The sequence below is a fragment of the Nipponia nippon genome, unplaced genomic scaffold (genome assembly GCF_047370975.1).
Source record: "Nipponia nippon isolate SJK-2023a ecotype South Korea unplaced genomic scaffold, ASM4737097v1 scaffold_5, whole genome shotgun sequence".
In the NCBI taxonomy this organism is placed as follows: Eukaryota; Metazoa; Chordata; class Aves; order Pelecaniformes; family Threskiornithidae; genus Nipponia; species Nipponia nippon.
In genome coordinates, this window is record NW_028262369.1 from 14,694,995 (window position 1) to 14,816,890 (window position 121,896).

The 121,896-nt window shown below is 50.9% G+C and overlaps 2 protein-coding genes and 1 pseudogene across 9 annotated transcripts; 2 read left to right on the forward strand and 1 right to left on the reverse strand.

Annotated features, from left to right (window-relative positions):
- The first annotated feature begins 20,946 nt into the window (after nucleotides 1–20,946).
- On the forward strand, nucleotides 20,947–32,775 carry FSCN1 (fascin actin-bundling protein 1). Its single transcript, XM_009467930.2, has 5 exons — nucleotides 20,947–21,807; nucleotides 29,051–29,207; nucleotides 29,696–29,817; nucleotides 30,108–30,275; nucleotides 30,376–32,775. The coding sequence occupies exons 1-5, from the start codon at nucleotides 20,985–20,987 to the stop codon at nucleotides 30,576–30,578; spliced, it is 1,473 nt and encodes a 490-aa protein (XP_009466205.2). The 5' UTR covers nucleotides 20,947–20,984; the 3' UTR covers nucleotides 30,579–32,775.
- On the reverse strand, nucleotides 32,536–118,521 carry RNF216 (ring finger protein 216). Of its 8 annotated transcripts, none has more exons than XR_015699253.1 (19): nucleotides 118,297–118,460; nucleotides 102,607–102,735; nucleotides 101,281–101,414; nucleotides 99,335–100,192; nucleotides 97,549–97,625; nucleotides 93,731–93,833; nucleotides 93,016–93,180; nucleotides 91,936–92,050; nucleotides 91,511–91,650; nucleotides 89,912–89,962; nucleotides 88,193–88,330; nucleotides 87,032–87,180; nucleotides 86,494–86,572; nucleotides 50,053–50,150; nucleotides 47,336–47,558; nucleotides 38,806–38,875; nucleotides 34,754–38,141; nucleotides 34,144–34,418; nucleotides 32,536–32,624 (listed from the first exon to the last, which is right to left on the reverse strand). XR_015699253.1 is itself a non-coding variant. In XM_087734443.1 (17 exons), exons 2-17 carry the CDS (start codon nucleotides 102,671–102,673, stop codon nucleotides 37,822–37,824), a joined length of 2,787 nt encoding a protein of 928 aa, XP_087590569.1. In that variant the 5' UTR covers nucleotides 102,674–102,735; nucleotides 118,297–118,460; the 3' UTR covers nucleotides 34,439–37,821. The 8 variants fall into 8 exon arrangements, 1 of the variants encoding a protein (XP_087590569.1); XR_015699256.1 differs by lacking the exon at nucleotides 32,536–32,624 and adding an exon at nucleotides 115,927–116,038 and having other exon boundaries at nucleotides 32,920–34,418; XR_015699254.1 differs by lacking the exons at nucleotides 32,536–32,624; nucleotides 118,297–118,460 and adding an exon at nucleotides 118,482–118,521 and having other exon boundaries at nucleotides 32,920–34,418.
- A 327-nt stretch (nucleotides 118,522–118,848) lies between these two features.
- LOC104015225 (urotensin-2 receptor-like) lies at nucleotides 118,849–121,511 on the forward strand (annotated as a pseudogene).
- Nucleotides 121,512–121,896: the final 385 nt, after the last annotated feature.

Sequence of the window (121,896 nt, forward strand, 5' to 3'; positions counted from 1 at the left end):
GGCTCTCCTCCTGTCTCCTCCTGGGGTGTTGCAAGAGCCGAGAGGAGAGAAAAGGGAACCGAGCGAAGAGGTCCCCAGCCATTGTGTTACCCTTGGGCAGACATCGCAGGCTCCCGAGTTTCCCTGTTTTGCTTCACTTCTCCCTGCTTGTCCTTGGCGCTCGGCTCACCCCGGCTCCGGACAAAACTATCCAGGGGAGGATCCTCCTGCCCTTCACTGGCTGATATGGCATTGCTGGAATTTCTGCACTTGTGGGACAACATGTGAGCTCTCCTTTCCACTCGCTTCTTCCAGCCTTTCCCTAGAGCAGAAGCCCTTTGCTCATGCAGGGATGGCATCTGCTGCACATTTGGGGAGGGAAATAATCCCAGCAGCTTTTGGGGCTGGCTTGAACTTCTGCACATCCCCTTCAGCTCCTCCGTCGCTGCCCTCGCCATGCGCTCGGGCCTCCGCTCTCTCCCTCTTGCTGTCGTGACGATGAGAAAAAAGGTGGAAACTTCTGAAACCAGCCCAGTCACTTTAAATAACCCTCCCGCAAAAATCGCGGAGGTTTTTCGAGCCCTGCTTTTCCCCTCCCTTCCTGCTCCCCAAGGGGAAGAGGGACAGGCACTGGCCACATCCCCTGTTTCGCAGGCACAGGGACCATCCCAGCACCTTCCTCTTTTTCAATTCACTCCTTGCAGCATCAGCTCCAATGGGAATTTGCAGAAGGTAAAATCTAAGCAGGAAGCCCAGGTCCAGGCCCATCTCCCCCTTTGGAGGTGTTCGGGGGCCTCACCGCAGCCCTCACCTCTCCCTTTACAGGGACATGTTCAGCATTAAAACCTGAAGCAAAACAGCCCCTGACATTTTGCCGACTCGTTGCGTTGCATCCCCAATGCTAGCTCATCTCCAACGAGCTGCAGACTCTCCTCTCCCCCTTTAAGCATCACTCCCCACTCTCATACATCCTTCCCCGAGGTTCCTACTCCTTTGTATCGATCCTCGAGCTCTCTCCGATTTATCAGTGCCTTTTGTAGAGAGAGATGAAAGCCTTTCCCTCTGCAGACCTCTGTGTGCAAGGGACCATTCTCCCCCGATCCGCTGTGTCCGTGGTGCATTGAGCATCTCCCCCATCCACAACAGAGGTAAATCCTTACATTGTATCACACTGTAAAACTGTATAAATTCACTGCTTTTCATCTTTGGGCCACTGATAGACATCCCGTGCCAGGTTTTGCTGAAGCTGTTGGAAAGGGCATGGCCCTGCCCAGGTAGCGGAGGTGGTAGAAGGGGACACGTGCCTGGTTTATAGCCTGCTGTCCCTGATAACAGGACTTTGCTGGAGGGGTTGAAGCCCTGAGCAGTGGTTTTTCTCCCTGCATTTCCCCAGCTGTGCCTGTCCTTGCTGCCTCCAGCCCCATCTCTCCGTACCTCCGTTCCTTCCCCAGCCCCTTCATTGCATACCCCCGGGCTGATCCCTGTGCCAGCATTTCCAGATTGTGAGGCTGGCCCCAGGGTCCCCCAGTCCATGCAGGCAGCAGGAGACCAGGGCTTTGTTCCCAGCCTTGCAGGCAGCCGGGAAAGCTGGCGGACACTACACTGGCAGGGGAATCAGCTGGTGCCAGGGCTGGGCATCCTCTGCCCGGCTCCATCCTGGCCCCCAGCAGCCATGCTGCCCTCCCACCCTCCCTGGCTTGCCCAGAGCAGAGCAAAGCCCTCCCTTCCCCCACAGGTTAAATGTGCTGCTGGTGCTGTCTTGGTTGACCTTGACAGCAAGAGCCAATGAGGCCCAAGCATTGAATTGTTTTTGGTCCAAGGTCATTCCCCAGCACAGCACGATTACACCAGCACAGCCAGACCCCCGGGGCAATGCTAGCTGGGCTACCAGCCTCAGCCCTCCTGGCTGCCCCGCACATCTTTGGGGTCCGCTTCTCCCACGGCGATGGGACAGGTATAAGCTAAGCCCTATGCTGGCCTCTTCCCCGAGGTGGAGAGCTTCCCCACAGGGACTGAGAGCTGCAGAGCAGCCCTGCCCCTCCAACCAGGCCCAGCATCAGCTTCGGGGATATTTCCTCCAGCTAAAAACAGAAGAGGAAGAGAAAAAGCTGATGCTCCCTGGGCTTTCTCTGCAAGGCTCAGCCCTCTGGCCCCACTCACCCCACCCCCATCGCCTCCCAAGCACCACTGAATGACCCCTCCGCTGTGATCCAGCCCCGGAGGGCACTTTCCCAAAGGATGCTCCCTGGGGTTTGGTTACCTGGCCCAGCAAAAGGCTCCCACACATGTTACATGGTGCTATGCCAAGCTGTACCATGTATTTTCAACTGTTTCTTAATTACTTTGAGAATTGATTTTTCTCGGTTGCTGACGGTAAAGGCAGGGAGGCAGCTGGATGGAGTTTTCCGCTCGTACTGTACCTAGGAAATGAAACAGATCCTGGGCTACCCAAGCACGTCAGGAAATTCGCTTTGATCTCTGCTGGGCTAATGGTACTTTCCATCTGGGGGCTTCAAGCCTTTGGCAGAGGTGAGCTGTCCACCTCAGAGAGGGAAGGGAAGAGCACTGCCTTTGTTTTCGGTGTGGGAAACAGAGGTGCAGAGAGTGGGGATGCCCATTGCCCCTGATCGCAAGGGGTCTCACACCCATGCCAGGTGATACAAAGCGCTTCTGACTCTGCAGGCAAGTTTGTTTTGGGTTTGGGGGCATAATCCCCATTTATTTCCAGCAATGGGGGTCACGTTGGCTTAGCGGTTAAATGGAAGAGAGGGGCCTGAGACAGCCATGCTGTGCTGCTGGGGCTGGGGCAGCCCTGAGTGCCCACAGACGGGGACCCCCACCCCTCTGGCAGCCCCAGAACCGCACCCAGCTCCTTCACCTGCGGGCACAGAGATGCTCGGGGAACGGGCAGGCGAGGTGGGGTTTGCCCGTTCCTAGAAGGAGGGATGCAGAGGCACCCGCTGGAGCCGCTCTGGGCCCCGTCCCAGCCCCATCCCTGCCCGGGCTGGCCCCCGGCTCTGTTTGCGCAGCCGGTGCCGAGTCCTGACGCAAGCGTCTCGCCCCAGGCGGGGAGTCGGCGATGGAGGAGTGGATTCTGTTGTTGTCAATGCCCCATCCGCTCCCCATGCTTCTCCGAGTTAAAATAAACCATTGGGGTGATCCAGCCTGTATGGAGCACAGCCCTTTCACCAGAGCCACCAGAAATGAAACCCAGCTGCCATCCGTCTCCCCCTGCCTTGGCTCCCCGCTGGGGAACAGGTGCAGGGGAGGAGGACCCGGGAGGTTTTCACCCGGTGCCAGGAAGGGTTCTGGTCCCCATGGCAGGGATAACAGTGGGGTGATGCCACTCCCAACCAGCCCCTCTGGTCCAGCTCTCGACATGATCTCCAGCAAACCCGGGGCAAGCTGGTGAGCTTGCAACGATATCATCGCTCCGATATCATCCAGAGGCCACTCCGCACACAAACTGGGGACAAAAGGAAACCACCACCACAAAGCCTGTGTGCAGAGGCACCAATCCCCACTGCATTTTATTACCCTCTCAGCCTGTTGCCCCCAAAGTTTCCACCCTCACTAGAGACAGTATTTCTGCGTGTGCTTTGTTTGGCTCATTTCACACATTCCTGCTGGCAGGAGATAAGATCTCAAGAGAAAGGCAAACAAAAGCCACGGGTGCCATGTGCTGACTGTCACTCCCCTAACACATTAAGGTACCCTGCCCACCCCTCACCAGCTCTGACCTGGGACTAGCAAGGACACCTCGATGTTCATCCCACAGCGGGCTGGTCCATGGGATGGAAATCTGGAAGGAGGAAGTGTGATGGGACTCAGGTGGTTTTGTGAGTTGTCAGGTCCCTCCTGCTCCTGAGGAGGAGGACAGCAGATCTCTGCTCTCTCCTGGTGCCAGGGTCCCTTTACCACCGTTGGGTGCCCTCTTCACCATCCCATGTGTGTGATGTGTGCATGGGCGGGTGTTGAGTCCCTCCAGGGTGGTGGAGGCGTTATCGACTCTGAGAATATTTGAAAAATGCACTTAAGTCCCATTAAAACCTTGAGGACTCGCTGGTGGCATTCATCGGAGCAATGGTACTGCCCTGGGGACTCCCCGCGTGCCCTGGCCCGGGCATCCCCCAAGAGCCCCCGTGCTGGCACATGCAGGATGGTGTATGAACACATCCCTCCCTCCTCCAGCCCCTAACGATAAATGGGGTTAAGACATCCATGTTCCCGCTCTTTTCCCTTCCCCATGCCGGAGCCATGAGGGGTTGCAGAGGTGGCTTCCAGAGCTCCTCCATTGCTGGAGCACCACGGGCAGCAGAGCAGCAGAGGAAGCCAAGCAGATACAGGGGCCACCAGGGCTACAGTGGAGCTCAGATGGAAAATGAGCTGAGACACGAAGGGTGGCTTTCTCTACAGATTTTTGGCCCAAGGAAGAGGCAAGCCAGCAAGCAGAAAACCAAGGAGTGATTTTCCTATGGGGCTTTGCAGGAGACAACCCCAGCCTGGAGCCCCCTTGGTTCCAACAGCACTCCCCATGGCTGTGAGATGGCTGCAAGGCACCTTTCACTTTCTGGGAGCCCTTGTTCTTGTTTTGCAAGAGCTTGGGGGGGGGGGGGGGAGACAAGCAAGAGGAAGACGCAGCAACCAGCTGCGGTGCCAGGAATGAGGAAGCCCCGAGCATGGGGCAGCTCCTGCCCCAGCACAGCCCGGGCTGGGTCGTGGTGACAGCCTGGCAGGGCAAGGGACGTTCCTGCTTCACCCTGGCATCACCTGGCTCGGGTCCCTCGCTCGGGGCTGGCTCGGTGGGCAGGGGGGCCGCTCACCCAGCCCCATGGGACCGGAGCCCCCTGCCCGGACGCTGCAGCCTCTGGGACCGGGAAAGGTTTTCTCCTGCCCATCCAACACGGGGCACATCGCTCCACATCCTGAACCCAGATCCCTTCCCTCGGCTTTTTCCTCTGCTGCAGAGGTCGGCAAAAGGAGATGTGGGAAAGAGGGAGGTCGGGATGGCGAGGGTCCCCCCTCCTCACCCATGAGCACCCACCCCTCTCCAGGCACACATTTTAATGAACGCAGAGTGGCCGAGAGACCGACCTACCCAGCAGCTCTCAGCACAGACACCGGCCTAGGGAAATAAGCCTTAAATGGCAAAACCTGGCCCTGTCTGCGCGTAACCAGCCAGAGAAAGAGGCAGCGGAAACCGGAAACCAGAGAGCAGCTGAGGCCCGCCGCCCGCCCCCCATCGCTTCATAAACCCTAAATTCACCAGGAATACACTTAGAAATGATCCCCTCCCTCCTCCACCCTGTCCAAGTGGCAGACGTGTCCTCCTGTGGGATGGGTGCCCCGGATCATCCTGCGCCCCCGGATCATCCTGCATCCCGGATCATCCTGCACCCCACGTCATCCTGCACCCTGATTCCCAGGGCAGGCACAGGGAGGGAAAAGGTCTCCATGTCTCCCCTCCCTTGTGCATCAGCTCGAGGAACAATGAAGGACAAGAGCCCCCCCAACCCCCGGTTGCTGGTCTTGTGTGTTAGCATCCAGCAGATGCCGGGGCACGAATTGCTGAAGTGCTGCAGGCCTATGCTTGCTTCCAAGATAATTCTTCGTGCTCAGCAGTGAAAACATTTCTGAGCTCCCGAAGTCTCCATGTACTGGGATGGAAAGGAGCTTGGATGCTCACTCATCTCCTAAGGATTTCAAGGTGCCCCCTTGAGTCCAGCCACCTGTAAAGGAGAGCCACCGATCTGCCGGCAGCCTGAGCCCCTCTGCAAGGCTGATGTTCTTCATTGGGTTGTGGGCAAGGGGGGGGTCTCACAGTGCAGGACAAGCCCACCAGCCTCATGAATTTCCTCCCATAAATCACCAGTCCCACCTAATGAACCCTGTGCTGGTGACCGGCGTGTCAGGAGCTCCCAACATTTACTTTGGCCGGTTTATTGGCCATCCCATTTTTTTTTTTTTTGGATGAGCATATTTCTTACACTTGGTCTAATCACATCCTGATAGCGAGCGGGCAGTGGACTGTCAGCAAGCCGCTGCTGGCTGATGCTGGGGTGGAGAGCAAGGTCCTTTGCCCAGCTGCTCCCATGGATTCATGTCTCTGGGATGGGGCAGGCAGCCTGGAAAGCTGCACAATCCCAACGCTGAGACTTGCTGCGTTACCATTTCCCAGCACATTTCTCCATGAGCGCTCTGCCAGCAGACTCATTAGCAATGACATCTCATTAAAGCAACCGTCCTTGGGGGAATTGGCTTGCTCACATGAATGCTGGTTTTGGTGTTGCCCTTTTCCTCCTCACCTTCAGACGGGAGCGAGGACCAAGCAGTGGGAGAAGACCCGTCTGTTGGGATACGCGCAGCAACAACCCTTGCTGCAAGGGAAAATCTGAAAAGGGAAAGTCAGAGGGAGAAGTCTGCACACATCAAAAAGAAATCATCTCAGCAAAGTCACGATTATTTAAAAACCACACAGACAGTCGCCTCCCTACCGCTCTCATCGAGCCTGCAGAGGAGATGAGTTTCTCCTGTGCCAGGACCGGTTTCCGAGCTCGCCAGCCCGGTGAGGATGAAGCTTCGCCTGCCAGCCCCGCTCTGTCGCAGGGTCCCCACCCCGGCTGGCCAGGGGACGGGGAGTCGCAGCACCTGCAGCACCTGGACTGGGAGCGTTTCCTCCTGGAGAAGAAGTATGGAAACAACCTGGAAACTGGCTCTGGGTGGATTTAATCCTGTCTGATTTCCTCTTCTGTGAGCTTCAACCAAGTCTTTTGAAATTGTTTCCACTGCTAAATAATAAGAGATGTTTCCAGCATGGGATACGCTCTTCTTCTTCAAATAGGGAAGCACCAGCCTCTTCATCTCCCTCTGCTACAAAAGTCTGGAGGCTTAAGTTAAATAGGACACAACCACCGCCCTGTTGGGTAGAGACCTAAATCCCGCAATTCTAAGCCCAGTTTTACGCAACAAAATGGGGCTGCGGGAGGCCAGCAGAGCCATCGATCCCTGCAGCTGTCCAGCACTTTGCTGTCCAGGGCGGTTGATTTTCACCATTAAAGGTGATGCCACCACCAGCAGTTGGCTGTTGCCTCCACCCTGCTTTATTTCTAATATTTCACACGCGGGGGGTTTGAGCATGACCAGATCAGCGAGGAGAAGAAAAACAAAGATGAAAAAGTTTTTTAAACCCCCTCACCCTATCTTTTTCAAGCCTCAGAGAAGCTCAGCACCTCGCGGCACGAGCTCCTGGGAGGACCTCATCGTCCCTCCAATGCAGACAGCAGAACCAAGCCATAAAAAAAAAAAAAGACTCAGAGACCTTTCTCCATGGTTGTATTTTTCTGCCAGCAGCTGCCAGGAGCAGTCATGCTGCTCAAGGAGGTCGGACGGTATTTTTTTTTCCCCATGGGTTGTCTTGACCCAGGGTTAAGCGAGCCCTGCCCTCCAGCCAAACGTGGCTGCCAGCAGCTGCAGCCGGGCCAGGAGCCCGCAGGGACTGTGGGGACCATCCTCCGTCACGCCGTTCCCACAGTCCCAGCCTTCGAAGGTTTCACCTTCTCCGAGGCGGAGCAGCACCTAATGACAAGCGAAGTATGGTGCCACACCTGCAGAAAGCCATTTTTGGAAGGACACCTGGGGAAGAAATGATTCCCATGTTGCTGCTCTGTAATTAGCATTAATTACTGGGGCTTGTGAAATCTCTTCCCCATTTACTCCAGGCAGCACCTGACGGAAACTGTGGGAATCCCATCCAGCTGAGTCAGCCGGGAACCACGGAGGGGACGATGGGCCCCCATGGGGTACAGGGCCGAGTCCCTGGGGTCCGTCGCTCTGACCCCCCAGCCCACAGGGACGGGGTTTTGGCCGGGGGACTGCAGGGCTGGTTAAGACACCAAAGAACAGCTGAGGTTCATCTACCTCACCCTTCCCAACAAGGTGCCAAGGTCCTTCTCTACCCTGGTGACAATCTGGCATATCCTAGGGCTGGGGGACTCGCATGTGCCCCCCTTTAAAGCATCCTTGCTCTCCAGCCCTGCCTCACATGCTAGAGCAAGAGGGCTGTCCCCAGCAGCACATTTCTTTGGGTATTTGCCTCTACCCCAGCTCATTGCCTTCAGCAACACCCCGAGGTGTTATTATAGACTGGGGGAAAATCCACCCCAAAAGCCTAACCCTAAGCAGCCACTCTGTCACCACCAAATGGTAGGGTACCACTGCCTGAGTCACTTTTTTTTTTTTTTTAAATATTAATGATTCGAATGAATCAGGACATTTCATCATCTGGAGCTGCTTCGGAGTCATCTCACCCTGCCCCAGTGACTCCTCGGTGGCCTGGGGCTGGCGACACGTCCAGCCTCGCCCCCAAACTGGCAGTGTTTGGCTTCAAAATAAAATGATAAAACAAGAGGAAAAACCCCTCCCCACCCACAGGGGCTGCTTTCTCCCCGACTGCTTGCAGCAGCTCAGGGTGCTCCAGCATCCTGGGGGGGGCCCAGGGTGACCCCAACCACCACCCTGGGTGGGGGCCCCAGTAGCACAGGGCATCACGATGGGGGTCCGAGGGGCAATGCTTGGCTGTGCCCCAACTTTCCGCACACCATCGCTGCTGTGACCCCCAGGGATGGCCGTGGCCCCCGTCCCCCACGTGGGACCCCTGTCCCTCCCCAGGGACCCAGGCGTCCCCTCACCCTCCCATTTGACCTAACCTCCTGTCCATAAATGGAGAGGTTTGAGAGCCCGTCCCCGGGGTGGAGGAGGAGGAGAAAAAAGGAGAATAATGCCAAGAATGCAGGACACAACATGAGGAGCCCGGTCCTGGCCCCCCCCCCGGCGTGGGCTGGGGGCTATGGGGGCGGCTGCCCCGGGTGCCAGGGGAGCCCGGCCAAAGCCTGGCCCCAGCCGCATAAGCCACCCCGGCCGCTGGCAGGAAAGGTGGTATTTTTGTTTCTCTTTCTCTGCATTTCTCACCAGCCGGGGACTTTCCAGGGCTGGACTGCCCCGTTTCCACCTCAGCCCCATGGAGCAGCCGCAGGGTGCAGAGTGGTGCCCCCTCTCCCCAGGGGTGTCCCTTTGCAGGGATGTGTCCCCTGCAATGCCGTCACCTGGCAGCAACATGGACTGTGCAGATGATGCCCCCACCTCTGCAGCAGTGTCCCCTTGCAGCCATGTGTCCCCCTGCAGAGACACGTCCCACCACATCCTCTCTCCCCTTCACCCCAGCGCCCACAGGACCCCCAGCCTGCAGGAAAATGACACCAGGATGGCCGTGGGATGGAGGGGTGGCCTCGAAGGTGGGTGGCACGGAGGGTGTCAGCAGCTGCAGCCCCAGCTGGCACCATGAGCCGGGCCTCCGCTTGGGGCCAGTGTCCAGCTCCTTAAAATAGAAAGTGAAAACATTCGGGTGCCCCATCCAGATGGTGAGAGGGGGGGTACATCCCTACCTCCACCAGCCGCATGCTGCCTCGGTGTCTCGCCACCCACCCTGCTCCCCAGCCACCCTGTCCCCAACCCGGCGGTTCCCGTCCCCAAGGTCAGGGTGGATCCCTTTGGGTTCTCTCGGAGAATTGCTCCAGCGGCTCGCTCAAATCCTCCATAAAAGGAAAAAGAGCCGGCAGGTAGCACTGCCAAACTTAGTCATCCCCAGTCCGGCAGCGCTCGCAGCTCCGTCAGCAGCAATTTCCTCCCCGCGCTCCCCTCCGCGCGGGGGGGACAGGGAGGAGCGGCTCTGCCTCGGCAAACACCCCGTGCCGAAAGCACCCTGTGCCGGCCGTGACGCACCGGGCTTGGCCAAGGGCCGCTGCTGGACTCGCCCCGCTCGGGGGTATGCTGCCGTGGTCCCACACGAGGTGCGGAGGGAAATGCACATCCTGGGGCCAGGCCTGGGGAAGGCAGAAAGCTTTGGTACCGCAGTTGGTCAGGCACCAAAACGTCACTTTCTGCAAAGAATTTGGTCTAGAGGCACAGAAGTGTAAATGCACCTGGGAGCATGTTGAAGCACCTGGAGTGTGGTGGGAGAAGCAGAGGCATCACAGAGCCCATCAGAAATATAAAGGACCTCCAGCCCATCCAGAGCACAGGGATCAGATCCTGGTCCCATCCCAGTGCTGGGCTGGCACCAAGGGTGACCCCCAAGCTGGCCCATCCTTCCCCAGCCACACTCAGGGTGGGATGTGCAGCATCCCTGCGTCTCCCCCGTGCTGCCTCCTCCAGCCCCGTCTCTGCCTCCATTTCCCCATGGAGGAAGCAGGGCTAATTGCCCAATTGCCCCGGGATGGTTTAACAAGCCCTGGAGAAGCGACTGGGGCTCAGCGCCACCATGGCTCGGCTCATTCCTGCCCGGGATTACATCACAGGAGCAAATGCCCCAGGCTGTGAGGAAGTGGCATTTTCTCCTATTGCCCCAGAGAGACAGCCTGGGTGTTGGTCTGGGTGGCCACGTCACCCGTGCATCCCTTGTCACCTCACCACGGGGACATGGCAGTGCCCTGCAGTTCGGAGCCTTCCCCCAGACCAAGGGACTAGGAGGGGATCGGGGTGGTGGCACCCCCGCCTGCGCGATGAGGCAAACACCTCAAAATACTGATGGAGAAGCCAAAGCAGCGAAGGGGCAACAGCCGACCCTACAATAGCCCCAGCAGCAGGATTTCAGCAGGGTTCTCACTCCAGAGCTTTCCCAAATCCTGGCTAAACAAACCCACCCCAGACAGGCAGCCCTAACTCCAGGAGGCAGCGACCTTGGCCACACACCCACCCTCTGCTCTGACCCCTAAATCCCCCTTTTGCAAGCGGTTCCCCGCGCAGGACAGAGGAACCGATGATGCGGCTTCACCTGGGGAGCAACCCCTCCATCCTGGCCATGCTCAGTTGGCGCCGGCTGTTATGAAGCTTTTGCAGGCAGCCTGCCCGCCCTGGTAAATGATTCACCCCAGCGATAAAAGACTGGGGAAACGTTCTGGTGACGTCCCACAGCACTGAAGGCACGTGTAGGGCCACAGGGTGTGCAGCATCCCTGGAGCAAGGGGAGCCCCAAGGGATGGCCTGGGCTGCTTTGGGGCAGTTTGTGCTTTTCTAGTGTGGTTTTCCTCCATGCTTTGGTGAAGGGTGAACAGGTTTGTGCTGGGGCCAGGTCCCCCACCAGCCACAGGGAGCGGCAGCAGGGATGATGCTGAGAGCATCATGTGGGGTGGGGAACTGGGGGACCCACAGCCTCTCTTGTCCCTGCGCTGGGTACTGTGATCTGGATCAGGCCGTGATGGAGCGAGCGGTTACACCATCACTTTGTGCAATCACAGCTCAAGACGAACCAGTCCAAGTGATTAGGTTGGAGTCTGCTCTCATCAGCACCAAGACTTCAGCTTCACCAGTGGGAACTGGCCAGCGCTGGGGCACCCAGTTCCCTTTGCTGTGATGCTCAATCCCACCCTGGGCTCAAATCCTGCAGCACCAGCAATCAGACTGCTAAGAGTCCTGGTTTGTGTTTGCAAGTGATGCACACAAGCAAGGGATCTGCTCCTGGAGAGATGCTGCTTCCCCAGAGGGGATCAGAGACACCCCTGTCCTCCGGGCGCTGCAGAGGCCGGGGGGCCCCCAGCAAAGCCTCTGCGCTCACTCCCCTTAGCCGCTTTGTTCGTCTCCATATTGTCCACCCTGCCAAGGATTTCCACAGGCTGCAACACCCACGCGACCCGCTGCAAAGCCCAGCCGGGCTGCTGGGTGGCAGTGTTGGGATGCACACTGCACTGCGCAGAGCTGCACGCAGGGCCTGCACACCCAGACACAGGCTGCATGCAGCACTGCGTGCGCCGAGATGCACACTGCAGCCGGGATGATGCAGGCCGAGGTGCATGCTGCATGCAGGATTGCACGCACTGAGGTGCAGACTGCACATATGCACCTCAGTGTGTGTGATCCCGGCACACAGCAGGAGTCGCATGTAACAACATGCACACTGCACATGAGATTGCACACACCAACATGCATGTTGCATGGAGAATTACACACTGAGGTGCACACTGCACACAGGATTGAATATAGCAAAGCGCACACTGCACATGGGATCATATGTACCAAGGTGCACACTGCACACGGGATTGCATACACCAACATGCGTGTTGCATGAGAAATTGCACGCTGCACGTGGGAGTGCACGAAGTGCATGCTGCATACAGGATCACACACACCGACAAGCATGTTGCACATGGAATTGCCTGCAGCGAGCTGCGCGCTCCATGTGGGATTGTGCACGCTACGCATGGGACCATGCACTGACGTGATCCCTGCTCCCCTCCAAACGCTCTGCCCTGCAAAACGCCAGCAGTCCCTGTCCCATCCCCCGTGACCCTCGGGGGGCTCTGCCCAGGGGGCTGGGGCGCAGGAAACCCAGCCTGAAGCACCGTTTTTGGGCGCACGCCCATGCCCAGAACCGGGGAACCGCTCTGCTCCCCCTGGACCCCCGCATCATCCAGGCTTTATTCTCCTTCTCCCCTCCGTTTCCATCCGGGAAGCTCTCGCACGGCTTAACCCTGGGGACGGCAGGAGGGGGCTGGGGAAGGGGTTACCAGCACCTTCATTAAAAGGGGGGGCTGCACAGGAGAGCCACCCCCTGGTCCCCATCCCCGGAGCCGCCGCGGGCGCAGGGCCCGGTCCCGGGCGGTGCAGCGGCCCCTTCCCGGCCCGCGGCCTCCCGGCGGCAGCCGCCGCGGGGCCGGATGCGGAGACCCGGGGCCCCTGCCCGCAGGTTTTGGGTTTCAGCGGCGGCCCCCCCGCCCCGCATTCCTGCCTTCCCGGGGGCCTCCCCGCAGCCGGCCCCCCCGCGCTCCCTCCCCGCGGATAAAGCCGGCTTGACAGCCCCTGTAATGGGAAGCGACGGCAGCGGTGGGATGGAGGAGGCAACAGCCCCCCCGGCTCCCATTGCCACCGGTTTCACAGCAGCGGTGGGACGGAGGAGGCAACAGCCCCCCCGGCTCCCATTGCCACCGGTTTCACAGCAGCGGTGGGACGGAGGAGGCAACAGCCCCCCCGGCTCCCATTGCCACCGGTTTCACAGCAGCGGTGGGACGGAGGAGGCAACAGCCCCCCCGGCTCCCATTGCCACCGGTTTCACAGCAGGAGCCCCCAGGTTTGCCGAGCCGGAGGTCCGAGCCAGCACCTCTTTGCAGAGCACATGGGGAGTCGTGCTCAATTCAACAAGCAGCTCCAAATTTTGGGTGTCCCCCCCTCCGCCCCAGCCCTACCACCCCTCCTTGCAGACCCTGCAGGAAGGACGGCCTCTGTTTTCATCCCAGATGTGGTTTTCCACTCCCCTTGCCTCAGTTTCCCCAGGTGCAAAGCTCCCTCCAGCCTCACTGAGGCCCTGTAAGAATGCATGGAAAGCTCAGATACTAAAGGGAGACAGGCATGGATGTACCCAAGGAGAGAAATGAGGGGCTGCAAGGACTCCCAGGCTGTCCAAGAGCCAAAATCCTGGTCTGGGATAACTCTCCCTTCCCTCCTGCAGCCTGGAACACCCCTGGCCCGCAGCTGCCCCTGACCCTACAGAAGCACAACCTGCACCGAGTGAGAGCAGGGAGGTCTCTGCTCGCCCCAAAGGCTCCCTCCTCCCTTCCAGCAGCCTCTCTCTACCAGCAGGTCAGTGGCCGAGGTGGCACGGTCCCGTGCACCGGCTGCCAGCGGTGCCACCGGGACGAGCAGTGCCACGGATTGCAGACACCCCCCCATCTGAGGGCTGCTGCTGCTGCTGGGGTGGGTTTGCAAGCACATGAGGAAATGCAATGGGGAGCAGGATATCCAGTCGCTTGGGGTCCCAACTCACCTCTTTCTGCCAACTTCCCCGTTTGTCAGCCGGACAGCTCAACAGGAGCCCATTCCCTCCTGCATCCAAAAACAGAGGGGGGACAGTGCCCCAAGGAGACAGAGATGCTCCCCCCCCCCCCCCAGCCCAGCACCCGCAGGAGGCAGGGAAGGGCTAGGTGGGAGGTGCAGGGCTAATCCCCAAAGGCCCTGTTCCTAATCCTGACTAATGGACTCTTTTCACCATCAACAATGGAGTTATCCATCTGGAAGGCCCAGAAAGGCACAGCTGGTGAGGCCTTGCCTAGGCAGGGAGGTTTGACGCCCCCTCATCCTCAAACCACTGCCTCCAGCCCCTTCCCTGGGCCAAAACCCCAGCCCCCACCTACCCCGGTGCTCCCCACTGGGGGTGTGGGGTGACACACTGCTGCAGCCCTGCATCGTACCCCAGAGTGCCCTGATACCTCCACAAAGGAGTCAAAAAGAACCCTTAACTCCTCCCAAGCCACAGACTGTAAAAGGTTTCTCCCTGCCTCTGTCAGTCCTTTGTAGGGATCCCCAGGGCTTCCCAGCTGGCTCCTATTACTGCTCCTATTATTGCTACCTCATCCTTAAAGAGATGGGCCCCCCGCTCTGCGGGTGTTTGGGGGGAACCCCCCTGGTCCTGTTAGGGTTTGGTCTGGGTTTCTCTCCAGACAGAGCTGGAGGGGTTTGCACACAAACTTGTGCACCCGCAGGGTGCAGCACCTGAGGGGACAGGGGTCTCAGTGCCAGCCCCCTGCAGCAGGATCCTGCAAAGGGTGCCCATGCACCCACTCCAAAGCTGAGCCTCCAGCAAGATGCTGGGATGATGGCAAACACATGAGCCGCTGCTGCCTCCTCCTCCTCCTCATCCCCCATCCTGGGTGGCTTCCTCCTGGCCTGCTTGCCTTCTTGTCCCCTGTTCCTGATGTCCATCCCTGCCACCCTCTGACTCATCTCCAGCTGTTCCAAGGCTTCTTCATCCCTCTTACGTCCTCTTTGGGATGCACTGTGTGCCATCCCAAGGTGAGGACGGAGCCAATGCGTTGTGTCTGATTGCAGCGGTGTCGTGTGCGGATGGGGACTCCATCCCAACCGTGCTCAGACCAGCTTTTCGGCACACTGTGGGTTTGGCGAGAGCAGCCATGCCCTGGGGATTCAGGCAGTGCTGTTCCTCTGCCCATCAAACCCTTTGGCAGCCCCGGACGAGGCCATGAGCAGAGGCAGTGCTGGGGCCATGCATCGGGCATGGTGCACCGGCTGCAGCAGGAAACATGGATCCGGGCATGAGTGAAAAACCAGAGCAGACAGGAGCTGCTGTCGCAAGCTGAGTCACCTGCTCCGCCTGGCACTGCCGAGTGGCTGGGACCGTGTTATTTTGGAGAGCTGCGTGGGCAGATGCTGATAACACACTTTCTTCTTCCCTGCAAATTCTTCCGCGCTGACTCTGTGCTGCAGCAGGGAATTAAAAGCAGGGATGTGTGCTGGGCGGTGGGGCTGGCACTGAAGTCTGCTTCTTGGGCCTCTGGTTTGGGTTGTGGCTGCAGCTTCTGCACTGATGGGTGCAAGCTGCAGGTGAGAGCTGAGCACATGGGCACTCGTTGCACCTCTGGGCAGCGGCACCACTGTGGCTTCCCCTGGCATCACCATCCTGCTGCCAGGGACTCACCCGACCCCGGCCCTGGCTGAAACCTCCACCCTGGAGCAGACCAGGGGAGGAGGGCAGCCGTCATCGCCTGCTGCTGGAACCTCCTCTGAAGTGGTTTTGGGGATAAAATTCACCGCCGGGCTGCATGTGGGTGACCAGCAAGAGGCAAACACACCGTGACGGTTGGCAAGAGCCTCCCCTACTCATGTCACAGCAGGGCTGCTGCCACATCGCCCATGGGCCAGGGAGGCACTGTGGGAACCTGTCACCATCACATGGACGCAGCTTATTTTTCCCCCTGAAGGACTGCAAAAAGGCCCCAAGGCTCTCGCACCCTCCACTCGCAAAAGTTGCCGTGTTTTGCTGCAAGACAGGCAGCAAAGAATGGACACATCCCTATTTTTTTTGGTTTTTCCTGGTTTTTTGGTCTTTTTTTTTTGAAGGCTGGAAAGCATCCCCTGCTATCTGATTATTTTGGCCCACAAAATGCCCTGTGTCTTGCATGTGTTGCTCCAGGCACTTCCATGGGGTTACGGGTGCCTTGGCAGAGCCCCCGGGGACCAGGCAGGGCTCTGGGTCCAGGACAAAGAGCATCATCCCCGCCGCCGAGGTTAAGAACTGCTACACAAAAGGTCTTTTAAGATTTCCTAATAAAATTCATTCTCCTGCTGGATGAACCAGGGTCCGGCCTCCATCCCATCTCCGTGAGGTTCTCTACAGGAGCTGGAGGAAGGGGCAGGTTTTTGCCTTAGCTTCTGATAATGTAAAAAACACACCAGAAAACAAGCTTGAGCAGGAAGAGAGGGACAAAGTCCCCAAGCCCAGGGCTGCCCAGCCATATGTGCTTTCCCATCCACTTTCTTCCTTCATTTGTTTGAGGCTTGCCTATGCCCAACACCCAAACCTTTTTAAACAGTGCACTTCAAGCATTTCCCTCTCTTATTACACTCTGGACACAATTAAATTAGGCTAACAGAATAAACCTGGCTAATAAAGCACCGAGCAAGCGCCATGGCCGGTACCACGACCACTCCTAATGGCCGCGAGACGCAGGGACACGTCAGAGCCCCGATGATGCTCCGCTGCCATCCCTTGCTTCCCGGGTCATGGGGCTGGGCAAGCCCCCTCGGGGCAGCATCCCATGGGAAAACTCCCCCGGAGCGTGATCCGCCACTCCGAGCCCCTCTCTTAGGGCTGCCCTTTGTTTTCCCTGGTGCTACTGCTTTTTTTTTTTAAATACTGCCTAATACAATTTTAATGAGGCCGGGGCGCCTGCCAACTGTCGGGAGAGACGCTGGAGAACCTCTGCTGAGCTGCCTGGCGGCATATGGCAGTGAGGCCAGGGCAGCCGGGCACCCTGGGGTGTCCCCCGTGGCCCCCAACAGTGGCAAGGGACACATTGGGGACCCCGGGGAGATGCAGCCTCCCGCCAGGGTTTTGGGGCTCTGCCTGGGGCTTGTTCCTGGCCCTGGTCCAGTGGTCCCTGGTCACCAGCTAGTTTTGGCAAAGCCCTTTATCCCACCAGAAGACAGCTTTCTGGGCTGCACAAGGTCACCCCGTCCTGCACAAGGGCTCCTGTTGTCACCAAGCCCTGTCCTGCGTGGGGATGGAGGTGGCTGGAGAGGTGGTGGCCACCCAGCAATGTAGTCCTCAATCTCTGCCAAGCCCCTCCATAGTGTAAGGGGGGTACCCGCATTGGGGGGGCTTCCCAGGCCAACCTTGGCCATCTCGCAGCCACTGCTACCACCACAAGGGACATTGACACCCTGGGACGTCTGTCTGCACGTGCCAGCGACACCAAGCCAGGGTTTGCAACACACAGGGGTCCCAGGGGAAGCAGGTGGCCGTAAGCCAGCCCATGTCCCCCATGCCATCACGGTGCCGCTGGGATGAAAACCTGCAAGCAGCCCCCTCGCAGCAAGCCCAAAATGGCTGCACCAAGGACAAGGAGGGCTCAGGCCGGGCTGGTGGCTGAGATGTGGCTTGAAGCCAGAGGACAGCCACGCTCTGAGGGGTGACCCAGCCGCACCGGCTCCGGACACCCCGTGACACAGCCATGCCCGAAGGGGCTGTGTGTGCCGGAGGAGGGGAGAGGGATGGACACACAGCCCAAAGCATCCCCCGGCTACTGCGCCTCGGCCTCGTGCCTCTGCCTCCACGCTGCCCCTTTATCCAGGGACATCTCCTGCTGCCCTGGGATGGCTCCTCTTTCCTCCCGGGGGACACAAGGATGAAACAACCCGCTGGACCCCCATAATGCTTCATCAGACATTGCTGTACGCTGTGTTTGCCATCTCTGCCCCCCTTCCAAGCCCCTCGTGCCTGTCGTTGGCACCGTGCCCGTGTGCCCTGCAACCTGCCCTCCCTGCAGCGGCCCCGGCCGCCAGTTCTGTGTTCAAGCCCGATTTCAGGAGCTTGTCTAAAAGCCCCGGGATTGCTTGCAAACGAAGCCAAGCTGCAACAAAAAGCGTCCAGGCAAGCATGAAAATCCAAGGGCGTTTCTGTGCCTGAGGCAGGCAAGACAAGGGTCACTCCACGACCGGGGCTCCTTTTCTTTTTGCTTTTCTTTTTTGGAGCCAGGGTTTATTTGAAGTCCCAGCGGGTGAGTCACGCAGCCCCTCCAGAGGGGACACGGCCGCGCTCCGGAAAGCCCTTGTCATGGATGCCGTGCGCCAGGGATTGGGTCTCCTGCGGGAGCGGCGGTGGGAGGGCTGCAGGGGGGCTGACCTCAGAAGCATTTAGTCATGGTGGCTTGCAAAGACGACGGGAAATGCAATATAGAGAGGAAAACCCAGTGCCTTTCTTACTGCTCCAGCGCACCTGGCACACACGAATATGCTTGGGAGACAGGTTTTGGCCGCTGAGTCCCCAGGCTGGGGAGCACTTTGCCACCACAGTGATATGTGGGGATGTCTCAGATAGCATTTGGGGCTCTTCCATCCCCCCCGAGCAGGGGGTGCAGGCAGGGTGGGTGCAGGCAGGCTGCCTGCTCAGCAAGGGCAGGCCCCGCTGAGCCAGGCGGTGCCAGCTATCCACGCTGCACTGCTGGGCGGTGGGGAGAAAACAGGGCATTTTTTTTTTTCCCTGCATAATTGCTATTTTTTTTTTTTTTTGTCGAGCAGAAAAGCCATTTCTTTCTCAGCCTCGCCACCATCTGCCTGCTGTGTCAGGAGAAGGCAGATCCCGGCAGCTGTGGGCCCGGGCAGCTGCTCGGCCTCGCGGCCGGGTCCTAACGCCCGGGTGCTTTTAGCAAGAGGAGCAAAATGGCTTTGCAAGACAAATGCAGTTCTGCTTGCTGGAGCTGGGCGGGGGGGAGGATTTGTTTCCAACCCAGCTGAGAGGCTGTGGGGTTGGTTCTGGTTGCAAATGGTCGGTCTGTCTGTCTGTCTCTCCAGATTTGCACGGCTGCGTGGCAAGCACAAGCATAGAGCAGTTCTGGCTGAGGCATCCAGGAAAACAAACCCCATCCAGAGCTCTCCGGTTTGCCCCGGGGCGGTTGTGCCAGCCTGGAGGTGGAACAGTGGCTCTAACCAGTACGGCCAGTGCAGAACCAGTGGAGCCTGGAGGGCCTGGGGAGATGGGGGCTGGATACAGCCCTGCCCCAGGGGGGCTGTGAGCCTGGGGGAAGTCTTTGTGCCAGCCAGCCCTGAGCACACCCCGTTGCACCCTCCCACCTGCGCCCACGCTCCAGCCCTTCCCTTGTCCCGCTTCAGCCAGGGCAGGCGGTTCAGCTCCCTGATCCACCTGAAAAACATCCCGTGTCCCTCCCATCCCTCTTTCTCCGATTTTCTGTTTCTGCACATTTCCCCAGCAAACAGCTCGTTTCCCCCAGCCAGCTCCCCCCTGCCACCCCAGCCATGCTCCTCTTTATCTGGGTTCGTTTCCATGTTACAGACATGAGAAGTGTCCCTGTCCCCAAGGAGCAGCGGGCAGCACCCTTCCAGGGTGCGGTGCCTCCCCATCCTGGGGCTGGCCCTGCCGTACGTGCCACTGGAGCATGGCCTCAGACGTGCACAGCAACGCTGCTCACCTACACCCTGAGAAATGGCCTCGAAATACCCCCCTTGCACAGCAGTGCCCGTGTTTTGCTTCTGGCTTTGCTGGGGGAATTCAGATTCCCTGGGGCCCAGATGCTCCAGCCTCACTGGTGTCTGGCACAGGGCGCTCGGATGGCTCAGAGATGGCAGGGGGCCACAGCGTCGTTCACCCTTCTCCCCTTCTGTCCTGCAGCCCTGCAGCGTGGCCAACAGCCCCGGGGGCGGCAAAGGGGTGCAGGGGGGGTCCTGCAATGTAGGAGGAGTCTTGCAGTGGGATGGGGATTTGCAATGCTGAGGGATTCTTGCAATGCAGGAGGGGGACTTGGAGTTCAAGGGGGTGTCTTGCAACGCAGGGGGTGGTCTTATAATGGGGGGTGGTCCTGCAAAGCATGGGGGGTCTTGCAATGTGGGGGTGGGTCTTGCTGCTCAGGGGGTGTTCTTGCAATGTGGGGGGTGCCCTGCAGTTCAGCGGGGTTCTTCCTATGCAAGGAGTGGTCTTGTTATACAGTGGGGGTCTTGCAACGTGTGTGGGGGTGTCCTGCAGTTCAAGGGGGGCTGTTGCAATGCAGGGAAGGGTCTTGCCATGCCAAGGGGTCTTCCAGTGTAGGGGGGGGTCCTGCAATTCAAGGAGTCTCCTGCTATGCCAGAATGAGTCTTGCCATGCAGTGGGGCCTTGCATTGGGGGGGGCTGCAATTCAAGGGGGCTCCTGCAATGCAGGGAGGGGTCTTGCCATGTGGTGGGGTCTCACAATGTGGTGGGGGATCCTGCAATTCAATGGGACTCTTGCAATGCAGGGAAGGGTCTTGCAGTGTGTGTGGGGGGGTCCTGCCATTCAAGGAAGCTCCTGAAACGCAGGGAGGGGACTTGCCATGCAGTGGGGGTCTTGCAATTCAAGGGGGGTCTTGCTATGCAGGGAAGAGTCTTGCAATGCAGTAGGGTCTTGCAATGTGTGTGTGTGGGGTGTCCTGCAACTCAACGGGGCTCTTGCCATGCAGTGAGGACTTGCAATGTGTGTGTGGGTCCTGCAATTCAAGGAGGCTCCTGCAATTCCAGGAGGGGTCTTGCCATACAGTGGGGGTCCCGCAATGTGGGGAGGTCCTGCAATTCAAGGGGGCTTTTGCAGTGCAGGGAGGTGTCTTGCAATGCAGCGGGAGTCCCGCAATGTGGGGGGGGGTCCTGCAATTCGAGGGGGCTCTTGCAATGCAGGGATGTGTCTTGCAATGCAGCGGGAGTCCCGCAATGTGGGGGGGTCCTGCAATTCGAGGGGGCTCCCGCTGCGCCAGGAGGGGCCCTGCCGCGCCGCGGGGCTCCGCAGCGATGCGGGGGGCGGCGGGGGCGCAGCGGCGGCGGCCGGGGCGGCCGGAGGGGCGGCGGGGAGGGGGCGGGCGGGGGTCGCGGCGGGGGGCGGCCCCGGCGGCGGGGGGCGGCGCCGCGGCGGCGGGGCTATAAAGGCGGCGGCGGGGCGGGCGCGGCGGCAGCGGCGGTCGGTGGCGGCGGCAGCAGCGGCAGGATGACGGCGAACGGGACGGCGGAGCCGGTGCAGATCCAGTTCGGGCTCATCAACTGCAGCAACAAGTACCTGACGGCGGAGGCTTTCGGCTTCAAGGTGAACGCCTCGGCCGCCAGCATGAAGAAGAAGCAGATCTGGACGCTGGAGCAGGACGGGGAGGACTCCAGCGCCGTGCTGCTCAAAAGCCACCTGGGCCGGTACCTGGCAGCCGACAAGGACGGCCGGGTGAGCTGCGACAGCGAAGAGCCGGGGCCCGACTGTCGCTTCTTGGTGGTGGCACACGGCGACGGGCGCTGGTCGCTGCAGTCCGAGCCCCACCGCCGCTTCTTCGGCGGCACCGAGGACCGGCTCTCCTGCTTCGCCCCCGCCGTCTCGGCCACCGAGAAATGGAGCGTCCACCTGGCCATGCATCCCCAGGCCAACCTCTACAGCCTGGCCCGCAAGCGCTACGCCCACCTGGGACCTCGCCGCGACGAACTGGCCGTGGACCGCGACGTGCCGTGGGGCGTGGACGCCCTCATCACCCTCCTCTTCGTGGAGCAGCGTTACAGCCTGCAGAGCTGCGACCATCGCCTGCTGCGCTGCGACGGCCGCCTGGTCCCCGCCGCCGAGCCCGGCACCGCCTTCACCCTCGAGTTTCGCTGCGGGAAGGTGGCCTTTCGCGACGGGGAGGGTCGCTACCTCGCCCCCTCGGGACCCAGCGGCACCCTGAAGGCGGGCAAGAGCGCCAAGGTGGGCAAGGACGAGCTCTTCGCCCTCGAACAGAGCTGCCCGCAGGTCGTGCTCCGGGCCGGCAACGACAGGAATGTCTCCACCCGGCAAGGTACGAGGGGATGGGACACGCACACGCACACCTCGGCCGCCCCGAAGTCGCTGGGGCGTCGCCGCCCCGGGGTGCGCCCCTGCATCCCTCCGGCATCGGCATCCCTCGGGCATCGCCCGCCCCGGGCTGCCCCCCCTGCGTCCCTCGGGCATCGCCGCCTCCGCATCCCCTGCATCGCCCCAGCATCGCCACCTCGGAGCGCCCCCCCGGCAGCCCCCCGTCCCTCCAGCATCCCCTGCCTGCCTGCAGCAGCACCCCCACAGGGTGCCCCCCTGCATCCCTCTGCCGTCACCCCTTCAGGGTCTCTCCCCCCACGCTTGAACCCCCTCTCACACGCGTCCTTACACCCCTCCCCTGAAGTCACCCTCTCCCCAGGGCACCCCGCTGCACCCCGCCGGCATGGCTGCCCGTGGTCCCTCCCCCAGTCCCTCCATCATCATCCCCCCGCACCCCTCCCACATCCCTCTCCCTTCCCCCTCCAGCATCGCCTGCCTGGGGGCCCCATCCCTCCGGCACCCCCATCCCTGCAGCATCGCCTCCCCAGGGCACCCTGGGTGGGGGAGGAATGGTGAGGGGCCTGCCTTGGGGTGCAGGCATGGATGGGGGGCTGTGGGGGGGTGGATGGGGTCTTCCCTTGCCGTGAAGGAGGCAGGGCTGCCATCCGTCGCCTTCCTACCTGCGGAGCTCATTGTTCACCCAACAAAGCCTCCGTCAAACTCCCCCTTCCCCGAGCATCGCTGAGCCGTGCGCCCTGCAGAGCGGGGCCCTGGGAGGCTGCGTCCCCCCGTGGGGCTGTAGTTCCCCCCATGGGGCTGCGTTCTCCAGTGGGTGAGGGGCTGGGTGCCGCCCACCCCCCTGGCCTTGGCAGTGTTACACAAATGGCTTCACCAAAATACCCGCGTCGAGCCGTGACCCGCATCCCCCGCACAAAGGCCGCTGTTCCTCCACGCCTGCTGCGTCCCCTCCACTTGCCAGAGAGGCCACCGCGCCGCTGGCCTCGAGCGTCATGGCCACACGGCGCAGCTCCCTGGGCACATGGCCGCCCGCCCGCCTTTGAGCACCCAGCGTGCATCCTGCCCCCCCCAGCTTGAGGGGTGCTTGCTGGAGGACGGGGGGTCCCTGCTCTGCAGGCAGGGCGGTGCTGGAGGTGCACGGCTGCCTGCCGCGGCCAGGCTGGTGTGGGAGCCCCGGGGCACATCACCAGCGTGCCAAGTCAGGCCGGCGCACGCCGGGCGCGGGATGGGTGCGAGCATGTCTTGCTGCAGCAAAGCCTGGAGGGACAAGCAGCGGGGAATTTTTTTAGTGTGTATATATAATATTTCAAGGTTGCAGCTTAACTCTTGTCCATGCCTGGGCAGCTCCTTGCAGGGAGCTCACTGCCTTTCTCCTTTCTGAGAGCAAATCCTGCGCTGCAAAGCAGCCCCTTAAAAACAAAAATGCTTGCAGAGATGGGCAGTGGGGACTATTTACCCAGGCGCAGGGGTTTGTGGAAGAGGAGGAGGATGGCAATGGCGGGAGGCTGCCGCAGCGCCGTGGGGGAAGGGCTGCTGCAGCCCTTTGTCACCGGAGATGGGAAAACCAGATGCAGGGGGGAGTTGTGCAGGCTGGGGTCCCCCACGGTGGGATGGGATGGCGGTGGGGGACCCCGTGGCGTGGGCGGGAGCTGGCGGACCCGCCGGCTTTGTGTGATTCGGGATGGATGGGGGGGTGGGAAAGGCGGGGGGGGGCACAAATCTCCCCAGCAACAGGGGGCTCTGGGCTGTGCCCGGCCCTTTTCCAAGCAAAACACAGCGGGGAGGGGTGCGCCGGGGCTGCACATCCTCGCTTAAGTCCGTTTTGGCCGGAGAAGCCATTTCTACCCGGTTTATCCTGCCCGGCAGCAGCGGGAGGCTGAGAGCTGCTGCTCTCTGGAGCTCGCCCTCCCTTCTCCCATCGGGAAAGAGCCTTGTCCCAAGGTTACCGAGAAGGCAGCCGAAAAAACAGCCGTCGGAGGAAGCGGTTGCAGACAGCCCTTTCCCCCTGCCGAGCTGATAAGCGCCACGCTGCTGGCAGATGCGCCGGAGGCTGCCGGGGATGCGGGATGTGGGCAGGGAGCGGCTGCGGCTCGGCACAGGCTCGTGGGAAAAGGCAGCTCATGCCCGTGTGGGGTCGAGGGGGGAGCAGGGATGGCAGTGGCTGTCCCCCCGCTGTCCCACGGGAGGAGCGGGGATGGGGCCACGGGGCTTTTGTGGCTCCCCTGGCTGGGAGCTGGAGCTGGTCCAGCCTTGGAACAGCGCTGTCCCACGAGTGCCGAGTCAGCTCCTGGCTTGGAGCCTCCTCCGTGTCCCCGGGATGGCCGACATCACCATCCCCTGCACACAGGGCACTGGGGACCACAATGCCAGCAATCCGGGGGAGGGACATGAGGTGGGTGCCAGCCCTGCCTCCGCACTGGGGCTGGGGGTGGCCCTGGCACCTCTCCCCTGCCTCCAGCTGCAGAAGGATGGGGTCCCTGGGGATCCCTGGGCTCCATGAGAGCCCCCATCTCCCCATTGCACCTTCAAACGGAGCTGAGTCGGGGTGCTGCTAGCAGAAAGCAGCCTCCTCCCCGGCTCAATGGCTCCTTTCTAGCCCCGGCTGCGGCAACAAAAGGCCCTTTGTGGGTGCGAGGGTCCCCGGGGGCAGAGCGCTGGCATCCTCCCTGCTCTGCTGGGCCCCTGCCAGCCCCCTGCCCGGTCGAGGTGTGCCGCCTGCCTCCCCCACCCATATGGGGCGAGAGGATGGGCTGACTTGGGAGCGAAGCATTTTGGGAAAAGGGGTCTGGGGAGGGGGGGGCGAGTGAGCAGTGCGGTGACGGGAGCACGCCTGGGCATGCCAGGTTGACGACGAGGAGCTCTGCTTTGGGGCCAGGAGTCCTCCTGGCGTGGGGCGGGTTGGTACTGGCTACAGCCGTGGCCCATTCTCCCCCCCCCCCCCCGCCCCGATTCATCTCGGTGCACACAGCGAGGTGGGGAGATGTGGCTCCAGGGCTGGGGGCACGGCTGGGGGCAGGTTTTCATCCGGAGATGCCGAGTGGCGTGTTGGCACTTGGTGATACCACAAAGCCACAGGAAATCCATAGGGAAGGAGAGGAAATCCGTGTTTCACCCCCACCCGTGACCCCCTTGCAGAGCAGCACCTCCAGCAGAGGAGCTGTATGGTCCCTGGGTGCTCCAGGCTTTGCTTTTGGACAAAAACATGCTTGGATTTCTGTACGGGTGCAACATAAGCCTGTCCGAAGGGCAGGATGAGACAAGTCTTGGGGCACTTGCATGGCTGCAGCGTGGGATGGAGGGTGCCAGGGCCCTGCAGGGAGACTGGACCCGACCTGCACAGGCAGAACTGAGTGCAGCCACCCTGGCTGCTGGGGCATGAGGACCCAAAATCCTGCTCTGCCACCCACAAGGGCTCGGGGTGCTACCGGCGCTCCCTCGGAGGGAAGACAGGCTCAGTTTTTTTCAGGCATAACCGTGGGTTTTTTGGAAAGGAGCCTCTTGGCCGCTGGGGAGTTGGAGGATGGGAAAGGTGCAGCCTCCCGTCTGCTCCTGGTGCTGGGCAGGGCTGGCAGCTGCCTGCAGGCCCTGCCGACTCCCAGCCATGTGAAAGGCAGCAAGCAGAGCCCGTGTGCAGGCAGCTCCCGATGTGTGGGTCTGCCCCCCGTGGGTTTGGGCTCCAGCTGGCTTGTCCCACCGGTTGGCCGTGGTCCTCCAGGCTCTTGGCCTCCTGTCCATGGAGTGTGTCCCACTGGGTCTCACCAGCATCCCAGGACGGCTCGTAGGACACCCTCTGCGTGAACTTAATATAGAGGGAAAGTCTTTTGCATGCTGTAAATGTCCCCCTGTGTTGGGACTGCAGCCCCTTATGGCATGGAGGTTGGCACAGCCACAGCAAACTGCTGCTCCTTTAGATGGAGAAGCTTGTCTCTTTGGGAGGTGCGGGTAGGCACGTGCATGCTCTGGGATGGCCACAGGCCTCCATGTTCATCTGTTGTCCTGGGCTGGAGAGCAGCAAGGGCTGGGGCATCGATCCTGCAGACCCGAGGGGTTGGCAGCGGCTGGAAACCTTGGCAGCTGAGGACTTGGGAAGCCCTTTCCTTCCCCAGCACTGGCTCTCCTCCCCATCACCCTTCCCCAGCTCTCCTCTCCAGGGACCTCCAGCCCAGGGGCTTTGTTTAGAGGGGGCTCGGTGTTAGGAAGCCCTGGGGCGGGAACTGCTCCCACCTCCATCCTCCCCATCCTCCCCAAGACCCTTGTAGCAAACCCGTGTTGCAGATGGAGCTGGAGGCCATCCCACACGGGGAATTTTTGGGGGCACAGGCGTGCCTCCGCTCTTGCCCCTCCCGAAGTGCCTCCCTGCCGTGGCGTGCTCGCCCCCCTCCCGCCTCCAGCTGTAATTAGCAGCTTCGTCAAGGTCAGGCAGAGTTGTGCTGGCTCCAGTCTGTAAATTTACCAAGAGCGGTAATTAAAGCGTGATTGGAGCGGCAGTGGCTCGGCTGGGCGCTGCGGGAGACGCCAGCTCCCTGCAACAGCCCTGGGCTGCAAAAAGCAGGGGTGGTGGCTGGGGGTGGCTGGGGGTGGCTGGAGGGACAGCCTCTGTCCTCCACTGCCAGGAGACGGGACATCTCTCTTGGATCTGCCATGGTCCTACCGCCGTTGACCCCCCAAACCTCCTGCTCCGGCTCAGTTACAGCCCTTTGAAGCCTCCTTCTGCCCCAGCTGTAATTGCATTCCTTTCTGCTGAGTCGATGTAACCCAACCCAGCCCTGCTTTCGGGGAGGGGGCGGTGGGAGACCCTCCTGCCGCCGGGCCTTGCAAGGCACCAGGGAAAGCCAGACCTCTGCACAACGGCAGGAGCGTGGGCAATCGCATGGCGTGGGGTGCGGGGAGGCTGGTCGGTTCACTGTGCTCCTTAGTGGGCGTCTCTGGGGGAGAGGGGACGTGTCGGGAGGCCCCATCTCTGGTCCATCCAATCCTGCTCTGCGGCACAAGGCGTCCCCCCAGGCTCTCCCCATCGCCTGCAGGTCAGGGACATCCTCACCTAAAAGCCTGCTTTCCCACCCCCCCCCCCCCCCAAACCACAGCAGCAGCTCTTGCAGGTTTGGAGGTGTCAGCAGCCTTGGGTGGGGGGCTGCATCCCCCCAGCATCCCCTCCTGCATCCCAGTCCCTCTCCAGGAGCCCCCGCAGAGACCCTCTTCCCCCTCTCTTGCTCAGCTCCCGCGAGCAGGCAGTCGTACGGCTCTCAAGAGGAGCTGGAGCAGCCTGCCACGGCACTGCTTTCCCGGCGGGGGTGCAAAATCAAAACCAAATGTTTCCACCAACTGCTGGCTCGGCCCCCGGTAGCCCTGGGAGGCGGCGAGAGTGGGGCAACCACACAAGCCAAGGGCTTGGCTGGTAGGGCCGGGGTTGGTGGCCGTGCAGCCACCCCTCTGCCCCCCGCGCTGCCCCAAGTACCCTGGGGAGCAAAGCAGGGGGTGGCTGCGTGTCCGTCAGGAGCTGCAGAAGGTGCTGGAGGATGCCTGGCGGGAGAGGGGATGCTGCGAACAGGCAGCGGTGTGGCAGCCATAGGGCAATTTGGGCATGGGAGATAAGATTACAGCCAACAAAGAAAAACCTTCAAAGCCTAATCCCTTTGGGAAAAGTGGGCGACTGATATGCAAAGCAGAGGCTGCTCCCTCGGGGCCACTGGGCACCAGTGCCTGTTTGGAGATGCAGATGGGGTGATGGGAAGCCACCAGGTAGCTGTGTCTGCCCTGCCTGTGGGATCTGGGGGAAGACATCTCTGTTTCCAAGGCCCATAGCTGGTGTGTGGAGGTAGATGGTCCCTCCCCAGGTGGGTCAGCACCTGCTGGGTGCAGCTGGTAGGACTTGCTGGTGGCTTTCCAGTGCAGAAGGGCCACCAAGTCCCTGAAGCCCTCCCAGCGACCGTGTATTGTGGTACTGGAAATCCCAGCAGCTGAGAAACTGGGAGGCAATGCACCATGGAGGTGCAAGGGGCTGAACACATTGCCAGTCCCATGAGCAGGTTCTTGGCTCCAGGAAAAGGCAGATTTGGGCAGAACGGTTGCATGCACGCTTTGCATCCTTTCCAGGACCAGGTGCGTGGTTGGACTCGAGCCTGTAGCACCCATGCAGCAGGGGAGGGACGTGGGTGCTTTCTGCTCTAAAAAACTCGTCTGGTTCTACTAAACCATAGTCCGTATTGCCGTCCGCTCCCGGGCTGCTCTCACTGGTTACCCATGCCCCACTGGTGGTACTGGGGCCCGTCTCCACTCATCCCAGCTGTAGGTAGGCAGGGAAGAGCGGGGCTGAGCACCACACCTCAGCTCCCTCCCCAAAACCCGGCATGGCAGCTCAGCCGCTTTGCTTTGGCTCCAGGCTACAGCTTGTGACTCGCATCCCAAAAGTATTTTTAGGCAGAAATCCACCAAGCGGGAGAGCGCTGGAGAGGATTTGGCCCCGCTAGCCCTGACTAAGCAGGTTTGCTTGGGCTCAGTGCCTGTGGGTGGATGTGCACGTGGCCGGGGGGGCTGGCGGTGGCCCCAGGACTGTGGCCGGTGGCCCCGGGACTGGCTGCATCCACCTCCGAGGCTGCCGGGAAAAATTGCTGTCTCTGGTCCCTTTGGTGTAGGGACAGGTCATCCTGGCTGGCAGAGCTGGGGGACAGGCTGGTGCTGATGGTTTTTTGGGAGCCAGGGAAAGGCTTGGCTGCCCCAGAGCTTTCCCGAGCCTCCTCTCCCTGCAAACCTCACCGCCCCAACGAGTTGTGACAATTTATGGATGAAAAACAGTGCCACGGTCCTTAAACATGCCACGAGCTGGTGATTCATAGGTGGTGTGGTGGCCTCTGCTAATGGATTGAATAACCTGGCTGTCACCTTCGGGGAAAAAACTACAGCCCTTTTCAGTGTGAAATATCTAAGTTGGCTTTTGCTTGGTGCTTAATCGTGATGGAGCCGGAGAGTCCTGAGCTGAAGCTCATGGCTGCCTCAGCTCAGGCCAGCCCTCATTTATGGCCTTAACACTTGAGCAGCCAAATGAAAACCTGGATTTGAACCCAAAGTGCCAGAGGGGAGATGTGTGTGAGGGATTTGGGAGTCCCCAGAGCTCACCCAGGGGAGCAGGAGCCCCTCTCAATTGGGTTTCCTGGGCTGCCCCCGCACCCGCTGGAGGTGGGTTGGGGTCCCCCCCCCGGTGCCACTCACCTCCATGTGCCTCTGCCCCGCAGGGATGGACCTCTCGGCCAACCAAGACGAGGAGGGTGACCAGGAGACCTACCAGCTGGAGATCAACAAGGACACCAAGAAATGCGCCTTCAGGACCTACACTGGGAAGTACTGGACCCTCACCTCCAACGGGGGCATCCAGTCCACCGCCTCCACAAAGTGAGTCCCCTGTCCCCGGCGGCTCTGGGCCACGCCTAGGCTTCGGGGACCTCTCTGCATCTCCCAGGGGAATCTAAGGGGGATTTTCCAGCCTAGGCGCTTGCCCCAAAATGCTTCCCAGTGAAAGCAGTGAATTCCCCGGAGAGTCGGGGCCGGGTTGAGGCTTGCCGCCCACGATGCTCGGGAAGTCCCTCGGGCCACGTAATCCTGGCCGGCTGGGGCTGTCGAAATGCTTTACCCTGCAGTTCAACCCTATGCTAGCTGAGAGCCGGGCGGAAACCCCAAAAGTGCATTTGGCTGCCTGCCTGCCTCCTGCCTGCGGGGTGAGCACTTCCCATTGGGATGGCCACCACGATGTGGCTCATCCTGCAAAAATGGATCGAATCGGGGTCTCCCGATCCAGCCATGGCCCTTTCCGAGCTGGTGGGGTGGCACCAGCAGGATCCCTGTCTGTCGCATCCTGCTGACTGCCCTCTCTGCCCCCGCAGGAACGCGAGCTGCTATTTCGACATCGAATGGTGCGACAAGCGCATCACCCTGAAAGCTGCCAACGGCAAGTACGTGACGGCAAAGAAGAACGGGCAGCTGGCGGCCTCCATGGAGACGGCGGGTAAGGGAGCGGACCCCCTTAGGGACCCCTGCCCCCGCGTTGGGGTGGCAGGGGATGGGCAATTCCTCCCCAAGCCAGGCTCCTCTTCCAAGCGATGGTCAGGGATGCAGGCAATAAGTTTTTCTTAATGGCTGCACCACTTCAGGTGCCGCGGGATGGGGAGACAGATGGGGTGGGTGAGAAATGGGCCGGGGGCACAGCCCACCCCCCTCACTGCTGCCTGCCAGCTGTGGGGTCCAGGCTCTGCGCCCCCCAGGCCACTCTCACGGCCCCTCTCCCTTCTGGCACAGGTGAGACGGAGCATTTTGTGATGAAGCTGATCAACAGGCCCATCATCGTCCTCCGCGGTGAGCACGGCTTCATTGGGTGCCGGAAGGTGACCGGCACCCTGGACTCCAACCGCTCCTCCTACGACGTCTTCCAGCTGGAGTTCAACGACGGGGCCTACAACATCAAGGGTGAGTCCCTGGGGGTGGGTACAGGCTGGGGGGGTGATGGCCATTAGGGTCCCTGTGGTAGCTCACAGGGCCACCTTGTCCCTTCTCCCTCTGCCTGCAGATGCCACTGGGAAGTACTGGATGGTGGGGAGTGAGTCATCCGTCACCAGCAGCAGCGACACCCCCGTGGACTTCTTTTTTGAGTTCTGCGACTATAACAAAGTGGCTATCAAAATCAATGGCAAATACCTGAAGGGTGACCATGCTGGGGTCCTCAAGGCATCTGCCGACGCCATTGACGCCTCCACCCTCTGGGAATATTAATGCACTTTAGCGTACCTCCCATTGCCAACTTTTCTTTCCCCTCCTCTGTCCTTTTTTCTTTTGGGTTTTGTTTCTCCTCTCTGTAAAAGGATTTTCATACTGGCTTGCCCTTCCCTCCTGCCATAAAGTCGGTGCGTTATGTGGGAGGTGGGTCTCCATAAACCTCTGTAAGAACTGGAAAAGTGATGGGGCAGCCTGCCTATAGCTTTGTAGAAGGGTCTGTCTCTATCCTTCCCCCCGCCCCTCCTCCTTCCAGGTTTGCTGGGCTTGGAAACTGCCGTACCCCCCTCCCGGCCCCAAGCATCACCTTAGGTAGTTTATTTTCCTCCTCGATTGAAAAAAGGGAATAAGATCGCCTCTGTGCTCGCTTCTGCCATATCAGCGCTGGCGCCGCCTCGGTCTGTGCTGCCAGCATCCTCCCGGAGCACCCGTCCCGTCTCGCCCTACTCCTACCAGGGGCAGAGCGATGCTGCTGGGCTCAGCCGGCTCCTCCTGGCAGCTTCTCTCTGCTCCTGGCTTTCGGGGCAGGATTCATCCCCAGCTGAGCCATAAGACGTGACCTTGCATATCGCAGCATCCCCGGGGACAGGGCTGGCATATGCCAGCACCCGTCCCTGCAGTAGGGCCAGCAAGCTGCCCCTCCCATGCACCTGGAAATTATTTTTTAGGGTGATCCCGCCTGGAAAGCCTCAGCCTTTCATCTCATAGAGCCCCGCGCTCCTTGTGTCCCTCTGCCCCTCCTTGTGCTTCTGGCTCTGGAGGAGCAGCGCAGCCCCCGATGGTGGGTCCAGCCTGGCAGGCGCCTGCCCCAAGGCTGGTCCTGCTGCTGTGCCTGGGAGGGGGTGGCGTGGGGGGGACGCGGAGCAAGCCCGTGCCTGGTGGGGGGCTTCATCCAGCCCACCTCCAGCGCTGGCGGGCTTTGGTCCCTGCAGGAGCCTGGCTGACCGATACAACCCCCCCCGGCTGGCGGCTGGAAGCATAAGCAGATTTTGGTTTACAGAATAGAAAAGTTCCTTAGCAAACTTTGCACAGTGATATTTGCTCAGTACCTTTGTGTTTTTTTTTTTTTTTTTCTTCTCTCATAAAATACTGGAACAGTGATGTGAATCACTGAACACCTAATGCTGAATTAGGAAGTGCCCGTCCCCCCGGGCCCCCTCGAGGAGAGCAGCTCCCGGTCCCACTGCCACCGGGGCACCTGGGCTTGGCTCTCATGCCATCACAACCCTACTGGAAAAAAAAAAAAGAAAAAAAAAAAAAAAAAGACCAAAACAGTATTTTTGTTAGTCTCTATTTATATATGCTCTCCATGGCACTGTGTTACCAGCTGTTGTCTGTACTAGGTCTGCATTAGAGTATAACGCTGTTTGTAATGGGTGATGCTGACGTGTTCGTTAGGGTGTTGAAAGGCACTTTATCCTTTGGGGCCTTCCCGGGGATGGTATTTGCTCCCTGCAAACACACCAAGGAGCCTTTTCCCCCGTGGGCCCCCACTGGGGAGGGAGCGCTGGTCCCATCCCACCCCACGCCAAGGGTGCTCGCGGCATCGCTGCCGTGCCAAAACAGGGCCCGGTCCCTATTGCCGGAGGCAAGGCAGGGGCTCGTCAGCCTTAAAGCCATGTGGAGAGATAACCCTCCGTAGGAGCTTGGTGCTAAACTCTCAGCTGGGAGAGAGAGAGACCCGTCCCCTGCCAGGGGAACAACTCCAGGCCGGGGTCCCTCGCCGGCGCAGGGGATCCCGGCTGGGACTCTACCTCGGCTCTGCGCTCACATCCAGGGGCTGCCTGCGTTCGCATGGGCACCGCGCGCCCGCCCGGGGACCACGATGCCCCTTGAAGGACCAAGTGTCTTGATGAAGCCCTGAGTGACCCTGTGACTTGGCACCCACCTCTCGCTGGCCTTCACCCCCCCATGTCGCCTCCTCCCCGTCCCCCGTCGCAGTTCGAACCATGTAACTCCCGCTCCGGCTTCTTCCGTGTGACACTAGGTCAACATCTCTCCTGTCTCCTCCTATCGGGTGTCGTGACTCTCTGAAAACATCTCACTCTGAGAATTTAAGTTTTGGGTTTGTTCGGTTTTTTTGGTTTTGTTTTTTTTTTATTATTATTTTTTTGTAAGTGCCATTTGTATAACTTAAAAAAAAATAGCTTCAAATGGAGAAAGATGAATAAAAAATAAAACCCGCATTCGGATACAAGCAGTGGTGTGTGGTCTGTCGGGGCGACCGCGGCTGGGGCTACAACAGCCTTTTAATGAGAGGCACGACTCTGAGCATGGAGCGTTTGGTGTGGAAGAGCCTTTGGGGCCAAATTGCTTCACAAAGCTTGAGCTGGTTCTAGAGGGCTCGGATGAATTGGTGGGAAGGGAATGGTGACCAACAGGCTCATCTCCACCAAGCGGCACCAAAGCTGGCTGGAGGCTGGGTCTCCTCTTGAGATGCCCAGAGCGGCCCTAAGCCACCAAAGCCACCAAGCCCACGGGCAGCTTTGAGGACGGGTGAGCTGTGCATGGGTCAGCAAGATGCACCTGCAAAGCAGCTCTCCCACCCTTGCAGCCAGGAGCAAAGCCGCGTCGCCTTTCAGCCTGGCAGCGCTGCGAAGGAGCTGCTTTTTCTCCCCTTGGCTCAGATATTTCCCCCCCATGCAAGGGCCCTGAGGGGGACGTGCCCACCGGGAGGGGAGCAATGGGGTGCTGGTTGCAGGTGCATGGCATGGCTGGGGTCAGCAATAAGGCCCCTCCTCTGCTCAGTGATATGGAGAACGGGAAGATAAAAAAAAAGCTAAGGCCGGGAAGGAGGTGGGAAGCCCATCCGCTGCGGCCCAGCCCAGGCCAAAACATGGCATCCGGCCGGAGAAGCCGGGATGTCCGGGATGTGCCCGCAGCCCTCCCGAGACAGCCGAAACCAACCCTAAAACTCAACCAACCCACGCAGGTTTGATGCTGGGGCCAACCTCAGTTTTGGCTATGAAGACGGGGTGCAGCATGTGCTTATGGAAGGGCTGGGGGCCAACTCCATCCCCCGGGCTGAGAGCAGCCAGCCCCTTCGCTGCCCTTCATTTCCCACAGCCCGGCTTGGCACCTGCAGGTCACCAACAGGCTCCTGTTTGGCTTTTAAAATCTAAAGCTGGTTTGCTAGAAGCAAATTTTGGGAAAGAAGGGCTGCACAGCCCCCCCAAAGCACATCCCAGTTAGGACAGCGGGAGGGCATTGCCAGTAGGGACCTCCAGCTTCAGACATGGGTTTAAGCACCGCAGCAAGGGCCGAAGGAAGGAAGGATGTTCGTTCCTTACTATAAACAGAGCGAAATTAAGGCTGTGCAGGAAACGCTGAGCAGCTCTGATTGCCACATGCTCGCCCTCGCCCCCCCAGTGACATCCGTGTGTGCACAAGCAAACCCGGCCGTGACACCTGGCCTGGGGAGGAGGCAGGAGGAGGTTTGCTGGTGCGACCGGGGGTGCCCGCGCAGGGAAGGGGCTCCGGCGCTGCTGCGCCGCGGCAGGGAGGACCCTCGCCCTTCCCACCTCCCCCATTTCCTTTTGCTTTTGAGGCCGGATTCTGTACTTACCATCGCTCCTGCAAGCGCGCATCCTGGTTTCCATTTAAAGGAGCGACTGGAAACCATTTTCTATCCCGTCCAGTTTTTCCTCCGGAGCATGTGGAACACATTAAGCTTTTCCAGGAGGGTCAAATGGGTTTTGCCTTGCAACTTGCAGAGTTTTCAATCGTGCAGGCTGAGATCTGGCAAAACAGTCCTGCCTGCTCGTCCCTGCTGCCTGCTGCTGCCTGTCATTAGCCCCAGCACCGAGCCAGCGCAGTTGGGATGGAAGGATGATGTTTCGGCTGTAATGAAAGCACAGAGGTAAAGGCCAGAGTGCACAAATTTATTTACAAAAATTCAAATTACAATATAATACAGGAACTTTTTACACACAGAATATTAGAACGGTTTACTACCAGAAGGTAAAGAAAAATACTTTTGTTTTTGTTTTGTTTTTTTTTTTTTTAATAAACCACCTATTTATTTTCAGCTATTGTTATACAAAGTTGCAGAACATGCACATCTTTACAGGGTTTCTTTCTTTTAATATAATGTTTTGCTAAGTGCAAATACTAAGTTTTTATCTCCACCTTTAAGGCAAGTAAAATGGGACACTGCAATTAACCATAAGAAGTACCTGTTATGGGATCAGCCTGGGCACAGCAACCTCCCTGTCGCCTTTTAGAGGACAAATGGTTTCAAGGACCGCGAGGTGGGAGGGAAAACGGGATGCAGGAGTTGGAGACCGGATCGTGGATGGCTCTGGTGGTTGTGCAGTAAGTTTTTTTTCTTTTCTTTTTTTCAACAAATCAACAGAGACCCAAGCACTATCAGAATCCACACCTCAAGGTCTCTCAGGTTAGAGGGGAGGAGCAGCCAAGTGCTTTGGCTGCGGAGTAATTTTCGGTGAAATGGGTGTTTCCTCAGGGAGAGAAGCAGGACGGGAGCCCAGCGTCGCCGCAGGGCCGGGTGGAGGGCTAAGCCCATCGCTCGGGGCTGCTGGGTGCAGTGCACCTCCGCACCACAGACCAAGCACAGATTTCTCTCAGACACAAATAAGCTTGTGGATTTGGCAGGGGACATGGGGACAGCGGTCCTCTCCCGCTGCGTCTACCGGGCTCCTCCAGGACCAGACTGTTGCATCATGGCAGAAGATGACCCTCGCATCCTAACCACAAGGATGGACCATGGATACCAACCTTCCCTTGCCACCTCTGCCCAATGCTTCTCCATCCCTCTTGCTCCATCTCTGCACTTCCCTCTGCCAAGGCTTAGCTCTTTACACCCGTGCATCTCTAGTCATGCACCAAAATATGGGATTAGACCATTATTTTTGCCAGTGCCCCCAGCCGCGCAGCTCCGTGGGACACTGGAAGAAGTCATGCCACGTTTGCTTCGTCGTTTGGGCCACCGGTTCAGCAGCTGAGCTGTGCCCCGGCTGTCCAGCCTACCTCCACTGCCTGACCCCCCGCTGCACAGGCGGGTGCTGGAGGACAACCATCAGCACCCCGCCAGGGAAAGGCACACGCTTCAGAAAGCCTGGAGGGCTCATCCAAGCCGGCCCTTGAGCCCACGAGATCTCGGTTACTAAAAACCCAGGATTCTCTTTCTGCAAGGGGAAGCCACTCGCACTTCCTTGGACCTGGGTCCATTTTCTCACCACCCGCTAACACGGTGAACACAGCCCTTCCCAAATCCAACAGGACACCCTGCTGCTGGCTACTGCAGGAATCACTCAATGCAAGCCAGGATTTAAACCTGGCTAAAACCCAGCTGAGCAGTAAGCGATAAGCTCCTGCAGCCCCTAGACTACTTCCAGAAATAAATTAAAATTAAAAAAGAAAATGATAGCCGCGAGGGAATACCACTTGGTTATTGATGCTAGAGAGACCACGGCACTGAAGACCTGGAACAGAGCACTCCGCAGGGTACGTTCAACCCACAGGCAATGCCCAAGAGGGAAGAAATTGCTGACTCAGCTCCAAAAAGCATGGAAGTCCCCTCTGGGAGACCCTCCTGGGAACAACGGTCCCCACATGCTGTCCTGGACCACGGCAGAGGCTGCCTCTCTCCCGGAGCATCCCACCGACAGCCCCGCGCCTGTCACTCACTGCACGCCCGAGGAGATGCTGTGCTGGGAGCAGTTACAGAGGGCTGCAAACAAGGGTTTGGCAGACGCTGCAAGTCGGAGGCAGGGAGTTCTACCTGAAAAACAAATAAAACCAAAAGACACCTAGATGCTCAAATACAGGGGGGAATAACAGGAGGGGCAGCACGGCAAGCATCCCAGCAGGACAGAGCAGGATGCAGCCCAGACCAAACCACTTGGGGAACGACAGCACAACTGGGCTGCTAAAAGCCAGCCCAGCATTTCTGGGAGGAGGTTTCTTCCCCGCTCCAACCATTTTCTTTTCTAAAGGGAGCCTGTACCAGAGAGCACAGCCAAGGGCTGTGGGGAAAGGGCTTTGTGCCAATGCTCCTCTCGCAGCCCAGCAACTACTCCCCCCCTGCGCTTCTTACAAGGAAGTTTTGCTTTTCCTAAACCCTCACTTAAGCCCAGCCATACACACGTTTGCCTTTTAACACGCTTTTCAGAAGCCAATTAAGCTGAAACACACATTTTTCAGAAGCTATGAAGCACCGCAGAAGCAGCCAGCTTCCTGCAGCTGCCCGTTTGGTTGCAGGGGCTTTGGCTAAGGGGGCTCCCGGCTCCCTGTGTGCCCAACTACAGGGGTAGTTCCTAATTTTTCTGCCACAGCACACATCACTGCCTACGCATCTAACAACCAGGTATTTGCCCAAGCAGTTTTTGCAATGAAGGGTGTTTCTACCAGCTGTTTGACGACTGCTGGCAGGGGAGGATTTGGGATGCCAGATGAGAAGAGCAAAGCAAAGGCCACGTTTTGGAAGCTGAGAGGCACCCACCTCTGGGGGGAAAAGAACTTGAGCCTTTCAAAGGGGACAAGTTCAGTTCAGCCAAAGATTAGGGTGCCCGAGTCTTTTGCTACTTTCTAAAGCCCTGAGACAGAACATGGCCCCAGGCTTCCTACCGAGATCTCAGCAACGAGATGGCTGCTGCATCCCCTCACTCCACTTGCAGAGCGAGAAATGCTAAAAACCACTAGATTGACTTGGTTTTGAACAATTTATTTCTGCTGGGAGGTGCTAGCAGGTTACAGGGATGCTGGAGAACATGGGAACCCCAGCCTCATGCCTCTCCGCAGGCAGAAGGTTAGGGCAGCTGACTCCTCTGATCTTGTTCCTGAAGGTCTTATTCAGATGCCAAGTCTCTCCTTCCTTCCCCCAAGACTCACTTGACTGTGCAGCAGCTGCTCTGGCCAGCAGGAAGGTAGGATTTTTGGAAAGTCCCCGAGAAACGGCTGCATCCCTGTGCTCCACAAAGTCTCACTTTCCCTCCCAACAGCTGCCTGAACAGGCTTTGTCAAATCAAAATATTTGGATGCTCAACATAGGGAGAGACTGCTTGGAAATGCAGCACCAAGCCCTGTTGCAGCACAGGTTGAAATGTTTGATTGCAAAGGTTCAGAGAAGCTCTAGAGAAGGGTGCAGTGCAGGTACGTGTGAGTCAGAGCAGGTCCCCTTGCAGCTGGCTAAACCGAGCGAGGCTGGAGCAGGAAGGGGGGCGATGTTACCGGGCTGGCTTTGCCCTGCAGTGACGCTACGCCAAGTGCTGTTTGAACCAGGTCAGAACCGGTGTCGAGGCTGAGGGCCAAAGTGCATAGGCAAGTTGTGCTCCAGCTGAACATTGATCTGGGGAAAATCATAGTTCACCCTCATGTTAGGCAACGGGGGGACGTAGGGGGCAGGGATAGGGCCGATGTTGAGGGGGATGTTATTGTACATGGGACGGACAGGAGGGAGTGGGAAGGGAGGGTGCATGAAGGGGTAAGGGGGCATCCGAGGTTGATGGAGGTTCTGAGGAACAGGTCTGGGGATGACTTCAATTCTCTGGATTTTCTCCATGGGCTTTTCTGCAGGAGGGCCGATCCGCTTGAAGCTGTTCTCTGCAGAGGGAGGAGAGAAAAGAACCAGTCATCCCACAAACGAAAACTCGCCAAGCTTGGTCCACGGTCTGACATTTGCAATTGGCATCTTCCATCCCCAGCATGTTCCTTAAGCATGCTCTCTACAGCATCACTGCTTGCCCCCTCCACGCTCCAGGCCCCATGGAGCACAGCACTAGCCTTCCATGTTGGCTCCTTTCATCCATACCACACCACAAAGGGGGAACACCTCCCTTTGCAGGGATGTGGAGCAGCCCCTTGCATGCCCCTGTACCCCCTACCACAGAGCACAGAGGTTATGCTGCCCTTCAGTTACTTTGCCAAGCAGAGAGGAGACAGGCCTGTGCATCCACGACACCCGGAGCCAAGTGAGAGCTGGACACAAGCCTTGTGCCTCCCCATGGTCCCAGCTAAAGCCTGCAGGCAACAGCACTTCAAAGCTAGACGGGTTCCCAGGAGCAACAGGGTGATGGCTTGCACTCCTCTCTGGAGCAAGATTTGGGTGATGCTTGGCGCAGCAGAGCAATGCACGGAGAAGCCTGCAAGCAGCCAGGCGGTTGGAAGAATCCAATGAAGATCCAGAGACTTGTCAGTAGCTGGGAACCCTATGCTCTCCTGTCACCCTCAGTCTGATCTCAAAGCACAGGTAAAGACTGTGACTTACCTCCATTTTTCTTCCTTTGCTCCTCTTCAGCCTCTTTCTGAATCTCCTGGATTATCTTCTCATCATCTTCCTAGAAATCACAGGAGTATCAAGAGTCAGTGGGCTAATTCCTGCTGCAGCAACCTTCTATTCTCTCAATGCTGCTTTTCTTTTCAGCACGTTTGCATGCGAATAAAAAGGTAAATTCAGCTGAATTGTCTTTATTTGGGGTTGACCCAGGTTTAGTCAAAAGCAACGCTGCAATGGGGGACTGCACGACAAGCAACTTGCACGGGGCCAAGCCTACTCTGCGGAGTATGACTAAGAGGCTTAGATCAGCTTTCCAGGGAGATCAGCGCTAAAATTCATTGACTTGATGGAAACCAGAGAACTGCAACCCAGCTCCGCCCATCTGAAGAGTTGCTGGAGAGCTGTTAATCTTTTAAATGGCAATAGTCTATTAAATATTTACATTATGCTAGCACTTCTAGAGTTTTTGGCCCAACAGCTGGAATTAACACAACTTAAATCCTGGCTCTAGTAGCTAAATGGTGCCGTGACAAGGCCATTTAGATCTTATCTGTAACTCTGAGAAGGGCATAAATCGCAATATGTTTCTTTAATGTCTATCTAGAGGTTATAGCAAGAATATTCAGACCCGCTGCTCAACAAGAACACAAGGGCAAGCCAGAAATTGAAAGCATCCTGCCTCTCATCGTCTTCAGTTTTCTCAACCCAAAGTAGCAGCAGTGAGACCAAACAACACAGTGGAGCCTCACGTGGCTGCAGGTATCGAGAGAGACAGCATTTATACCACCTTTTATTAGATCAAGGGAGCACGGTGGACAAAGTCCTGGAAGAACACTGTGCAACTCCTGAGCTAGGAGAGGTTTGCCTGGAGGGACGGTCACGGGCACCGACAGCCCATGGGGTCCAGGCAGCTCTCAGGCTTTACACAAGGCCGTGCCAGTGTTGGCATGAAACCAGAGAATCACCCCAATTCATGCTTGAGCATCAGCTGTCCACTTCCAAGAACGGCTGTGAAAAATGAGTTTTTTCACTGCACCGCAGCAAGCAACAGCTATCAGGGTAACAAAGATCACACTGAACAACTGAAGAGACAACTCCCTTTTAGTGCCAGGCAGCAGATGCTTCTGCTGGCCATATGTGCAGCGATGGCAAGAGAGGTCCTCCTGGTCTCCGCAGGGCTGCATCTGCTGCTGCTTCGTGTCCGCTGGGATGAAACACTACCTGGCACTTTCAGAAAACAAATGAGGATAGCTAAGCCTCCTGGACAGTGTTTGTACTCTTGATGTTAGTTATTAGGGAAGAAGGCCAAGAACAGGAGCTGTTGGATGACACACAACACCTGCAACAGGCAACAGCCACTCTGGGTCTACCTGCATACAAAGGAGCATTTGGTTTGCTTCTACAGTTCATCTGCAGCGCTAACGGTGGAGCAGGAGGGAAACCCCAAGCCCCACATACCCCACAATGTGCAAAACTCTGCTTTGTATTATTTGTCCTAATTCCAGTACTGCCAAAACCCATAAATTTCTTCCTGAACACTCTTAATGTGGAAAATATCCTCCATTTTGAAGAGTGCTCTGGGACTAAATTTGAAATATGCTTCATGTGTGCAGCTACGTTGAAATTATTTTAAGTCTAGCCAGCTTCTCAATTCCAGTCTCACAGTCCTGCACACGTCTAGCAGCAACGCCTGGGAAGCTTGCTAAGATGTCCCCTCCTCCCGCCACCAGATAAGGTTTCCCTGGGAGACTGAAGTTATCTTAATCTGCAGAAAGCCATCAAACTCAATACTTCCCTCCCTTTTATTATTCTGTGAGTCAATGGTTAAAATTAAGACTTTCCAGGACATGCTTTTTTGTTTTCCAAGCAGGCTGCTTCCATGGACTGGTAATTATAGCCCATCTATCTCCATAAAAACTGCTGAACAATGGCTCTTCTGAGCCTATACAGAACTTCTAATTACCCCCCAAGTACCAGATTGCCACGTTCCCTGGCTGGAAAACAACCTGGGCATGCTCTGCAACCGGCAACCAAACACCCTCCGCTCCTTTGCTGCCCAAGCAGTGTTCTCAAAGGGTGGCCCCAAAGCTTCAAGATTCCAATTTTCTTTTTTCCTTCCCAGAATTTTTTTTGCAATGCTGTTGGAATATGGAGATAGCCACCTCTCCCATCTTATTGCCACTTACTGGAAAAGATGCTCCTGAAGGGTTTTTTTTATAGTTATATGACAAGTAAGAAACATTTTAAGCTCAACTGAACAAGATCATCCTATCTCCTTCACTCACACAAAGGCATAAACCTCACCTTAAAGCCTAGAAACATGCAGAAGTCCCTTCTAATTAAAAAAAAGCTTTTACTTTAGTCTGAGTCTGTGATTAACCCTCTGAAACAGTGCCTTCCAGGGACACCACTGTCCTGCCACTACCACCCGTGATGCTGCAGCTCCTGCACACCTCGCTGTTGATACCGGTCAGTCCTGCAGAAGCCTGGGGAATTGAACACATCAACAAGGCAAATTTCCAAAATCCTCCTGCAGCGAGGGCTACTCGACCCCCTCAGTTTAAACTGCAGCTGACCTCCACACTAATGAGGGATCGACACAGCCATCTGCCCCTGGGCTGGCGAGCCAGCTGCACGCACACCCAAGGTGATGCTGGCTTCAATTACTGCAGCTCCCAGAGCGCCGGGAAATGCATAACAGCAATCTCCATCTGCCAGGTCTCCAAAATGACGTCTGCCTTGCAAGGACACATCACGTCAAATGCAACGGCCAGAGATGTCTATGCAACCCCATCCCCTCTTGGTCTTCAAGAGGACGCAAACCTTGCAGCCCACTCTGGATGCAAAAAAACCTGCCAAGAACAGATCCAGACCGGGATGACGAGTTCCTGACTAGTTCTGCGACTGCAAATCACAGCAGAGGCATAACAAACCACATCTCCAAGAAGAGAAGGTACCAGCTTTGTTGCTTCTCTGCTGATAACCTTCTAATGTGAGAATACACTTTAAAGAAGTATTTATACTTCCACATACCAAGCCTTACTGATACAAAAAAAATTGTAAGCTATTTCTGAAAATCTCGTATCCATTAATATAGAAAGAACAAAAATACGCTACACACAATATGCACCTTCCTACTTAAGACATTAAATTTGGCAAGTGATGAATACACAGCACAGTTCAATACCTGCTGTATTTAGGAAAGAGCCACGTCCCAGCTGGAACAAAAAATTGATGGTATGTGCACAGCAAGATAATTTTAGGATATTGGATATTCGTGAAGGAAAGCTGATGCCAGAAGTTCTGGCTATTACACATTGCACCAGCGCAGGTCAGAATTAAAAAACAAATCTCAGTCTGCAAATAGTCACCACGTACAACAGTGATTTTTGCAAAACACCACTAATTCTTTGAGAAGCAAAAGCTTTTTTTTGATTCCACAGCAATTGGAGAGAGATGACCGATTAATCTAGGAGTAAAGCATCCACACCAAAAATTAAGTTTTCATTAGCACACTTAGGGCTGGCTGTTGTGGTAAGAAAAACCATTTAATGTCACATGGGGTGGAGGCTGCAGTACAATTTCAAAAGCCTCTTGTGTCCATTTTCCTGAGTGGGTTCAAGTCCCTTAATAAGGATTAGATTATAATTTTAATAGCCTGTTCACAGGCTGTGTGGATTGAAGGGATTTATCTTGTCAAGTTAACAGTCATCTTCCTGTCAGCTGCCTTGCCAAAAAAAAAAAAAAAAAAAAGAGAGAGAAAAAATGAAAAAAGAAAAAAGCAACCCCCCCAAACCCTGGGGGGTTTCAGCACTGGCCAGTCCATATGTTTTTTGAACAAGGAACGTAACTTGGCTGTCCTCCTGAGAGAGAAAATGCAGGGCAATGCTACAGCGTGGCCCTTCCCCATGCTACGTTGCATCCCGGGAGAAGGGAGGTGGCCAAGAGAAAAATGCAAAGGATCTATGAGATGTATTCACCCTTCTTATCTGCAAACCCTGCAGAAAGCAAATGCAGTTATTAATAGCAGCTGCATTTTTAAGTGGCAAAACAGGACTGAGCTTTGCCCCAAACCTGACAGCAGGATGCTCTTTGCAGGAACCATCCCCAGTCCCGTAGCCAAAAAACCAAAATGTTCGTCCCTGGCCAGTCTGAGAGCCTGCCCTTGCGATTCCCCGCCTGCAAAAGGATCTCAGCACGGAGGAGGCTTTTCCTTTCAGCCCTCTCCCCCATTGAATCCAGGGAATGCAGCGAGCACGGAGCCAATCACAGCAGAAAGGATGGCTCAGGTCTGTGGATGGATTAACTAAAGAGCTGGGCTGGGTTGCTAAGTGAGGCACCTTCTCGTGGCAGGGAGGCCCGTTTCAACAATGCTGGTACAGAGAAGCCATGTCCAGCATCCACGCAGGGCCCGGCACGCACGCAGAAAGAGCTGCCGGAGAAACAAACAGTCCACCGGGAACAAGAAAATACAGCAGCAAAGGAGATAAGAGCTCCGAAAGTCACACAGAGACAACCTCCCCCCAAATAAAACCTCCTCTGCCCAGAACAGAAGTGCCATCCATGCAGCTTTTGAAAGCTCTGTTTTTATCTACTGCGCTTCTCATTATCTTTAATTATTACGTGTCACGGGAAGCGGCTGCCTGCCTCCTGAAAGAGGGAAAACAAGAGACCTGGTAACTATTTCTGGGCTGTGCAACCCCTCCTCTGTCTGTAGAAAGTGCCTGCACCACCATTGCCTCCCCCCTTCTGGCTTTTTACTGCTTTCTTCTTCCACGTATGTGTGGCCGCAGCCGTTACTAATAAACTTGAAATGATTTTTCACGATGGAGGCTTCCAAAGGACTAAGGGGTTTTGTTTCAAATCATTCCCAGATCAGCTGTGGAGAGCCTGAGCAAGAACAGGCATCGGCTGTCTCCGGCATGTTCCTCCATGCAGCAGGAAGCAGGGGATAAAAGCAGGCTGTGTTGTAACTGGAACAGGGCATCCGCAGTGCTGCAGGAAAAGGGGGGCCAGGACGGGGACGAAGCACATGCTGGCGTTTAAGAAATGCAGAGTTATTTTAGCAACAGGCATTCCATATCGATGGCTTTCTGTGAATACCACGGATTAACCGTATGCTTATGATTAGGGCATTTTATAGCATGATTAAAAAAACCCAAAACAAAACAAAACCCCCACCACCCTAAATTTAGGGGTGCTTCCCCCCCTCCAAATCCTAAAGGCAGTGCTGTGTACTTCATGCATTTCCTTAATGCATTTGAAGTTTTCCACAGTCTTCGCTCAACATCATCTTTTTATAACACTAGAAGGAGGGATAATTGCAAACACCTTATAATGATTAGTCTTCTGCTTTGAACTTTAATGATGGGCCTTTGGGAGTGTTTTAAGAGTTTACTGAAAACATCTTAAACTTTAAAGCCAAAAAAGCCGCTATGCAACATTATTGATAGTCCGAAGAGGAGTATTAAATTAAAAACAATACATCGGAGAGCAGAACCTGGTTTACCAAAACAGTCAGAATGCATTAGTCAAAATGCATCACGGGATTTGTACAAACCGGCTAAAATGCACGCATCAGCCTCAGGTTTGCTACAGATATTTAGGAATCAGGGAAAAAACAGCCCCCCGAGTCCCAGAGCCTGCTGTTTGCAGAGCCAATTCTCACTGCTCCGTCCCGAGCTTTGTCTCTGGCAATATTGCATCAGCCCCTCCTGCAGCCAGCAATGTCTCAGCCAGCCGAGACAAAGCTAGCACGGGCTGCAGAACAGGCACACGAGGACTTTTGGCCAAGCAGCTTACTGACAAGAGCTCCTGGCCCGTGTTCATATCCTACAGGGGTGCAGGGCACCGATTAGCTCTAGAAGAAATGCAGCGATTAAGCGATTACTGCCTGCTACCCTGGAAGCTGCTGACCGCAGCCTGATTGCAGCTTCTCTCTGAGCCAACAAATATTGCAGCGATACTTTTAAATTAGACTCAAGTCTGATTACAGCACAGGGACAAGATTTTAACTAACCTTTTATTATGGGAAATTTTGAAGCATCTGCTTTACTCAAGATCATTTGAGACAAAGATGAACAGATGCTGCAGTTCCTAGAGGACTGTCTTTAATTTGTTTTTAACCCAAGCTAATGAATAGGTTTACTTATACTTTCGCAAGAACAATTTCAGACTCGGAAAATGTTAAACATTTGGAAAAGAACAAAGGTTCCCTATTTTAAAGAAACCTGACTTTTGCTGTAAATAATGGGGAGTTAGACCCAAAACAAATCCTTCACAAAGGTATGACATCATCCAGGTCTGACAGAACGCTGAAGTCTACACCCATGAAATGCAAATGGACGAGACCATGGTACTGCAACCATGCCACTGGTCTGCTGCGAAGACCGTTCTAGTTGAGGCTGTACATGAACGCATCAGAAATCAGAACAAAAACATCCTGTCACCCTCTATAAGCCAAGCTTTGGTGCCACACGTGTGCCCTCCCCATTTTGCAGCAGAGCCTAATCCAGGGAGAGGAGCGCCAGCTCCTAAGCGATGGGCTGCTAATTCCACAGGTCACAAGATGACCTGGTCTTGTCTTCTCAGTACTTGCACACACGCAGAGCACGGCTGCAAACACACACAAGCCCACAACAGATACTCTCTTCCCATATGCGCAGTGCCAGCCATCTACTGACTTCGACAGAATAAAAGAAATTGAGCCAAAAGCAGAAACGGAGGAGTTGAGAAAGGCACAAGAAGATGCCAGTGCAGCAGCTGGCAGAGCCAGGATGGGGTAATCCCTTGGATGGACACCATCCCTGACAAAGAACAAGACACTACTGATACAATGGCCTTTTGCTCTTTCATATCCCTATGTCAAGATTCAAATTTGCTCCCCCTCTTCACACCTACCACGGTAACTCCTGTTTACATCCTATACAAGAGTGCAGATCACCCAGGTGGGACTGCGTCAGTGTCACTAAGCCCCTTACGAAGGGGGATAATGCACACAGGTACCCATCATTTCAGTCTTAGAAGCCAACAGCTGAGTTTCACGTTATTCTTTGCACCGCAAAGAGGACAGTCACCCAACTTCACCTCCCCAGCTCACCAGTGCTCCGTCATCCAAAAAAAAAAAAAAAAGGCAGGCAGTGCCAGCTCTTTGCTGATGGTGGGAAATTTTTCTTTGCCACAACATTGGTTAATTAGAGAGCTGGAAAGTGCCTGGTGACAGTGCCCTCTTTGTGCTGCTTATTTATTTATTTATTTTAAAGTACAGTACGAGCTTTTTGAGAGACCTCATGTTTTCTCTGGCTCTGAACAAATGCCATCACCCAGCACAATCAGCAGCCTGACGGGAACAAAGGACGCTAGCGCTGCCGAACCCTGCATCGCATCCTGGTGGAAATCGGGGAGGAGCGGGACAGGAATCCAGGGAGCACATAACCAGGTGTTGGAAACGCTACAGGGGTGCCTAGAAGGAAGTGTCTGTGTTCAGTTTAACACCTCACATTGATAGGATAACGCAGGGAATAAAGACAGGCAAGCAGAGGACTAGGAAGTTTACACCGGCTGGGACCCCGCTGGGAGATCCCCCAGAGCCTGCAGGTAGAAAGGGAGAGATTGAGAGTGGTTTTTCCTTTGCTCTGTGCAGGCACAGGATTGTGCACATCCCCTGCACAAAGAGGGGCTGGTAGCAGCCTCTAGCAAGCTGCAAGAGCCTGAGACAAAGAAGTGTTGGGATAAACAAAGCTCAGACAAGCCCTGGGAAGGGAGATCCACATTCACATTGCTCTACTGCTTTGCTGAAATCAGGGAATTCAACTCCTGATCCTACCTATACTCCTTCTGGATTTCTGGTATCGAAGACTTCTATTTACAGAGATGCTGCACTAAGTTTTCCCATGCTTGTCACAGCTACAAGCTGTATTAAGTTACTACAGCTTCCCTTACAGCTCAGTCCATGCTTCAGTTCTCCCTCTGCAGCTGTTGATAACAGCCGTGAGAACGGATCCAACTGTAACTTTGGACCATTGGCTTGCAGGCAGTTTTCTCTCTCTGCAAAGGGACTCGCAGAGCGAGCAGATGACCCGGGCACCAAAAAGACGTGACTCCCCTTGCCCCCAGACGCAAAGCCGTACCAAATTGCAACTCAGCTGCAAAACTAGGAACGAGTCCCAGTAATCCCAACGCTGGCTATCGTGCCTGGTGCCAGCACACGCTCCCCACCAGCTCCTTCCACAAGCCCCGCTCCCCAGAACAACGCTCAGAGCACTTCCAACCAAAGCTCTCCTCTAACAGGAGCTGTTTTTCCCTAAAGCAACACCAGTTCCTTCCAAGTTGCGGTCAGATGTGACTCTGTGCTGATGTAGGCTTCCACTGTGTTTTTTAGCTGCCTTGGGAAAGGAAAAAAGTTGTGCTGTCTAAAAACAGCCGTTTTCCTCTGGTGGAAGGCATGTATTTCAACACACTGGCATGGAACAGTAATTGAAATCAGGGTGCGAATCATTCACAGAAGTCCTTCGTTACTTACTGTGGGATCTGTCCAGAGAGAGCACTTTGCACAGTCCTGGCAGGGAGCCCCGGGCGACCGGGGGTGTTGGCAGAAGTGGTCGTACCCGTTAATGGCAGCCCGGCAGAGGTAGCACATCTGAGCACCGCAACGGCAGGACATGCGGTTGCAACCCTCCGATTTAATTAGGCCAGTCCCACACTTGTGGCATTTTCTAATTCGGGCGGCTGTCATTTTCTCTTCTCTGCAACGCAAGAGGAGGGAGAAGAATTAGAGAAGGGGTGTTTGCAGTCACCAGCCTGCAGGAAAATCACTGTTACGCTATCCCAGCAATGCTTTAGCCCCCCTTTCCCCAGCGCACCTCTCCCCCTCCTCTTTCCTCCTGCGCCATCCCCACGGTCCACCGCTGTTCCAAGGAGGTCTGGGCTCAGCTCCACTTGGAGCCAACCCATGACAACTCAAGAACAAATTAAGTGAAAGAAAGTCAATCACTGGCTGCATGCTGCAGACCCAATCCTGGTTTCCATGCGAGCCAAAACGCCACAGCGCCAGGCTCTGGCTTGGGAGGAATTTAAGCCCTAAGTCGAAGGGCCAAAGGGCATGTGGATGCTTGACTTGGCTGTGGAGAAATACAGCCCGGGAGATAAAGTTCAGGAAAAGAAAACCCTTGGCTGTCATCTGCTAGCTAGTTTTATGTTTGCCTGTTGCTCCGGCTACAAAGTTGCCACAACCATATATTTTTTTTTTTATTTAACCCTGGCTGCTACGCTCCAGATTTATTTGGTTTTTGTTAAATTTAAATCAGTAACTGAAAAATAATCACAGCTTTCCCCACAGAGACTGGGCTTTCCCCCTTCTCTTCAGATTCCCAACATACATTTTCCAGAGGTTATTGCTTTAGGTTCAAGAGACGGGTTTTACTCTAATGGAGCACAAATGGAAATCCAGTACAAAGCACAGTCCCTGTCCCCAAGAGACATCCTGGCAGCGACACACGCTCCAGTGCAAAGGCTCAGGTCGCAGCAATACTATTTTGGCACAGAAATGGAGAAAATCCTCGGTCATTTAATTAGAAGACTTAAGAATATAAGTTGTCATCCTAAGGGCCAATTTTCTGACCGCTGGAGATCACGTTACAATTTAATTCACAACCTAGAAGTGAAATCTGATGACAGAAGAGTAAAGAGACTGTGTTTTCATTGAGGGAAGCACAGCTCTCTGGCTGTGCTGACCTGACAGTGGGGAATGATCTTCCTTAGCCAGGAATCTCCACCCAACTACTTTAGCGGACCTGCAAAGTCAACATATGTTTGGGGGATGACAGGGAGGAGGATCACAGCAGCAAACCTGGCTACAGCACAGCCCCACAAACTGCTCCGTCAGCACAACCGGAGGAGCAGGGAATGGCGAGGCGGGAACTTCAGCTGCCTTGCAGCTACCCAAAGCTCCCACGCAGTTATACCTGGCGTGACCTGCACCCAGGCGTTTGGAGAGATGCTAAGAATGGAGACCAAAAAAAACCAACTTGAGACTGACTTTCCTCTGAGCTGCAGCTGCTCTTCCCTCCGCTACTCAACAGGATGCTGCTGATGCAGATTTTTTTTTTTTGGAAACTTTGAGCAAGGCAGGAAGTTTGGCCTGAGCTCCAGCTGTGCTTCCCTTTCCTTATGCAGGGCTTCAAAAGGAAGTTTTTATTGTATCAGGCAGTAAGACTCATCTATCCACAGAAATGTTCCTGCTAAAGGTTTTGAAACTGATTTTTTTCCTTATTAGGGACATGACAACTCATTCTTCCTCCCTCTCACCCCTCTTTCCTACAGGGAAAGGAGTGGCAGAGAAAGAAGTCATAGCAAATCCGTAAAGATTTTGTTCTGAATTAGGGACTGCGGGATGAGCAAGGAACAGTCATTCGGCCTCCCTGTGGTGGAGCTTTCCAGCCTCTACTCATGCCAGACAGACTCTAAATCAGAGGGGAACAGATTAGGCAATGTGGGCAAGTCCCATTTGACTGCACCAGACATGCAGCTCTATGGATGAACCTTCCCTTATTTCCTAAAGGCAGAGGATTTTGTCATTTTCTGTAGCAACAAGAGAGATCAAACTTAAAAGATTTTAGGGAAACACTCAGGATTTACACCTGCGTATTTCAAAATATGACCCCATTCGATAACAATTCCTACAAACCAGTTAGAAACAGACAAGCTTCTGTAAGAAAACGCATCCCCTCCCATGAAGCCAGAAAGCAGCAGCTGAGCAAACCACTTTGTCTCCACTTTAGATTTTCAAAGGGTAATAATGACTTACTGTGACTAAATACACTTCTTTGCCTCTGTGCAACACCCCCCTTCTCCCCCCCCCCCCCGCCCCAAGCAACACTAATGGGGGTTTCTCACCTCTGAGAAGGACGAGGTGTCAGCCTGCCAGACACTGGGCTAGCCAGAGGAACAGGCTGGTCTGGTGACAACTCTCCCACGTTCTCAAATTACCAGCTGGATCCCCTGCCAAGTATCTTTCACAGAAACAAATCCCACCCTGGGTACCTTCCGACCCCTCAGCTTTGACGTCCCTAGGACCTCCCTGATGGAGGGTAGTGACACCCAGCAGAACTTTAGGGCCTCTGCTAGTCACGAGAACAGGGGGGTTTCTCACCCCCTCCACACCACAGCATATTGCCTAGTGTATTGCTATTATGAGTTCATCCACCCCTCCATTTTTGCCTGCTTGTGGAGTTTACTTACATGGACGTCCTGTATTTGATGTCATCCTTCTCAGCCAGCTGCTCGCAGGTGAGGTTCATGTGCTCCTTCCACAGCCCCTGGCACTTCCGACATGTTTCCTGAGGAGGATAACAAGTATTAAAGAAAGAGAAGACCCAGCACACCACTAACAGCATTAGGAGTTGGAAAAATTCCCATCTCTTCCCCCACCACGCTACAGGTTCTCAGTTGAGGATGGGGCTTGCAGTATGGTATAGAGGTCTGCAGGTCTGCCCTCTACCAAGAATGAGGCTATCAACAACAGGAGCCAAGGGGTTTCCAAGGTACGAGAACCCAGGTACGAAATGTGCCTGTAAATCCTAGTTCACTTAAAACTCATGGAACAGCTACCAGGTTCGCTGGTTACTTTCCCGAGGAGGCTGCAGAGATGAAAACATGGTGCTAAAGGACATCAAGTTCATCTGTTTCCTGACCAAAATCCTTCACCTTCATACAAAGGGCTTCTAGTTCAGCAGGCGATGGAAACCTTGCAGCTGCACAAAAACTCTGCTTCACCATGCATACAAGCAAACCCATATCATGCTTTGTAAAACCTCACAAAATAAAGTTAAAGCAGTTTATGTGAGTAAACAGATTAAAAAGGCAGGATGTGGATAAATGTCCATAAAACAGAGGCGGAATATGAACAAATATGTATGAATTTAACCAGAATATCTGAACTAAACTTAGAGCAAGTGACTGAACTCTCCTGTTCTTGTAAACTCTTTAGCAAAGAGGCTCTAATCCAGGACTGGTAAAGCTGTGTGGAGCAGGAGAGCTGCAGAGGCACTATTGGCAAGGGAACTTGGACTAACACTGGGGATAGAGTTGATTTTTTCGGTTGGCTGGCCAAAGAAAACATAATTTTGTTTTGGGTCAAACAAGAGATTTTCCTTTAATTTGAGGAAGATTAAAAAACATCCAAATCAAACTTGGAAAAAGTACACGGTTCACAATCCAACTGTTTCATCTTCAGGATGGCTGGGGCTCAGGCTTTTAAATCCAACTTTCTCCCCCTGGCAGGAAAACCCATATGGCTGTGAAGCATCCTCTTCCACTCCACACCAAAGAAGGTCCCAAAGGAGCTTTGCCCAGCTCTGGTTGCATTACTAGCAAAAGATGACGACTGCAGAGACACATCTTTTTTGACTGCATTACCTTAATTTTATTTTAATGAAGAAATTGGACATTTATATGAGATATGATAGAAGCAACTGCTTAAAGACATACATAGGCAGCAACACGCTTTTGATCGCAAATCAGACAAACAGGATAAAGACCAAAGCTTCCAAGGAAGCCACCCCTAGGAGGGGGTGCAAAACGTTGACTTGTTTGTATTTGTGCTCGCTGGGAGATGCGTAACAGCTTGTGCTTTCATCTGGAGAATTAAAGGCTCCTCGTCCTGGCTGGTAAGCCGGACATGTTTGCAGACTGCAGGGTAAGGGCTGCAGTAAGAGGAGAGCCAAGCGTGTGACTGTGTCCCAAAAGCTCAGCAGAGGATTTTGTGATCACTCACCTTGCAAATGCACCCTTTGGCAGGCAGGCACTAGTTTTAAGGGGTAGTAAATGCCTCTGTTCTATTGATCCTCATGAATCATTCATCATACACTGCGTTTTCCTGCTAAAGCTGTTAAAACAGGCACCATTTTGTGTGCCTTTGCTGGCAGGCCAGGTCTGGCTGTTATTGCCATGGGAGGATCAGACTTGGAGCTGTTCACGTACCTCAATGAGGACCCACCTTCCCCTTTTATTCTCGACACCCGGCCGCTTGCCACTCCAAGATTAAAAGTGCTGTAGGTTTTCTTTTTTTTTTTTTTTACATACATCAAGGGTTAAAAAACAGTCTTTGGAGCCCTGCCACACAGAACCACTTTCGCATGCCAGCAACAAAGATTTAACAGCTTTTTGCCAGAAGGGTTGGCACACTTTCCAGCCAGGAGCCTACTATTCCCAATTACTTAACTCCAGGAGCCTCCTTCGCTGCCGAATTAGAAACGATGCCCTTCTGAAGCAGATGATGCCGCTTATACTTTCATACCAAGTCATTCCCTTTGCCTTTTGTTACTGCCACCATCCTTGCTTTGCACGCTGCAGCTATTTAAAAACAATGCTCTCCCTTGAGCTGAGGCTGCTGCTATTTGCCAAACAGTTGTCTCCTACAGCTGGGAAAAGGGATTCCTGTGCAAGCGAGGAGAAAGGGAAGGGGCACGGCAATGCAGATTCCCAAATGCACGGGGACGGCATGAGATAGGAGGTATCCGGTTCTCCGCGTTACTGTGACCGCCGCACAGCGAGTGCCATCGCAGCTGTGCACATTTCTGGGATCCCTCCCAAGACGTGTTAGCCACGGGGAGCTGCAAACCCACGGGCAGCTCTGCCTGCCTGTTCCAATGCACCCCGTGAAGGAGATGTCCCCATGGCTTCCTAACTCCGAGTGTCACCTGGTGCTGCTTCTGACCATGCCGCGTCCTCTCCAAAAGAGATGCAGGGGAAAAATGGACAATACACGTGCCACGAGCAGAACTCGAGGCGGCTTCCCCCCTTGTTCTACCCAAGACAACGGCACATCGTTGGCAGTTACAGGAACCCGTGCTGGACCCCTTTGCACAAAAGCAGGGAGAAAGCCCATGGTTCAGACAAAGGCAACTGCTCCAGCGCCATAACTGAGGTCACAGCTCTCGCCTGAGAAAAGTGACTTTTAAAAATTCTTACTCCGATTCGAATCCAACTCACTTGGCTGCTGAGGGTTTTGCACATCTCATGGGATGACAATTCTGATCTCTACAATTTCCACAGGGAGTTTTTCTATTTTACAAACAGCTTTTTGTTTGATAAAGAAACATACTCTCCCATTACCATATTAATTAACCTAAACACATAGTAGGATGGCTGATTTTTTTGCAACCAGTCTAGATTATTTCTATTGTAAGAGCAGCATTGGCACAAAGACTGGCTACTGCAATATAAGGCAGCACCTAAACCTACACAAAGAGGGAACGAGTCCTTCCCAGCCCCGAAATCTTCTACTCCAAACCTAATGGCCAAGAAGCAAGTCAGTCCACCAAAACCAAGACCCTGCCCAACTTCTCCTTCAGCACCTTGTCCACTGGCAAACCCTGGCCTACCAGCGTAGGGGTACCTGATGTGGGAAAGCACATTTTGTTTTAGTTTTAACAGCTTTTCAGTTAAATTCATCGTTTCTGGACGGTGTGAACTCCATGTGTTTCTCCTCTTTTCCCCAGCCCACTTCTCCTGGCAAGCAGGTACAGCTAACACAGCTCACACTTTCGGTGTGAGGGGTGGCGTGTTTGCAGAAGCCTTGGCATCAGCAAACGGCTCCAAACCAGGCACGGATGCAGATTAAGTATCTGCTGTCTGTTACATCTGCCCGAGCTTGGCAGGCAGCCTGGGACAGTCCATTATTGCGCCGGGCTGGGACGGCAGAGCGGAGGATGTGATGGAGAGGGTGTTTAATCGCACACTGTAATCTCCTCACTGTACATCTGTTGGAGGTAGCGGCTCCATTTCCTCTCGCTGGCCGCCAGGAAGCAGCCGGGATTAACACAAACATGTTTGGGTTCAGGAGGATCCTTTGTTCCCAGGGTCAGCAGTGCGGATACGCAGCTTTCTGTGCTCAGGGCCAGCCTGGCTAAGGATGGCCAGTTTGCTTTTGGCACGGACATTGCAATCCTTAAACGTCCTTGTTAATTGTCCCAACACCTCATGAAGGTGGAAGGGAGTGTTTTATGGGAACCTACCACCTTCGTCAGCACTTCTACTGGTACTTGCAATGGCTACTACAGTTTTAAAACACAGCCTAAACTTTTTTTTTCACTCTGCCGTCTACTAAAAATAACTCCCCAAGGTCCAGCCCACATATCAGTGGGGGGAAAAACCCAAATAATCAACTTCTCCCTGCCAGTCTTCATGTCCTTTTGGCTACAGTTGGGCTGTTGTATGCCCTGCTAGCAATGCAGAGGCACCAGCTTTCCTGGTTTCAACCCAAACAAATGCCACATGGACAAAAACATCAGATGATACACACAGATCGCTGACCGACTGCCCACGGCATTCCTGCGTGCCCGCTTCTTCTGTTGGAGTTTACGCAAAGCCTTTTACTGATTGAGCAAAATGCAAAGGGAGGAGGGGAAGCTCAACTTAAACAACAGCAGGCAATGGACTGGGCTGTCATCACCGCCCTCCAGCTCTCAGTGGTGGCTCTGAGCTGAGTCCAGCACTTGCCTTAGCTCTCCATATGCTGGTTAATTAAATCCTTCTGCCGCTGCACCCTGCGACTCCCTGCGTCCCCCAGGAAGGGCGAGTTGCACACTCCAGTGGTCTCCACTGATTGCACACACGGGGACATTTGCTGCTGTGCTCCCTGCTAGGAGTGAGAGGGAGGTAAAACATGCTGTGTATCCCTTCGATGCTCGGTGGGACAGAGCCCGTGATTGATTCCCTGCTTCTTCCTGCTTTTAGACACACAATAGTGCAGGCTAACCTCAAACAGGCCAAGTTTTACCCAAAAGCAGATGTGAATGCAATAGTCTTAGAATAGCACCTCAGGGCCAGTCCATACTGCGCTGGTTTAATTAAAGGGCTGCAATTCCCAACCAGACGAGTTAATGGGAAAACAAAGAACCACACAGTCTTCTTCCCCACAAAGTCTCCACTGTCCATAAAGCTGCACTGACCCTAACTAAAAATGGATGCAGAAGTAGCTAAATGAATGCAACCTTTAAGCACGGATAAGCTCTCATGAGCAAACTCCTTCAGGACTGTTCCTGGGATTTCCTATACGTTAAGCTGGGATAAAGAGGCTATAATCCAGCCCAAGACAATCCATTTTGGTGACAGACCCGTCATTAGAGATGTACAAACACCCAGCGCAGGGATGCAGGACCCCAACTCCGCAGGTACCCGACTGCCCAGGACAGAGAGCGCTGCTTCCAGCACGAAGTGCTGTGGCAGCTCTCCGGTTCCGGAGCCACCGGCATTGCTGCGTGCAACAGGCGAGATGGGCAGCAGGTACCAACTCCAAACACTCAAAATCCATGCAGCGTGGAGAAACGAACGGCATGCCTCGGATGGGCGAGGGGACAAGGAGCAAGGGGCTGGAAGGGCATCGGTGCTGGGTGGGTTTGCTGGTCCCCGCGGGGAGCGGTGCTGGGTCCCCAGCAAGGCTGTTCCCCGGGCAGCGCTGCCGCTCAGCGGCCACCGGCCACAGCGCAGCTCCGGGCCCTGGGACGGAAAGGGGGAGACGAGCAGCTAAGAGAAACCCAGGAAAAGCTGGAGTCTCCTCTCCTCGGCACAGCCATGATTTATTCTGGGAGGGGAGAGGTTGCGGGAAGAAATAAAGCAAAGGCACAAGCCTGGGACTAGGCTGTAAGAACGTGCCAGGGTGTAAACAGAGAGACCTACGAGTGATGGAGAGTTAAAAGCTGCATAAGGAAAATAGGCATTTATATCCAACACCCACCAGGGGGGTTGGTTAAAGCTTTATGGCCATATGTTAGACCCCATTACCAAAAACGATGATCCCAACCACTGCCTTCTGTTTTGCATGTTTTTGTTAAATTAAGCATATTGCACTCCCTCCCCATCTTTAAGACACTGGAGATACGCAATGCCCTTTTGCTTCCAGAAACGCACCGGCAGGCCGGTTCCCATGGAGGCTTGGGTCATCTGCGTTAGAATCTGAGAACCAGAAACACGTGGTAACTCCCACCCCATGTTTGCCTAAGTCAGTAGGACTATCTCATATCCGTAATTCAGAAGTTCCTGAAACATAGATGCCAAAAGCAAGCTTTTTACCTCCCCAGAACTTGACTTTAAAAGGGCAGATCAACTGCTGTTTTGGGTGCAGTGGTTAGAGACCTACAGAGCAAAAATATCTGCAGCTTCACGCAAGAAGTGCTGCTCAGCATCAGTATCACCCTACAGCTGGTCAGAGGTGGAAACTGTGCTAGCACGAGAAATTGCTTGCTGATCTCATGCTCGCTTACTGTACTGTAATCGGAGCAAGAGAAACAGCTCTTTTGCTGAAAAGGATCACGTTTTACTTTGAACTTGTACAAAACTAAAGAATTTCATTATTTGGGATGTTTTGAAAGAAGCAGTTTTGTTTCAAAGCTACTTCCTCTCAAGCTCCAGAGATGCAAGGAACATATCAAAAGTTGCAGGTGGCAGGTCAGCTGCGTAAATGAGCACTGGAGTATTTGCATCACACATTCATCTCGCCAGGATCCCTTCTCCTAAACTGAGAAACAAGTGTTTCACATAAGGATAAGCGTGTCCCCCCTGCAAAATAACATTTTTCAGGAGCTAGTCCCCTGCCCTGAGCAGACTGCTGTCACACACAGCGTGTCTCCCGCTCAGCCCACGGGAAGTTTGGACAGGGCCAACATGGATTGGCTTTGTGACCTACCCAGAGGTGGTCACCCACCAACCTGAGTCAGCCTGTAGTGCAGGTAGAGGAAATCACCGCTTGGTCGCTTTTTATAAAGGCAGGTTAAATATGGTCTGCGACCTCACACCAAAGATATTGCCTAAATCAGTATACCTGAGGTCATGTTGCTCCTTCGCAGGACAGAAAGTTCAGACAAATTCAGTACATGCTACTGGAAACACATCTGTAGTTGTTAACGACAGTTTTTAGATCTGTTGGACTGATTGCAGAAAATAGCTATATGCCTTCCTAGCCAATGTAAATAAGTAAATACTAGCAGCCTAGTTCAAAGCACTCAGCAGCTGACCCTCTTGCCTCTCCCCCAATGCAGATTGCCTTACCCCATTCAGCAGAGAAGATCTAAGAGGTTATCCACTTAATCCTACGCACAACCTCACACAGAAAGGGATGCTGCTTCCAATAGCTGGAACTCTTAACTGATGAAATCTAGCAGGGCTAAACAACACCGGCAGCAACTGTGGAACTGGTGGAAACAATAGAGACCTTAGGAGAGGAACAGATTTAGATTTCAAGACAAGCAATCTAATTTTTAAAGGATAACTCTGGAAGGTTACTCAAGGGGTTGCACCCAACAACATCAAAAAGGTTAAGGCGTAACAAAACCAAGGTATCTTATTTGCAGAGGTACCTGCTAACGATGCATTGTAAGACTGAGAGGAGGAACAAATACTGAAGTTAATTTTGAAACTTCCCTCTTACACCACCACAGGATAAACAAATACCGCCCCTGTCACCCCACCCCAGACACAAATCCCTACCCAGGGCTTTCGGTGGCAGGAACTGGAGAAAGCCTCCTCCAGACCTGTCCTGTTTTTCTCGTGGTTCTCTCTCCCCCTACCGTCTCCCAGATTTTATTGTATTATGAAAGGATCACACGAGGAACTCGGTGCAGATGTCCTCTCCTCCATCAACAGTTGCGTGGAGATCCAGGTTTATGTAACACACCTACAACCACTTTTAATGAGCCTCTGCAATATGGCAATTTTGATGATAATTTAGCAGCATTAACACACTTCATTTCCAATTTAGAACCTTTTTAACTGCACACTCTACCTACAGCAGAAGTTAACACTCCAGGTCATTATAAAACCAGCAAGGGATGAGAAAAGGTGAACTGTCTGAGCAGAGAAGCTATGCTGGTAAATAGCTTTAGTCTAGGTACAAATACACCCTCAGAAACTGGGCAAGTACAGCTCGCTTTGCCAGGGAAATTAAACTCAAATGAGGGGAAACTCCAAACTAAGGTGCTGCTAGCTTTATACTGGCCATAGTAAAACAAAAATAAATCAAAAACCGTTGCGGAACTAGCAAGGATAAAGAAAAATGAAAGCAAAGTGATTCCTGTCCTCCTTGAAATCTCAGAACTTCAGATGATTTATTGTTTTAATGCCTACGTGGTCCAGAGCTACCTCTTACCTGCTGCTCCTGACAAGAGCCCTGCGCAGGCAGTAAGAGGACAGCTTTGCAGCCCCTGAGCCGAGCCACACAGCCAGCCCTGTAACGGTAGTATTTATAGCTATAGCATTTACGGCAGATAAACTGAAAATGGCCCTCTGAACTGCTAACCTCCATCTTCCAAATTCACCAATGTGACAGCGAGTCATCTGCAGCTCATTTGCTATGCTAAAATAAGCTAGTGGTAAAACCAAAGCCGATGGCCTGGACCAGCAGCCCGCTGAAGCATCCTGGCAGGAAAGAGCGCTGTGTGAGATTTAAAAAGCCAAAACCACCGAGAAGTGCAGCCCGATGGAAGAGTTTACACCCGAAGCTCCAGTGCAGACAAGCACTGAATTTCTTCCCACACAACAAAAGCTATTCAGATGCCTGTTCAAAATAATAATAATAAAAAAAGATACCAAGCAAGTGAGTAGGCACCAAAATAAAGCAGAGTAAAGTACTGAAAACTAATCAGGGAAATACATGTGCCAGCAGCTCACTGATTCCTCTTTCAGAGCCCCCAGCTGACGTTTCCATTCCCTCCTGTATCTAAAACACCCATGAGCCCAGACTAATACCAGCTGGGCCTGGGTTTCTCTTTGGTGCAGAGGTGGCAAAGAAGCCTCAAAACTGCAATTTGGGGGGGGCGTTTCAAGCCCAGCTAAGGCTGTTTGGCCCCACAGCTTCAGTAGATGCAACGTGCCTCCCCAGGGCTGCAGGGAGCAGAGGGACACTGGGAAGGAGATGCAGTGAGAAAAGTGATGTACAAAACCATCAGACAGAGGCTGCAGCAATCAAAAGCATCTCTTACCCCAAGCACAGCTTGCAATGGGGGAAGACACCAGCTTCAGCCCTTGCCAGGTGTACGCTGTCACATCCCCGCAGGTCACTGCACCAGCACTGTGTGAATGAATAGGGGTATTTTGCAGGCAGGACCATACCAGCCTTGAGGTTTTGAAATAACAGGAATGCCCAGCGCATATATATACGCAGGGACACAGCGACCCGAGGCCATCGCGCGAAGTACCTGCTTACCCCCAGACCCGTCTAACCTTGACCGAAGCCCATCAGCTGCCCTAACTCCTGAGAGAGGACGGGCAGGTTAATAACAGCGGTGCTACAACATCCTGCCAAACAAGGGTAACTCAGGACACGTTCGTCCTCTAATTAGACGACGAGTTTAATCTGTAATTTAGTTTTCATTTAAATCATATAATCCCTTTAAATTCTTTGAAAAATCTGGGGCTTGGAAGCACTTTGGAATAAGAGGAGGACCACCTTGGATCTGCAGACATTGAAGCTAAACTGAGTCAGCAGTTCCAAGGGGAGCCTCTCCACCTGCACCAGCTCTGAAACAAAAGCTGGTCATCCAGCACGACAGGCTCGCTTCTGCACAATCATGCGAGACCAGGCACGAGGCAAAGAAAGCGAGTCAGAAAACAACCCCTTGAGCCCCGAAATGTTTGTGAGGTCCCAGCACGGCACAGAAGACAGCCCATCGCAACAGAAGCGAGACGGGAAGAGCGCGCTGCAACCCTCAGCGTTGTGAAATCCCAAGGCAAGCAGTTCCCTTTCTGTTACACTTACAAACTGATCAGAAAGACTGGTTCCCCTCTTCTCCCCCTGCTTCAGTAGGGCACACAAGAAGTTTAATTAAGCACACTGTTCAACTATTTGCATGGCATGACTTGTCTATAAACCAGAGATGTTCCAAGCCTGTTTTCTGTAAAAGCCAAAAAAAACCCCAAAAACAAGCCTCCCAAAAAAGCACAAGCCACCTCATCTCCAGGGATCTGTTTGAGACCCAGCGCTCACTCCCAAGTAGCAACAGTCATTTCTGCCACGACCCAACTACAACGGCAAGTATTTCATGTTGTATTGCTGACATCAGTTTCGTTTTGAGGGTAGAATCCTGGCTGGTTCAGGAGAAGGAAAGCCATCCTACCACCCTGGGCCACCGAGGAATGCTGCTCCTGTTGCAAGACGGGGGTCCACTGGTCACCTTTACTGCACACAGACCATCTCCCTCCTTCTACACCCATACAGTAAGAAAAAATTAAAAAGAACTGTAAGTAGGGAGTGCTTTTGTATGGTTGAATGTAGGTAAGGATCAAGACCGATGCTTTGGGGGTTACCTTATCAAAAGGGTGGATTATTAAGTTATGCTGTACATGCAGTTCCTCCAACAGGATTAACTACGATACCCCCAGAGAGGTACAAACCACAGACAAAAATGCAGAGTGTGGGATACCGAAAGATTAAATCAACAATTTTGGCAGCACAAGTGAAGTATTTAGAAACAGGCCTGGTTTTGGCCATTTCCCCAGCCCCAGAGCAGCTTGCAGATCCTGTTCTCATTTTCCCGGGACCTCTATTGTAAAGACAAGGAGAGGAAAGGGGGGGAAGTGTGATCACAAACACACCATCATTAAAACAGACTTGAAGAATATGCGGATGGTACTGAAAACCATTTCCAAAGTGCTTCCCCAACATGTGGGGAAGCGTTTAGCTCCTGCTGACCACTTAGTAACTCTGGGGAAGAGGATTTCCATGTCAGCAAACCCCGCTGCCCTTCCTACAGTCAACCACCAAGAAATGGAGATCTTCAAAACACCTTTCTCTGAAAGACAAGACCCAACTGTATACCCGTAACTGGAAGTGGTGATCTAGCGAGGGGCGGATGGAATTAAACACGAGATCCGTAACATACAGAGATGGTTGTGTGAGCCTACGCCCACCGCTCTCCCTTCGAATGTCCGACTCATTTGTTCAAAGGTCCAATTAGGGAAATAGCAACCAGTTGGACCAGGGTAAGAACGGTCTTTCGGCTGCCTGCCAGAGGAAAGAGCGGGGGAGCCCATCAATGAACCACTTCGTTTGGGTCAGCAGCTACTGGAAGCAAAGCAGGCTCATGGACAGTCCCCAGAACACCACACAGACTCTCCTAACCAGTTACTCTTTTTTTTCCCCTCCTAATTTCAGAGCTCAAGTGCTGAATAAGAATCAAAACTAAAGCGGCAGCCAACAGGTTTTGCAGGGAAGAAACGCGAGCTGTACCACTTAAAAATCAACCCATCTAACCAATTGCTAAACAATCCATTTGCATTAACGTCATGAAACAGGATATGAAGCACTTTGTAGCAAGAAACAGGAGATTCACTTTATTAGAAAAATACTTTTAAGGTTCAAATTCATCAAACTATTTGCAGCCACGGATGATTTGTAAAAGACATTATCGGCCGACAATGCTGGCTTTTGGCTTACCAACACCATCGGCAATTACCACCTAGAGAGACATTACCTGTTCTCAGCTAATGAGTGAAGGCAGTGCCAAGTGTCAGGCACAAAGACAACATTAACTGCTGTAGAAAATGTCTCTTTAGGGTCCAGGAAGAAAACTATTCCGAGATATCCATAAGAGGCCAAGACATTTCGCTTGGCTTGAAGGACTGAAGTGATTCTCAAAAAGAAGCAGGTATTGTCTTCCTGCGCTTACCTAGATTCAATCAGAGTTATCTAGACTCAATCAGACTGTCTGAAGCCATCCTGGGTTTGAACCAAATCAAATTCTCCCCACGAAATTAAGGAGAGTCACAATTCCTAATTGCTGTCTTAAGCAATGGGACTGGAAACCTAAGGAAAACATAAACCCCTCAAGCAAACAAAACCAGCACCTCTGGGTAGATGTTGTAACTTGGTTTATTTTAGCCTAGAATTTACTATGTCGCAAATCACCCCCCCACCCATTCGGAGCTGGTTAAGACCAGCCCCTTCCCCCTGCCTGACTTCTCGCTTCCACTTCTGACCCAGGATTTTATTGCAAAGGGAAACCAGCATTATTGGCCATAAAAGGAAAAGACCCATCTGCCACATTTCTGCAGAGGGGAGTCAACGAGGAGGAACTTCAGTGACTTCCTTAAAACTCCGGAAACATCAGAGGCCACCGCCGTCCCCCCATAAGGATTAAAGGGTTTTTCTCCCGGTTCTGTCAGGGATGCACATGGGCAATGACACCAGACTGTGGAGGAGCACAGATGTCCCATTTTAAAGGAAGACAAAAGAGGAGGAAAACAAAAAAAGACGGCAGCGAACAGGCAGAGTTGGGCAGCATTCGGGGAGCTCTGCCCTGGGCTCCCGTGCATGGTCCGGGAAATGTCTGCGAGGGCACTTCATATGCACGATGCACCATTTTACCAGGTGACTCAACATGCTTCTTTCCACACAATCCGAGTTACGCATCTGCTGGAAAACGATGTTTAACAAGCTGAGAACTTCATTTAAATCAGGAACGCATTTGCCCTTTTAGTTAGTGCATGCTTAAGTTTGCTTAACAAACCCTGAAGTTTCTTCCATCAGATATTATTTTGAATTCCGGAGCTTAAATGCAGACATGCTCAATCCAAAAATAAGAGCAGTCAGAAGCAATTTTATTCAGGAACAGTAACTTTGCTTTTATGCCTTTTTTTTTTTTTAAATGAAAAAATATTCTCTTACCTTTACACCATTAAACACAGCCATACTTAAACCCACTTACACAAAGATGAAGGCCAAATGGCGCTGCACTTAAAATCACTCGCTGATTGGCATCAGCACTGTACACCTTGCATTTCAGATGCATCGACAACAAAAGCTGACAGGACAACGTCATTTTTTTGTTTGGCACTAGTTTCACTTTCAGAATCACATAAAACAACGCAGTAGTATTGGGTGGAAACCACAAAACTGATTATGACTCCAGAATTAAAAACCAAACCCCAGCCTCAGTTTGTCAAGTCTTATTAAGACAGCAATTGGGGAGAAAAGTCAGTGTAATGCTCATAGGGCATGTTAAGATCCCAAGACATCATCTATCATAGTTTTTTAGGGAGGAGGTTGCTATTACTGGTAAAACGACCTAGTTGGACCTTTATGTTAAAAAGGAGAAAGTGAAAGCATCAACATTTCATACTCTCAATGTCTCTGAGTTTCTTCCCTACTGTGCTTCCCACATGCATGAGCCTTGTGGTGCATCCCCGCTCCCCAGCATCAGCCTCTCAAACCAGAAGACTTCCAGCAAGAAGGGAGCCAGACAACACTAAAGGATCTGCATCCTTCTCCTTCATACCGAAGGAGATATTGCTTTGTCCCACGCCAGACCTTAAGCTGCTTCACTCTGTGCAGCTCCCAAACATCACCAATTGCTCTCCAGCAAAAGTCCCCCCAGCACAGCACCCAAAAGCACTTCCAGTGTTTATCTTGGATTTTGGTTAACACACACACTACAACAGAGCACCTTTGTGAAATGGTTTGGTGTGGCAGGTTAGATGCTGCCTGGCAGCCAGAGTGAGCAGCTATTGAGACCCTCAACCCTCTTTGCCCCCCACTTTTTTTTTTTTTATATATATAAGCACTACTACTCAACTTTCCAAAGAGGATATACTATAACAGAAAACCCACAAAAACTTCAGGTTTTGGTTTTGGCCACCAATCTGGAACCTCTCCCTTGGAAGAGCAGCTTTTCAGAACAAGCCTGAAAAACACCTTGTCTTACGGAAGAGTCTCCTTACAGGACAGGCGAACAGCAAAAAAGTTAAGCCTCCCCGAGACACAATAAAACACCAAAATTAAATACAGATCAGATAGACATCAGACAGCTTCAGGCTGCAACGTTTCTTTGGGTGTATTGTTCGAAACAATCAGATCTTCACTGCCCATTAAGTGTTTGGCCAGTTGTGGGTCCCACTGCTAAACCTGATGCTGATGTCCCCTTGTAAGCAAGCCAGTGGGCTATGTTAGCTACCCCAACAATTTCTGAAGCCAATTTACTTCATGAAGCAAGAGCCTCAGCACACATCATACTCAGAGAGAAAAAAAAAAAAAAGCAGGTACAATAACTCATTTTACTGTTTTCAGATGCAAAACCTCACAAAGCTTTTTTGACATGAGGCTGCTAAAAATAATTCATCCTTAAAAAGTCCTGTTATTTTTATACAGTCACAAGAATCACTGGATTGCTTCTAATTATCCCATCCTTCCTTGGAATTTCTATTTGTGCTTAACAAGACACAACAGGCTGCCTCACCAGTGCAATCATCACACATCTTGAATTACAGGCAACTGGATAAGTTTAGTTTCTCCTTGCGAACAATTTTGGGGAACAACGTTTTAAAAAAAGCCTGTTTTACTGTGGTCTTTGGAGTCTATGTTAAAAAGGGACAAGCTTACAGCTAGGTGCCAGATCAAAGTAGAAACAGATCTTACACTGGCCATACTTGAAAACAAAACCAGTCTCTAACAGGGATTCACGGCAAGATTAGAAATGTTCCACCTAAACAGGATCAACAAGGAGATTCCTAAATAGCCCCTAGAGCAGGACTAGGTCTATTGGATTTCACTTTTTTTCCTGTAAATACATCCTTACCGCTTCTGGCTTCCAGGGGACATTTACTTTCCCCCAGACAGTGGTAACACGGAGGAATCTGCTCTAGGCACAACAGAAATATAAATAGTTAGCCATCTGCACTGCGGCCGATGTACCAGACTGGCAGCTGTATCTTCACTGGTAAGCACGCTTTCAGCACACGGTCCCTACCCTCCCAGTATCTCCCATGGTACGAGTCAGCAGTCAGCTATTACTGGAACTCATTACTGTACGTCCAAATATTTGCATGAAAAACTTGCTGGACGCTTACTCATAGGATGCCTGGCTCCTGCATGATCTTCTTAACACTCCCTCAACACCCCAAGGGGAAGAACATTTCCAGAATTAACACCTACAGCACCACGTTTTTCTAGCAAGCCATATCTACTTGAAACTAGAATTCACACCATATTTCAACTGCTATTATTTTACACTGCTTTTTCCCCCCCCCCCCCTTTGAAAAATGTGATGCTTTTATCTGAAGAGTCATCCATTGCAATTTGCATTGTCATGGCAACACAACTCCCTCCCCTGCCCCAAACCCCATCCCCGAGGCTCATTGTGTTGGTTACCAGACGGGCACACAGCACGCTGCATACAGATGAACAGTGCCTCTCAAAGTGGTCTCAGGCCTCCTCTCCCTGCAGCTGTACCCACACAGCTCCTGCTCTGGGGTACAGGCACAACAGCAGAAAGGAAGGAGTCTTACTAAGTCAAATTCCTCTATTCAGACAAAGAAATAAGCTTCATTAGTACAAGGCGTTTTTGTAGTATGTACATCTATACTGGTTAAAATAAAGAGACCAGGTTCATAACCAGTCTGAGCAATGCAAGAAAAAAAAAATAATATTTAGAGCAGGTGTAAGAGAGTTTTGCTAAGGCAGCTTGGACATACCGGTAAAGAAAAAGGGAAAGATCGCTCCACAAAGGAGCGTACTCAAGAACAGGGCTCTGGAGCCCTCTTATGGCAGCTTGCTCTCAGCTTCCTCAGAGCAACATCCCACGTATGCCTCATAGTGACTCTGCGTAGACAAGGATGCAATGCCACTGAGATAGGGTGGGAAAGAACATCATCTGGCTGGGACTGAGCTTTGATAACACAAACGTTAAAACCCCACACTTCCAGCTGCTTGACTGCTCCTGATGAGTGTGCAAAGACTAGACAACCCCCATGTTTAAAAGGGGTGACAGAAGACAGCAAGACCAACCTCCTCCAAAGCTAAGGTGCTGCTTTAGCTCTAGAAATGCACGAAGGGTGCTAAGGAAATTACAAAATCCACTGCTCCAGTACTAACGACTGCTCCACAGGGATGTCAGGCTGCCCGGTGCTATGCAGGAAGGCTGGACTGGTTTCATATCAACCCTTTCTTGACTTCTCCAGGCCAGTAAGGTCCAACAGAGCCACAGAGCTCAGTTATTGACAGGTCAAAATCTCTGCTCAGCACTCAGGGAGCACATGGTGAGGAGGCAGCTTGCTGCTAGCAGGGAAGAGCACAGCTGCTGGGTGCCGAAGGGGTTACAAGGATTCAACAGCAGGGAAATATTTATGGAGGAAAGATGCTGAGCTGTGCATGTTTCCCAGGCTGGAGATGGTTTTAATTTACCTCTTGCAAAGGCTGCGATTATTTGCTGCTGGTTTTTGTTGAAAGCAACTATTTCAGGCTCACTTGCTCCCTCTGGTGTCACAGCTCTGCAGCTGATTCAGAATAAAACCACTCCCCAAACCCACACAGACTAAAAGGAATCCTGCTTTCCCCCCCGCTCCGGGAAAGAGGGGGCAGTATTTACAAGCATTAGCGATTACTATGGCCTTGCCAGGCACAAAGCATTCTTTAACTATAGCACGCTAACAACATTACAAGTACCTCCTAGAGTTTAGAGCTAGAGCCAGAAAAAGTCTCCTCTTTTTCCAGCTCTCCCCTTCGGAGACTGGTCTCTGCCTGACTTCAGCTGAGCTGCAAAATCCCTCACACTCCTCCCTAGGTCTTCCTCCACAGCAGCTCCTGAGCGTGTGGTTCTGGTCAGCGTTGGCATGCTGCTATTAAAATCTTAGTTTAGATCTCTTTATGAGCACAGGGATTTTAAAACTAGGAGAGTATCCTCATCATTAGCTAGACTGGAGTCTGGCACCCCATGCCCTTGGGACTAGCTGTACTCCGGGGGAAGAAGCCGTACCTTGTTAGCCCTCTCACGTCACTCCCCAAACTCCAGAAACCTGCACAGCCCCACTGACAAAAAAGAATCAGTCTTCTCCATGATTAAAACTCTCACCTCCCATCCAATACTGCCTGCCCAGTCATGTATTAGATGCCACCTTGCTGTATGGCTCTTCTTTCTTCCAGCCTCAAGCTGCTCCTCCTTTGCTTTGCCTTAGTGTTTCTTCTCCTTTACTCTCACCCCTGTGTTGCTATATGATGCTGCTATAGCACTGAGGGTAACTAAGACACTGGTTCTTGTCCCCCCTTTTTCCTTTGTGAGCTGCAGCTGCTCCTCTCCCCGTCCCCACCCAGGGGATGCTACGCACGGAGGCTGCCCAGCCCTGCGTCCCCCCCGCACCCTCACTCGCACTGCAGCAGCATCGGCCGCCCCACGCCTCTTCCCCAAGCCGGCGGCAGCAGCAGCTTATCCAGCCTGGCAGAATCCCTTCCCAGCCCACGTGAGCAAGGTTTCCAAGCTCTCCTCATAATGCATCTGCCCCACTTCACATTCTCGAATTAATACGTACCTTGAAGGGAACCATAAATATTTGCTTGGATTTTCTGTTAATCTTACTATGACATAGCTATTAGGATTACTGGAGTGTGGGTTGATAAGCAATGGGATGGAGTGCTGGAGTGTTTCAGGAGATGACAGTAACATCTCACTGTATTTTACCGATGTGGATGCCTTGCTGACCTGTGCTAATCCACTTGGAAAATTACTATGGGAGAACAGAGTCTTAAAATATGAAATGGGAGGTGGAGTGCTGCAAAGAGAAGTTTATTTCCAGACCAGCCTTTTCGAAGTATATGCATAAACATCTGTATTCAACGCTAAGCGGAGAGTTGCAAACAGAAACATGCAGAGAAGAACCCAGAGCAGGACCTTCCCGCACGCCCGCATCCACGTGCATCAGTTCAGTAGCAGGATAAATCAAGGAACCCTAGTTTATAGCATAACCTTTCTCTCAGTGTACCTGTACAGAAACGACTACCTTCAGCCTGGAAAAGCAGCTGTTTAATACACCACCATGCCAAAGTGAAGGCTGTTTTGCAGAGTTCAGGCCAAAAGCAGAGTTTCAGATGCAATGATTACCTACAGCTCTTTTCATAGAGATCTCTTACTTCTGAATATCAAGATGGTGTTAGTTTTCTCCACCAGCAAAATTAGCATGACCTAGCATGGTGTCTTCCACTGGAAGTCCATCTAGACCTGATCCTGTGGACATGCTGCTCCTGCATGCCACTTTCCATTGGCCAGGGACTTTCTGCACCATCAGTGGTACTTTGTCTAATGGCTCTCTATAAATTTTTCTTCAAGTCTGTCCTGTGGCCTTTGAATCACACATGTTCCAAGGTTGTCTCTCCCCTGGCAGTGCTAATTAACACAGCACACAATCCCCAGGAGACCATTACCTATTGAATCCAGGCTACCACTTCTTGCAGTTCTTCAGCTCCTTGGCCGTCAGCCAGCCACGTCTGTTCACACCTAGTCTGGCTTAGCCTGGACAATCTAGCTAAATCACAGCTTGAAATGGTGGAGCTACAGATTGTAATGATGTTAAAGCAATAGACTTCAACCCTGAATGAAGCCAAAAGTGACCATTGAAGTAGGGAGTCCTGTAAAAGCATCTATTCCCTGTATCAAAAATTCCATTTACAACTAAGTCTAAAATCTCCCTTCTTCCTTCTCAATCAAGATATCCAACTTGATCCAAAAGCTCCAGGCTGACTCAAAGCACAGGTTTTTAACCAGCTTTACCTTTTAGACTTTTACTGCTATCTTAGCATTACCTGTTACATTTAAGATGTTACATTCATCTCTGAAGGTGTACGTTTACAGACTTACCAAGTGATCTCATAACATTTCTCTTTAAAGAGTTAGCTTTAACATCTTACTGTAAGGCAGGATTTCTAGACTGCAGAGAATACTTTTAAACTTTTTCTCAGGGTCCTCTAGCATCCTGCCATTCTTGACTAAGAATCAGAACAAACCACGTAATGTCACTAATGCCATAATATAAAAAAAATACAATCTTTCTCCAACTCTACATGCCCCAGCATGCAAGTCCAAGGACTACAGCAGCTTTCCTGGTAATTGCATTGCTTCCTTTCACTTCTCCATAGTGAAGTGAGGTACTTCAGAGGAACTATCCAGTCCAAATTTTTAGGACAGCATCTGTCATCAAGCCCGTAGAAAGCAGCGAGAAGGCCCACTGACACTCCAAGCAGAAAGGCATTCTGAGCAGAAAGCAATCTGGAGTAACACATGCAAACAGGTCACGGGAATTTTGCATCTTCCTGAGAAGCAGTTGTAATGAGTCCATGTGGGAGACAAGTCAGAGGACCTCGGTCTGGTTTGGTACAGCTGTGCAGTTGCACAACTCATTATACACAAGAACAGTCCACCCAATGCGTTGAGTAAATACCTTTCAGTTTTACATAGCCAAATCAGCCAAGCCAGCCTTTCCCCCATACCCTCCAACTCCCCAGCGCCTTTGGGCTCCTCAGGGTCAGGGCTTTTGATCCAGTCTTGCAGGCAATGAAAAAATTAGAGAAAGGGCGTACAGGAACGGCAGGGGAGTGCGTGTGTGCAGGCACACAGAGAACGCACACAACACATGCACACTAACATCACACTCGCGTTTGCAGATACTTTCTGGACACTGGAGATGACAGATACCCATTTCTATTAAACAAAAAGCTGAAGAATAATGCTTGATTTCAAAATAACAATAATTGATGGGTGTCTTAGCCATGGCAACTTGCTACATATAAATGGATGGAGGCGAAGGATAACATGTCTCTTATTCAGCAGCTACTTCATTCCCATTTAACTTTCAGAGCTCACAGGAGGGAACAGAAGAGCTAACAGCTATAGCTAATGCACAGCAGCTTGTGCCTGATCGGGTCATCTCATTCCTCACCCTGGCTCTGCTCGCAGCTGGACTTTAAGGCTACCCCTTGCAGCGACAGAGATTTGAGCCAACTGCAATTTGAGAAAGCGCGTACATTTTACACATATGGCGTGCACAGCTATCGCTTGCCAATCATTTTCCTCTGGTACGAGTCACCTGCATTGGAACCGAGACAACTGATTTTATACTACACATTTTAAATTTATCTGCTTATGGAGGTAAAGCATAAGGAAGGCAATTGCAAGTGTCACAGCAATACGTAAGAGTTCAAATTTCAGACAAGGAATCTGATCCACGTGTTTCGTGAATACCTGGGATTTGTACCCGGTCCTTAGGGGATCACCTGCATTTCTCCGTATCATCGCTTTTCCTCATATGCACACTCTGAGTTCATCACAGTGCTTGGGATCAGGAAAAGGAAAGTAAATATAATTACATATAAGGCACTGCCTTTCAAAAGGGCAATGCTTGTTTTTTTTAGATCACGGGTCAGCTTTGACTAGGTAAAGGGTGCTTTACTTTTAGAGGACCAGCTCAAAACAGCTGTGTTAAATCTCCTATGCAGAACATGGTTTAGTCTGGCAGATGGAGATGCTAAGTAAAACTCATTAATCTGTTATCACTTTCACCCACCCACAAAAATCCCAGTGGTCTGAAGTCATGGTTTTCTGACACAAATCTAGAAATCTATAGCTTGTACAACAGCTGCAACCAGAATAAAGTTCCAGGAGGAAAAAAATGCTTCATTTAATACATGGGTAGGTCAGAATTATTCAAGACAGGGATCTCTTACAGTAAAACAAAGTTGCCTCTGAAAGTATCTGCGTGCTTGTTTGTGGTACAAAACTGGAAAAGTTCCCTAATGACTCCCGCCAAGCACGTGTTGTTCGCTCTGCACACCTGAAACACACCACAAAGGGTTAAAGTCACAGGATAAAAACATACTCCAAAAAGAAGCTTTTCTTAAAAAATACCCCAGGTTTCATCTGCAGACAGAACAGCTACAAAACCAACTCTCGTTCACATAAGCTCATCTAACTATCCTCTACCCCAAACACAGGAACTGCAAGGACCAAGGCTGAAAACAACTATAGAGCCGAGAAGCTGGCAAGCTGGTTGGTTTTGTGCCTATCTCCATATCTAGAAAGGTTCAATGTGTTCATTCTGGGAGGCCAAGAGAAACTAAATATAGTAGCAGGCTACCAGCAAACACACGGACTGGCACAGCTTCCAGCTACCTGAAAGATCCATCCCTCTCTTTGCAGGCCGCTCCGATAGCTGCAATCCTTTCCCTTGTTTGGGGAGAATGTGTCATAAGGAGGCACTTGCGGGTTTTACTTACATGGATAATTGCATACACAAACTTTAGGATGGAGGTAATGCAATACGACCACCAATACTCCTCTCTCGCCCCACTCAGGGGGGATCACCTGCCTCTTTCAGATTGTTTTTTGGGTTGGTTTTTTTTTGGTTTTTTTTTGTTTTTTTTTGTTGGTTTTTTTGTTTTTTTTTTAATTAAACTTGACATGCACTTGCAAATAGGAGGTAGCATCCTCGCTTCACGTGCCAGGAGCCAAGGCCTCTTACAGCAATTGCCTAAGAGGCAGAGGAGAGATACCATCCAAGAGCATCTGTTTTGTTTTAACCTCTTCCCTTTAAGGAGGGCCCAGAAAGGCAAAAAACCAAAACCCTTCTAGCTGCAGACTGGCTTTGTTGGTTTGTATGAGGCTGGATATCGTGGCAAGGCTTTTCAATACAGAAAAGGCCTTGGGCAGAGTTGCTCACCTCTCCGCTTCTGAATGGCATCTCTGCCACTAACAGCCCACGGATATTGTGTTTTAAGCAGCAACCCTGAAGACAGACCCCAATTTTGACTGGGCTTTGAGATTTAGCTTAAAGGCATGCATGCTCCCAACACAAAAAATGAGGTCAAAGAAGCTTCTTTTGAAAAAATAAATAGAGCAATAAAGCATTCTTTCAGATTAGCTTCACAGAGGATAAATCACTGAACAAATACGACCATCTTATCTTGCTGGCAAATGGTATGTTGCACTGTCCAGCTTTACGGGAAATATGTTGGCTGGTCTGGAGAGCAGACTGACTTTTCATTGTCTAGAAAAATGCAGCTCTTTACTTTTTACAACATTTGTTTGTTTTTAAAAAAAAACATATGATCTCCATGCAGTGCCAAGCCTGCTTTGCCTCCTGCCTCTCAGTGCTTTCCTGGATGCCTTGGGACTTCCTAGCAACCTCGCGGCTGAAACACAATCCATCTCCTTTTACTAGAAGGACAACTTGCTTAAAACAAGATCGCAGCTGCCCTCCCGCTATTCCCCAGATGGGCGGGACACAGTAGCCACAGGACCCCACAAATGCCGGGGGGAAGACGGTGAAGCAGGCAGGGCTTTCCCAGCACACGGAGGTAAAGCTTTCCCCAAAACCTCCATTTTCAGCCTCTATTTGTCTCTTCTGAAGTCAAACACTAACATGACGAGCACCCAGCAAGGAAAGCAGCCACCAAATAGCTAATGGGTGGTTACAGAAACGTCGCTGGCTGCAGCATCCAGCAGCAGCTATGCCTGTTCAGTATTTTGGCACTGATTTATGACAAGTGTACTTGCATTTCCATTAGCTGCGGCTTTTTCTGTTGACCCCTTGGCTCAGAGAGGCAGACTCGACATTAAACTCCCATCAGCTTTCAGTACCGCTGACCTCATCCCCAAAACTTGCAGTGATGTTTTGCATCAGCCAGGGCCGACGCATTCCATTAATGCTCCCCCAACTCGGGGAAACATCTGCTCTGTTTACACTGGTAGCAGCACGGAGACCACTTAAGCATCACCTCTGCTCCCCGAGCCCACAGCAGGAGGAGCAGCCCCGCGCAGGCCAGGCCCTGGACCTCCTAGCCCCCAGCACGATGACCCGGCCATTAGTTATCTGGCAGGGCAGAGGTCGCCTAAACCATCAAGGTGCGGGAGAGGTGTTATGTAGTAGCAAAGAAGGTGGTTTCCTTCAGGCCAGAAGTGCAAGCTTAAGAGGGGTATTTGTGTCGACTCCAGCTGAACAGGCTGATTGGAAATAAGGAAGAATTAAAGAATGCCAGAAAAGAATTCAATTTTTTTTAACCCCAACGGTTTTACAGATTCATATGTTCAGGCAGAGATTCAGTGGATACGGCTGATTAATGTAGGTTAGAGCTCACACGTGGAGGGCACCTCTCTCTGTGCCTCCTCTCCAAATGCATTATCACCAGGGTGCTGGGTGCCAAACCCACCCTCGCACCCCTCCGGCTCCACCGCCGGGGCGGGAGGTACCTGCAGGGTGGCTCTTCCTGCAGAAACAGGAGACGACAGGATACCTTCCTGACAGCAAAGCACAGCTCGCCCAAAACAATCCCCCCAGGTCCCCAGATGTACCCCAGGCACCGCCTTATACACCACAGCTCACCAGCAGCCACCAGCTTCTTACTGGGAAAGCCTGACAGCTCTGAAACCCCTCTTCACGTAGGGGCTGCTGCTTTATCAGTACCACATGCCGGCTGGTTATGGCAAGTCTCCACTAGATCAAGGGGATGCTACTACATATTTTCCCAAGGATTTCTGACAGCCAAGACCTCCAAAGGGAGTCAAACCTGTGGCAAAACCCTAAAACACTTGTCGCTCCCATTGTTCTAATGTTAGATGTGCATTAAATTAACCCCCGATGTCTTCTATTGCTGCTGCAAGCTTTCTTTTCTATTAACCATCTAGTGAAGGCTACAGTTGCTAACAAGCCCATGAGGACACATAAAAACATACAGTAGCCTTGGAATATTTGACAGCATCTGTCACAAATAGAGACAGAGATGGAGCACGCCACATACGGGGACATTCATAAAGGGTCATAAGTTTTTATTATAATGAAGTCAGGAACGTGACTGGCTGTTTCCATCACTGATCATTTCGCTGGTACATGGATTTGCTGCATTTTAGATTTTTGCCCTTTTACAGAGCTTTGCAGAGCTTGGACTGGGAGCTCGTACAACAGTTAACACAAGAGGACCTCAAAAAGACCTTGATTCTCACAGAGGTCTTAGGCACTCAAACCACTATTCCAACACCCCTGTAAACAAGCAAGAAATCCACCCCCAAAACACCCTTTTTTTATTTTTTAAACTGCACGCTAATGAAGGCTGGTTTGATTTGGGCTGTGGCAGGCAATTCAGCCAACCCAACCCCACCGACGCTGAATGCGATGGCAGGTATTGGGGTGGGAAGAGAATAAAAAAACGTATTTGCTCTCGATCTTCTTTAATACATTAGGGATGAGTGACATGATCTGCACAAACACTCCCTGTTTTTCACCTCGTTCCCAGTGTCCAAAGTGTTGGCATCTCACAGCTTTGCCAATTCCACCACAAAGCTAAAACACTGACTTAAGAAAGCATTTTTATCTAATTCTCTTTCAACCAAAGAGATGAAAAATCAGCAGAAGAGGAAGAAGCTGGCACTGAATGAGACAATTCAAATTGTCCCTTTCCAGTTCCTTAATTCACACGTTAGGGGACAACCACTGCTGGGAATTTCAATCTCTGGAGCAATTAAAGAAAATTAAATTCAGGGAATGAGGCCTTATGCACTCAAAGCTTCATTAACCCTGTCGCTTTTTAATTAAATACATGCACATGAAATTTTGGACCGAGAAAGCATTTGCCTTACTGACAATGCTCGGTTTTAATGGCAAACTAGTACTTGCCTTTTAAAAAAAGAATACTGAGGTCGTAAACTCTAGACCTCTCCCACTCCACAATGGCGTTATTAAATACATGGTAGAAATTACTGCCTATCATCAGCTCCCACTTAACGGGAATGGCTGCTCTCCCTCAAATGCCCTAAGCTGCACTAGCAAAGCTCTGCTTTGGGCTCGCTTCAAGATAACAGACAGCCCCACCAACACCACGGATAAAATATGAGCCAGGATTTAAGAGCCCTACACTTATTATGATCAGTTAGAGAAATAAAGCTGGCTAGCTACAGCAGGATAGATTTTTCAGCCCACAGAGAAGAGATTAGAGTAGCCAGCCTCTCTTTTAAACACCGTTCATCCTTAGAAAAGGCTCAGGCAGGCGCCAAAGGCGGTGCGCGACTAGGACAGTTTAAAGGATAATCTTTGAAAGGGGATATTGTCAAGTCTGCCCAGCCTAAACATCCAGCTCGCTTTGTGCAGGTTACCATCTGACTTGTGAGGGAGTCATGCTGCTCATGTGCCAGCCTCCCGGCTTTGTCGAGAATATAAATGAAGCACGCGACTAGTTTATCTGGATGCATGACTGCCTAGCAGGGACTGAGCACGAACTGCTTTGATGCTTCCCCATATTCATCCAAAAGCAGTGTCACCCAACTGATGCACACACAGGCGGTCATGCATACTGGGACCAGCGACACAGAGAGGGAAGAAACACACAGTCCCTTCCCCTGTCTCCAAGAGACTAAGGAATCTGCCACGTTGAACCAGTCATTTCACCCAGAGACGTGCTCTCATCACTAGCAAGCAAATTTATACCTCTGGGTGAAATTAGACTTCAGTTTGTATTTTTTCTTTTAAAGCATCTTTTTGGGAGATGGACTTCAGTCTTTTGCACACACTGATCAGTTTTGTATTTGTGTTTTATTGCTGACCTATGTATTTTAGCCATTTTAACTATTTCAAAGAAGACAGCGTGCGTTTAAAGAGATTACTTTCTCCGTCATTTACCATAAGAGTCAATACACTTTACAGTTAATGACACTTCCCTTTTCACACTTGCCCCTCTCTCAAGGAGCAAGCTAACGCGACAGCACAACTGTTCACGCAAGGCCTCCAAGGAATGCCAGATTCCCAAGCGGATGCTCTGCCCAATTGAGTGAAGAGACACAGCTCCATTAACCAGAAACAGGCAATTCCTTATGCTTACAGCAGCTCAGTATTCACAGGTTAATTGCTGCATCCCCAAAATAATGTTCTGATTTCATAGCAGCCATATTCTCTTACACAGAGCACAGAGATGTTTGCTGCTATAGGATGCCCTTGGTACTACCAAGGACAATCTGAACGCATTGAGTGCGGCAGGCTCTCACTGAATGCAAAAATAAACACAGCCACTTATGCTTCCTCAGCCTTTGACACCAACAAGGGAAGGGGCTTCCAACTACAGCTCCAGCAATGAAGAGCACATGAATTGTGATGCTTGACATGCTACCAGGCAGAACACAACACATCACTCCATTCCTCTGCTCCTGGAAATTACAGGTCCATTAACCTTTTTGTGTGTGCGAGAAGGTCTTCCCGCTTGCGCACAGCAAATAAGCGAGGAGGACACGCATGGTGAATGTGCACAGGTACGCTACCGGGTGAAGGAGGCTGTTTCCAATGCAAACCTGCTCGTACAAAGAGTTCTGCTCCCCAGTTCTGATGCTATCATTTCATGATGACAACATTTCCTGACCCAGTTTCTATCTTGCTTCTCATTCCTCTGCTATAAGTAGTAATTAGTAATGTCAGTGTTCTGGCTGGATTGCTACAACCCCATTAATAATGCAAGAGTAGTAACAGAGAGCGAGTAGAAGAAAAGAGGCTTGAAGGTTAAAAGCAATAAGAGAATGCATTTTGGGGGGCACTGGAAGGGGAGGGAGAAGGAAGAGAAGAAATGCTGGCCTACTGAGATTATAAACCATATACTTCAAAACATAGCATTCCTTTCAGGTGGAAGTGGTGGGTGAGTCAGTCATGGCTAATTAGAAGATAATATGCAAGTAAGAATGACACACAGAGGTGATTTTTACTAAATTAGAAGAAAACTTCTGCTTCACCTTCCCTTTCCCCCCTCTAAACTTGCTGTCTCACCACTTCATGTTCCCGTTTCTCCGTTACTCATGTTTCAGAGGTCAACAGTAACCTGGCATCCAACAGATGACGCACACCGAAGTTTCATCTCTCCAGAGGAACTTCTGCAGAGACCAGCCCATACCTGCCCATCTACAGCCAAACCTTTAACGCCAGTAATCAAGTGGTGCACCTTAACCTGAGGCTCTGCTGAAGCTCTTTATGACATGTACTCTGAACCTAAAATAGTGCTGGATCTGAGTAGGCAACCCAGCATCTCCCTGTGCTTCCAAGGCCGGGGAGTCTTCTCCAATACAGACAGCAGCTCCCTCAACAGCAATAGCTCCACTACCGTCTAAGGCACACAAGCCTCCTGACAGCACTGAATAAAGCTGCTGGAGCTGCATCCTCGACTGCATCACTTGGAGCCCCCCCTCCACCTTTTCCTGCGAAGTCCAGCACAGAATCATAGAACAGAACCATTTAGGTTGGAAAAAAAAAAACTTTAAAATCATCCAGCCCAACTGTTAACCTAGCACTGCCAAGTCCACCACTAAACCATGTCCTCAAGCACCACGGCTACCCATCATCTTAAATATCTCGAGGGCTGGGGACTCAACCACTTCCCTGGGCAGCCTGTTCCAATGCCTGACTACCCTTTCGGTGAAGAAGTTTTTCCTAATATCCAACCTAAACCTCCCCTGCCGCAGCTTGAGGCCATTTCCTCTCGTCCTATCGCTTGTTACTTGGGAGAAGAGACCGACCCCCACCTCGCTACAGCCTCCTTTCAGGTAGTTGTAGAGAGAAATAAGGTCTCCCCTCAGCCTCCTCTTCTCCAGACTAAACAACCCCAGCTCCCTCAGCCGCTCCTCATAAGACTTGTGCTCTAGACCCTTCACCAGCTTCGTTGCCCTTCTCTGGACACGCTCCAGCACCTCGATGTCCTTCTTGCAGTGAGGGGCCCAAAACTGAACACAGTACTCGAGGTGCGGCCTCACCAGTGCCGAGTACAGGGGCACTGTCACCTCCCTGGTCCTGCTGGCCACACTATTCCTGATACAAGCCAGGATGCCATTGGCCCTCTTGGCCACCTGAGCACACTGCTGGCTCATGTTCAGGCGGCTGTCAACCAACACCCCCAGCTACTTTTCCTCTGGGCAGCTCTCCAGCCACTCCTCCCCAAACCTGTAGCATTGCACGGGGTTGTTGTGACCCAAGTGCAGGACCCGGCACTCAGCCTTGTTGAACCTCATAGAGTTGGCCCTGGCCCATCAATCCAACCTGTCCAGGTCCCTCTGCAGGGCCTTCCTACCCTCCAGCAGATCGACACTCCTGCCCAACTTGGTGTTGTCTGTGAACTTACTGAGGGCGCACTCGATCCCGTCATCCAGATCACTGATAAAGATATTAAACAGAACTGGCCCCAGTACCAAGCCCTGGGGAACACCACTTGTGCCCAGCCGCCAGCTGGATTTAACTCCATTCACCACAACTCTTTGGGCCCAGCCAGCCAGCCAGATTTTTACCCAGCAAAGCATATACCCATCCAAGCCATGAGCAGCCAGTTTCTCCAGGAGAATGCTGTGGGAAATGGTGTCAAAGGCTTTACTAAAGTCCAGGTAGACAACATCCACAGCCTTTTCCTCATCCACTAAGCGGGTCACCTTGTCATAGAAGGAGATCAGGTTGGTCAAGCAGGACCTGCCTTTCATAAACTCATGCTGACTGGGCCTGATCACCTAGTTGTCCTGTACGTGCCATGTGATGGCACTCAAGGTGATCTGCTGCATAAAAGAAATAAAAGAAAAAAGGAGCCCGCAGGTTTGATGTTGATTCCTCAGCTGTTCCTTTTGCTGAATGAAAACTCACATTGACAGTGGAAGGGCTACACTGTCTCCTGCATGCCAGGAAGGCAGCTTGTTTGGGGCTGACTCTAGTCCAATGCTGAAAAGCAGGCATCTTCTAAAGGGGTTGGCGGTCCGTAGTTGTCTTGAGGATTTGCAAGACAGATGAGCTAACTTTTAAAGGTCATTTAGCAGAGCTGCCCAGACACACTATTTCTCTCCCAATGTTTGGCATTTACAGCTTCCTACATGCTACCAGGCCTCTCGTTAGTGGTGATGTACGAAACAAAACAAAGCACGTGCTCTTTCCATTAGCTGAAATCACACATCTCTCCCCTTGCAATATATATTCCAGTATATCAGCTTATCAATTTTGTTATTTAACTGCAGCACAGCTCCCTCTGTCACTTAAGAGAACTATTCCAAAGTCCACTAGCACTAAAGGCTCAGATAATCACCCAGAAGGGATAAAATCCAGCAGGCTCATTGAGATGAACTCATGAAAGAGTGACAGAGGAGGAAAAAAAAAAAAAACAACCCAAGAAAAAACCCAAACTGGAAAGATCAGTTTCAGAACTGCATTGCTTTCTCAAAGCGACCTTTCAAGTATCACTTCCTCTGCAGAGAGGAAGCGAAAGAAGCTGGAGGTTCTCCGACACAAACAGCTTCCCCTCCACAACAATGATATAAAAGGATGGGTGTTTTTAAAAAGAAGAAAAAAAAAAAAAAAGGAGAAAGAAAAAAGGAAAGCAGGCCAGCCCTGAGCACACTGTGACCAAATTAGGAAACAAACTCTACTGACAGCCTCCAAAATGGACATCATCTGCAGGAGCCTTGTATTAGCTCAGGAAGTCTGATGACTGTGTCATCTGCTGAAATCTGTTTATGTGCAAACAGAAAGGAGAAGCAAAACACCTCCTTGCACTACACACGCCAGGTTAGGCCATCGCAGTGCTCTGGCCCGAAGGAGAGAGTCACCAGCTGCCCTGACACAATACTATTCAAAACCTCCACTGCTGACTCACGCCCCTCCAAAGATAACTCTGCCCTGGAAGTGCTAAGGTACAGCAAGACGAGGTCTACGCAGAGAGTCAGGGCTTTTTAAGTGCATTTTTTAAGTGGTTAGCTGCGGCAGATGAAGCTGAGGTTAGAGATCAGTGATTACTACGACAGGAATGTGAGGGGGAGGAAAGAGAGGGAAGATGTAGCTTCTTGACTAAGGTCAGAACAATGTTTTTAATTTGGCTTGGGAACAGCCTTTTTCCATCCTCTCCAACCTCCATTTCCACTGCAGCAGCAAAACGATAACCCTGCTCCGATGCTCTGCAAATACAAGTAGCACCAGGCAAAGTTTTAGCCTTAAACTCGCCCCTGCTGCCGTGAAGGGTACCTGTCCTGAGCTCCCACAGCAGTCCCAGGGCAGCTCGGTGGCATCACTACCTGTTGTGAGGACAGACAAGTGACAGGGGCTAAGTTACTTCACTGTTTAAAAATCAAACAAATCAAGTAATCTGAGCACTCTGGGCCATACAGAGGTTTAGGGTTTCTCCCTAATGTTAGGGCAATCATGTTACATTACTCCCTCTCTTGTTCCCTGCATGAAATGGAAGAACGCCACTCCTCCCTTTCTTTTTCAAAGCAACCTAAGAGAAAAAAAAGCAAAACTTACAGCTCATCTCAGCCTGCAGCAGGTCTCAGCCTCTGCTCAACCCTCAGCACAACTACAGCCTTCAGGGTCCTTCCAGCCCCAGCAGTTTGGCTACAGGACCACTCTGGCAACTTGCCACCTTCAAGGCAGCCAAGGACCTTTCACACCCCGGCAGCACCCACCCATGGTGCTCTTATCCAACCCCTGGTGGAGTCCATCAGCTTATCTCTAAAGACATTGTCATCGCATGTCACCACCACAGGTTTGCAGCTGCTCTCAGTGGCTCCTTTGCCTAAACGGTTGCAGGCTGTGCCCAGGGAGAGAAGGCGAGACTGCGGAAGCTGAAGTTTCCATCCCCATATGAAATTGTGTTCAACTTATTACCTCTGGACCTTTCCTCGGCAAAGGACAAAGCTATGAAGGGAAGATAGCACTGCTACCTCTTATGGACCTGACAAAGAGGTATTCAGTGGCCAGTAAACAGTGGGAGAATTGCCTTTTCACTGAATGGATATTGCTATATAAGGCAGAAAGCAAGCACAGGAGTAAGCTTTGTTGCTTGAAATTGCACTGACTTACACGGTCTATTTTTAAAGAGACTGGTTTGAGTTCTTGCTTTCAGCAGCTTTTTTTTTCCCCCTCTAAGAGACAGATAGATACCCCATTTAAAATGACCCCTTTCCTCAGGTCCATTTCTAGGCTGGGCTTCGCCCTCTCCTCCTCCGTCAGACTCATTTATCAAGCGAAGCATTTCCACATACCACTGCATAAATAGACTTGACCTTGTAAAAGCAGCAGCACCTGAGCTCCCACTGATGGAGTCTCTCCACCCCACCACAGCAATTAACCCAGCCTGCTCCTACCCTCTTTCCAGGTGAGGTTTTCTCGGATCTCCTACAGCCCCTTCCTACATGTCCTGAGGAAGGGTGGCAGGTATATAGACAAGGCAAGGAGTGATTCTGGGCTGATCATTGTGCCTCCTCTCTGGAAGGGGGCATTTAGGAGCAAGCTACTGCTGGCACCACTCAATTCTTGTAGCTGCTCCTGGCCCAGACCGAGGATACACCAAAAAGCAAGCTATGGGAGTTCCCCAGGGGACACAACTCACTCCTGGTCCCTGGCTTTCCTAGATGCTCCCTCTCAGCCAGGGAGCAAGCTGTGGGCACGTGCCGTCCAGCTTCCAGGGAAGCAAGGAGAGCCCCTGGCATGTGGCTTTCCCTTGTTCCCCTTGCAGCCCCCCAAAAGATAAGTATCTTGCCCAGCATAAAGCCAGGGATGAGAAGATCTCCTGACTCTCAGCATTCGCCATGCAACTTTGACCCTACATGCCTTGATGGGATAAACCACGTGGTTCAGCACGTGCGCACTCTTCCTACATGGGACTCTCCTGTTATCTATCTTCCTTTAGGACTTGGCAATAAAATCTACTGGGGTGTTATCTGCTGCCTACAATCACCTCAACCCCACCTTTGGCCTTGGTCCCTCCCTTCTGCCCATCCCTTTGAGGAGTGATACGGAAATCATCAGCGCTCCCGCTGCAGTACTGCTGGCGCTGCTGTCGATAGCATCGCCGCTCGCCCTGCCTGCAGCACAGAGCACCGCCACTGCAGACGAGTTTCAATGTCCTTTTATGGAAGAAAAATGAAAATCGCCTGCCCAGCCGCGGAGTGCCTCAGAGCCGAGCTGAGATGACAGACGGAAACTTGCCATTTGTTGTGGTTTTGGCAGTAATAGAGTGGAGTGTGTTCCCATGCGCACCGCTCATTTAAAAAGGGTGCAGCGAAGGCGCTGAGCTGGAGGAGAAAGCTGAGAGCTCCAGAGCAGGAGGTTTCAGGGATGCAGCACTGAAGAGGAAGATGGCAGATTCACGAAAAGATGGCTTAGACTGTTCTGCCAGTCCAGACAAGAGGGAGACAGGCCTCCAGACAAATGTGTATGCAGGCATGAGTGCTCCATTCCCAAACCCCCCAGTAAGACACGTAGCAAGGTCCTCCACACTGCATTTCTTCCTCATCCCAACAAATTCTGCTAAGCTGCATTCACACAGACACAGGAGGATGGGAATTTAAATGAGGGAGATGGTTCTTGAGGTCGTTGCCACTAGAAAGAAATTACAGGGGTTTGCCATAAGCGAGTGCCACCTTTGGCTCTGCTCTCCACTAAAGCTGTGGGGCTAAGCTCTAAGTAGCAATCAAATCTAAATAAATAGGCCCAAGGAAAAGCATACAGAGAACAGCAATAAGAATGGCTGAACAGAGAATGAGATGGGGCCATGGGACCTTCAAAATGTTTGCGCTGCTGTCAGGAAGCTGAATGAGACAGCAGACTTCAACAGCTGGGAAAACATGTTGCAAAACAAGGAGAATTAAGTAATTCTCCATATGCACATCCTACTCTGAGGCATTTTGGACAAGCTCAGTTTCTCCAATCAGAACAATTTTTTTTTCCATGTTGCACACGCACCCTGCCAGTGACAAATCTTGATATGGTTTAAGCCTAAAACCACAGCGCATCTGGAGTCAGGCAGGGCAGCTCCAGGCAGCAACGGGCCAGCCTCTAGCACAGAAGTAATGGGCCCTGTGGTATGTGTTGGATGACATCCTTGGAAGGCTATGTCATCCTGAACACATCCCCTGCTGCTGGGTACTTGATTACACAAACATTTCCCCTTGCACCCTATAAAACACTTGTAACTGGATCATAGGTGGCTGGGGTTGCCTTGTTACCTACCTCTGAATCACAAGCAGCTGCGCGCCCCGTTACCGCACCAGGTACAGAGATCACAGGCATGGCCGTACGCCCCTTAGCTGCTTCTGTAACTTTAAGCCTGGTTGATCGTACAACAGTTTGTTATTTCAGCAAGGCCACTCATGTTGAAGTTGCGGCAAACCGTACAATGCGACTTACGCTTATTAACATAGGTTGTGGATGCAGTGTTAGCACCCTGCTAAGAGAAGCCATGTTCAGACACAGCTTGCTAGGCAGAGCTCTGTACAAGCTTAAACCTGTCTCACTTCCAACAGAAAATGAAGGTTAAAAGCAGCTGGGTGCATCTGTTCCTAGCCAGCACCTTGAAATCAATCCTGAGACATTTTAGCAGCTTAAAAAGAAGTCCCCTAAAACACCATGTCTTAGTCCTGCAAATTAAAAGTACACACAAGGATTGCTGTGGCCAGAGAGCCTAACCTGAAGACGAAAAGGCAAAAGAGTGGAGATTTTATCCATCTGACACAGGCACACGAATGCTCAGTTTCCCAGCCTGGCAGTTCAGATGCCCAGCAGGCAAACCCGCTCCCCAAGCACAGCCTCATTAACAGGGTGCACTAAGGAGCCCTGAACACGAGGGGCAGCTGCCCAGTCCGAGGGCGATGCAATTTAGCACCATGCAACCATATGCCATCACCTCTTCGCGTCCAGCCAGCACCGAGGCAGGCGACAACTTGGTACAATAAAGTAACAAAATTTTTACACTACGCAAAGGAGTTTTAAGGACAAGTCTTGGAAATGCAAGTCCCTGCAATGTGGCCTGGCTATGAATTGAGTGTTGAGGGTTTCGAGCTCTCCTGCACCGGAGGAACAGCGCTGCTCCGTGCATGCATTATTTCCATGGCAACAGCAGCTTTCACCTCCCCATCTCTTCGCTGGCTGAAAGCCCTGCAGTGCTTTGTGCTGAGACTGCAAAGAGGGGAGATGATCTCCCCCACCCGCAACTCGCCAGCAAGCAGCCCGAGAACAAAAGCCTTGTCTTCACCAACAATATGGGGTCTTGGGAGGAGGGAGGCAGAGCAGAAAGGATGGACTTCCTTTTCTGGTGGGAAACAGTACTTCCCCCAACGTGCAAAAGTGCACGCTCACTTCCCAGTGCTGCACAAGTCAACAAGCAACATGTGCCTTTCCTGGTTTTACCAGGATTGCCAGCTTTGGTTTGCTCTGTCAGAGCACAGGAAGGAGAAATGTGCATCATTACAGATGAGAAATTCAAGTGGTGCTTCCACGCAGGGATGCCTGCACAGAATAAGACGGAGGTTGACTGAGCAGGCTGGCAAATCCTCCTGCCGCCGGGAAGACTGGCTCCACGTGCGGTCAGAGACCTGTTATAGAGCAAAACCTCAAAAGTGAAACAGGTCTGAGCAAAAGCTGCCTCTCCCCTAGCACCAGCTGAGACTACACACACACACAGAAAGCATCCATAGGGTGGCGTGGGCAACATTTTTCCTTGGCTAATTAAGCTCTTCCTCCACCCTGCAGTTTGTGATATTAAGATTCAATCCCTGGCCACCTAACTAGGAGCCAAACTTGACGCCACACAGCTGGAGCCACAGTGGCCCTGGCAGATGGTGCAGGCTCATCTGCATGCTCTCCAAGCAGCCGTTCAGTCACGGAAGGCAACTGGCAGCTCTGCCTGTTGCTGAGGTTACAATTAGCCACATTTTGGTCCCTGCAAGGTGCAAATGACTGGAACTACAGGCGAGATGCATAAGCAGTGACCTGGGTATGCCTGGAGCTCTTCTTACTATTGATCCCAAGATACATATATACAGTCAAAATGAAGGCTTCCAGCTGGTTCCCATCACTTACTTTACAATACAACCATAGCTGGCCCAAATATGAACGAAGCTCTCTCCAAGATTTAAAGGAAAGCCTCAGAGTATCAACATGAACTCTCAAAGCAAGACAAAAGATCCAGGTGATGGAGCACAGAAATACAACAGGACCACCATCTGGTCCTCCTCTCCCCTCCCTTGAAGAGCCTTGAGGTTTCAGGAGAGGCACATTTTGACCTTTCCCTTTCCACACTTCCCCTCGCTTTAGGTTCAGCTGTGCAGTCCTTCCAACCAGAGAGGGACTCCTTCCAGGATCAGTCATCACCACCACAGAGTCTGCCAGAGGCACTGCTAGCAAAGCCAATGCATCCTCTCCAGCCTCTGTAGAGTTCCCTAGATTAGCCCTTTCCTCCCTAAGGGCAACAGTTTCCTGCAAGCAAGAGCATTAACTGAAATTCTTCATTCTGGAGAGAGACAAGATAGTGGGAATATGAAGAAACACTGAAGTTGCTGCTGTGAGACAACACCACATCCTGCTATCCGAATTCCTCGCCCTCGTCTTCAAATCCTAAAGTCGTTCAAGACTTCTTAGAAGAGCACAAAGCTACTCAGCAGATTTTCAGCTAATGAATCAACACAAGCTGTCCAGGAAACCAGAAATCCGGCCCACTGGAATGCTGCAACCCCAGGGAGGGGGGACAGGCAGTATGCTAGGAAGGAAATGAAACAGCAAACCAGAAGGAAAGGAACATTTCAGCACTGACCCCTCTTGCCACAGTTATTGTGCCACATTACACATTTTAGGAAAAAAAGCAACTTCAATTTGTTTTGCACATTGAAGCGTTCATGTTCTTCAAGCCTGAATTTTGTTCTGTGGTGCTGACATGTGTACATTTTGAAAACAACTCTGGTTTTGCACCAAAAAAAAAAAAAATTGATTTAAACGTGAATCAACATTGCCACCTAGTGACTAGCAAACCTCTTTGCTCATGACACTTGGATGATCCATCAGAATCAGCTTTCTTTCCCAAATGCTAGAGGTAGATGTTAGCAAAACATATCTGGAGATTAGAGATCTAAAATGGAATTGTGCATCTTTCATAAGCAGCTTTCCCCTGCCAGTAAGTTCAATTTTCACTACAGAGTGCAAAGTTCACTGCTGGCAACTTCCATTTCTCCAGAAAACAGAATTTGACTTCCTATTACTTTCTCAGTACAGGCAAACAGTGGGATCACGTCAATACAAGAACCCAAAGCTATGGCAGCTACAAGCATAAGGTTAAGGCACTCAAGAGGAATTTCAGTGATTAGCAGAAATCTCTGCTGGGGGACAGGCAGTTCCCTGAATATTGCATGAGAATTCACTGTTGTGGCTAAAGTTACGCAAGACGCCTTGTAGCTTCAGTGCTAAACACTGATGCTGTACTGGCCTCGGCTCACTGGCACCAGATGTAAGTGGGGTTCTGCATACATTCAGGAGACTGGGAAACACATTTCTATGCTTCTGTTTTTCCCCAGAACAGATGGTGCAGAAGCAGCAGCAGCAAGCTTTCCCCACTCCGTCCCCTCATTGGGCCTGACGATTCTCCCGTTATGGCTATTAGCAAACTTTGAGAGAAGCACAAAGATCTTCTGCCCTTTGAATGGACACATTTCAGTGAGCTCTTCAAACAAGTTTTTTGTCACTTCAAACTGAATCTGTATTCAGGTGACGGCATAAAAGAAAAATGCAGATGCCAATTCTCTTAAGGATAGCACATAAGGTTGTTTCAGCTCATTCTCCAGAATTTTCATTAGATAAAGGATTACAATTTGGTTTTATGCCCTTTAAACACCCAGCCCCCTGTTCACCTAAAACATTTCTGTATACGCCAGGCAGCAACCTAAGGCATCTAGAAGCTTTTTCAGCCAACATCTTCAAGGAAAGAAAGGAATACTGTTGTCTCATCTGTCCAGCCACACAATTTTATAGAACATCAGTAGGATCCAGCATACACTTTGACTGCTGCCCCATGCAGCCACATTAGATATTCATTCACCTGCTACTAGGAAGTGTGAGTTGTCCTCCCAGCTCTCCTGCCCAACATTCCAGAAGACACCAAATGGCAAAGTATCCCCCAATTACCTTTCTGCAGCGGGGATTAGGGCAGCTGAACCGCTTCACGTCATTGTCCAGTAGAGCTGGGAAGTTACAGAACGGACACCTGCAGCCCAAAATAGGATGCCATTAATGCAGAGTGCCAAACATATCTTTGCTGAAAGCGGATTTAGTCAAATAGCTACGTGGTAGTTAATAAGGCTGCCAACCAAACACTTGCCAGCAGGATGTGCTGACTACTGCCTTTCTGCTCATATTTCTTCGATCGCTTTCCTCTTTGCAATCAAAATGTTATATGCTCAGCACTGCTTTTGACCATGTAATTTAGAGGATCAGTACAGAGCTGGCAAGCAAGTCTTGGGGGAGACAAGTCTATTGAATTTTAATCTGCTCCTAGTCAAAGGCAGACCAACCTGAATAAAAACAGACCTGGGAAGGCAGAAGCCTGAATTTATAATACAACTCTTTGAAAGCTACCTATCTCACAGTCAGCACACATTTAGGGTTTCAGGGAACAGTTTTCTACAACAGTAAGTGCAGTCTGCATCCTCTGCTGGACACTCACCTGACAAGCTCATCTGCACAGGCAGCAGCCACCTCCTCCTCGGCTTTCCGCTCATAGTATTTACAGAGGATGTTCTCTGGAAGCACTTTCTCCAGCTCGCTGGTGGGGAATGAACACGTGCAACTGCCCTCCATGCAGCTGAGCTCTGACTAGGGTTGGAAAGAGAGAGCTCAGGGTCAGTATGATGCTAGCGACAAAAAAAAAATCAGTACCCAGAACATTCCCAAATAAACCAGCGCAGAGCCTTGCTCAGAGATAACAGAGCTTAAGTCAGCAGATGACTGCCAGAGAACAGGTTTGCTATGGAAAGAACAAGACTAGTTAAACAGATCAGGCCTCAAACAAACACTGAGCATGAAGAACAGCATGTTGATAGCTGGTTCACTCACTCCAAGTCCACTGTGACCACATAGCAGCCTGTTATTACTGTACGGTCTCTGCTGAGAACTAGCACTCTGCTCACGAACAGCATGTTGCATTCTTGTCAATACAGTCGTATAAAATACAGCTGCCAGTTTATATGTTTACATGAAATAGAGATCCCAGAGTACAAAGCATCTCACAATTTGACCATCATATCTTTGCCATATAAGGCAAAGGAGCATGCACACCTCAGAGCAGGTTAATGGCTTGTTTATAGCTCAGCTAAGTACCAGGATAATTGCTAAGTTGGAGACTAAGAAGCTTAGTAGTGTCATAGAGGAACCAACCCCCAAATTAAGCTGGGATCACAGTGATATTATGAAGGACACTCTTAGCTAGGAGAAGACTGGCCAAGTAAGAGATAAGAGCAAGTTCTCTGTGCAGATACCATCGGTTTATTAAGTAGAAAATAAAAACCAGACGACTGCACGTTATTATTGTTACTATGAACGCTGTAGAAAGTTTTCCTAGTAATCCAAGTTGCTAAGCATAGAGCATGAAAGATGGAGGTTAGCAAAACTAAAGTCCTATTCAGCAAAGATCCCATTGTGAAGCTGTTAGCTTCATTTGATGGCGAGACTGACTTGTTGGATATGCATTTTAGGACACAATTCTATTCAAATATTTCCTGGGAAGCACAGTTACATCTCATTTAAGCAACAACACTACGCAAATAGCAATGTGATCTCCTAATAGGAATTTACCCATTTTCCCCTCATCCAGTTGGGAAATTCTTACCTTCCCAGAGCCAAAGACTGCCTCCTGAGCATATTTAATTAGGCACTCCTTGCAGAACAAGTGACCATCTGCACACTGAGTTAGCTCTTCAAATGCAAACTCCCCGTAACAACAGCGGCACTCTATCATCTGACCATCCTGCAGCCATGAACAGAGGTATTAGCATCATCATCATCAAAACATCGATAGCTATAGCAACATACAGGCACATAAAGCTGCAAGCCATAAACAATGCCAGCATTAATTCAAAAAAAGTGCAACAGATACACACCATTCCATTAGATAACCTATTTGGTTGCCAAAACTCACTAAGCGCAACCAGAAACTCAGTTTTAAGTAACTTAGTATCTACGTGTCCTGCTTGACAGGTTCCAAAAAGCTACAGAACACAAGGTGTTTTAATAATTCTTAGCTCACAGGCAGAGAAGCATCTTGGGTTCGTGTCCTGGTTTCGGCTGAGATACGAGTTAATTGTTTTCCTAGTAGGTGGTACAGTGCCATGTTTTGGATTTAGTATGAGAATAATATTGATAGCAACAACTAAAACATCAGGATGTTAAGTAGTGCTTACACTAGTCAAGGACTTTTTCAGCTTCCCATGCTCTGCCATGTGCACAAGAAGCTGGGAGGGAGCACAGCTGAGACAGCTGATCCAAACCGGCCAAAGGGCTATTCCATACCATATGATGTCACGCTCAGTATATAAACTGGGGGGAGCTGGCCGGAGGGCAGTGATCGCTGCTCAGGGACTGGCTGGGCATTGGTTGGTGGGTAGTGAGCAGTTGCATCACTTGTTTCTCCTGGGTTTTTGTTCTTTGTTGTTGTTTTCCTTTTCACTATTATTATTATCATATTTCAGTCATTAAAATGTTCTTATCTCAACCCATGAGTTTTCTCACTTTTGCCTTTCCGATTCTCTCTCCCATCCCACCAGGAGGGGGAGGGTGAGCGAGCGGCTGGGTGGTGCTTGGTTGCCGGCTGGGGTTAAACCCTGACAGTTTGGGAAGCTGCAATCACAGGGCAACAGCAGCGAGTACATACCATTCACATGGGGAAAACCAAGCTTCGGATCTGTTGCCCTCTAAAGGAACATTTACCCACCTGCCTGGAGAGACCTTGTCTCGGTCTCTTCAGTGCAGGAGCAGAGAAGCTTGCCACTGTTAAGGAGTAAGTATGCCCAGTTCTTCAAAGGTCCAACATCTCCTCCAAAGTTTGAAGAGAAATGGGCATTGAGAACGAAAAGGTAATCCACAGCTGCTGAACTGATCTCTAACTTTTCTCTCTTTGTTTAAAGGGAAAGACCTGATTTTCAGGTGTTCAAAGAGTCCTTTCTGCAAATGAGGAAGGCCTTTCCGCTGGCAGAGCTCCAACAACAGCAAATCTGTTTTAAACAGCCATAACAGTGGTAGCAACAGCAAACCTGGTACTATTCTGTTGCAATGTTTGTTCTGGCCAGTAAAGATACAAGCAGCAGCTGACTGAATTACTACAGATCATTACATGCATCAATAGTGTCTTGCTGGACTCAGCTCTTGTCTACCTTTTCTAAAAGCCAGCCAACACACGCTATGCAGGTTTTGCCAGCTCAGCAAAAGCAGCACAGTGCAAACGCAGCTTCAGAAAAGCTCCATTCCAGAAGACAAAAGAGTCTGAAGTAGTAAGTGCAAAACAGTGTCTATGCATAAGCTGAACTCCAGAGACCACATTATAGATACTGACCTTCTGATACTGCTCCTCATTCATCTGCAGAGCGAGGAGAAAGTCTGCATGCTGTAAGAGAGACATATGCATCTGTATTTACAGACTAGATAAAGCATTTTTCCAGCGTCTACACTCTTTTACATTATCTCAGGACTTACAACCCACCATAAAAGGCTCACTGTCTGCTTACCACATCACTCAGCCCATCCTTCCAATCCATTAAGCTATTTATGATTCAGCTAAAACAGATGGGAGAACCGAATTCTATACTGTGGAGGGCTGCTGGTTCAGGTTTCCATGGGCAGAGATGATGTCACCCAACGGGCCCCTCCAGAGAAACCCCCAAGGAACATTAGCTTTGTGTTTAAAAGGAGACACTATCCATCTGCCTAAGAGACAAGGACCTTTAAGAAGCTACTTTAGAAAGGACTGTAGGTGCAAAGTTGTGAATTCAGTCTTCCCTCAGACAACGAGGGGAAGAAAACACATCAGCGAGGGTTCTGATTCAAAACACGTGGTCCTCAGCACAGGACAAGACCTTCTGGAGACACAGGACTGCCAGCCTGTGGAAGGCAGAGTGAGTGGACAGACTGCCTTGGGCCTGGTCATTATTCGCCACCAACACTGAGCTGCAGTTACAAGCCCTAAAGAAGCAGAGAAGCCTGCTAACAATTAGAGGAAATAATTAATTAGTAGAGCTTTTACTACTTTGTAGCAAAAAAAAAAAAAAGTCCAGACCAGTGTTGCATCATGGACTATACATCGTCACTAGCAGATATACGGAAGGTTTTCAGCAGCAACATATTGAAGTAAATATGACATTCTGTGCTTGGTTTTGGCTGGGGTAGAGTTAGTTTTCTTCATAGTAGCTACTATGGGGCTATGTTTTGGGTTTGTGCTGAAAACAGTGTTGATAATACAGAGAATGTTTTCATTATTGCTGAGCAGTGCTTGCACAGAGTCAAGACCTTTTCTGCCTCCCCCCCACCCCACCAGCGAGTGGGCTGGGGGTGCACAAGAAGCTGGGAGGGGACACGGCTGGGACAGCTGACCCCAACTGACCAAAGGGATATTCCATATCATATGACCTCATGCACAGCATATAAAACTGGGAGAAGACGGAGGAAGGGGGGATGTTTGGAGTGATGGCGTTCATCTTCCCAAGTAACCGTTACATGCGATGGAGCCCTGCTTTCCTGGAGATGGCTGAACACCTGCCTGCAGATGTGAAGTAGTGAATGAATTCCTTATTTTGCTTTGCTTGCGTGCACAGCTTTTGCTTTACCTATTAAACTGTCTTCACCTCAACCCACGAGTTTTCTCACTTTTACTCTTCCAGTTATCTCCCCCATCCCACCGGGGGGGGGGGGGGGAGGGAGCAAACGGTTGGGTGGTGCTTAGTTGCCGGGTGGGGTTAAACTACGACACTCCAACAACAAGTTAGTTTGGAAAAGTCATACATGTTAAACAGGTAGTAAAGCGGCAAAGGTAGTTATTCAACATTTTGTTCAGCACTTGAATTTCTCCAAGAAGCAGATTTCCATGTTTAGGGCCAAGACGTCTACAGTAGTTGGAAGTCATTTGCACCACAAGATCAAAGCAGCTCCTACCACTCACCTCTGCCATCTCTTTAACTTTCTGCTCATAGAATTCTTGCTCCAGTAGCACTGGTGGGAGAAGAGCGAGCTTGTCATAGGACCTCCAGTGCCGTCTCTTATTCTCCAGGAAGAACATGCGCTTCTCAATTTTAACATCTCCTAAAGCAGAGTTAAAGGCACAATGAAATGGGATGGAGCAGACAGAACAAAGCTTAAATCTCTTTTCCTCCGTACACCACCAGCTGCTTAACTTCAGCATCTCAAACAGCATCGTACCAAGCAGAGGTACTAATGAAGAATATCTCCAAACCACGTACCAGACAGTGACAGAAACATAGCTGTTTTGGGACCACATCCCTTTTCAACAACAGTACTTTCCGCTGCAAGCCAGTTCTGCCTACAATTACCATGCAGAGAGCATGATACATATGGTTTGGAATTTACCTTGCTCAAATTTGAAGTCTATATATGAATACTGATTCATTTCTTTCCTCCTTTTTCGTTTCCCACTGGTTTCACGAGACAGCTCCTGCCATTTTTTGATGGCATCTGAAAAGGCCTAAAAAACAACATACAGACTTAAATCCTGTCCTCTGGAAGAAAGCAGAAGCACATACTTTAAATTGAAGCACAGTACAAACATGTGCATAAGTGATCCAAAACTGGAAAGTCAAATACCCCATATAGAGGCAAGGATACCTCTTTCCTTTGCTCACCTTGTTGCTTTATGTACTCATAAAGCAATCATTCCATAAAAACAAAATCATTGAGTGATACTGCACACCACATCTGCTATTAACTCTAATACAGCTGGTGTCCGCTCTGATGCAACAGAGCTGGTTTAGCTTTTTTTTTGTTGTTGGGTTTGGTTTTTTATTAAAAAAAAAAAAAAAAAAAGAGAAGTTAAAATACGCAGTGCTCAATCAGGCAAGCGAAGAGACAAGGAGTAGTTCTTTTAGTTAAGTCCTGGAATAGTGGAGAAAGCTCAAGCAAGCAGGGCATATCAGAGGAGCAGATCCAAGTCAAAAGCTTGAAGTCACATTTACATTCAGTTTGTTGATACTTCAACCAAGTTTCTTCACAGCTCCATTACAGTGAAACTCTTTTATGAGGAATATAGAACTCATTCCACAAGTTATAATAAGACATGCAGTCAGTTAACTAATAGCAGCAGTTAAATGTTTTAAGATTTAGCTAAATGTCTAGGCTTTATTGGCAATTACACTGCACTTCAGCAGCAACGTACAGGAACACTCCTCAGTTTAATGCATCACCTACCATCAACTAGCTAGTGTTTCCCCAGTTCTCCTATTAGAGAAAAGTAAAAACTTCCTGCAGCATTCTGCCTGGCCAATAAATTTTTTAAGTCTCTACTAAATGGATTAATACTCCTCAAAAGGAAAATTATGAAAAAACCCATAACCACACACTAGCAGATGATACAGTATGGCAGAAGACATCGCGCTGCTCTCCACAGACACGGGAGATAGCCCTAGGAAAGAAAACAGAGTTGAACTGGAGAACCTTTCGCGTGATTGCATAGTGTCCCTTGAGTTCATGTAGTGCCCACTTAATGTCTTGGCTGCTCAGCATTTTGAAGTCTGCCATAAGGAGGTCAGCTGCCTGAATAAAGCATCGCTGATCAAGTGGGACAAGTTTGGAAAAGTCGAAGTAGTCCACTTTAGGCACCTAAGGAGAAAATGTGAAAGATATAAAAAGGCTGCTATAAATACAAACAAGAACACCCCAAACCACTCTTTTGGTGATCAGGACCTTCTGCAAGACCACTCAAAATTCAGGTTACATGGCACCCAGTTCTGAGCACCTATCTAACCCTCAGCTTAGAGCATAGCCTACTGGCCTATGCACTTGTGCAGGGTAACCTGCCCTGAGCTGCACCACACTGCAGCTCTGCTCCTAGCAGGACCCACACTGTGCAGTTTAAAGCCATTGTGTGTGGCTGCACAAGACAGTGAGGAGAGGATGCATTTAGGTTAACTATAAAGGGTGAACAGCTTTATTGGCTTGAGGTTGAGAGATGCTTCCAAGAGTAGAAAGAGGTATTTGACATTTCTCTGTCTCTGAGGCCACACACACTTATTTCAACATACTCAAAGCAGCTCAGAGAGAATTTTTTGTCAAATGGACTTCAAATGAACAGAACCAGACATCCCAAGATCTGCTCAGGTTGAACAGACTGGATGGGAGGCATGCTGTACATGAAGACACTCTCACTTGCCTTTGTCTCATCTTGGCTGGCAAGCAGGCTGCTGCTGGGATTTAAAACCACTCTGCCTTCCTTCTTTGGGTAATCTGGATTTTCCAGAAGAAAGTTACAAAGTCTGCAAAGATAAATATAGTTAATTCAGGGTTTGGGAACTCAGGTTCATTCCTTGCTTGTCCAGTTTTTAGTATCTTATAATTAAGAGGCTGGGCAAGGAAATCACAACCTGCCCTGTAAGAACCAAGGGAGGTCTCAGACTAGAGCAAACAAAGTAAACGACTTGGAATTAAGTAAAGAATGATCGGCTGTATGACTGCAGAAGAAAAAGCAAATAGTTTTGTCTTCCAACAATTACATTTACGTAAGAGAAGCTTGTACGGGTGAGCTACTAACCAACCTACATCTCTCCATGGCCGAGGTGAACTTCCCCACTCATGCCCCCGGCTTACTTCCTCACTCACACCCACAGGCAAAACCGTGCAAAGCGATGTCTCCTTTGAGCATGTGTCAAACCCTGCAAGACTAAAGAGTCAAGGTGTACTAACTTTCTACTGTTCTGGAATTAACATTATGAAGACCATACAAGAAAGAACAGTCACAGCATTAGCAGCATTAATCGAAATCTAGCTGTTACTAATACAAATGCATCTATGAAAAAAAGCATACGAACCCCTACAAAACTTGTGAAACGTTGATGGTCTTCCTTGACAGAAGTTTACAGATCCAAGTTTTAATTAAAGCCTCCAGTCTCTACCTACTTTAACATTAGAGCAGAGATAGAAACAAGTTTAAACTGTGTTTACATATAACGTACTCTGAACACGTTTCATTGTCATAAAGCTTGAAATGACACCAGTATCGTCCAATTCACACTAGAAACTGGTCTAGTGAGAACAGCATTTAGAAAATAATCACTAAAAATTGCTGGAAAAAATGCATACTAGCCTGTAAACGCAGCATACCTGAGGTCCTATCACAAACAATCATAACCTTGTCAGGTAAATTTAGTTTAATTGAGTATTTCAGCTTAGAAAAGACTCTAGCAAGTAGTTTCAGAATAACCCATTGCCGGAGATCCACAAATACTTCAGAAGCCCTTTGAAAGGGAAGCTTGCTGTAGGCTGTCTAAATCAGACTTTCACAGCTTATTCTCAACCATCTCTAACCAGCTGTACTACCTGGGTGAAGTAACATAAGCTGTTCCTCAGTTTCCCCAGCTGTAGAATAATATCCTTCTGAAAGGAGCTGGGACAAGCAATTAACATTTGTAAAACTTTTTGAATGAGAAGGTGCTAGGTTGCAGCAAAGACATAATTGAAGCTAATTTACATTCCTGATGTCAGAAATCAGTCCCTAATTAAGAAATCCGAACTGGCTTGAAGCATTAAGCCACTATCAAGGCATGCTTACTTTAGCCCTGCTTTCACATTCAAAGCAGAGGCATTTCTTTTTGTTTAATCAGGTATTGACATATTGAGCCAGAAGCTTTTGACTGAGTGTGAATGCTTCTGCACACAAAAGCTGAATAGATGATACCCTGCTAAGGGGAGCTTCCACATCTTATCTTTCACATCAGTTGAAAGTTTTAAGACGATCATTTCAGAAAACAACAAAATATCTTGGCACTAAGCATTTAATAGCTTCCAGCCCGCTCCCCCATCCCTTTTGTAAAAGATAACTGTTTTAATCCAACAAAACAGAAACTTCAAGGAGCTCAAATCACTGCAGCTCAAATGCAAGGGTTTCAGCTGGGGCACAGTCAGAATACATTTGAACTATTCTGCATGTTGCCATTTCAATGCTCAGGGTTTTCAGAGATGTTAACCTTCAATGTCTGACAATTAGTTAAGTGGGTCCCAGCGCGCAACGCACGCACACTTGCAGCACTGTTCATTAATATCTGCACCACAGGACACAGAGCCAGTTAAAAGCCTCATCCCTGCCCAAACCCAGCCACCCTTATTTATTATATTTCAAGCCTGATTCAGCTTGACGCACCACGGAGATCAAAGAGACCCTGCCAGCAAGGCTGACCAGTGCTTTGACCCATTTGTTCTCATACAAAAGATGCAGTGACAACTCAAAAGATAGTTTGGTTAAAGGAATAAAAATATGGAAAAGAAATCTTTATCATCCAGTAAGTGGGTAACGCACCGCTGAGCAGACACTGTAGATGGCCTACAGGGAAGCCTGTAAGCACCTTTTCATCTCACTGGGTCTGTGGCACACAATAGGAGAGGAGAGATTTCAGGAGCAAAAAGGGAAGGAACACATTAAGACTGATAGAAGCCAATGCTGGGATTTAATTCTCTCAGGCTTCGCTAAATCCCCGCAGGACACAACAATGAGTTTTTTCACACAATCTGTGAGAGGGTCCTGCAGCCAGATGCCTAACTTCAACAGCCTGATTGCCCCGAGGAATGGCCCTACCGGTCTTCTATAGTCCCAACGCAACCATCCACACTGAGGTGCACCAAGTACGTGGTGTGGGCACCTGAAAGCTTCTCTCATGCTGACCACGCCACTGCTGCAGGGGAAGCATTTCCGAAAGAGAAGAAAGAAGTTACAGTCTGTTGACTTTCTAACCAAGAAGCCATGGAGACATGACTTCACAACACAGGCAAAGGCAGCACGATAGGAAATCTGGGCCCAATGGATGGGGTCATCCTTAATTCCTTGCCAGTTAACTTATTTATGGTCCAATAACTAATTCTAAGCCTCACACACTTGAATGCTGCTTAATTAGTGCCCTTCTTAACTGGAAAGGGCATCGGATTCATACAAGATAGAGTGAATACTCTGGCAACCAACACCTATTCTTCATTCTTGTATCACATAATAATGAGTTCCAACATGTTTGAGATAGCAGTGACAGCTGCAGAGAGAGAAAGAGAGAGGGGTCACCTAGCATCAGACACAAGTCACAAGTGATTTACTTCAAACCACTCTCCCTTCTGTGTTGCTGGTGCCAACACACACAATCCTTCGCTCTTCAGCTGTGCAAGCTTTCCCCAAAAGAGCAGGGAGATGATGCAACTTATCAATAAGGTTAATGACTTTTTTTTAAACTTTTGATTCTAACATGACTCCCAGAAATATCAAGCATGATGAACATGAAGGTATTCTTCAGCTGCTAACACAACTGGGAAAGCAACAGTCCTCACGCTGATTTTTCCAGTCCTTTTACTTCTCTTCTTGGCTCATGTTTCTGCTCAGTTTGACCAAAATCAGTCCCTCAACAGATATCTAGAATCAATCCTACCAGCCCTTAAATATGTTTGCTCTATTTTATCTGCAAAAAGTGATGTGAGAGAACTCAAACAGTACCACTGCTACTTGATTAAGTAAAGGGGATAAAAGCCAACATCATGACACTAAATAAGGGAGTCCAAAACGGTGTCAGCTTTACCTGGAAAAATCCAAAAGCCAGTGAAATGAAGAGGTAGGAAACTATTTTCTCCAACTCAAAGCTCACCAACCCACCTTCGTACTATGTTATATAAAAGTCATCTCAATACCTTAATCCTGACACTCTTTTTCAGAACCCTAGTAATAGTTAAGAGGAAGTTATATGTAATATCTTTAAATAAGCAAATGATCTTAAAAGCAGAGAAGCTACAGCACAATGTCAGAATTAGAGAGGATTTAAGAAAAGCTCTATTAGAAGGAAAAAAAAAACAAACAAAAAACTCTGCTCTTTGGCACTGTCAATGCAGTGCTGACTCCCAGCCTGGATATGCTCTAGAACAGCATCATTAGCAGGTGGGGAAATGGAAATGTGACTGCAGCCAGACTGTTCATTGATACACCCTGGCTCTTAGCTCTATACTTACACATTTAAGTCATAGCAGTTCTTGATGCTGATTAGCTCTTCAATATATTCCTTCTTCACATCTGGGAATCTTGCTTCCTACAGTAGGAAAAGCTAAAGGTTACGTAGGTATTAGAGAAGCTGTGTAGCACAACCTAGCAACAGGACCAAAGACAGAGATTTATAAGTAATTATCCAGCACGCTCCTGAGACAAGGGCCAAAATGGCTTTCAAGAGACCATTTATAACCATTCAGCCTGGATACTGCAAGCTGCTGGCTTTCCTTTGCTCCACAGGATGATTGCTAACAGCTCTTTCTCAGAAGAAGAATATGGGTAGTGATGTGAATGGCCAAGAGCAGCTGGCCTAACAAGTGATTCAGGCTGGATGGAAAGAAGAGAGGCATGTAGGTATGATCTACAACACAAGAAAAGCTAATATTTACCTTCAGACAGAAGATTAAGGAGTTCCAGATTGTGTGCTGAAATACAACATTCCAAAGGAAAAAACCCACAATACATATACCCACCCAAAGCACCCAGACACACTAGGAATGAGATCAGAACAGACAACAAACCCCTACTGGCATTTCTGTGAAAGCTCTCCCAGCATTAGCCACGTAGCAAAGAGCACCCTTTGCTCCTCTCTCTCCTTGGGTTTCTGTACAGGTATTGCAATCGATTGCACCACATGATATTTTGCTTTGCAAGACTGGACTGGTCAGGATTGTCAAGCAACCCTGACAATGCAAGAATATCTACTTGCCCATCTCAAAGCAAGTCACTGATCAACAAAGTCTCATTTGTAAAGAACTGAACTTTGTTGGGCTGCTACTTAAAGAATATTTTCCTCAACCCCAGTTTTCCCAAATAGAATCAGATATGGGATGGGGAAGAAAGACTTGGAGGGGATGGGGGTGGTGGTGTAAGATACAGATGCAGTACATTTGTTTTCAAAAAAAAGTATTCCATAAGGTATCAAAAGGGACCCTTCCTCCCTAGCAATCAAGGGGAGGAGTGTGCAGTGGAGGGGAAAACATCAGATGTGAAGCACCACCACATTTGTTTTGTGTTTTAAATATACACCATGTGGCCCAAGCTGCTGAACATACCAAAGGTTAAGGAGTACCCTTCTTGGTGGTCCAGTTCTTGTAGGTAGTGCCCCTCGTGCTAAGCTTCACACGCAGAGTGAGAAAGGAGCGTGTGGAGTTAACATGCAGCCTTTACACAGCCACGGACCAAAGTACTCCAGGAAAGCCAGCTGAAAGCAGCCATGGCTCTCAGCCACGTGTCTCTCAGCCTTCTCTACCCCCACCCCTCTATCCCTCTACCAGTGTTTAGTGTCCCAGTTTTGCTCGTTTAGCTCTACATCCATCCCTAAACCAAGCTCTACAGATTTGGGATAGGAATCAGCCAGACAAAAACATATGAGCAGAACTGAGAGGGCAGTAGCCTTTAAGGGAACAGACCCATATTATTTTACCTCACTGTGCCCTTGAGACCCTGCAATCAGCTCTGTTAAATCTCCCTGGCCAATAGCCCGCCTTGAAGCAAACAGCGCCCTCAAGATTCGCATCCTGTCACCACTTCTGCCATAGGGCTGGGGTTAGTCTTTCAAACCAAAGTTCTCCAAGACAGTTCATTGCATGCTCCTCACCTCGTGCATAGCTGAGTCTCGGCCAAAATGAAGATGATTTGCAGCTGAAGTCAATAGGGCTGTGCTTTGAGCATGCGAAACACTACACACCTTGAAAAACCTGTCTGAAAATAACACGCTCGCTGAAGGCAAACAAGCCCTGGAATACTTACCGTCTCTCTGATGAGCAGCGCAGTGAGGTCTTGGTCCTGCCCAGCAGCTCCTTGTTCTGGCACATTACTAGAGCCAAGTTCGTGAGAGCCCTGTGTGGGGAATGCTGGACCTGGCTGTTCATTGTCTATCGCTGCCTGCTGACCCGTTTCTTCTGGTGGATGTGCCGGCTGGGGCGAAGCGGGACCTGGAATCCCATCCTGCTGTGGTTCGGGTCGGGGGAAGGCTGGCCCAGGAGTCTCCTCTCCATATGCCCTTAAAGATCCTGGGTCTGCTTCAGGCTGCCCTTGCTGAGGAGCCCAACCATTTACTACAGCATATGGCTGGCCTTCCAAAGGCTGGAAGTATGGGTGATCCAGCTGGCTGTTCTCATGGATCTCCTGGTCTGTGGTAGTCGCAGCAGCTGGTCCTCCAAGGTTTTGCTCCGGCTCCAAGTCCTCTCCTTGCCATCCCTGGGCTTCCACCTTTTCTTCCTGTTGTGGTGGAAGGTCTGCATTCTCCAGACCAATGATCTCTCTGTTAACAACAGGCTGTGGACTTATCTTTATTGCTGGGAGCAAACTTGGGCCAGGCTCCTGGTTACTTGCAAGTTCAAACCTGGGGCCGTTAAGCTCAGACGGTCCAGGCTGCTGCAAGGCAAAGTTCATATTCTCATCCCTGCTTGGTCCAGCACTGCTCTCCACCATGTGATTATACTGGTCTGCCTGGCACAGCAGAACTGAGTTCTCATCTTGCAGATACATGCTCCTCATGGGCTTGACAGCACTTTTAGATCCTCCTTCTCCCACAGTGTTTGCACCCTGCCATTGAGCAGCAGGTCTGATGACATTGGGACGCAAAAGCTGCTGATGCTTTGGGGTCTAAAAAGAAGACAGACAAGAGTAAGTAGGAGTTCTTGCCTGCACATCAGAATCCTTGCTCCAGATGATCTTTTGCATCTAATCAAATTTCTGATGGGAAACAGATGAAGTCTGTCTAGCAAGGTGCTTAATAAGGCATAAAACTGCAACCCACATATCTTTGTTTCACTGAAGTCCATTCTCAGTCTGTCCCCAGGTGCTAAGAGAACATTTGGCAGAATGGGGGATGCACAGGACTTTCAGACTGGAATAATTTCCTGAGCTCACCTCAGTACCCACTTCCCTCCCAGTAAAATAGTCTGGGAAGGAGGAACTAACTGATGGCATATTTGCATTCTCACCAATTTATTTAAACAGGCAGGACCCCAAGCTCAAAACAACCTCTGGCCTTGTTCTTGCCTCTGGCAAACAGACTACTGTATGCCAACAGAGTCTGAATGTCCTCTGCTACTGTTTTCAACTAAGAAACAGAAAGGTCAGCTTTGCAACCCATTTTCTCAATGCCTCTGGTTACTTTAACAGAAAAGTGGAATATACTCTTAATATAGCTTAGATATGAAATTAGACATTTAAGATAATCAGGGTAAGCTAAAGCCTTTGGCGCTCCTCTGTGTGACTGCCTGTGCCAGTGGAAAGGGATTTATCAGGTGGGCTGGCTTTGTAAAACTGCAAAAACATAAGCGCCTGCAACAGCCCAAGAAGAATCCAAACAGCATAGAGGAATATAAAGCATACAAAGCCAAACAAAGCATGTTTTGAAAACCCGCCGTCTAAGGAACATGGAGTCATCTTACAAAGCTCTCCACCTTTCTGGATTAACATAGATGACTTTATGGAAGCTACAGCCTTCGTTAAGTATTAATTTAAATACAACACAGTTTAACAATCTAGTTCTCTCCTCCTGTGCCCAAAATATGATTAAACACTTAAAGCCAGCAAAATGCCATCATTTCAACATTCATTTCAGATGTCCTAAGTAAATTACTGTAACCAGACAGGACTCTCAATAGAATGCATCAGATATTTGCACAAGAGCTGGCTATAAAGGCCATGAATAAAGCAGGGCAAGTACAAGAATGAAAAATTACCTCTGCCAAGATGACTACATCATCGTCATCTTCCTCATGCTGCTGCTCTGCTGGCGTTTCCAGCAACAGAGGTAATTCTTCATCCGAGGAATCTGATATCATGATAAGACCTTCGTCCCTGAGGTTTATCCAGTCTGTAGTAAAGTAAGCAAAGTTAGCTATTTGTTAAAAGTAAATAACTGAAATTACAGGGCACAATCACGGAAACATCTGAAAAAGCAATCTTCACATTTGCATTGCAGCAACAGGGAAGAAGTGCTCAAAGGTCACTGGTTCCTCTGCAGGTTACCGTTACAGCCACTCCTACCTCCCTTGGCCCTCTGAGCAAAACACACGCAGAAACCATAGCTCAAAAGACCAGAACGGCACATGCATGAAACAGTCACTCATCAACACTTATGCACAGATGCTTCTACCCCAAACTTCAGCACGAGTCAAGCTGCTGCAAAAATCATTCTGAACAAGCCACATACATAGTACTTCCTAATTTTTGCAGAGAAGTCCTGAATGTTCAGTATCTCAGGGATGATACATTTTCTTTTATTAATGTGCAGTGCATTCTAGAGGAGAGAAGGTTCCCTGTGCAAGTCAGCCTCTTCTGAAAGAGTGTGACTTTGCAGGAATACCTTATGCAAGACACAGATAGGGCCCTGACCGTGGGCGCAGAAGATATCCTGCTATTAGATGACAACCTTGTCCCTCAAGGCTCATCAAGAGTGAAATATAGATGCTACTGAGCACAGCTACTGGAACTCAGGAGAGACACTCCAGCCAAAACCAGAGAGTTTCCATACTGCAGAGACAGCATACAACCATGCTTTCCCTACGATTTGACACAATGTTTTGGCTTATGCTTCAGCATAAGTATTCATGAGTGTTCATTTATCACCTTTCAGGCAAGCACAGAAAGCATCATTGAATTCCACTCTTGGAGGAACAGGTGCCAACGCATACAGCCCTATGAGGACAGGAATGCAAAGCCAGCCTCTCTCCTATGAGGTCCTCAGAAGGGTGGAACACCATAAGCCCCTCAGATCTGCGGAAATATCTCTACGTGGTGTTCCCAAGAAGTTAGCAATCCGCCTTAAGGCAGCACAACATGAGAAAGACAAGAGCCAAATATTTTGCATGTCAGCATAAAATGAGAGCATTTTCTGTAGGTGGCTGTGAAGTAAGTGTAACGGAGCAGCGTATGACACGGCAAAACAGACCACTAGCAGGTTCCCATTAACAGCACTCTTGCAAGTTTAGTATGTATGATTCCTGCTGCTTCTAAGCGGAGTTTTACAAAGAGAGTTTTGGAAATATGCACAAATCGGTACTCACCTTTTCCTCTGTGACTACGGAAGCTGTTCAGGTTAATTACTTCTTCATTTCCACCTCTCTCTGCCATTTTAAACTGCTGTACCTGAAAGTGTCAATGGCCAGGCATGGCAGTCAGGCTTGCATGAGGACCTAGAACACAAAACAAAAACAGGAGAGAGTAAGGCAAACTCAGCAGCACCCTAATCAGGCTCTCCCAAGACTAAGCCAATAGATCATTTTGGGGGTTCTCCTGGCTCTCCCAGTACAGCCTCTCCATCAGGATATTTTTCCATACCACCTTCTCAGTGCCCAAAAGCAGACATGTTTCTGTTGTCTTCTGTTCCGCCAGCTAAGACAGCCAAATGGAGTGCAATCAGACCCAAGAAGCCTCTCTGGAGGACACCAAGATGCTTATAGCTATGCAATCACAGAAAGGGGGGGGAGATGCAATTCTGTCCAGCCAGGACTCAAACCCTCCCTATATGTGGATCTTCTGTTTCCAAGAGGTCAAAAACCTGATGCATCAACTCACATAGCGGTGCTCCTGCCACCGTCTGCTGGTGAGAGGAGCAAAAGCCACTTGCCTGAGCTGCCACAGGGCAACACCGTGTAAGCCTACATCTCAAACGTATCAGCTGATGTCATTACAACCATCCCCTATCACACTTAATGCCATGAAGTCACACCATGCACAAGTGCTGCAGAAATGCTAGCACCAAGGCAAACAGTCAATGTTATGGGTCAGACCTGACAGCCTAGCTGTTGAGGAGCTGAACTGTGAAGTGAGCCACACTGCTGAAATGGAGACACCAGCACCAAACCCTGAATTCCCTTGTGGGCTGCCAAGCTGAGGTGCAGCTTCAGAGGGACCAGAGATGCTTTGAGCTCACTTCCATGACGTCCGTGCTGTCGACACGCCAGAAGGAAGCTGCACCCCTGGCAGGGCAGTAAATAAGCGCATGTTTTGTGCCTGCACTGTGAACGGGCATGGGAAGAAGTCTCGTTTACAGAGCACACTTTTCTTGCCATCATCTGTTATTTTAAAGAGACCTCCCTGATTTATGACACATCCTCTCCTCGATGAGGGTTTGGTACAAATTCCAGAATATGCCACCTGCTCTCAAACCGAAAAGAGAGCACAACAGGGAACAGGGTCCTTCACAGGACGGAGCTTTTGGGAGTAAAATTTGCTACCCCCACCTGTTCTCAGAGAGGCACAATGAGCCGGCTGGAGGCTCCCAAACAGGATTAGGAGATCAGAGGAATCACTGCATCCTGAACAGTAGGTTTCCATTTTATGCTCTGTCAGCTTATAGCTCTCAATTCCCGCTATCGCAGAGCAGCTGAATACGTACAGGAACTCCGACCACAATTTGACCACTGGAACGAGAAAGGAGGTCTTTTTATTGAGAAGTATTCATCTCATTATTAGAGCATGGAGGAATCTGTATTATTAAATATTTACTGATGCATAAGTTAGAAGAAAATGGTGGGTCTGCTATAAAATCCTGTTTGCTAGTACACAGGAGCAGTATAAATTCCTCCTCAATAATTCTACTTAACCTCCTCTGCAGGGAACAGGATTTGCAGCTAGGAGAGCAAAATGAAGAAATCAGTTCAGATGCATACTATGTACTCATATCTATACCCCCCCAAGGAAGTAGTCATTACCATCTTCAAAATACTTTAATACAGGCTAAAATAATAAAAATAAAAAAGTATAATTTAGCACTTAAAGCCAAAACCCAAGCCACACTTCACAGAAAGCGCTGAGAGTCGGACGGCTTTGGGCAGGAATGCACCCTCCTCCTGCAGAACAGCCTGCACAGACACGGTCCAAACCCTCGCAGCGTAGGCAGCGGGATAAATGAGCAAGACAGGAGCATTTTCCTGTTTGCAGGGCAGGACGCTTGCTTAACACACACAAAGGGTGCCAGCAGCACGGCTCAGTGCCTGAAGCAGCCTTCTCCAGAGGGAACCTCCACCCTAAAGGCTTGGCTACAGACAGCCACACTCACCTGGTCCCAGCACTGGTGACGGTCCAAGTTTGAATGGGACATTGGGCTAGGGAACTACAGAGGCCTTGTCTAACCAGCATTAATCCAAATACACAACTACCCCTGAGCCCTGAAACCTCAATAGCACACCCTATTTCCAGCAAACAGCTCCAAGAGTATTATAAGCATATTGATGCTTTGAAAATGCTTCAAAACAAAGATTTTGAGAGCGTTTCCGCGACATTCTTCAGCTTCTCCCTTATAAGCAAGGAGAAATAAACCTTACTTTATTTGCCAGAATGGCATGAAAGCACTGTTCTCATCACTGCAGACAGGTGTTGGAGCAGCAGCTCAGTAGCTGGATCACTGTAAGCATACTTGGTGAAAACCCTGTCCTTTTTAAAAGGTCATATCCACATTATTACAGTTGCATTTTCCCTGGTACTCGTAAATAGCTACCACCTAGTCCTGCACAGCATTTTTCCATTCTTAGCCCTCTTAGTACTTTAGAAAATAAGACCAGTGCACTTCTTGCCATTTAACACATGGAGAAATGGAAGCACAGAAAGGACCAGTGTGGCCAAGCCCACCAAGCAGGCTAGCAGCAAAGCCAGGAGCGGCACACAGGCCTCTTCAGCTCATGTACCCACGCCAACCACTTCTGCTTCCCCACAGGCTGGTCCTACCAAGCACTCCTTGCAAGAACCAACAGCCCCTGCACAGCTAGCACCCGCCTCTTCTCAGCTGCCTTCAAGCAGGCTCATGCTCAACAAAGGAACCTCTTGGCAGGCAAAACCGGCCAAGGATCACTCCAAGACTGGCTGGGGAGGAACAAGGACGGTCGTGAAAGCCACAAATCAGCCCTTGCAGCATCAAGCGGTGCAGAGGCTAGACAGGTGTCTGCTTGGATTTGCTCTGAGCAACGCTAAGTGGCTCGGATATTTCTCCCCTACAGGGGCATGCAATGCGTTAGCAGAGTTGGGTATGCGTGTACGCGTGGGTGGGTCAACACCACAAATGCTCGCTCGGTACAGTCACCAAAAAAATCTTCTCCCAAATAGCTCAAACGGTGCTTTGTCCAATGCTGGCTAAACCACAGCTGGTCACAGCCAAGAACAAGGGATAAGCCACAAGACTAACATTAAGACCGTATTCTCTATAGGTAACTCTGATTCCCGTAGAGAAGAACTCGCACACTTCAACCTTGAGCATCAAGAAAGAGGTATAGGAAATAATCTGAAATGAAACTTGGGATAACAGACTGTCTACCCCCCCCGTACAAGAGAAAGATGTGCACACATCACCAAAACACTCATGGTGGTTTAAAAGCAGGAATATAATAAATAGCATTAACTGTAATACACAGTCAAGGCAACAAAAAAAAAGCACCAAGCCTGGAAAGAACTGGCAATGTACCACTTTTCTATTTCAAAACAGGCTGCATAAAAACCCAAGCAGCTTAATAAAGCACTGCTTTGAGGGTAAAAGCCAAGCTTCCACTGAGAGCTAGCAATTCATTTTGTCAATACTCAATACAGAGCTCAAGTTTAAACAAATATCTATAAGCATGGGCCAGTTCCATCTAGTGGCGTGAATAAGTAGTTTATTCATGTTTATAGCACTGGGCCGCCAAGAACGTGAAGTAACAAGATCAAAGCCACCCTAGGGTCTTGCCCTACATAAACAACATAATAAAAAGGAAGCAAGACAGATGGAAAGAAGCTATCCCACGCTACCTCAGTGATTTCAGTGCCTATTTATAGGTAAAGAATAAGGCTACCTATAACCAAGCTCTAACACGACCATCACCTTTCTGCAATACAGTCAAGGACAAGATACTAGAACCACTTTAAAAGAAAAACACCTGGCAGCAGGCAGGTACACACTTTCCAAGCTTAGCTTCCCCCCCCCCCGCCGCTTTTTTCTTAAAAACTCCCACCTGCACTACAGCACGCCAAACTGGATTTGGAACTTAAATCCCTATACAGCATCCAGGTGACACAAAACTCTCATCACGACTTCAAAGCCACCCGCTGACAGCGCAGTGAAGACCGCCACGCTGAAGATGCGGTTCCATCAAGTCTCCCCTCCATTTTCCACATTACTTCATGTATTCATGACTCTGCATATCCAAGTTGTTTCACTGCACAGGCAATAAAATCGTCCCCATTAAGTTTTTTCCTACAGCAACTTGAGAGAAGAACCCATTAATAGAACAGCTAACGGGGAAAAAAAAAAAAATCAGATACCATCAGGGACTTACATATAACTGTTCTCTGAACTGACTGGATCTCAGACTGACAGTCAAAGTCACACGTACTTTCTGAACAAGCTTCTCATATATGCAAAAATACAAATCTACAAAACCACTGGTCCCAACCACTACTATGAGTTGACGGATCAGTTGCTAAGAGGTGAAGCAGGTCTCAGGCACACATAGAATGCTTACACAAGGATTTCCAAAACCCATTCAAAATCCCTGCAAACACCACATTACATATTTTTAGCCTAACCTAAAAATAGCAAGCTTCGGTACCGTGCATATATTTAAATTCCTGGTATATGTAGGCGTTTCTGGACTGCAGTAATTGGAGCAGAACTCAAATCCGCTCCCTCCACCTCGCATTTGTGCTGCAATGAGCATCTTTGGACAGTGCTGGAATTTAAAGTGACAGTCAAGGGGAGACCCCCCTCCTAGACACAGTGTAATGTATTTTTTCCCCCCACTTACAGCATTTGAAATATTGAACTCCCACATACCCAAGACGGGACTAGCCTCAAAGTGCTCTTTTCTAGCTCTAGCTTAAGGCAACAGAACTAGACAGAAAGCACTGCCGGGGAGGTAGGAATTGAAATCCCAACCGAACGACGGGGGGCGGGGGAAGAACAACTTGAAAGAGATGTCAGCAACATCAAATCATTGTATGTTTTATCCTCTCCCCCATACAGCAACACCACGTTGCTCACCTACGTTGACAGAAGAGCATCAACTCCTACTTTCTGCCTGCGGGCAGCAAACGTGTCTGCTGGTAGCCTGTGAGCAAGGTGAATTTCTGGCTCATTTCAAGCTGCTAAAACAAAGAGAAGCTACTTAAATAATGCATGGCTTGTGACAACCAGCAAAATGAAAAGCTAAAAATTCAGCCCTTAAAAAAAAAAAAAGCACAACAGAAGGGAAATAAACCAGCCCGACTTACTGTCGGGCATTTCACTGAAACATTTCAAAGGGTTCGTGATTTGCTGGGGGCTGCTCCTTGTAACAGTCACTTAGCAAAAGGAGGGAGAGTTTAACAGCGGTTGATCGTTAAGCAGCATCATCCCAACCAAAAATTAGAAATCCCCTGATTATAAGCCTGACAAGAACTACTGTGCACAAACAAGTCCTCTTCGCTACGCACAAAGCAGCCACCGCCATCGCGTCGCACCTTGCAAAGGAATAAAACCAGGGGTTAAAATGTGGACCTGCAGCAGGGCTTTTGCTGAGCAGGTTTGCACGGAGGCCTGCCCTCAGCTCAGGCAAAAGTGGGAAATCACACCAAAACAAAAGCATTGGCCCCAGCCCAAAAGCCTTACCCCGGCCTCCTGAAGATAGGAGTTTGTGGGCAGTGGCTCACAGGCAAGACCACCTGGTTTCCAGCAGCAGGTCAATTTGCTAAGAAAACAGCACAACCAGCTACATATATCAGACAAAAGCTCCTCTTAGGAGCACAGAACGGGGGTAAACTTATGACAACTGCATCCACGTAGCTCTGCCACCAATTTCTGGACCCGCAGCATGTGCTGAAGAGGAACAACATCCCAGAAGATCATTTAATAATGGAATCGGCTTATAAGCTCTAAAACACTCCCTAAGTGTTTCACAAGACATTAGCAGCTGGCTTGGTTTACCAAATGATTTTAGACAGACACGTACGCCCTCTAAGAAGGAGAAGATAGGACTCCTGAGATCTGAGAAAAATCAAGGAACCAAAACTGAATTTTTTCTCCATTAAGAGCCAGGTAACAGACTTCTACTGCAGAAAGCCAGAGAACGAGTTCATCACACCAAAACATAAGACAATATAACACTAGAAGTGCTTTGTGGCAAGTAAATCAAAACTGAATGTTTACCTCTCCGTGCATACAAGACAGCCAACACATGCATTGTTCAGAAAGTGCCTCAGAAGAGCGTCAACTATTTCTGCATCATAACCAGCTTCAGAAGCAGTGCTCCAGGCTAGAACATTACTGAGATGGACAAGAGGGAGTCTTCAAGCTTCTGGGTCAGCAATCACACCTTCTAGTCATCTTATGAAAGTTCCCTATTCCTCACCCTCTCTTACCCAAGAAGAAAAGCCGCACCGCGAAACACGCACCGAACCAAGCGATGCCCTTTCCACCGAGGCCTACCATTGATGCGAGCTCTCTCGATAACTGCAGAGGGCTTAGTGATCATTGTATTGACAAAAAGCAAACTACGAGCTCGCTAACGCGGGGCTGTCTGGCTCTACTAAAATCCTGCTTGTGGCTAGAACAAGGACCATGTGTTGTAGCTTCATGTAGAGCTCTGCTGTGCATTTTTGCAGTCAATTCTCAGTCAACAGCATTACCAAGAACACATCAGAAGATTTTTTGGAAAGAGAGGCTATGGATTAACAGGGCACGAGCTACATCTGTGTGTCACTGCTCCAGTCTAATGAAAATTGCTTAGTCAGTAGCAATTAAGAGAGCACATTTTTAGGGATCACTTGGGTTCAAATCCCTAACTATATTTTCCCCATTTTGCAAGTCAACTTAGGACTTGGAGGAAACATCTCGACTGTCTGTACATCACAAGACTTCTAATCAACCTCACTTGCAGTTCATCATTCCATTAAGGTGACCGTATCACTTTAATAATAGTTTTTTTAAATACCCAATCTCCATTTTTATTGCATCTATTAACACAAAGTACAAGAGGAAAGAAATCTGTCCAGTTTTATCTTATTCCCCTAACAGCTGGCCACCTACAATGATACCAGTTTTCCTAGCAAAACCGATCTCTGCTCTGTGAGCTCCTTTCTAAAATGTAAGACTGTTTTGAAACAGATGTTATTTGTTTTCTAAAAATGGGCAGCGACTAATTCAACTCAACTGAAAGTTTCTGATGCCTTCGAGCTATTCCCTGATGACTGGCATCAAAGTCAACTGCTGGACATTTCAGTGCCTCTCCGTGACCCCCGTCAGTCCTTCTGCTAAATAACAGGGCTCCATACTGTCACCTCTCTCTGATCAGCATAAAACTGATAATTTTGATGTGTGCAAAAAACCACGCTCTGTATAAGAGGTGGGGAGCTTTGGATCAGTCATTTACCTCCCCTATTGAATTGAGTCCTAAAAAAAAAAAGTTAACTTTACAAAGTCTGGTTAGAAAGGAGAGTTAATGCCATTGCCTTGAGCAGCACATTTAAGAGCAAAGTGAAAATTCAAGACTTTGAGGAAGGAAGAGGCATCTCTGCCGTTGGCTCCTGTAAAGGGTACTACTCTGCCTGCCTCAGACTTCTGGCACGCACAAGATCATACGGTATAACCCCCAAAATCCAAAGCCTCCCTCCCACATCACAAACATTGGTGCCAGCTTGGCATTGCCTGTACAAGCCATAATTCAGACACCAGCAGCTCGGCACTTCGCTATGGCAGCGCACACACACAAAACCAACCTCTCTGGGCTCACAGCCTATCTCCCAAACCATCACTTTAAAGAACTGTTTTGTTCTGATTTTGTAGTATAAGGGTGGGGATGAACGGAAGAGCACAGGAAACCATGTGATTTGCAGATCTGCCACTTCCAGAGCGAGTTTTACTTCCAGTTTTCTTGCCCTGAACTCACATGTATCCCAAGAGAAGGGGGCAGAGGATCCTTTCTCTGAGCAGCACCGTTATTAAACCCACTGGTGTCTGAAAGAGCCAGACTCCACGGACTACCAGGTGCTGCACGTACCTGCCAGGGCTCCACACAACATAAATTGCAACTGCCTTCTCTTCCCCATCAACCCAGCGGCCACACAGAAAAGAACAAGAGAAATGCCCTACATGCCCCAGGATATACATGAGAGTGCTCCTCTTGTACTTCATAGAGCTCTCCAGGAGAAAGGACACAGCATTTCCTCTCCAAATCCTTAGTATTTTTTCTCCTTTTTTCTTTTCTTTTTTAAGGGATCCTGAATGTCACCTTTAAAAGGTATAACAGAAGAAAGAAAACCAAGTGCATCCTTTTAAGTAGTTATTTAACAAGATGGATGCACATCTTCGGGAGCCTTCAGGTTACCATCTTAGCACCGTTTTTCACTGGAGAGGAAACCGAGAAATAAAGGAGTTTGAGGTTGCTGGTTAGAGCAGCCCTAACAGGCTACGGCACTGACATTCCCACAGATGAGCAACCCGCAGCCTGCTCCGCTTGCAGCCCTGTTTGCAGGGGGCACCGGGAGCAAGAAGAGACAGGCTGCACACAACCAGCAAACTGCTATTAAAAGCAGCAGCAAGGGACTAACTAGACCAAAGTCAAGAGGGCTGGAGAGCACAAAGAGTCAGTTTTAGTTGCAGTAACAGCCAGAGGACTTTAAAATTGCGAAGGATGGATAGGCTGCAATGGCATCCTAGATGTTAAGCTGCTGCCCAGCAGATCAACTCTGGAAACAACCACCTAAGCTGCACTTGGGAAGCTGTGTTCCAGAAAAGCGCATAATGCACCACCAGGAGCAAATGTGGAAAGGAAGGGGGTATTTTTTAATTTTATTTTAAACGTGACCTGAACCTACCACAAGAAATTCTGCTTTCAAGGATAGCTGCAGTCCGCAAAGCACACCTCACCTCATTCCACAAAGCTGCTCACAACAAAAAAAGCTAAGACTTGACCTTGAGGTGGCACAGAAGGGAAAAAAAACCTGACTTACTGCAATAGCCCACCTTAGCAAAAAGGAAGGTTTCTGTGTCATCCGGCACAGTACTTTTAGAAGTATCAACTTAAAAGCTTGCCACCGGCCATTCTAGGTGTCAAACACCCCAGACTTCCAAAAAGAATGACTTCACAGGTCACATATTCTGGTTATTACAGCCATACCCTTTTTTTGAGCTATGTTAAGCATCTGCACTTGCCATAATTTCAAAGGTCAGTGGCCAGTGGTGGCCAGAAGCTGTGGCTTCATGTTAAGAAGGGTTTCGCTGCAATATCTGCTTAAGATGGTCACGTTCCCACACCACAGCTTGTGGCCTCCTCTCACACTGAGCTCTGCCTGCATTTGTTACAGCTTTGAGAAGAAATGCCCTGGAAAACTTTTTTGTAAGATTCAGATCAGATACGTTCTCTCCTCACACATCCACCATGGCATAAGTGGGAGAGCAGAACTAAGATGCTAAAATAAACTGCAAGAAGGGGGAAGATCTTAAACTGCAGCCTAACAGTTGACACTACGCAACCACAGCCGATACCTAACTAGTGCTCAAACTATACATGCTCCTAGTCCAAGATCAGGCACTGCTTTTGAAAGATGCTTTTAATCATTCAATTGAAGGGCTTAAATAGGTACAAGAGCCAGCTTAGAGCCATACTGAGCCAGGAGGCCAAGTTCACTCCGCAGTGAAACGAGTCTTAAACTGCCTTAAGTACTGAGAGTAAAACACCGACAGAAACCTTGTAAGGCACGTGTAATACTTGAGCAGCGAGTCCATGCTCTGCACTAGTTCCTGCTAGAAAGAGTAAAAAAGCTGCCTATTGTACCCAACAACTGCTGCAGGAGAAGGACTGCCACCAACCCGTCTGAAGAACGGTAATTATGTCCTTACTGCTCAAGCACTGCAGATGACCAGTTGTAACAAGATTTTCAAACTAGCCAGCAACTGCTTTTGTAAAACTGGGTTTCATTTTTGTTTTTTGTTTGCAGCCACCCGTTAGCCTTGTGGCCAACCGATTCCAGCCCAGCAAGCAGGCTCTCGGCAGCAGAAACTGAGGGCAGCCTTCCAGGCTCACGACAGTTGTCCAGCCTGACTTCATCCATGCCACGTGGCAGTGGCCATTGCAGGGTTTAAGCAGAATATGGTAAAATAGGAGAAAAGCAAAGCGTTTCTGTTTGAGACAAGCACACCACTACATCAGAACCAAAAAAAGCGAAATCAGATTGTGGCCAGATTTAGAGGTGCTCCGCATCCAGCGTTATTCTCTTCTGAGACTATTGAAGTTCACAAATTAAAGAGTTATCAGCTGGCCAGCTAAAAAGCAAGGAAAGAAGCACTGCACATTAATTCTCCAGGTCCACAGTCATGCAGATTTAGGAGACTGCAAGGTACCTAAAAATTTCACTCCAAGGGAAACAAACATTTTGCATGTGCAAGACTAAGAAAATCACTACGGGCCACAGCTAAGAGGTTACACAGGCTGCAGTCGGACCGCTTGCTAAGGACATGACTGTTTTCAGGCTGCAAATCTGCGTGCCTACCCTTTAGTCATTGCAGTCAAGTGTCCAACACTGTTTAAGCCTTCACATAGCAGAACATAAATTCTTTTCCTGGGTGTTGCAACAGCACAACATCAAACAGATTATTTAACCATCTGGGATGGAGGGGCAGTAAAAGCAGCCACAAACTGCTAAACAAACAAAAACATTAAGCTGAGGAGCACTGTTCAGACACTGTGTTCACATCAGAGGTGCGTTCCAGCCATTGCAAGCTGGTCTGTGCTAGTTGTGGCTGATCCAAGGGCACCTCCCAGTTTATACACAATGAAGCCTGCTCCACTACAATAGGATTCTGGTTTAACAATATATAGAGAGGACATGAACTATTTATGCTAGCCAAGTTACTGCTAATGGGTCTTGCCAGTCTTGTTCATCGGTAGCTGGAAATCCTAGCAGCAGGGGAGGTATGAAATGCCCTACGCTGCTGGTTTCCTGCAAGGGAGAAAAAGCTTCTTTTCCTGCCTCCCCATTATGCTGCTGCTGTCATCTTCCTCAAATTGCATTACAGCGCACTACAGCGAGAGCGGGGAGAGGAGGAAAGTCGTCTCGGCAGCATCACCGCTCTGCTGTGGGCAGCTGTCAACATCACTGCCTGCTCTACTCTGCCATCCCGCTGTAACACGTTTATCCAACAATATTCTGTACTTGCCACGGGTACGCGGGTAAGTGCTCCTTCCGCTACCAGCCTTCAGGTACCTTCAAACAAAAATGATCTGCAAGAGAGGCTTCCCTCCCCTCTCCATCAAATATAAAAATGCATCACGTCTTCGGGATGGTGCTTGGAAGTAGAAGTGTACATCTATTCCTAACTCTGGTTTTGCAAAGGCTGCAAAAAGCCAACCGCCATCTTCCTTTCTCCAATGGAGAAACGGCAATAACAGTGCCCGCAGCTTGGTAAGAGCACGTCAGTATTGACAAAGCTATACAGGAGCCTTGTGTGAGAAGTGCTTTAGACAAAGGACATTACTTGAGGCCATTTTACTTCCTTATATGCCCCAACCAAAGATTCTAGCTAGTACAAATCCTGATCACCTTATACTACAGAGTAATATCACATGATGCCTCTACAGATCTTGTCCAAATGTTTATCTAAACAATGTAAACAGTACCTTGGCCTTCTTACAGAGGTAAGCAGACTGAGTGTGAGCAATATAGCACTTGTCCTCAGAAGCCAACTGAAAACATTTCAGGTCACCCTGACACCTACATACACTCCCAGATTTATTTCAGCTCATCAACTTTGCTTCTCGTTACAAGTGACAACAACAGCCTCCAAAAGTCACCCTGTGAACAGACAGGCACTGTCGGCATCAGCAAAGGAGTCGGGCTCCCCCAAAGCCAGCGAGGAAGCCACGCTTAATTTAAGTTTCCCCTGACCTGGGTCAGAAACACTGCGAGATGGCATCATGACTCAGGGTAGCAGCTGCCCCGTGTTGAAATCCTTCCCAAAGCCCAGTGCTTTTTCCACTTAATCAGACACCGACAGTTCCCCTCACAAACACGGGGAAGGAACCACAGCAGCGCTGGTAATTAGGAGAAAGGTGTCATTCAGCAGGAATATGATTTCTAGTCCTGAGGAATTAAGCTTTCTCAAGGATAGTTACGAATTTAAAACGACCGCAAGCTCTTAAGCACTGACCCAGAGGAAAAACATCACTCCTGAGATATTCCAAAATAAATCTAGGATGCTATAAAAGCAACATGAAGGCTGCTGAGAGCGAGACTATCCCAGCTCAGTAAAACATTCCTTATTATCTCACGTCTCAGTGCTTTGGCCAGGATAACTTATTCAAGCCACCAGGACACTGTAAGTGTCTTTTTTTTCCTCTTTCCTGTTCTCCCTGCCTACCCCTCCCCAATTGCCCAGACTTCCCCGTCCCAGTAACCTGCCTAAAACAAAACTACTCCACTTCTCGTGAGACCAGTGCTGATCAGCACGTTATTTAGCTCCATTTCAAACACAGCAACTACCACATCGGCACACAGATAACCTTATCTCCCGGGCTGCTGCTGGAAGATAGCTAGTGTCCTGAACCAGCTGCATGTTTCACACCTTCCACTGTGCACTGTATTAAAAAAAGGCACCTACCCCATCGGGGACAGATCCTACTGAGAGCTGTTGAAGTTACACGTAGCAGCTTGAAAAGCCCACCCATCCACCAAGGCATGCGATACACAACACTATTATTCTAGTGCACACACAGACTTCTGAGACTATTAGTGCCTCTCCTTTAAGTAGTTAAGAAGATGTCTGAATTCAATAATTTAAACGGAGACTTAAAATATCTCCAGACTAAAGCTACGTGCAAAAAAAACCCCTAGCTTCTGACGAGAGGAATTAGCGGCACAGTTCTGACTGTCCTGAAAAGAATGCAGCCGGTGGCAAGCCCTGACGCCCATTGCCGCGCCGAGCTGCTGGCGCTATGACACAGTAAACCACTTACAATGACTTTAAAAAGAAATAAATAAAAATAAGACACCCATTCCAAATTAATGAATGGGAGCTTCTTCCAGCAGGCACTAAAAACACCCAAAGGGCTCCACATCTCTCACGCTTGGGTTTGTGCTACTCCGGTTTGCTAATTAGCTCCTGTCCCCCGAGATACGCTTCCTGCCTCTCTCCAGCTGCGCCGAAGTCGCCGGAGTTGCGTGCTCGCTCCACCTATTTTTGCCACAGGACTTTTTAGCGATTTGTGTCCAATTTCAAAGCATAAGCCACGCTGCCAGCGACCGTAGCTCGCCGGCGGCAGTAACGCCCACTGCATTCTCAGGCAGACAAAGCATTGGTCTACCCAGGAATTTGGACTTCCGAGGCAGCTTCTGAAACACAAGCCCAGGAACAGGCTGCCAGCACCCTGCTGGAAACCAGAATGTACCTTATCATCAGTAAAGCCTGCCCCAACCACTCTTCCAGGAACTGTTATTCGTGCCCTGACTTACGCAGCTGCCCAAGAAGGATGCCTGCAGCCAGGCCGACAGGAAAACACCCTAGGACGGAAAGAAGAAGAGATGGAAGAAGGCCTGTTACCAAAATGCAGCACTACCAAGCGGGCTAAATGTCTCTACAGATCTTCTTCAGGAAGTAGGTCTGAGTCCTGTCCCAAGTGTTGGTATTCTAGGCACAAACTCCTGTCAAAATGGTTGTTTATTAACATTTAGTCACACCGTACAGACACCCAGCACATGAAATCTATTAACATGTTTACAATATGGAAAGGCCTGATGTAAGGCAGTGGAATTTTTGCACAGCATTCGTCCTAGAAACGAAAAGCTCAGATTAAAGCTGTAAATCCCACAGTTCTGTAATTAAAAGCTGTCCCTGCAATTCTACTAGTCCTAAAGAAAACGGGTCCCACCATATGGTTTGTGCTGCACGCTCCTACGGCACGCAACCTGTACAGGGACATACCAGAACCTGCTCAAGATTTGGGTCTGCAGAGCGATGGGTCTCCAACATTCCCCTTCACCTTCCAAACAGGTTGCTGGAGCCAAAAAGCTCTTATGCCATCCTCCCTGGAAGCAGGAGGAGGCCACTTTATAGCTGAGCATACAAAGTCCAGCCTACCCACCTGATCAGGGACGCCTGCCTTCTCCTCCATTGCTACTGCTGGAAACCTGCAACAGCTCCAAAGTACATCAACCGAGATAGCAGAAATTGTAAGAAAGAGGAACCAACCACCACAGAGCAGAAGAGAGAAACGAGGATCTGCTCATAGGTCTTAGCACTAATGCTGCCTGTGCCTGTCAGCCACCAAGGCAATTAGCTACTGCTTTTAGGATTGCTGCCCGAAATAAAGCAAGAAGAGTCTGATGTCCTGCATAGCAGTCAGTAAGCTGGAAAAAAAAAAAAACACACACAAGAAGAGATGCTGTGAAAACACGCAGACAACCAAGCTGTAGTTCCTCAGCGTAATGCCTCGATAATGGAAATAAAAGTGCACAGCAGCAACATCAGCTTTTCTTTTTTAAAAAGCATCAGAGGCCTCAAACCAGTGACGGAACCATAACGCTTCATGTGACAAACTGAACCTTGCTTGATGAGCAGTAAGGAAGCTGAACAGAAACACGGACAACTAAACTTACTCATATGAAAGCTACGCTTCTGGTATAAGTATTTTTCAACAAGACTCTAAGATAAGGTATTACAAGACATTCAAAGACAACGCTTCAGGTCATAAATCGAAGGTGAGATAGAAAGAAAAACCTCCCAGGCCAGACTCAGGTGCACGGGGCCGTTATCCACCCAACAAGCCGCACAGGGCTTCCAGCGAGCGCAGCTGCAAAGCCAGCGGATCCGCGAGACGACGGCGACTTTTTAAGCCGACCTACATTTTGCCCACCCCAAAGCGACGTGTGGGAGCGCTGCCTGGGTGAGCTCAGGCTCCGCTCTTCACGTGCACACACCGGAGTTAGCTACAACTCTTTGCTCTCCGAATACTTTGCGTGAAAACCTGACTCTCCTCCAGCTGTTTGGGGGAACGAGCGGAGCTCCTGAGGCAGGAGCACCCATCGGACACCTCCGTTATATAAACACCGCGGCCATTAGCGCTTCCAGCCTTTGCTCTCTCCCACCAAGCCGAGCTAGCACTCAAACCGATAGAGAGAGGGGGAAGAGGAGGAGGAGGAGTATCTCTTACACGGATCCCTCAGCTCTGTTGAGGGACAGCTGTTTTGGGTTTCTTTTCTGCAGCAGCTCCCACCGCAGATGCCCTAAATGTCAAGCTGTCCCAACGGCACCCGGTGTTTCCACAAGACGAGGAGGGTCCGAAGCGGAGAACAACCTTACACCCGCCCGGCCCCGCCAGCTCCGCGGCCCACGCTGTGTTTCCTCCCGAGTACAAACACGCAGCCCGGGGAACCTGAAAGGAGCCGGTGAAGGGAGCCGGCGGGGCGCAGCGCCGGGAAGTGCCCCTGGGTGCCCCCCCCCCCCTCCGGGGGGGACACGGGACCTCAGCGGGACCCCGGGGCCGGCAGGGAGGCGAGGGCCTCACCGGGGCCGGCCGCTGACCCCGGGGGAGAAGGGAGCGGGGCCGGACCCGGGGAGGGGGAGAAGGGAGCGGGGGGAGGACCTCGGCCCCGAGAGGGGGAAGGACCCGGCCTGAGGCGGGGACACGCGGGGCGGGACCCCCGCCGGGGGCAGGCGAGGCCCCGGGGGGGCCCCGGCGGGAACCCCGTCGTCCCGAGCGAGTCCCTGTCCCGCCGCCGCCCCGCCCGGGACCCCGAGCCCGCAGGCGGCCGGCACTCACCGGGCCCGTCCGCCCCCGCGCCGCCCCTCCGGCCCCACTTCATTTAGCCGCCGCTGCCCGGCTCCTTCCGGCCTGCCCGCCCCACGTGACCGCACCGCCCCGCACCATAGAGAGGAGCGGCGGGGAAGCGGGGAGCGGCGAGGGAGAGACGGGCGGCCCGAGCGGTCCCGTCTCGGCAAACCTACCATAGAGGCGGGGGAGGGCGGTCCTCCAGGCGGCCCCGCCCCGCCCCCTTCCGGGCGGTCCGTGTTTTCGGGGGAAGGGGGCGGGGCCTGAGGGGAAGGGGCGGGGTGAAGAGCTGCACGTGTTTCCTAGGGGTGGGGGGGGCTCTGCCATGGGGGGGCAGGTCATAGAAATCTCATAGAAAATGATCTCTCTGCAGTAATGCACGTTGTGGGAGGAGCGGGGCAGGTGCCCAGGGGCAGTGGGAAGGGTTGGTGGGCAGCTGGGGCATCCTGGCATCCCAAGCAGAGAGCTGCTGCCGCTGCTGCCGCCCCGTCCCGCTGCCGGCCCACCAGAAGATCTCCCTGGGGCGGCTCTCGGCGAGGGAGGATGGAGCTGAGCATGTGCATCTCGGTGCGCTGCCACCCCAGAAGTGCCACCACCCAGACAAATAGCTCTTCCAAAAGCGCAAAGGACCTCTTGGTCACCTCCTTCCTCTGCTGCATCCTGGCCACCATGTGTGGGGTTGGGGTGGTGGGAAACATCTGCATGCTGGTGGTCACCACTGTCTCCACGAAGCACACTGTCTCCACGTATGTGTACGTTGTCACCTCAGCCCTGGCCGATCTGTACTTACCCACCGTTCCCTTCGTGGTCTGCACGTACTTCGTGCAGGACTGGTACTTCGGAGACTTGGGCTGCAGGATCCTCTTCAGCCTCGATCTCCTCACCATGCACAACAGCATCTTCATCCTCACCATCATGAGCACCGAGCGCTACCTGGCTGTCATCAGGCCTCTGGACACCCTACACAGGTCAAGGGACCACTGGCGGGCAGTCACCTGCCTGGTGTGGCGGGTGGCCTTCCTCCTCACCCTCCCCACCATGATCCTCATGGACCTGCACACCAGCCACCGAGACGGAGTGACCAAGCGCATGTGCCACCCCACCTGGCAGATGGGGCCTCACCATCCTCTTCATCACCTCGCCCCAGACATCATCATCTGCTGCTTGTACACCAAGCTGGTTAGGACGTACTGGAGGTCCCAGCGGGCTCTTGTTCTCAGCAGCAAGGAAACCAGCCGATGTCCCAAGGAGAAAGTCCTGTGTATGATCTTCAGCATCGTGCTCGCTTCCTGCCCTTCCAGCTGTGGCAGCTCTTCAGCATCTCTTGGTACGAGCAGGGGAAGCGGGGTGGCACTGCTGTCATCTCCATCAACTTCCTCGTGACCTGCCTGGCCTACAGCAACAGCTGCCTCAACCCCTTCCTCTACATGCTGCTCTCCAAAAATTACAGCAAGTACCTGCAGAGCCAGCACCGGGCTCCCAAGACCCTGCCTGCCCCCGAGCCCTGCTGTCCCCTCAGCCATCGCCCGGCTCCTGGGGGGCTCTGGAGAGGACGGGTGCTCCCTGTGAGAGATGGGTGCCCATGTTGCATGCCAGTGTGCCATCAGGTTAAGCCCTTCTGCGGGGAACATGGTGCTGTTGCCGCCTGTGTGAGGCCAGTAAGAGATATTGAATACAGTAATAAATAAAAGGATAAAAGGCGGCTCCCCTGCGGCACAGCGGTGCCGATCACTGAACTCGCCCTGAGCCTTTTGCTAAACGCCTCTCTCACAGTTAAGTTTTTATATGGGAGCTCTAATGAAAACTAGTTTATTGCCAGGTTAGCCCCAAAAACAATTTCCCAGAGGGAACTGGGGCTCTGGGCTCCCACTGCAAGTCCTCTGGAAACCGCTTTTCCAGATCATTTGAGCCAAACTCTTTGAGATGAGCCATTTGCCGAGGGCTCCCTGCAGACCGTCCTCCCACGCTGCCCACGTGCCACCATCATCTCCCCCATCCTGCAAAAGTGGGATGAAAGTTCAGTGCCTGGGAAGTGGGGGAAATCCTCTTGCATTTCCACCAAAAAGCAAAGGCATAAGGAGCCCCGGGGCGGGGGGTCCCCGCTCTGAGCAATGCACATGGGTGCTGGGGGACCCCACCCTGTCATCACCACCCCACCCCACCCCCACCCCGCCCTGCGGCCATCGGTGCTCGTGGAAGTGGAGTGAGTGACATGGAGCCACCCAGGACGTCGCATTTCCCTCTCGGCCAGCGGCTGTCTCAGGTGGGGACCCCGCGATGGGGCAGTGCCAGGAGGTGGCAGGGGCTCAGGCAGGAGCTGGGCTCAGCCCACCCACGGCTGCAGGAGCTGGTGCTGCAGGGGGTCAGCCCTGGCCCTCCCAATGCCCAAACACGAGGCCACATCAAAGGACAGTACAGGCACCCGGTGACAGTAAACGCAGCCCACATCAGACAGCAGGGATCAGTCCCTTCGGATAAAGGACCTTTGCTTGCTACTCTCCTGTGGAGCCAGACCAAATGGATCTGCCCATCGGAGCATCCAGCGCAGATCCACGTTGTGCAGACATGTCACCGCCCCCACCCCTTCTAGATCCATACCAAAATACAAAACGTCAGTCTCGCACGTCCTCGGCACGTTCAGGAAAAGCTGCGCGAGCGGAGCATCACCAGCCCTTTGGAGGTCCCTTTGGGAGGTCCCAGACCCAACTCCTGCGGGACTTCGAGGACAGGTCTTGTCTGGCTGTGTCCAAGACCAGAATCGGGGGAGGCAGCTGGACTCATTTAATCAGCATCCAATTAAAATTTAATTTCAAAATCTCCCAGACCAAATGCTTTACACCAGCCCAGGAAGATGCAGTGTATGCTAGCTCTCTGACTGGGGTTATCTCTGTAAAAGAGACCAGTTTGGACCAGCAAGACTCACGTTGCTTGCTTATCTTTTCCATCACCATGCCCAGGTTTCTCTCGCAGATCTTGTCCTAAAACCTGGCCAAATACCACGACCAGTGCCAGGGTCTCCCCGGCCCTCCAGAACATTTCTCTCCCTGCTCCCTCCACAGGGACCGCTGCGACTCAGCCATATGGTTTCCAGCCACAGCCTGACCTCCGTTTCAAGTGCCAACTGCTTCTGGATCTGGGACAGAAATCAGCAAACTTGGCACGACTCTCCCGCAGCCATCTGCAAAGCCACGCTTACCCGCCCCTGAAACACCCCTCTTCTGCAGGCCATAAAAGCCAGGTTGTGATGCAAGAAAACATCTGTCCTTCTCAGCCTGCTGGTGCCTAACCTCCTTCCCATCATCTTACATCCAGCCGTGAGCTCTCTGGGCAGATTTTGTTTTATTGCATGTCTGTGCAACACAGCAGCGTCCTGGTCCCACGTCAGGGGCTCTTATTCTCTAGAGGGATATAAGCAATGAAATAATCCTGTGGCCAAGGCTGGGAGAGGGTCCGCAGGACAGGTGGGCGTTGTTTGCATCGTCCATCCATCAAGTAGCTGTGAGACTGCAGAAGGGGGTTATATACATTTATAACCCCCTTCTCATCTTGTTTGATCTTGTTTCAAATTAGCATGGTCAGAAAGAGGCAGCA

Excerpts from the sequence above, each read along its gene's own strand:
- FSCN1 (XM_009467930.2), top strand. The coding sequence starts at position 20,985 with ATGACGGCGAACGGGACGGCGGAGCCGGTGCAGATCCAGTTCGGGCTC. Across the intron at positions 29,208-29,695 it reads CAGTCCACCGCCTCCACAAA|GAACGCGAGCTGCTATTTCG; the intron begins GTGAGTCCCCTG and ends CTGCCCCCGCAG. Across the intron at positions 30,276-30,375 it reads CGGGGCCTACAACATCAAGG|ATGCCACTGGGAAGTACTGG; the intron begins GTGAGTCCCTGG and ends CTCTGCCTGCAG.
- RNF216 (XM_087734443.1), bottom strand. The coding sequence starts at position 102,673 with ATGGCAGAGAGAGGTGGAAATGAAGAAGTAATTAACCTGAACAGCTTC. Across the intron at positions 89,963-91,510 it reads AAGTTAAAGAGATGGCAGAG|CATGCAGACTTTCTCCTCGC; the intron begins GTGAGTGGTAGG and ends TCTCTCTTACAG. Across the intron at positions 38,142-38,805 it reads GCAAAGGAAGAAAAATGGAG|AGAACAGCTTCAAGCGGATC; the intron begins GTAAGTCACAGT and ends CTCCCTCTGCAG.